General features: G+C 33.6%; 11 protein-coding genes across 20 annotated transcripts; 7 read left to right on the forward strand and 4 right to left on the reverse strand.

The window, feature by feature from the left end:
• Nucleotides 1–2,325: 2,325 nt before the first annotated feature.
• Nucleotides 2,326–11,340, reverse strand: LOC128175304 (potassium channel subfamily K member 16-like). 2 transcript variants are annotated; one of them, XM_052840832.1, is made up of 5 exons: nt 10,318–11,340; nt 9,758–9,919; nt 7,374–7,706; nt 6,431–6,603; nt 2,326–3,916 (listed from the first exon to the last, which is right to left on the reverse strand). In XM_052840832.1, the coding sequence occupies exons 1-5, from the start codon at nt 10,475–10,477 to the stop codon at nt 3,740–3,742; spliced, it is 1,005 nt and encodes a 334-aa protein (XP_052696792.1). In that variant the 5' UTR covers nt 10,478–11,340; the 3' UTR covers nt 2,326–3,739. The 2 variants fall into 2 exon arrangements, with proteins under 2 accessions (XP_052696792.1, XP_052696793.1); XM_052840833.1 differs by lacking the exon at nt 9,758–9,919.
• Nucleotides 11,341–13,170: 1,830 nt separating this feature from the next.
• Nucleotides 13,171–24,003, reverse strand: LOC128176171 (aftiphilin-like). The gene is made up of 8 exons (XM_052842287.1): nt 23,925–24,003; nt 21,614–23,682; nt 21,215–21,339; nt 20,702–20,822; nt 20,439–20,576; nt 19,850–19,907; nt 18,385–18,456; nt 13,171–13,630 (listed from the first exon to the last, which is right to left on the reverse strand). Exons 2-8 carry the CDS (start codon nt 23,633–23,635, stop codon nt 13,422–13,424), a joined length of 2,745 nt encoding a protein of 914 aa, XP_052698247.1. The 5' UTR covers nt 23,636–23,682; nt 23,925–24,003; the 3' UTR covers nt 13,171–13,421.
• An 80-nt stretch (nt 24,004–24,083) lies between these two features.
• On the forward strand, nt 24,084–28,020 carry LOC128176173 (WD repeat-containing protein 91-like). Its single transcript, XM_052842288.1, has 2 exons — nt 24,084–26,282; nt 26,548–28,020. Exons 1-2 carry the CDS (start codon nt 24,246–24,248, stop codon nt 26,893–26,895), a joined length of 2,385 nt encoding a protein of 794 aa, XP_052698248.1. The 5' UTR covers nt 24,084–24,245; the 3' UTR covers nt 26,896–28,020.
• Nucleotides 28,021–28,686: 666 nt separating this feature from the next.
• On the reverse strand, nt 28,687–34,513 carry LOC128177244 (CB1 cannabinoid receptor-interacting protein 1-like). The gene is made up of 3 exons (XM_052843881.1): nt 34,309–34,513; nt 30,206–30,365; nt 28,687–29,543 (listed from the first exon to the last, which is right to left on the reverse strand). The coding sequence occupies exons 1-3, from the start codon at nt 34,467–34,469 to the stop codon at nt 29,379–29,381; spliced, it is 486 nt and encodes a 161-aa protein (XP_052699841.1). The 5' UTR covers nt 34,470–34,513; the 3' UTR covers nt 28,687–29,378.
• Nucleotides 34,514–35,069: 556 nt separating this feature from the next.
• Nucleotides 35,070–53,338, forward strand: LOC128176482 (zinc finger FYVE domain-containing protein 21-like). Of its 2 annotated transcripts, XM_052842867.1 has the most exons (10): nt 35,070–35,121; nt 39,620–39,722; nt 46,819–47,023; nt 47,218–47,271; nt 47,604–47,772; nt 47,896–47,977; nt 49,326–49,423; nt 49,521–49,538; nt 50,442–50,572; nt 52,076–53,338. In XM_052842867.1, the coding sequence occupies exons 3-10, from the start codon at nt 46,904–46,906 to the stop codon at nt 52,109–52,111; spliced, it is 708 nt and encodes a 235-aa protein (XP_052698827.1). In that variant the 5' UTR covers nt 35,070–35,121; nt 39,620–39,722; nt 46,819–46,903; the 3' UTR covers nt 52,112–53,338. The 2 variants fall into 2 exon arrangements, with proteins under 2 accessions (XP_052698827.1, XP_052698828.1); XM_052842868.1 differs by lacking the exon at nt 49,521–49,538 and having other exon boundaries at nt 35,083–35,121.
• LOC128176481 (uncharacterized) lies at nt 36,759–41,577 on the reverse strand. The gene is made up of 2 exons (XM_052842866.1): nt 41,421–41,577; nt 36,759–39,068 (listed from the first exon to the last, which is right to left on the reverse strand). The coding sequence occupies exons 1-2, from the start codon at nt 41,509–41,511 to the stop codon at nt 37,666–37,668; spliced, it is 1,494 nt and encodes a 497-aa protein (XP_052698826.1). The 5' UTR covers nt 41,512–41,577; the 3' UTR covers nt 36,759–37,665.
• Nucleotides 53,339–56,988: 3,650 nt separating the features above from the next.
• LOC128178395 (uncharacterized) lies at nt 56,989–64,792 on the forward strand. 6 transcript variants are annotated; one of them, XM_052845533.1, is made up of 6 exons: nt 56,990–57,131; nt 57,390–57,720; nt 58,984–59,127; nt 61,543–62,081; nt 62,375–62,426; nt 64,200–64,792. In XM_052845533.1, exons 3-6 carry the CDS (start codon nt 59,035–59,037, stop codon nt 64,578–64,580), a joined length of 1,065 nt encoding a protein of 354 aa, XP_052701493.1. In that variant the 5' UTR covers nt 56,990–57,131; nt 57,390–57,720; nt 58,984–59,034; the 3' UTR covers nt 64,581–64,792. The 6 variants fall into 6 exon arrangements, with proteins under 6 accessions (XP_052701496.1, XP_052701493.1, XP_052701497.1 ...); XM_052845537.1 differs by having other exon boundaries at nt 56,995–57,131; nt 58,988–59,127; XM_052845536.1 differs by lacking the exon at nt 57,390–57,720 and having other exon boundaries at nt 56,989–57,131.
• A 5,221-nt stretch (nt 64,793–70,013) lies between these two features.
• LOC128175588 (uncharacterized) lies at nt 70,014–76,086 on the forward strand. The gene is made up of 3 exons (XM_052841339.1): nt 70,014–70,575; nt 72,884–73,443; nt 75,603–76,086. Exons 1-3 carry the CDS (start codon nt 70,519–70,521, stop codon nt 75,832–75,834), a joined length of 849 nt encoding a protein of 282 aa, XP_052697299.1. The 5' UTR covers nt 70,014–70,518; the 3' UTR covers nt 75,835–76,086.
• Nucleotides 76,087–79,943: 3,857 nt separating this feature from the next.
• Nucleotides 79,944–87,907, forward strand: LOC128175586 (peroxisomal succinyl-coenzyme A thioesterase-like). Its single transcript, XM_052841338.1, has 8 exons — nt 79,944–80,415; nt 80,661–80,924; nt 81,308–81,477; nt 82,868–82,981; nt 84,220–84,305; nt 85,018–85,102; nt 86,398–86,599; nt 86,793–87,907. Exons 1-8 carry the CDS (start codon nt 80,199–80,201, stop codon nt 86,924–86,926), a joined length of 1,272 nt encoding a protein of 423 aa, XP_052697298.1. The 5' UTR covers nt 79,944–80,198; the 3' UTR covers nt 86,927–87,907.
• A 9,295-nt stretch (nt 87,908–97,202) lies between these two features.
• Nucleotides 97,203–98,112, forward strand: LOC128175589 (bile acid-CoA:amino acid N-acyltransferase-like). The gene is made up of 2 exons (XM_052841340.1): nt 97,203–97,668; nt 97,865–98,112. The coding sequence occupies exons 1-2, from the start codon at nt 97,452–97,454 to the stop codon at nt 97,903–97,905; spliced, it is 258 nt and encodes an 85-aa protein (XP_052697300.1). The 5' UTR covers nt 97,203–97,451; the 3' UTR covers nt 97,906–98,112.
• Nucleotides 98,113–109,238: 11,126 nt separating this feature from the next.
• Nucleotides 109,239–126,156, forward strand: LOC128175585 (acyl-coenzyme A amino acid N-acyltransferase 2-like). 3 transcript variants are annotated; one of them, XM_052841335.1, is made up of 11 exons: nt 109,239–109,323; nt 110,366–110,476; nt 110,696–110,974; nt 116,895–117,158; nt 119,187–119,252; nt 119,640–119,809; nt 120,057–120,170; nt 120,537–120,622; nt 122,396–122,480; nt 124,264–124,465; nt 124,634–126,156. In XM_052841335.1, the coding sequence occupies exons 2-11, from the start codon at nt 110,452–110,454 to the stop codon at nt 124,780–124,782; spliced, it is 1,440 nt and encodes a 479-aa protein (XP_052697295.1). In that variant the 5' UTR covers nt 109,239–109,323; nt 110,366–110,451; the 3' UTR covers nt 124,783–126,156. The 3 variants fall into 3 exon arrangements, with proteins under 3 accessions (XP_052697295.1, XP_052697296.1, XP_052697297.1); XM_052841337.1 differs by lacking the exon at nt 109,239–109,323 and having other exon boundaries at nt 110,445–110,533; XM_052841336.1 differs by lacking the exon at nt 119,187–119,252 and having other exon boundaries at nt 109,242–110,476.
• The last annotated feature ends 2,135 nt before the right edge of the window (nt 126,157–128,291 follow it).

A 128,291-nucleotide genomic window follows, 5' to 3' on the forward strand; every position in this document is an offset into this window, starting at 1 on the left:
AGATTTCTCAGAGATGGATGGATAGATTTTCTTGAAATTTTCAGGACTGATAGAAAATAATAATATCTCTAGGCGTTTTTTTCATTTTGTCAAAATTTACTTCCTGTCGTCCGTTTCCTGTCCCCCGACAAAAAGCTATGGACAATGAGATCTCAGAAACCATAAAGACTTGAACCTCCAAACTTTGGGGGATGATAGACCTATTGCTGTAGATGTGTTTAAACTATTTTGTTTTGTTCGTCGTAACTTCCGGTCGTCACCGGAAGCACTTCAAAAATCATGTTTTTACGCATTTTATTTGTTTAACATAGAATTGAAATATAAGTATAAACGCTTTCATATGTCATCTATCCGATGATTAATAAACAAAAAAAAATTACTTCCGGTGAGATATCTCAAATATCTCAGGTAGTCTTTTTAAAACAAATATTATGACAGTGAAATCTCATGAAATGTAAGTGACCAAGACACGCAACTTACATGGATGATAGACATTTGATAGAAGATGTGTTTAACTGTTTTTATTTTGTGAACCATCACTTCCGGTCCACACCGGAGGAGTTCAAACAATCCAAGTTGTTTAAGAGATTTACTGTTTTTGTTTGACAAAGTAAGACAAATTCATAGTCAATAAAGTTCTGTTGCGTAATGGTTAACAAACACTAACTTTCATTTTCATCGAACACTTCCGTTTGTCCGTTTCCTGTTCCGAGACAAAAAACCTTGATTCTTAGAGATCTCAAAAACGGTGACGACTTGAACAATCAAACTTTGTGGGATGATAGACCTATGTATGTACATGTGTTTACATTATTTTGTTTTGTTCGGCGTAACTTCCGGTCGTCACCGGAAGCACTTCAAAAATCATGTTTTTACGCATTTTATTTGTTTAACATAGAATTGAAATATAAGTTTAAACGCTTTCATATGTCATCTATCCGATGATTAATAAACAAAAAAAAATTGCTTCCGGTGAGATATCTCAAATATCTCAGGTAGTCTTTTTAAAACAAATATTATGACAGCGAGATCTCATAAACTTTTAGTGACCAAGACACGAAATTTACATGGATGATAGACATTTGATAGAAGATGTGTTTAACCGCTCTCATTTTGTGAACCGTCACTTCCGGTCCACACCGGAAGAGTTCAAACAATTCAAGTTGGTAAAGAGTTTAACTGTTTTTGTTTGACAATGTAAGACAAATTGATAGCCAATTAAGTCCTGTTGTTTAATGGTTAAGAAATACTTACTTTCATTTTCATCGAACACTTCCGTTTGTCCGTTTCCTGTCCCGAGACAAAAAACCTTGATTCCTAGAGATCTCAAAAACGGTGACGACTTGATCAATTAAACTTTGTGGGATGATAGAAGTATGTATGTGCATGTGTTTACACTATATTGTAATGTTCGGCGTAACTTCCGGTCGTCACCGGAAGCACTTCAAAAATTTGGGTTTTTTTCATATTTTATTCATTTTACATAAAATGAAAATATCAGAATATAATCTTACATATGTTATCTATATAATGTAAAATTAGCAAATAAATTTTACTTCCGGTGAGATATCTCAAATATATCTCTGTAGCTTTCCTTTTTACAAATTTGATGTCCGCGAGATTTTTGTCACTGTAAGTGATTGAGACACGAAGCTCTCATGATTGATAGAAATTTGATTGGGGATGTGTTTAACGACTCTAATTTTGCCAACTGTAACTTCCGGTTCTTACTGGAAGGGTTCAAACAAATCATGTTTTTAACAAGTTTAACTGACTTTCTCAGGTGTTTCATCTAGCTTGATAAACAGTGATGTACGCTTAGCAAATGTACGAGAAATACCAGCTTTTGTTTTTATTAATCACTACTGTTTGTCTGTTTCCGGTCCCGAGACAAAAATATTGTTTCTAAGAGATCTTAGATTTGGCAGAGACGTGAACAACCAAACCTTGAGGAAAGATTAATTTATGATTGTACAAATGGTTAACATTTTTGTTTAGATCGGCGTTGCTTCCGGTCGTCACAGAAAGTACTTCAAAAACTGATTTCTTTTTCATTTTCGTTGTTTTACATGTAAGTAACGTCTGGATATATCATTCACAATAATTATCATATCTACTTTTTTTCTATGTGAGAGAAGCAATGTCTCACAGTTAAATTGATACATGTATATCAAAACGGAAGACCTTTTTGTTGCTTTTGCAACAAGTGTCTAGTTATTATTATTATTATTGTTTATTATTTTGAATGAGCAAGATCATTATGTATTTTTTGCCGTTAATTGAAGAGTTTGTTTCCAAAATAATTCTAGATCTATCAGGGGTTGAAATATACGGTAGCCCGACGCCCGGGGCTAGTCAGTTTAAAACTCGGGCATGCTCATTTTTACCAACTGATAGTCCATTTGGCTAGCAAATTAAGGGGATTCAGAACTGTATTATAATATGATTAATGTTTAAACATAAAATGTGTTATCTCTGAGAAGAATTTATTTCAAAATGAATTAAACAGCTGTAATTGTGTTATACATGTATTTTTATTTTGCATCTTAAAATGGTTGGGCTAGCTGATTTGAGCTTTGGGCTAGTAATTTTTTACTGACTAGTAGCCCCTGGGCTAGTGAGTTTTCCTGGAATATTTCAACCCCTGATCTATTACATAAATATTCTATCACAGTAAATGATCAAGATTTAGGCACAATACGTCGTGTGGCTTAATTTGGAAACCTATATTTCTTGTGTTTTTAGAATGAAAACACGTTATTGACATGCATCGTGAAAATACCATAAACAATGTATACAAGACAAGAATACATATTTTATTTACATTCGAACAAGGTCCTTTTTAATTGCTTCAATTAGGGGTTATGTAATGCTTATACGGCCCTGTCCTTTCTTACGGAGATTTATAATGGAGAATATTTACATCTTTTCTCCATTCGGAAATATTCGGGACACCTCACACAATTGTTCATTGTTATCCGGTTATTTTTCATTCATTTGCAATGCAAAATCCCTGTAGACTTTCTATTTTGGGTTGTGTATTGAAACTTGAAGCGGCAAAGGGGGTGCATCAAAACAAAAAATCTGGTTCTAGTGGATAAACGTAGTTTGGGCACGAAGGTATTTATAATTACCGAGATATTTTAAGCAAAAAGTGGTTGAAGCAGAAATTTAGGACAGAGTATAGTATTGAAAATTTTAACTACTACTAAACGACCAAAATTCATGTTATTTTAATATAGGTAAACAACGCAAGATATGTTTCATTTAATTCATTAACGTATAGATTAATCTCATCAAGATTCGTTGAGATTGAAAAAATATTGACGAATCTCGGGAGATGTGTGTTGTGAAGAGGATGACCAGTTTATTTTAAAAATGTGGCAATTTGTAACCAATCCTAGTGTATGTATTATGAAACAAATCAATTCAATTATCAAACAAGGAATGGATCACATGACCATGCTGACACACCAGTAATGGGTGTTTTACATTGTTCTTTCTTATAAAAAATGCTCCATATTGTTAATGATAATCTTTTCAAATAAATTAAACCAAATTACGTTTTGGAAGTTAAAATAAGAGTTGTTTTGCCATGTATGCATTATGTTGTATCACACAAGTTGCAAAGCAGAATCAATCTCTCTCTCTCTCTCTCTCTCTCTCTCTCTCTCTCTCTCTCTCTCTCTCTCTCTCTCTCTCAGCAGCTTTAAGGTTTCACAATCAGTACGTGTTCTTTCTAACTTTCGTCTAGTTGAGCTATACGTAGCAGGGTCACGCTCCCTGTCTCCTGATCAATGCCGTTAGAGGGCGCTTCCCACACTTTGCCCTTTACGCTGGATTTGACGTTCGCCGCTGTTTTGTAGACAGACTTGCCGGTTTTTGATAATTCTTGTTGTAGTCTAGACACCTCTGCCTGAAAGTCAAATAAGAAACTTTTAACCATTTTGATAATATTTGTTTGTATTTTTGGTTATCGTTTTTCTCATCTTATCTTAAAAATACAAACTTAGCTGATAAATAGCGTTGATAACGTTTCCGACGCTTCGCTTTAACTATGTTTTACTGTATGCAAAAATCTGTGTTATGTTGGCTCGTTTTATGTTGTTGCGTACATAAATTTGATGAATAACAAAACAAAATGAAATGAGTCAAACACTTAATACTGTTTAAGCATTGTATACAATAAAAATGAAGTAATAACATTTTAATAAAGAATTGTTTAAAGTGCTTGGTCCGATTTTATACACGCTTTTAAACGATGATTATGTTAATTTATGAATAATATTATATAGTCCTAAATATCTGACATTTCGTGGCCTTTATATGATTTCGATATTTTACATATGTCAGGAAAACGCCAGAACCGGCGTCATTAGGGAAAAAAATGGAATTTGCCCCCCCCCCCCCCCCAACTGGAGGCGGCATTGTCGTCTCGATTTTAAATAATGGCGAGATGAATCACTAAGTTGTAATTAGCACCCCTAGATAACTATTGCAACACGACGCAAAGCGGAGGATGACAGTGGTTTTCGAGGGGTGTCAATTTCAACTGGTACCCTCCCAGTCTCACTATTTACAGCCTTTCTTGGAAGAGGTATAAAGAGTAAGTGTTGAAATAATTTACAGTGTCCGAGTTGTGCTCTTCCTCTCCTTTGTGATTGTTAAAAAAATACATGATGTAAAATTACACTGATTTCATTAAATGAAATACCGTTTGGCGAAAGGGAGATAATTTTCTGGTGACCTTTTTTACGTATGACTCATCAATTTTCGTAATTTCAATTCTTTAAAAGTGAAAAAAATAAACAATAAAAATTTCTATGACTGAATTTCAGGCTTTAAATTTTCAGTACAACTTGTTGTAAGCAATATTGTAAAGTATCCTCATCAATAGCAGAGATAAAATAAAACAACACCGATTGAAATAATATACCCGTGAAAAAACGTCAAAACATAAAATTGGTATTTTTCTGCGCATGCTTAATATGACTGTCATTATTTTGTGATTGATTTTAGTCTTTGGTGATAGTTGAAAAAGAAAACCACTTAACACATTTAAAACACCCCCTGCGAATGTGTTCGGAATGTTTTCTTTATCGTTGCTAAGTATGTAATAAATCCAGAGGTGCTCGAATGAAAGTTCACGAGACTTCACCGAGATTTGTTCAGTTCCTGTGAAATTTCGAGCGGAAGTATAAGTGTTCGGATAATATTCTCAAAATACGTAAGTACTGGTCGATTTTGATATCATATCCTACTTTGATTTATGTTAAAACATCAAAGTCTTTTAAGATGTATGTCTAATTTCAACATCTAGCGGTTATTTAAATTAAACGATGATATTCAGAACAGAGTTATCGTTCGTGTTCAACCACGTGTAGAGAGGTTGAAAATATAAACATTTGGGTTGCTTAATAAAATCATAGCCATGTGTGATGCTTTTGGTGTGCATTACCATGCTTTTTAAAAAATGAATGGATGTCTGTTTTGAATTAAAACTTAGTATATCCAGCCAATTTTAAGGAACATTCTGCATAAAATAGTAGAGTCTGTTTCACTTCTGATGTTTTTACTAGGTCAGGCGCGGATCGAAAATTAATTCTTAGGGGGATCTCTACTACACATTTTGATTGTTGCAACACCTGAAAAAAACCTATTTTTTGTATTGTCACATTTATTTCTAGAACACATTTTATCCACCAATTAATGAAGGTAAAGTTTAAGATCAATAAATCTCTAGAATTTATATTTGACTACAAGTACTTAGATTCTATAAAATAGACTATAAACACGAGGCGCGATTTTTACTGCAAAACTGAAAGGGTCAAATCAAACCAAGTGGTCTAAAAATTAAATGACAATAACCTTCGCAGGGGTGTTAAAGGTCAACATCTCATGTCGCAACCTGAGGTCAAGGTCAATGCATTGTTCTCAATAATTTGAAAGTTCAGTGGAAATCAGTCACCCTGATGGCAAGACAAATAAGTGTGTTTATTTTATATATGAAATACATTATACTGGGTGAACACTTAAAAGTTATGCCGAGTGTATACTAAAGTTCCCTTTTCTAAACATTCCCATGATGCAGTTTGGTTTGTTTGTTTTATGTTTTTTTTAACATATTTTGTATGCCCATAAAGAAATTATTTTATTTAATTTGAGTATTTACAACTTTAAAAGGAGACCAATCTGCTGGTGTTAATTGGCGAAAGTCTATAACTTTCTGAGATAATTGGTTTGTTTACAAAATTATTTGATACTGTAAGAGCGAAAAAATATCGGACAAATATGTATAAGCAGAGACATAAATAAGTTGCCAATCACTGTTATTATGTCTCTGGTATAAGTATTATATAAGAGATATATATATGCGTCATTTTATGCCACCTTTATGTACTTTGTATTCGAGAACTTATCACAGATTTACCTCTAGTTTCTCTTTTGTGAGTCGCTCCATTTCTTCAGCCTTCTTAATGAATACATTGGAGATGTAGTTTATTAGAAGCGATAAGTAGGCCAGACCGAACAGAATCCACACATAGGTGACCACACGGTACACGTCCTCCAGACCACGGGTACCCAGGCTGTTCTCCGACATAGCTTTCAATCAGAGAGAGATGTTCAAAAAATTTCAACCAAGAGAAAATATCGTCGTAAAGCACTAATTAGGATGCAACAAAATATTTAGCAATAATTATCATTTAAAAAGATTGTTTTATCTCTTCTTATTTAAGATGCATGCATAATTGCATATGTGTAGATCTATATTTACGGGTATTTAAATATTTATCTCTACATTTCAACACTAAATCTACCTTTTTTTTTGTTCACGTCAACTTTTGATATTTCATTATATTTTACCCATTTGTACTTATTATGCAAGTAACCCAATAATCACATCCATTATGATTTGTTGGAATTTACTTAATTATGAGACTATGTTGTAACATATCATAGGCGTCGGAACCGGGAGGGGGGGGGGGCTTACCCCCCCCCCCCCCCACCACCACTTTTTTGGAAAATTTAGACCTAACCATTAGGCACATAGCATAATAGAGGGTTCAGTCCCCCCCCCCCCCCCCCCCCCCCCACACTTTTTCTCGCAGCAAACATAATTGATCTGGAATTTACCTTGAAAAGATTGAAGTATTGAAAAATTGTAGTTACAGGTATACCCCCCCCCCCCCAACACGGATGAGGATTTTCATGATTTTGGGAATTAGGATTTGTCAAGATTTCTGGGGATTAATCTAGCCCCTACTTTCAATTTGCTTCTTCTAAATTTAGTCACGTGACCGACCGACATTTATTTCGCCATAAATGTCAAAGAATAATAATCACGTTTACTATAAATTAAAACACGCGAGTACCTGCTATATAATCTCCAAATCCTATAGTACTGAGCGTAACGAAGCAGTAATAGAGCGCCTCCAGGACCGTCCAGTCCTCGAAGTAGCTGAAGGCGGAGGCTGGGAGGATGAACAGGATGGTCAGCCCCAGCATCACAATCAGTACCATGTTCAACACCTTGTTGACTAGCGGCTTGGTCGAGCACAGCCTGCACTTGTTGACCCGGGTAGAGAGCCGCGTCAGCAACTGACCCAGGTAGTTCAGCATGATTAAGGTGATGGGGATCCCGATAAGGGCGTAGACTACCAGCGCCACCTTGCCGGGATACGTCCGGGGAGCGAGGTTCCCGTAACCTGGAATAAACGGAAAGAACGTACATCTGAATTATACGCCTATAGATACATGTACAGTTCAGTCTGAATTATATACCTATAGATACATGTAAAGTTCAGTCTGAATTATACACCTATAGATACATGAACAGTTCAGTCTGAATTATACACCTATAGATACATGTACAGTTCAGTCTGAATTATACACCTATAGATACATGTACAGTTCAGTCTGAATTATATACCTATAGATACATGTAAAGTTCAGTCTGAATTATATACCTATAGATACATGAACAGTTCGATCTGAATTATACATCTATAGATACATGTACAGTTCAGTCTGAATTGTACACCTATAGATACATGCAGTACAGTTCAGTCTGTCGTCGATACAATCTCACCTTCTCGGAAGTTTCCGGCAGAGCTAAAAAAAAAACACTCCGAGGTTTGATTTTTCAGTTGTCGGAAAGGCCCGAGAAGTAGAGTGTGTTGTCGTGAAACTGATGACATAACATGATATAACGACAATGTTCTTTAGCTTTATAATTGACATTGTGAAGATGAGGCGAAGGAGGAATTGGACACTACCTTCTTATAGCGTTCTTTCTTTAAAAAAGAACCTGACTACAGCTTTAAAATATATATTTTTTTCTTCGATTGTTTAAGGTTACAGCACTGTTAAAGGGGCATGGTCACGATTTTGGTCAAAAATTATTTTCCGATTTTAATGTTTCCAATGCTTCAGTAAGGCATGTTTAATAGACAACCGAAATTTGAGTGTCATTCGTTGAGTTATAAGCGAGTTACAGGGCTTGCAATTCTTTGCGATGTAAACAAAGCTTTTTGTTTACATTTTGAATATTGAAGTGAATATTCCAGTTTTAGACCTTAAATGAACGTGTAAAACGTATGAAACTGTATATTTATGCTTAAAATGAATATGAAGATAAAGAAATCAGCTTGAAAAAGATTTTTTACTAGTATATTGAACCTAAGTAAACAAAAACAGGACACGAACCTTGTTTACATGACAAAGAATTATGACCCCTGTATCTTGCTTATAACTCTACGAGTGATTTTCAAATTTCATTTGAACATTATTGTAAATAATAAAAACAGAAAAATAAAGTTTGACCAAAATCGTGACCATGTCCTTTTAAGTTAATGACGAGGCGTCAATGTGTAATCTGTAAATTATGAGTTTTAGTCCGATTGGGATCTTGTTTTTTAAACATTTTCCTTTCATATAAAGATATTTGAAAAACATTTCATGACCGAGATTTGATATTTTAAAACATTTAAATCTAAGCAAAAATCCCATATTCCACCTTTAAAGTTTAAACATTCCATGACTTAATCCTTATCAACTCACTATGTTAATAATTTTATTGAATCTATATGTCTGATATTGTAAGGAAAACCTGATTAACTTTGGGTATATTATAAAGGTGGAATGACATCATCACAAATAGGCTGATCGAAACGAAATTTCGTTTTATTGAAAGGATGTTATCGACGGCAAAATGAAATAACTCCATAGCCGAGTGGATAAAGTGTCGGGCTTCTGATTCGCATATCCCGAGTTCAAATTCTGCAGGGGATCTTGTTGTTACTTACTGAATTGGATATTTAAGATATTCATTTTTTCCAAACAACAATTTTTTCGACATATGTACAATTCATTTATCATTATAACTTTCATAATAAAATAATTTATTGTTAAGTTAAGTGACTTATTCCAGGTGTGTAATTCCACCTTAATCTAAAAATGTCATTGACGTAGAAACCTTTCAATAAAAGAGAACAAAAAACATATACTTGTATTAACATGTGGGTTTGTTTCGAGATTCAGCTTACCTCGGAGTAATGTTTACATATTATAGTTTTCAAGAAAATAAATTTCAAAAAGATAACAATTATTAATTAAAATGCACACAATTTTAGCCGGCAGCTTTTTGCAGTGATAGCAACTCTTTGAAGGAGAAATGGATTGTAATCTATGTCAGAGTTATCTCCCTTATTGGGGTACGAACTACCTTAACCCACCAGCTTTACGCATGCGTCATCACCTATAGTAGTCACGACCGTGACAACGAAAGAAAAGGCGCCAGTGAAATCCCACTGGGTGTACACTGTTCTGTTACGCAGAGTGTTCAGTGCAAACGTGAACTCCTGATTCACCTCACGTAATACCCCAATCAGATCCTCGTGGTCCAGGCAGCTGTGATTACCTGTGTCAAAAGGAGTTTATTTTCATTAGAACAACCGTCTTTGTTTAGACTTGAATCAAAAATCGCCACGAAATATCACAAGTTATAGTTACTACAAGTGACTAAAGCATTTCTTGTAAATCAAGTGAAAACGAAGTCACATGTCCGTGAGCTTTTGTTAGAAGAGCATGCATTCCAGACATATTGTGACAAGAAAACAACCATTAGTCGTATTGTTAACGAAAATGTCAATTCGTAATGGAAAAAGGTTCACTTCCGCTATGACATTAGTACTAGAATTCCAACTAGAAATTCCAATGGGAAAATGTTTCAACAATTGCATTAGTTCAAACGAAATATTATGAAATAGAAAGGGGAAAATAACTACTTGTACAAAGGGCAATGAATTACTTGGATACCTATGAAGTTTTTGAGGAATGCCTCTAGCTGAAGGCGTCGTTCTATTTCTGGATCGCCCTCAATATGGCTGAAGATAGCAGCTCCCACGCACAAGTAAACGACCACCAAAACAAACAGAACTACCATCCGCTTCCACCCCGGACCGTCCGACGTCATCATCGAGGGGGTCACGGTATTGCTGGTCCAAGACTTTTAGGTAACGTCAATCCTTAGGTTCTCCATCTAGGTCACTACGTCATCAGTTTCAAAATTTTAAATTCACATCCTTTTCGAACATTCTGATTGACAATGATAGGTTCTCAGTTTTGAAAATATCACTGTCTGGATTAAAGTTTCTCACAGAAATGTTACGTATCTTTCCACGCTGTTCTTTATTCTGGGGAATCTGGCAGGAACTGGGATGAGATGGTATCACTGCCGAGGGCGAGGTTTTCGATGTGTATTGTTTACTACAGTGATGCCGATTTCCGAAGCACCAGTCGTACAGCGAGTCGCATGCCTATAGTAGACTTCTCCAATAGTGTCACCAATTGCTATTTTCACATCTCCCCGGCTGTGGAAGCCGGGGATTTAACAAATTGTCTCTTTCATCTCTGCGACGTGCAATTGTTGTCTGCGACAATTACTCAAAAGTAATTACTCAGTGAAAGAATTTCAAGCATTCTTGCGATACAGTCAGGACAATATTCTGTAACGCTACTTGAAATATTCATTTGTAAAAGAGATCGACTCAATTATATATCCTATGGATAAAGAATTCTCTTTGATTCCAACGTGTTGGTTACATGACTAAACTCGTATATCTTTAATTAAGTCAGACTTATAGGCATGCTTTTTAGTTAATGGTTTTGAAACTATTTACGAACTGAAATAATAAGTCTTTGTATTACGACTGTTGGAAGGTTTCAGACGTTGCAATTGACCGGAGGAACTTTGTTTATCTTGCGTGGCGAAATACATTGCAGATTTGAAATAGGTTTCCAGTATATTCTATCAAGATGTATGAAGAAATTTTGAGTTAAATAAACAATAAAAACAAGTATAATTTTATAAATAGTTTTTTCCTTTTCATCTAACAATGGATCTGTAAGTCATTAGATTGTCTCTTCATGAGTTCGAATCCTGTTTGGGATTTCAATTTTTTTAAACATTTCCAAAACTTTTTAAAACATTTTTTTTCTTGGTTACATATAGTAAAATTTGAAAATTTGAAACCAATTGTAATTTACTTTAATTCACATTAATATCGACAGATGTCCTATACCACCTTAAATTTTTAGGTGCGATCGATTTTTTAAACTATATACCGGTATATTGTAGCTTAAAACGTTAAAAAGTTTCCTATAGCATTATATAAAGCTCTCCTTCTTAGGAAGTTATATATAGTCTAAAAATGGTCTCAGCCATCCAGCGCTCTTAACGTCTGAATAAATGTATAACCATGATAATATTGCGAAACTTTTAGAAATTATTGCAAATAATTGTTCTCTTGCTAGCGTTCTACTGAGATTTTAAAAACTTGGTCACTGACATTGTTTTGTTAAAATAAACAAATTTTTGTTTATTGAATCTCAAAAACCCGGGGAAAAAATTCCCACTGAACATATTGCAGTGGCAGTATGTACCCCTAGTGACCATCAACGAGATAATTTGGATGAGTAAACAGACTTTCCATTGATTTCCCTTAATATTTCATAACAATTTATTGCATGGGATAGATGAATGTAAAGCGTCTAATGCACGTGACATGCAAATGAGGGAGGCCCTCGCAAACACCCACGTGGTAATCAAGCTGCACATCACCAACATGTTGGAATATCGACTAGCGCCAACAAATGATCGAATTATGTAACATCCCTGCTTAAAACCAATTTATTTCAGGGAGGGTCACTTTTGATTTTCATGTTACCCATCAAAACTAACAGAACCGTTATTAAAAGTACTGGTAATCTGCCATTAACTCGGAATCAAATACTTCAATGTAGATACTTTCTTCATACACTCCTGTCTCGGTCTTGTTTTCAGTTTTTATTATTCTATTAAACTGAAAGTACTAGTTGTTTTTGATGATTTTATTGACTATTAAGTATCATATACCCAGAAATGATCTATTCTAAACAAAATATGTATATCACAATAAAACATAATTTTCCAATAAATAAAAACACTCTCTCTCACATTAATACACCCAATATACGAGATGATTCATAAAAAGTATACACTCCACTCTTTCTCTCTCTCTCTCCATTGAAATCTCAGAGGCTGCGGAATTCACAACAATTGTGTTTATTTTAATCATCTCTCCCAATGATGTGTTTATAACAATCAGTGATCCATCTAATTCCAATCTGTAATGCCATGACCACAACACAGTTACTACTCTACAGAATGTCACAAATAGGGGAATGCTTTAAGATTTTAAAAAAGTATATACCCAACTATAAATATATTGGACATATCATAATCATATTATCAACAGTTAAATTAAACAGATGTTAACTTTAAGTCAATACATTTATGCAAGTTACTTTTAATATACAAAGCCTCCAGATTGTATTTGAATCTCTAATTGCTTCTTCCTAAGAAAAAAAGTTCAAATGAAGGCATTGGTAATACCTTTGACAAAATGTTCATGATGAAATAAATCATTGCCCATTCAGAATTTTGTATTTTTAGATTATTCTATTAATAAAGCCAATTCCTTTTATACAGTTACGATTGAAATTGGGTTAAAAAAAATATACCAGTACATGTATAAGCAGACAATGGAAATTGACAAGGATGATCCTGAAAGATTTAAAATCAATAAAGGAAATGTTGTAACATTGTATTTGTTCAAATGAGATCGTAAATCAAAATGAGTGATATTTTAATTATATGTAAATATCAAACTGAAATGCAAGATTGAGGGTAGGAGGAGGGGTGTGTGGACCACTTTCAATTAAAACAATGCACAATTTGAATCCATCACTTATTTATGAATACATAAAACGGTCGGTAGGAATTCATCAGACATCGGTTTATGCTGTAACTCTTCTGTTAAACAACTGCCAGTTTATCTCCCTTGTTAAAAGTGACCAATAAAATGCAGAGGGAATGATCTTTACTCCGCCTGGTGGCGGATTGGGAACATCAACACCTTGGCCTGCATGAAGGACAGGTCAGGCAGTGACTTGATGATCCTGGCCGCCTCGGTGCCCAGTTTGTCTGTGTGTCTGCTCTTCTTCACTGTGCTAACCTTCATACTGGCTAGGATGTTCTCCAACGGCTGGAGGTTTGGTTTTTGTCCATGCATTAACTCCGAATCAAATACTGCAATGTAGAGACAAGAATCATGTTATCAGAGAAGTATCATCATTACCCATGTGTTAGGCATTGTTGGGTTAACTCTACAAGATTTTGCCACCAGTGCCAAAAACTCTTGACAACAATAAAATGTATAATAATGTGCTATTGTTAATTATTTATCTTTGACATATGCTCATACTAGATGTCATACTATTATCACCATCATAGCTGAGCTCAAAAAAATCTTTATATGTTACAGATGTCAGATATTTACAAATTAGCAGCTGTAGAACAACTTTCTAAAAAATATAAGAAAATGCAGCAATAGTAAAACTGATCAAAAATTAGATTTGTGAAAGGAAATGCTCAGCATGGACAACCATATTAAAAGACTATTCAATTCATGCTATTTAGTTGTTTCCATTCTTATTTCTTCAGGAATTTGTACTTGTAAAAAATAAAAGTTTGTCAAGCAAAGGTTGAGACATAAGTTCTTATCAAGGTGGTATGGGACTCTTCCATGTTGTGACGTATTGTTTATCAAAATAAACAATAAAACCACCTAACTGTGTAGCGCAGTGGGTTAGAGGGTTTACTTCGAATCTGAAAGTCATGTTCGAATTCTGCTGGGAGTTTTACAATTTTTACTTCTCAAAATATTTTTAAAACATTTTTTTTGTTACATATTGTAAAATTTGAAAATTTTAAACCAGTGAAAGTATTTTAATTACCGGGTATAATGTACTTTAATGCACATAAATATCAACAGATGTCCCATACCACCTTAATAAGATAACACGCAATACATCATTAGACAAGCAGGCACATAGCATTGATGTGGGGAAGTGGGGGGGGGGGGGGGGGGGGGGGGGGGGGGGCATGTATAAAACTGAAATGAAGGAAATGAACAGCGAAAATAAAATCATAGGCAATCTAATTTAAATTAGACTTGTAGATCCGCTCCTCTATGATACGCTAAGTGTTGCGATCATACGTGAGCGGATCTAAGTTCTAATTTTAATTAGATTGAAATTATAGGTACACTACACTACTACCTTGCCCCCTTCCCCATTTGCTTATCAAGATTTTAAGATTTTTTGGAAGGGTCTGCCATTCCCTCTTTCAAAAACAATGCTATGTGCCTGTTAAGCACATTTAAAATGGAACCAAAAAAGTCCACCAGAGTTGATATACTGAGGAATCATTAAAGTTTGTTGGCTTATTTTTGGGTATTTCCAGTTTTTTCCAGGTTCGTTGGGACATAATTTTGAAGAACCATTCCCATGAATAATAAATAAATCAAATTTCATCAGTTGTTGAGGATGTAAATTCATGGGTATTTTCGAGTCCCCTAGAAATCCATGAAAATTGAGCTACCACGAATATGTATAATTCCTCAGTATTGATATCCCAGGAAATGTTAATAAGTATAAATGGTAAGGTTACATTATGTAACACATGCAAACATTTATATTCAAACTCTTCTCACTCTCTTTCTGAACTTACAGTATTACTTCCTATATACAGTAATAAACCAGATCTACTTGTCTGCCCCATTTTCTCATATCCAATTACAAACAGATTTAATGAGAGGTCCATAGGCCACATCACTCACCTGAGTATATGTTTCTATTACCGGTAAGTTGTAACACCAGGTCAATTTTTTACCATAAAACTCTGAACTTTAGTTGTGACTACATCCTGGATCTACATATGTGTATATTCATTATTTTAATATCAGAAAGCATTTGTATGCCTATTATTAAGGTGGAATGCAACACAATGAATTTTATCTTTATGGATGGTTAAAGTATCATTTATGAAAAAGAGTTTTGTAGTTCAAAGAAGGATGTTTGCTCTTAAAGGGACTTGGACACGATTTGAGATCAAAAATTTTAATTTTATTTTTTATGTATAAAATGGTTTACTGGTGCATTTTAAATGATTGACCAAAATATTGAATGTTAAAGTCAAGTTACGAGTGAGATACAGAGGTGAGAATTGGTTGTAATGTAAACAAAGCTCGAGTCTTATAGTTGTTTACAAAAAATGTATTGTAGAGAATTACCACTTCTTAGACAAAATGACATGTAAAAACAATTTAAACTAATTCAGTATCTTCATAAATACCATTATAAACAAAAGAAAGATACATTTGAGTGAAACTTACACCAATACAACACATATGTAAAAATGACAATATTCGAGCTTTGTTTACAAAACAAAGAATTATGGACTCTGTAACTTGCTTATAACTTGATATTTGACTCTCAAATTTTGACATAGCATTATAAACTTCTATATTTATCAGTATAAACATTGAAAATGGAAAAATAAAATTTGAAAATTTTAATTCAAATCGTGTCCAAGTCCCTTTAAAATTATTTCATACTGTAACAGATTTTTTAAAATATTTTTTTGGTTTCATTATGAGCCCCAATATTGTTCTGGATGGCATGTTAAGTTTTAACAAACATATTTCTCTCTATCAGAATGTTTGCATTGCTAAAAAAAAACAAAACAAATTAATATTGTCATCTAATCCCATGAAAGCAATAAAAAATCTGTTATTTCCTTGTTGCCATAAACCTTAACAAACTACAGATGCCGACAAATTTTGATTATAAAAGCTCATTTTGGCATTCGGCTCTGGTGAGCTAAAAGTGTATGTCTTTAACTCTTAAATAGGCGACAACTGAAACTAGAACTGTCCTAATGGGACTAATACCCCCGCAAGGCTAATTTCAAATGGGACAAATAATTGAATTGAATAATAAAGGTTTGGAACACATACCAAAAAAAATTTCTAGAATTGTGAAAAAAAATTAGTTAACAAAGTAAAATTAAAATCAAAATTGTCAGAATTTCACTGTAAATACATATCTATAACAGTAATACATTTACAAATGTATGTATCTGATGATATTTTTTTATTTAATTCGTTTAAAGAAAAACCAACAAAATGACAATAACCCCTCCCTTTGCAGTAAACAGAAATACCGGTAGCCAAGTAATGCTCTTCTGTTGATAAAACTTTGAATATCTTTCTAATAAGAGTCTTGACAGATGCTATTAGCTATTTCAAATTTTTCTTCACTTTCTCCTATGGCACAATGGAACTCCATATCAGAAAATTGATCCCATAGGACTATGATTTTCTTTGATAAGCTTGTTAAGTTTAATAAACTCCAAAAACATTACCAGAATTACCATACTATGTAAAAATATGTAAAAAAGAAAATTAAATATTACAAACAATTTTAAAATTGCCAAAACACTACAATCATATCAGTTATTTTGAATTTTATTTAAATTAATGCCCAATAGGGTCACTTCATCAATTTACTTGACTAATAAATTCAAACAACTTCTAAAAATAGTTAACTTCTTTATCAATAATGATATTATTTATTTCCTTATAATGATTGAAACTTTTGGTTTACATGAAACAGTTTTAAAATAGCCCCAAAACCATCACCCATTTTACAGATTATCAATTTTCCCTAAACACATGCTCCATCTGAACCATGGCTCAGATAATGGCTCCCTTGGGACAAATTAATTCAGCCACACTTGTCTTTGATGTTCTTATAAGCTCCTAAGAATTTATCATTGACAAACAAAAACTTTGCATTGTCAGTTGATAGAATACTTACAAAAAATATTTTTTTTTATTAATTAAGACATAAAGACAAAAAACATCCATCTGGATGTATTCATATAAATATATTTTAGAGTGTTTTAATACTATTAATTAATAATAATATCTGTAAGGATTACCTCCCTTACTTTTCAACATCAGTGTACAATATATAGAATAAGGAAAATGAAAACTGTCATAAAATCATTAAATCTTGTCTGATCTTAAAAAAAATTGCAGGTGCACATCTTCAGATTGTGTTCAACATATATACAAATTTTAAAACTGTTCCATGCAGTAATAAAAAATTCTGTAGGGGGGACAAAGTTGTGTCTACAGACAGACGGACAGACAGACGGACGGACAGACGGACATGGTGAAACCAATATACCCCCCTAAACTTCGTTTCCAGGGGTATAATTATTATTTTGAACTTAAATGTATGATGTACATCAATTAATCCTCACACTCACACCATCAACACAAAACACAAACAACAAAGAGTTATTAACACGGAGTGGAGCTTACCCCAATCCCACTCTACAATTAGCAGTGAATAGAAAAGAAACAAAACTGTACAGCGGTCTTAACAAAGGTTCAGGAATGTTCTTTAGAAATATATAATTACCTCATCCAAACTTTATGAAATAATTGAATACTTTTATAACTTCTCCCCTTTACCTATTTTTAAGGAGGCTGGGTGTTCAACTAATTAACCATCAAATTCGCCTTACACGTTTTAATGACATGTTTGGCCATCAAGTATCATTTTGTAAAGCAAAAATCAAAACATTTTCGTTTTAAAATATGAACATCTTTTTATATATTTTACAGAGCTCTTCATCTAAAGGAGGTAAATATAACCTAAAATGGCCACAACCATCCAAAACAATTAGTGTTATCCTTTTTCATGTAGGAATAATAGGTAGCTCTTCTTTTTTACAGAGTTATTATGAAATATATGGTAGTTATAACATTTGTGCTTTACAAGGAAGTGCTTTGTGCATCAAATTAAGTTAGTATTATATATAATTCAAATACATGTATATTACTGGTTAGAAAAGGATATTAATTAAGTTAATATACTAGTACATATACTAAAAGTCTAGAATCAGTGAATGGATCAGATTCTGCTTACCTCCAGATCTGCCTCCAGATTCCGTCTCCTGGACAACCAGAAAATCCAGATCTAGGGATTTACTGTTATTTCCTGAAAAACAAATAAATAAGATATTAAATGCATTTAAAATTTTAAATAAATGCTTAATTAAGGTGGAACAGACATCCGTCTTCAGTGACTAGTTCATTAACATGCTACAAAATCAGAAAGATGAATCATTCTGGAGTGTGTCAATGATTATTGAAGGTATTTTCAATATTGATATTCAAGACCAACATAAACATCCTCTAGATCTAAATCAAATTAATTTACTGGTACATCACCACCTGACACCTGCAGTCAGCTCTCTGCTAGTTCAATTTACTGGTAATCACTCTATCCAAATATTGAATACAAAGACAGGTGCTGACAGTTATTTTTACTTATTAGTTTTATTACTGACTGTCTATGAAAATATGTTGGGTTATTAAAAGTTCATTGCAGGTGAGGGAAAGCAGATTCTTTAATTGATTTTATAAACCTGGCATATTTCCTCAGAAAGTTGGTAACAAATCTAATAAGTGTTTTGTTCTGTTGATGACCAAAGATTTCGTTTGAAATATTTTGAAGATAAAGAAATGAACATAAATGTAATTGTCTACTTGTTGCTGTCTGTAATTTGCTACTTAATACAGAAATATAGAGGACATGCAGTATAAACAAGTAGCAAATGACAGAACATCAGTCTAAGCAAATTAAGGCAAAAAAAAAAAATTATTTGTCAGTGATAAAGTGAAGATTCTGCTGGATTTTCTTTTCATTATGCTTTATGGCATTTACTGACCTTTAATGGCTTAATGTTCTTAATATGTCTATCATAATTTGTTTGCATCTATGTCTGTCACATTTATATACACATTTTTTTTTCTATATATTTAAGTATTTTGCATGACTTTTACATGTATTTAATATTGTTCAAGATATAAAACAAATTAAGACATATCATTTTTTTTCCTTCAAATCTAACTGAATTTGTTAAAGAAATTTTGATATTTAGATGATACAGTTTCTTCAAGATCACCTAGCTATACAGATATTTACAGCACATGTTAATACAGAAAAACACCAGAACAAATTAAGCAATAATTATAAACCCATATTTTGTTTGCAATGGACCCTTCTTAATAGGAAACATAATACATGTACATGTATCACCAATATATGTCTGTACAAGGCATCTTGTGAAATGAAAGATACCAGTATATTGGTAACAATTTATTACTAATCAGAGATTAATTGAAAGCTAATTGCTTCTGGTACTTTTATTGATAAGGGGGGGGGGGGTATCATTTTTTTCATTTGACTGAGCTTTTTAACTTTTTGATTCACTTTTCTTGAAAAGAAATACTATCTCCAATCATTTTAAAAGTAAAGGGGAAATTATGTGTACTGTACATACATTCTTTCACTTTATACTATACAATAAAATGGCCGATGTACTGACCTTGGAGAGGGTTGGTTAAACCACTGGAGGACCAGTCAAACTGAACAGGAGGGATGTCCTACCAAAATAAAACATACTGGTTAATGATCTCATAAAAACTGCCATACCACAAGTGCAAAATTCATTCGACTTTAATAATAATCCATTATTATAAAACTGGTGAAAAATTCGACACATATTGTCTGATCATCCAACAAATGTTGTAAATGTCCTATGCCAATAACAGTTAGCTATTATATTTGGCTGTAAGTTCCTAATATTCTTGTACATTTATGCATAGCATTTAGCGATGTACTTGATTTAGCATAGCCGCATACCAGCTACAAGTGCTAATTAGAATACACAGCCAAATGTAGTACGTTTACAGTACTAGTACTGTTGCCCCCAATGTTAGCCGGGAATGAAAAAACAAATTAGTTTTTTTTCTAAATTATTGGCTTCTTGAAATATTGTTTATGGAAAGCTGAATAAAACTTGACAGTATTGTCAGCCAAGCATTTGATACTCATAAAAATTTCCAGAAACTCTCTCATCATACAAATACGCTTATTCATGGGTTTAAATTCCTTACACTAAAGATTGGTCTTACCTGTTTCTGTGGTTCCTCCTTGCTGGTGTTGACTAGAGTGGGTTCTGGGTTGGTCGATTTAGCTGGTCCCTTAGTAGGCTCCAGGAGGGTAAGGTTTGATGCATAGATTGGAACAGAGGGTTTCTTGTGGCCTATTAGCTACAGATATAAAAAAAAAAATAAAATACCATATCTTAATAGCTGATTCTCTCTCTATCTCTCTCTTTCCCTCTTTCTCAATACAAGGTAAACAAATCTAATGGTCTTATGCCTATATTACTTACAATGTTGCGGGTGTCAATGTGAAGGCTAGATAAAAGCTGTTTGCTGCTCCGAGACTGGGACCACTTGAGTGGTGACTCCGCCATTTGTTTTGTTAAGGAGTTCCAAACTTTAGGTGGCTTGCTGTTAAAATATCAACAACACTTAGTGCTGATTATCTTCAAACTGATTTTATAAATTAAACTTTGAATGTATACTGATACATATGTAACAGAGACACTTATTGCCTCTGCTGGGGTTAACCCGGTTTGAACCCAGATTCTCTGGCACACCAGTCCAGCACTCTACCGATCGAGCTAAAGGGTTAACCCGCTAGCCAGAGCTAGTAGGAATGCCATATACCTGACTCTACCACACATATTGTGATAATTTTCATACATCAGATTTTTTGGCAAATATGAATCTTGAAAGTTCATCGCACAATAAATAGTTTAATACAATAAACAAAACAAAATAAGAAACACACACAGACTGAAGTTTACTTGTAAAGACAAACAAATTGCCAGAAGACTTACCCCTGTGTTGTTGATTCTTTATTCTGAACATAATCTTCCAATACAGCTACTGACTCCACAGAAGGGACATCTCCAACATCCTCAAGGAAACAACTTGTCACAGTTCTGTCAGACAGCTCATCCACCTAGTGACGGACAGACAAAAAATATATAAAACCAAGCATTGTCCAAAACCGTTTTTGCTGGCTTAAAATTTATGAGTTAACTGCTTTTCTCCTCTGGAGAGGAGTGGATCATAAAACCTTGGTTAACAAAGGTGGGTCCAAAACATTATCAACAATTCTTTAACATATGCCAATGTTTTCCTTTCTTAATAATTTCATTCATTTCTAAGATATCTTTAGAAAGATCATTTCTTTGATCTACTGTATAAGAATCATTACGGTATATGTAGTTCACCTTTTCACTTTGTCTAGGTTGAGGTGGCTCAGGTTCATCAAAATCTCCAAAGTCCCCGAAATCGTCCCCACCCCCCTCCTGCCACTCATCCTCCTCCCCGTCTTTCCACTGACCACTGCCCTGGTTGCTCCATTCATCCTTTGGATTTTCAGTAACATCTTTAGCTACTGTGTTCTCAGTGGTTTCCTGAAATGAAGCCCAATTACCACTGTCTTCCCCAGTTGCCTCCCCTGAAAAGGCTGCAAACTGACCATCGGATTTACTCCTATCAGCATCTCTTTGAGCTGCAGAGTCAAAATCAGCAAAGTCATCAAAATCATCATCATCATCATCATGTTTTATCACAGTACTCTCACTTTTGATGATATTGTCCTCTGTTGGGTCTGCAAACTTTAGATCAGGATTTTTTTCATCTGGTTCATTATTCTCACTGATTTCTTCTGCATTATTAGAAGGGGAAGAGTTGAAATCTGCAAAGTCATCAAATTTATCATCATCTTCATCGTCATCATCATCATCTTGTTTTAGCACTGTACATTCACTACTAGTTTTAGTGTCCTCTGTCATGGGAGAGGACTTCTCCTGATCATCTAATTTATTTTCACTGTAAACCTCTGTATCCTCATTGGATGGAGAAGAGTTAAAATCAGCAAAGTCATCAAAACGATCATCATTATCAGGTTTAATTACATCACTCTTATTATTTTCCTGAGCCTCGGTTTTGTTATTTTCTTCATTAGCCTGCACTTCATCTCTAAATGGAGCAGAGTCAAAATCTGCAAAGTCATCAAATTCATCATCCTCTACAGCATTGTTTGGAACACTGGTAACACTGCTGTCAGATGTCTCCTCTTTCTCCCTGCATGCATCAATTACATCTCCTTTTGTATGAGCAAGATTTTGATCTTTTTCAACTGATAATGATACATCCTTTGAATGAACTTCTGTTGTAGTTAAGACATCATCTTGCTCTTCTTCATTCTCACAATATTTGTCATCCCCATTTGAACTTGTGTTTTTAATGGCCCCATTTTTTATTTCAGAGATATCTTTTATACTTTCACTTTCCTGATAAAGGTCCTGAGTCTGGGTTTTCTCCTCAAAATATGAATCAGATAAAGATGAAGGGTTCTCATCTGTTTCACTCATCTCTACCTCAATGTTTTTACTTTGAACTGATATGGATTTCTCATTTTCCTTATCTCTAATATCTAACACATCAGATGTAGATGAATTTATATTTTCATTTAAATTCCTACTGCCCTCCCCTTCAGAAATGGTATTTGTATTTCCTTTTTCATTGCCTTTACCAGTTTGGGGATCATATGTAGAAGTAGAGTCTTCATGAATACCAGCTATACTTTTATCACTCACAGAGTCTTGCACTGGGATTTCAATCTCAGAGTTCACTGTTTGATTGGAATCAAACTTATCCGTTTCTGATGAACCAGAAGTATGGATGTCACTATGATCTTCAAGTAAAGATTCAGGGCTGGTTTCAAAGTTTCTAAAATCCCCATTAGAATCTTCATTTAGAACTTCAGATGGACTAGAAGGATCGATGGGTTCATGAAGGGTTTTTCCTGCACCATTACCCTTATCACAATTTTTAAGAGGATCACTGGGTGAAACCTCTGAGCTAAAAAGTCCAGAGTCAACATGTGGAACTGTGCCTAATCCCTTTTGCAACACACTTTCTATACAATGACTACTGTTCAAATCTAATCCAGAATCACTACTTGTTATCAAACTACTACCATCTGCATCAAGTTCGAGTTCCATTGACTTTGTAGAAATCTTTTCCTCGGTAATGTTAGAATTTTCCTGTGTTGATGTTGCATTTTTTGTGGGAGTGTTATTTGAGCCAGAATCAGAAAAAGCTGCCCAGTCCTGCGACACACTGTTCTCTGATACATCATGACCAGCTCCCATGAAGTTTCCAAAGTCTTCATCCCAATCATCACCCTCCTCCTCATCAAATGGGGGAGGCGATGATGACACCATTGGATATACCCCCGACATTCTCTACTGAATGTGAGGTTCAAGTTTCACTGATTCTTCATACTGACCTACAGACAGTATAACAACAAAGTTAGAAATATATAAAACTTCATCAAGATCATCAAAGTATTAAAACAGTGAAACATGAATTGAACAGCTGCTATTCACAGATGACAGAGAGAAGATGTACATCAAAGATTAAATCATAATTAACATATATTAATTGTTTAATCACATTGTGACGAAACCGTAAATTTAAAGAAATGCTTATTTCACTATAGCTGAAAGCAAAATTGTACGCAAATCATACCGAAAGTGTCAATTCAGGAACTAAGGTACACCTGTCTGTAAATTTGACAACTCCCGTCATGCAATTCATATCCTGAATTTTTAGTAAAGCGTACTGTTTCTTTTCGGACAGGACAATCAATATATCTGTCCACCATATTTCACCGAAATACTATATATGATCGCCATTGTAACTCATAAGAGAGAACTAAAGTCGTTTTCAAGAAAAATGCACAAAAAATTAAGAGTGCTGAGAAATTTGCCAAAATATGAATGTAATATGAAATATTGAACATATAAACGTACAAGTTAACTTAAATTTTACTTTCATTTTAGAAAAAATATGGCGGCTGCAACAGGGCGAGTTGATGAACTCGTAAAAGATTATTTATTATACAGAGGTTGTACAGCCTCTTTAAGAAACTTTGAATATGAACTCAAGATTGACAAAGATAAGGGTTTGCGTGCTGACAAGATTTTAGAGCAGTTTCAGCAGTATGTCGGAAGTCACAGCTTATCTAACCTGAGAGACTTCTGGACCCACTTGAATGGTCGCCTCTTCTGTCGATTGGAGCAACGTTACATCCCAAGTGTTAAAAAGCTTGAAGTTGGACTATTAAAGCTTTATGTTGTTAATGCATGTCAGAGTAACAGGCAAGATAAAGTTACCGAGTTTTTCGACAAAATGGCAGGCGATTTGCAACAGCAGCCGGAATTTAGGGAATGGTTCTGTTTCCCTTTCATTAAAAATCCTGAAGAGAACAGCCACTTTGCGATGTACTTCACAAAGACGTGGCAAGAAATGTTTTACTTATCACTCTTTAATTTTCTGAGTGTCATTATCAACGTTATGCCCGCACCAGTTCTTCTGAACTTTGATATTGAACACAAAAGAATGAAAAATTTACAGGAAGAAAATGAGATGCTGAAAACCCAGTTACTCTCTGCAGACAGTACACTAGCACTGAAATCAAGCTGTACAATGGAAAGAAAGTATGTTGGAAGGGGTGCAAATTCTGCAGAATTGTGTTATGATTTTAGTGACTTGGGAGATGAGAGTTTAGAGATTCAGAAGCAGCAGAAACCTAGTCGAAAGATTCCGTTTTCAAATTCGCCGTTATTCAACCGCAAACCAAACTTTTTAACATCCAACAAAAGTCCAATTAAGTCCCAGAGTAAGGCAAAGACAGGAAAATCTCAAGCAATGAACATAAAAAAAGAAAATGGTAGCACAGGTTTACCTTCCAACCAAGGCCATCCAGAATATACAAGTAGATCACTTAGTTCAGGAGCAGCAGCTCAGAAAGTAGGGCACCCTGAAGCTACCTCAAGGTCTTTAAGTCATCAAAATAAGCCCATCCAACCTAATACTCCAAGTGAAGCCTCAAGAAACAAAGCAGTAACCTCCCAAGGAAAAGCAAGTAGTCTACCAAAAGTTGAAGAGTTCACTGCTTCCTCCACTAGTATTGCACCTGTACCAAAATTAGAAAATCTTGATCAAAATCTTATAGGGGTACAAAAAAGTCCAGATAATACTTCAAAAGAAGTAATTGCTAGTAGAAGGACAACAAAAGAGTTATCTTATGATGCTCAGGAGGATTTGACACCTGTTAATGAGAATAGATGTTTATCGGAGGCCTCCAAACCTAAAAGTATCATTGACAAGTCAGACTATATAGCAGATGACCAGGGCCCATTCCTTCTCCTTAGTCAAGAAGATTATAAAGAACACAGATCTGCCATTTCTTATGCTAGATTTAGTGTGATGGGGCAATATGTAGCAAGCGTTGACGTAGATGGAATTGTCAAAATATGGTCATGGAGTCCCCAACCAGTAACTTGCGCAACAGTCATGTCAAAGTCAGCTTTTCTTTCACTGGAGTGGGCAAGCAAACAAGACCGATGGTTGCTACTGGGTAATCGGTCAGGAAATATACGTCTGTTTGATGTCAAAGAGATGAAATCATTTTATGAGGCAACTTCAGATTCAAGCTACCCTCGAATTGTAAGCCTGAGCTCTAACCAATCAAATGGCACGTTTGTCTGTTCTGCTACAGTTAACAGAGCACGCAGTGCATCTGGAAGTGATCTACAAACATCAACCAATGCACGTGTTGGAAAACTGTCACTATGGGATCTACGATCTATGAATCAGTTGAAGCACCTTGAAGTCCAACCAGGACCTGTAACCATAAACTGTTGTTCCTTCAACCATAACGGACATCTCCTGTTGACGGGAGGGGTTGACGGAACCATCCGGCTTTTTGACATGCAGCAACACAAGGTGATTTCTCAATGGGAAGCCCATTCTGGAGAAGTCCAAACTCTACAGTTCAGTTCTGACGAGACTAACTGTTACAGCATTGGCACAGACGGGAAGGTAAGGAAAAAATACTTCAATGTACACTGAATATGATACTGAAAATATTCTAACGTAGTATTCAAAGATTGAATTTAAAAGTAATGTTTTAGGTCTGATGCAACAAATGATTGCTTGCACACTTTTGCAAAGTTAATAATTATTTTAAAATGATTCATGTAATAATTGACTGTTTCCCCAAATAATTTTGTTGTTGATAGGATTTGAAAATACAGTATTTTAGTGATACCTTTTATATTCTAATTTTATTTAAATTAATCCACAGCTCATTCAATGGAGTCTCCACAAACAAGGGGTCATGACAGATCTTTCCATACACAATGGGGCCTCCCTGCCCTTCCTCCCTGGATTGCAAGGAGGGCTCAAAGAAATACCAAGGGGGCAAGTGTTCACCATGGAAGCTGATGGAGATTACATGTTGACATGCGATAAGACCCGGGGATGTATGTACAAGGTCAAGGACAATTCCTTGTCACATGTCATGAATATTCAGGGCCATGCATCGTTTCTTACCACAGTTGACTGGTCACCAAATATAGACACAAAAGTTTGCATGACTGGGGCCACTGATGGAACCATCAAGATCTCAACTCTTCTGTCCACACAGATATGATGTATCAAAACAATACATCAGTTTATACAATATTTGGAGTTATTATTTTGTCATTGATTGAGATGTAGGTTTAAGATAACTGGTAAAATTTCATTGTGGACATCATCATAGATCTAGACTTGTACATTCAAGACTCATTTTGATGTATACATTTTCAAATATTCAGATAGATATATGAAGTAGTATGTCACTTTAAATTATTTTTTTATGTTTCTGAAAGTATTTTAAAATTTACATAGATAAGTAATATTCCTGGTAACCAGTACAATATGTTCATTAATTTAGTTGTTATAGTGGTATTCAGCAGTAGTTTGGTTACAGATAAGCTCAATTTAGAAAATAATCTCCAAATGCGTTGAATATGGATCAGGTTGAAAATGTGGCAAATTTTATGTTTTTTGAATATTAAGTATTATAAAACTGTGCAATAGCATTTGCTTCATCTGTCTGTTTTTCTGCCTGTCTCTTTTTACACACTTTATTTCCATGATTTCAATTTGATTCGAGATTTGAAGTAATGAGATGAATGAAAAATGACAGCATTTGATGTATTAATATACATGTATGTTAATGTATGTAAGTGATAAACAACTTTGATGTTTTGGACCTTTGGTGGTTGTTGGCTGAAAGACTCGGACATTTTGATGAACCAATTGATTTCAAAAATTGTGCATTTTGTGTTTTTTTATTAATATCAAGAAACTGTGTTGTTATGAGGGACAAGGAAAATCCGGGATTAATTCCATGATAATTTATTTTATTTAAAATATGTTGGTTATTTAGATTTGTTCTGGTATTTTTTTTTTTTAAAGACATCGTTTTCACAATTTTCACCATACACCAAAAATTGTCTAATACAATGTACTGTGGGAACTGCGCAATATTAGTTTTTTTTAAAGTATATTTTAACTTAATTTTCCAAATTATTTATGAAGAGATAATTATCATTTCAGATACCTTTACAATGCATATTTTTTTTGCATCAGACTTACCAGGTTTAATTGTAGACTATCTGCCATGATAAGTTTATCATTCCTAAAATATTTTATGTTTATTCAGATTATTTATTTGTTACAGTAATTATTAATTAAGTTATTTCGAATAAATTAAAAAATTATCAAATCTTTATTGTTGTTAAAAGCAATAAGTTATTTGATGCATAATGTCATTTTGTAAACTAGTATATATATTCGATTTTAATAATGTGCACTTTGTTCTTATTCTGATTGCTCTCTCTCTCTCTCTCTCTCTCTCTCTCTCTCTCTCTCTCTCTGATCCCCAAAGGAACATGGATCTTTTTCAGTATTTATAATGAAGAGGTACATGTATGCAGAGGTAAATTTAAGCAGTGTTTTCATTCTACACGTCTTGCACTTTTACACATAACCTCAGAGATTTTGCGAAGTTAAGTTGCATTAAATCAATGTCAAAGGTTATTAATTATCGGCTCCTTGTTAACAATCCACCATCTTTATTTCTGGTCCAATGTTTTTTTTTTTACATGTATCACATCAATAGCTGGCAAAAATATCATCTTTAAATTTTTTTTAATGTTTTTGTAAATAACTTAAAAGGAAGGAAAATCTTTTTATACTATATAACTCTTATCAGATATATAAACGTATGTGCAAGTATTTGACCTCTTTCACAACAACACCATCCAATGTATAGGCCCATATCAGATATGATTGCGATAATCCTCGCATAGTAAGATCAAATGTATGAAATAAGACATACATCATTTAACGTCTGAACACTGCTAAATAATGATAATATTTATATATAATAATAATATTTATTGTATAATACATGGATCAAGCAATACAATTCAACAACGACAACATTTATGTACTAGTATTTCAAATAGTCTTCGGCAATATACTTCAGACGCTACGCCGACGTAGATTTTGCATTTGAAGTCAGTTTTAAAAAAAGCTCATACGAGGTCAAACTATTCAGATGGTGATTCGACTTTGTCAGTAGCCATACGACCACTTACTGGCAGATCCATACACCGTTATTCTTTTAATATATCTAAAAATTATTGGTTGACGTAAATACACCCTATTATCCCCTGCCTGGACTCTGCTTAATCCACAGTGGTCTTCAAAGGAAGAACACGATGAAGCAATGTGGACAAATTTCGTATTAAAACGTTTTTGATATTTATTATTCAAAGTTAGTAGTGGGTGTGGCATGTACTGGTTTTATCTAGTTCATTTTCATCATAGAACACGACCAGGACTGATCCTTGGTTGATTATCAATATTATGATTATTCAATAATAAATAAACAATGCAACAATCTCTCTCCTTGAAATCAAGTAGAGGCGAATAGCGATGATAGTTTTTTTCTTTCTTTTTATGTACACAATATCACTGAAACAGTTCTTTTTATGAGTACTCCGGACTTGCCCTCAGTTAAATATAATCAATATCTTCCTCCTTGAAAAAAAGATCAAATGGAGACAAATAACGGTGATATCAGTGAAATAGTTCTTTGTTGATGAGTACTCCGGACTGGCCCTCGGTTAAGCGACAGTCGTACTCTATCCAGGATAGAGCGTTGCCCCATCGACTGTGATCGGTCTCTGACTGGGGGTAGAACTTACACTGGAGTAACGTTGTCAGTGTTACCTCCCCGTCAAACTACAGGAAGAGAATCATAAACATAACGGAATCATAAACAACTTCACGTCAGATAAAAGGAAACCTATTTCTATAGATATAATAAAATTTAATTTTACACAAGGAAGGGATTTCTTCAAGGTAATTCTACCGACACGTTAACAAAAAACCATTTTTATTTTTATAATGATCAGGAAACACGCTTTTCAGGGCTTGTTGTTTTGATCAAGGAAATTGTCCAAGAAAAAGAGGTCTAAAAGTGTAAGCATGTGATTGCGGCTGAAGATGTTTTTTTTTCAATAGCAGGACTATACATTTTTTCAAAGGGGAAAACTATTTAGTTGGGTATAGCTAGAAAGATAAAATTAAAACCAATGGAAATAAACAGCAATTAATATTGTCACATCATTCGGATATAATGACCCAGACATTTCGATCTTAACAATTCACAAAAAATTCTCTTATTGACACATTTAGATATTTCTCAGGCCGGTCCTTATTAGAAGGGATTATTTCGGTGTTTACAGTTATGACAAATGACTTGAGTGTTTAGTGTCAGATTTAGCCGTAACTTTAGATGTTGTACACCAAAATGAACATGAATTAATGCACCAATGTACATGATTGTATGAATGTAAATATTAATTCAAATAAGTAAATTTTGATAATCTTAATATATTCACCATAAGAACAACCGTGACATTTTTTCGGTTATTTCTTTTCTCCACGGCAAACCCCGATGTGTTGAAAACGGCAGAGAACCGGAAGTTATCATCTGATTTCTTGCCCGTTTCCGGTCTCACTTCCTTCAGCTCATACTTTTCTCCTTGAATCATTAAATCTCTGCAAGTGTCAAAATTTAAATTCGTTAGATTTTTGGGTTTTAAATGAATGTTTTATTGTTTTTGTTTTATTTAATCTGTTTTAAAGGTATAAATTTCTAAATACGCTATGCAATCAAAACCCCTCGATAACTAGGGGGATTTGTCTACATTGTTACAAGTACACCTGCAGGCATGTTCACGAAACTTTCCTAAGATGTGACCTAAGTGTGTTCCTAAGATATGACTTAGGAAAAAAGTTAGGAACATCCTAAGATCAACTTAGGACACGTCCTAAGATGTAGCTCGACGGTTACTTAGGAACATCTTAAGTTAGGATATCCTAACCTTCTACATCCATTAATATTTTTCACAATTATTCATTCAGATCGAATTTGAGAGACTTGTGTAGGGATGAATCATTAAACATTTTGCCAGAGAAAATTGTACGTCTCGGTAGTTAACACAAAAGGCCTAAAACCAGTAATTTTAATGTATGCATTTTAATAATTTTACATTTACCTAAATATATATCAGTTACCAACAAGCAAATATATTGACGCAAGCGTCAAATGGGCCGCAGAAAATATAATTGTTGTATGAATCATTGGTTGTTTACATAAAAACACACAACAAAGAAGAAAATAAAAGTTGGTTGTACTAATTTTTATGGTAAATTTTAATATACTTTCAGCAACTTGTTTTGAAGTTTAACATTTTACTCTCATAAAGAATCGAGTTCATTACTGTAAGCATTTCTAACGGTAATTGTATGATCATTGCCCTAATATGAAGTAATGGAAAACACACTGATTTATATATTACTCTAATACAAAGTTTAACTCATCATTTTTCTCTTGGAGATTATGTATTTCAAACCATTTTGGTTTTTGTTGTTGCATTGTATTGAATGAAAACTTAATGCATTAGTTTATATGATTTAAAGGGACCACATGATAAAATAAAAATGGATTAATTCAAATTTTCCAGTCAATTCAAAATTTCAGTTCTCTCATATTTTTGCGTGAATAATTGATATGGATGTCATTTTATGATATATATTTTTCTACCGCATACCACATGGAAATATAATAAATAGACACACAATGTCATTTTATTTGACACGGCACAAATGCATCATTTATATAAAATTTAATGACATTCAGGTCTTTAGTATTTCAGGTCTTTAGCATGTCCCGCATACCAAGAACTCCAAAATTGTCCGAATAGAAAGTCTCGATAAAAACGCGCCAAACACGACAGTCTATCAAGTATGACCTATTTTTCATTTACGAGTAAAACAAAAAATATGTGATATTTTTTTAAAATACATAAAACATATTTCTACATGCAAATTTACTTTTAATTCTTAAAAAGAAGCATAATATTAATTCTATTGAAAAAGCACTATCCCGCAGAAACGCAGAAGCAATATTTAAATGTATATCAAATAACGGACCGCCTTCCGGCGGCCCGTAATAACAATTTAGTTTGTTTTTCTTTAAATGACCCCCCCCCCTCCAAAAAAAAAAAAAAATTAAAATAAAAAATATTACAAGCCCCAAAAAATTCAAATAGCTGTTCTTTTTAAAAAAAAGAAGAAATATTTATCAGGACATAATTGGCTTACAAGCAGATAATTATGTAAACAAGACGTGTGTATTGTCATTTCATAATTAACATTTGAGAATCTTGTCATTCAAGTATATGGAATACATAAACACGTGGTTTTCATAGAATTTGAAACATTATATGAAGAAACAAATGTACTCGTACAAACACAACCAATTTCCCTTTAATCTGCATTATATAGAATACACGAACATGTTAAATAAGAAATAAGTTGTAATATATTTCGAAAATATATACCGGTAAATACAGTTCATTCAACATTACAAATGTTTTAAAGATTATTTTTTTCAGATTAAAGTGATAAAAATTAGGAATGATCACGCATTGTATGTGCAACCCGATGTAAATTTACTTTTTATAGCAAAGGACATTTAAATAATTGTTATCAAAAATTATCATAATCAAAACAATGAATGTAACTCATTTAGTGTACAATGTAGATAAAAAAAAATAAGTGAATAACTTTCATTCGTCAAACAGAGAAAGTATTTGCAAAAAAAAATCTTAATTTGTCAGCTCCAAGGCAGGCATGTAGCAACGGGGAAGTGGTGAGAGTTCGATGCCCCCCCCCCTCCCGGATAAGAAATTTGATGTTTGTCGAAAATGCTGGAACTGTGGAAAATATTGCCTTATTCTACCGGTCTTAAGAAAAGGCTTCACAAGATCCCAATATCCCTAAAAACGTGATTTTATAGCTTTAGGATGGTCTTAGGACAAGGTAGGTGATGTCTTAAAGTTAGGACAAAGTTATGGCGGTTCCTAAATTTAGGAGAGCTTCGAGAAACAGACTTAAGACTAGGACATGTCCTAAGATGTACTTAGGACACACCATAGTCCTAAGACAGCTTCGTGAACATGCCTGCTGGTGTAGATGATTTACACTTTATAACAAGCGCAATTTGGTGTAGTGTACATTTTTAATATGAACGCCAAAGAAATGAAGGCTGCTGAGGAGTTCCGTTTTTAAGGCAATTTTTTTCATTTTAAAAGTCTTTAAAAATACATAATTTTTGTAATCCATTGTGGCAATTATGTATTGTCAGTTTTCAGGTACATGCAAAATACAGTATGTTTTTGCTTCTTTGGGCTTAGGAACTTTATTTAGGAGAGATACAAGCAAAAATAAATAAATAAAGTGAATTTACTTACTTTACAACTGAATAGTTTAACCAAAATTGCTAGAGAGCTAGTGCATTCATATGCATTGATAAATAAATGTGTTATAACGCTGTAGAACTTGGACAATTGTTCAATATTTTGTTAACATATTTTTCTCGTGTCTCTGAATGTACACATCATATGTTATCATTTTCTTTATTGGAAAAGACATACGTTTTATAGCTGTTATAATGATAAACAATACAGAAAAAAATACAGGCAAAAGTGGATGGTTATCGAGGTAATGTGACATTGTGTGCATTTCAATTCTCTCTCTCTCTCTCTCTCTCTCTCTCTCTCTCTCTCTCTCTCTCTCTCTCTCTCTCCATAAAGCATCGTTTTTGAAAGTGGAGGGGGCAGACTCATCCAAAAAATATAACTTCAATTTCAGTGTTCATTTTTTTAATTTATCAAACTTCAATTTTTCACTTGGTATAAAACAAAGGGGACCGTAACTCCTTGATAATTCACTTTTAATGTATGAAAAATCTTTTCTGCGACACAGGAAGGGGGGGGGGGGGGGGGGCAGACCCTCCTGGCCTCTCTGATGCTACGTCTCTCTCTCTCTCTCTCTCTCTCTCTCTCTCTCTCTCTCTCTCTCTCTCTCTCAATTCTATATTTTTTTCCTGCAAAAATCGTTCAAAATCAAATTAAATTTGCCCATTTGATCACTTCTTCCATTACTACATTTTATTATCAGAATCTCGAGAGTCAAGTCAGATCGTAAATTCCTGTACCAGTCAGTGCTTGTAAAAGTAAACATTTCAATGTGATCAAACAATGATGAGGCGTGGATCTATTCTTGGGTGCTAATGAAATACTTTTGAGTTAACTGTATTAGATTATCATTTGTATCAACCAGGACAATCAAATTCCAATTATCGGTTTAAAGCACAATTGACAGCCTACTAAGAGAATAATCCACATGAGTCGGCAATTTTATCAATTGCTACCATCGCGAAGCTCACGTACGTTAAGGATTTTTTCATGTTTCTAATTTATTTTTTACTTAATTGCTGAATAATCTCAATGTGATCAGGGTTGGCGGGTCCATGCGTCGTTATCTTTTAAGCATGCTACATTTATCTAGGCAGACTCTTACATATACACCTGTCGGAGCAATATTTTCTATGTATGGCGAGTAAGCGAGGGTACGATGTTCACCTGAGACTTACCTGAGAAGGAGAGGAGACTGTACGGTGATAATGTAGTCCGTATCCTGGTTCAGTTTGAGGGTGTGAGGGTGGTCGAACCTCTCCCCGTCATGTTTATAACACACCCCGCCCCCGCCCTCCTTTTGCCGGAGGAAGAGGAGAACCTTAAACTGAGAGGACATCTACTGACTCTTTCCCCCCTCAGTATGCAGCGACGAGCACTTCAGAGGACGGTTGTAAACAGGCGCTCGTCATATAAACGACCTGTTTCTGTCGTTTTGCACAGCGATCGATGAAACAAAATTCTTTCATGGAGCAAAATTTCTTAACATGGATAGGACAAACCAGTGTGCTAGGATAATGCCATTTATCCCGATGCTATCTCTGCACTGGCTTTATATACCTTTTTATTTTCATTTTAATTATATCCGGTTGGGTTTTTCGTCCTTTTTCTCTTTCTCCTTTCTCATTTCTCTCTTAAACTGTCTTTCTGGTTTAACTCGGATAGAAAAAGAAAAGAGTTGGACGGGACAATCAGAAAATTGTCAGAGAGAGAGAGAGAGAGACAAAGAGAGAGACAGAGACAGAGAGAGAGAGAGACAGAGAGACACACACAGAGAGAGAGACAGAGACAGAGAATGGTCCCTCATTTCTTCAAATTTTGTTTTTGTCTAGTTTTAGCAAACTTGTAAATAAACAAAAGAATATCCATAATGCAACACGAACCCTAGAGTTTAAATATACGTAGGTAACTAAAACGTCTTGAATGACCCATGAATATCGACCCGTGCAGAAATTGCCTTATATTGATTTGCCTGAACTGCGCATAGAATTGTAAGTACTTGTTGTATACTAGTATCCTATATAATGTCATCTGTGTCCAAACTGATACACAGAAGGATTCCCATGCAGAGACAGCTTTGCATTATTTTTTTAATGAAAAATATTCAACTAGTAATAGTATTGTAATAGATTTGACCAAACATTTCCAGAAATATTGGAAGATCGATAGCAAGAGGCATGTAAACCTCAGTGCTCACCTTACCTAACACTTGATCAATAAATGCTTTTTATTTGAGGATGCTATGCAGATTGACACTGTCAACTGAATATTATTAGATGTTCACATTTGAAGAATTTAGGATGATACATTTTCACGTCAAGACCAGGGTCTAGAATTTAAAAAAGCATTCTTACACTCAACTCTTCATTATTATGATTAGCTCGCCTGGGCCGAAAATTCAATTGAGCATTTCTGATCATCGATGGTCCACGTGTTCCCACGGAACCACTGTGCCAGACTCGAAAATAAAACTCATTATGATTTAAGGTATATTTGTAGAGATGTAGCTCTACGGGAAAATCTGGGTTCAGGGACAGTAGAGCTTAAGTTTCGTACATTAAAAAATCTTGCAGTTTACGGCGCATAAAAACTGCGCTAATTTCTTTTCCTTCGCTTTTAAGCATCCTTGTAACTATTCAAAGGTTTTCCAATATGCGTGTAAAAACTAATTTATTACAAAAGTCATGTGTGTACTTATGTTGTGAAAGAAGTAAATTCAATACAAAAATGCGGTAGTTTTTTTTTTGTTTATTATTAATCTCACTTCCTAAAATAAATCAGAAGACTTACAATTAATAATTTCGTTTGTTTACTCGTCTCTCTCTTTTTTTTAAACCCAAAACATCTTGTCTAGCCAACTTGCTTCTTAAAAATTTTCTTTAAGTAACTCTCTATCTGCGCAGAGGTCTGTTTTTTGCTTGTCAATAAGTTTTGGAGTTGTAAATTTTTTCTTTTTTTCTCTCTCTCTCTTTGGGGGAAGTACTCTGGATCATCATTCATCATAATTTCATTCTAAGTTTGTCTGCTTGACAACAAGTGTAGAGAAAATGAAATATTTTAGTAATGTGTCATGACCATGTGTCAGAGCCTGGTGAGGGTCATAAGTTTTAACCCCTCTTAATCTTGAATTGAACCAAATGTTTGAAAGCTTCAGTGATGAACATACTTCTATTATATGATTTTCTTTATCAGTCTTGTAATATCTTTAACTTGTTTAGCTAAGCAATGTATCTTCGATCAGTTCATTTTACTTTTTATAATAATTGTGATAATAAAACTCTAATGGTAAGGACTCTTAACATGTACCAGTAAAATGTGTAATACTCAGGTGACTGTTAAGGTCCTTAGGTCTCTTTAAAAAAAATTATTGGGGCAATTTTCATTAAAAAAAATCATTGCATACATCTTCAAGGAATGTTGAGACATAAACTCAAGATTTAGTAGTCCAAATTAGTTCATATATATAAATACATGTATTAATTGTCTTTACAACACGTAATAAAATGGCGTTCACATAGACTAGGCCAAATGTTTAAGTGAGAGAGAGAGATGGTGCAAGTGCCTAAAGATGCACAAACATTAATTAAAAACCCTGTTTTTGATCTCCCAAATGAGAAAAAAAGCCAAATTAATATGTAAGTTTTTATTCAAAGTAGAAAAAAATGCAGAATGAAAAGTAGAATAGTAAACAAACATGCAGACTTTGAGACTAAATAAAAGCTCCGAACAACATCTGGTACATGTAATTTAATCACAGCATCCTGTACAACTTAACAAAATCATTTTAATGCAGGTTACATTTGTATGACAACCATACATAAATAGCTGTAGTATTTGTATTAAAAAAAATGAAGAAAAAAAACTTCATACATGTCCAAGAATTTCCTTTGGTGTATCTCTCTCACCATGATACCTAAATCATACAATATTTCTAAAGTTCTAAACCCTCAATAATCACAGTAAGGTTTTGCTTGGTTTAAATTTAAAAAAAAGTTATTGCATATTTTATATACAGTCTTGAATCCTCTTACTTGCAAAAACAAACATGATTTTCAGGACCCATAAGTGACACAGCCCATCGTTATAGATTTACAGTACAGATAGTCATGCATTCTTGAGCAAAGTGTAAACAAACAAACTACAACAAACCTTAACAACATTCAATCATGAGAGATAACTCTGGACTCCAGTTTTATTTTAAACATCAATAAATACTGGAAACATTTCACTTAGCAACACACTGTAAGGTTTATATTTTGAGGAGTTTTTAGAGATAATTGCACATCATCATCAATAACATATAACCTTGTTTACGAACACAGACAAAAGATCTGAAAAAAAGTTATTACAGTAAAAAGATCACATACAATATATTTTACTTCTGGAATGATAGTACTAGTATGCATAGATAACAAAATAATCCTTTACTACCTACATGTGCATAAGCTTGCATGAATAACCAAAATTTTTCCTTGAAAAACATGAGATCAAGAAACATGTAAATAAAATAACAAATTGATCCTGAGTTTTCCCAACTATTCAGCTTCACCTTGAAGCACAGAATATTCTACATTGTACTTTTTTTTCTCTCTTTGTCCACGTCGTGCAAAAGAAAAGGTAACCACCATCACAGCTAACAAGCTCAGAAACAGAAAGAGCCACCAAAATACAGAGCTAGGCCAGGCAGAGTTCCGATAATTCACATCAGAGTGGACGTCAATGCCCCATACGTCGTCCAGCAGACTGAAGGCCTTGTTTGAGTCGTGTCCAATCCCCCCTACAACATACAATTCATTCCACGTATGAAAAGATATGGCATCAGTGCGGCAGCTTGGGTATTTCCCGTTCTCAAACTCGTTGTTCGCTGAACCATAACTTCCAGGGTCACTACCCATGTTGGTGCCACCCATCCATGACCACATCTTATAGTCCAGATCAAAATACCACAGGTCATTCAAAATAACATCTGGTAACTCACTGGAGATGGATTTGGATTCTGATGATGCCCCCTCTCCCCCAAACATCCACAGATGCCCCTCGCTATCAGTCCAACTGATGGCTCCTCTCCGGCATCCTGGAATACTCTTCTTATTCGCCTTTCCTTTCTGTCCATAATAACCAGGTAAACATTTGCTCTCTCCCATTAATTTTTCCCATGTGTTTTTCTTACAATTGAAATTCCATAAATCGGTTGAAAACCCAGAGTTATGATGAGAATCAATCTTATTCTCATTTTGGCTATTTCCAGCAAACAAATAAAGCTGTTCATTATGCCCTACCCATGCTGCTGCCCCACTACGGCCGCCCGGATAAGAAATGCTGGGAGGAATTATGCCCTCACGGTGAAGTTCTGCTGATAGTTTTTCCTGTCGCCAAGTAAGATCAACCAAACTATACTCCCACATATCATCCAAAAGAGCAGAATTTTCTGATATTCCTCCATAAATCATCATCTTTGTCTGCATACACCACAACACAGCATCTGCTCTGGGATTAGGAGAGTCAACCACAGATTCATTCCGAAGTTTTTTCAACATTTCTGCGAGAGGAAGCCATTTCTTTTCTTTAAATGTGAAGATCCAGGTGTCTCCAAACACTTGCTTGTCTTTATTCATTCCCCCAAACAGCACAATCAGCACATTGGGCACCCCGCACATTGATGCCAACCTCCTTGCAGCAGGTACCCTTTGATCTTTGGAAGACACATCTGACTTTTCAGATCCAGGATGTTCAAGAGTCCACTCTCTCTTTATTACATTATATTTCCAAAGGTCATTCTTCAGAGCTGATTTTCCATTGTAAATTCCTTGTCCCCCAAACACCCACGTATTAAACACATCCTCCTGCCAGAATGCACCCCCTCCTCGTGAGCCAATGGAGTTCTGGGTTGATTCCTGATTTCCATGACTGTTTCCATATGACCATCTAAAGCGTACACCTGTAATATATTAAAACTGTATAAAAATGCAAGCTCCACAATAAATTTTAAGTACCGGTATAAGTGTTTACTGCATTATCATTGGTTTACCATAACTAGCACTCACAACAAGTGGACAGTTAGGCTATCTTTAAAAATAAATTTTGTTTGAAATTGGCGCATGGGGGTTTCTAGACCCGAGAGAGAGGGAATTTTTTTAAAAATACATAACTGCATATATAAAAGAGTTCTTTATTTTTTGCTAATAAAATCTTATCAGCGGGGAATACATGTATTTCAATGAGGCAAGCAAACAATAATTTTATTTTGGCCTTAGATGCTTGAAATGGCATCAAGAGACTTTGTACCCAATATGAGTTGAGTTGAACATATTTTATTGACTAATGCCTAATATGAGTACAAATTCTTAGTTTTGTTAGTTTTCTTCAATAGTAATTGTTGGTAGCTTTGTAATTTATATTCATTTGAATTTATTATATTACTTTAAAAAATCAATTTTCCAAAATCTGATTTAAAAATGTTCTTTAAATAAAATTTTTCACATATTTTAGACTCAAGATTATTCAGGGCAGTAATCTCAAATGACAAGTTGTTGGAAATTATGAGAGAAGGGTGAAAGAAGATTTAAACTAAATTACCAATCAAAATCAAACAGTAAGTAATTACAGGTAACTTTAAAAAAAAAAATGGGTTGTGGGGTGTGTGAATGGGGGGAGTTATTACAAAATCATAAATTTTTCTCCTTGTGTGAAATTTGTCGTAAAGATATATTGTATAGGCTAACATACCCTTTCACAGTAACTGCAGTCTTCTTTCTTGCAGGCAAAATGAGATCATTTAGTGAAATATGTAATACGCATATCATTATTTGCTTATTCTATGTCATTTAATTCTCTACTTCTTAAACTTCCCAAAATTAATCAATTAGCTCTGCAAAAAAGCAGTATTGCATGCAGTTACTGTGAAAGGGTCTCTTTATACATTGTATCTTAGATATTGACTGAAATGAGTGAAGGTTAATGACTTTAAAGGGACTATATACATCAAAAGACTTTTAGCGCACATGGTGATGTACATATAATCCAAAGTTTTTCTATACTACAGCACTCATTAAGTGTAAAAATGTGGAGTACAGTGATTTTTCTCTGTTTTTAAAAGGGACCTGTGGCTTTTAAATTGGAATTCAAATTAGATTGTCAGTTAGAAAAATTTTACTAATAGACCCCTTCACGATAATTGCGGTACTGCTATCTTGCAGGGCAAAATGATATACTTTGCCGAAATTTCAGTAGTTAGATAATTAAATGACGTAAATGAAACAATTGATGTTACGTCATATTTCACCAAATTATGTCATTTTGCCCTGCAAAAGAGCAGTACCGCAGTTACCGTGAAGGGGTTAATAAATGTAGATAAACTATCCAGTAAATTAAAATGATTTGTTTTAATTTTATCTGTTGTATATTGTTTTATCATCAATCATTTCTTGTGCTGCTCATTTAAATGAACTTTAGGGATACAAAATCCATTTTTTTTTCTTGGCATTAAAAATTAAGGCAGCAAAGTGCAGGTTCAATTGAGAAAACCTGTATTAATTGCAAGGGGAAAGTGACAAATTTTAGACCTAAATATCACTGTCAAGACAGCACTTAGATTAGGGAAATAACAGCTAAAGGTAGTAAGCTAATGGGTTTCCTTTTAAAATGGTATAGGCCATAGACGCTCCCCAGCTAATTTTGTAAATGACAAACGGCATCAGATCTATTTATATATGTCTACCCTCTATACGATTTAATAGTATGTATGAATAGATATCGTTTGTCATTTACAAAATTAGCTGGGGAGCATCTATGGTATAGGATATATAACCATGGGAACAGTAGATGTGTCCAGTGAATGTTGTTGTTATTTTTTTTTGTTTTTTGTTTACTGGAAATGAGTTTTTGAAGTTAATTAAAAAAAATAAATTAATGATACAAACGACATTATTATTACTGTAAGAGTCTTGTGCTTATATTTTTAATAAAATAACACCCCACTTCAACTAAAAAATTCATTTTGAGAGAGTTTAATAACAAGAGAGATTTTATTTATACATGTAACCTGGTAACGACCGTAAAAATATTACTTCTGTTCCCTAACTGTCAAAGAATCTAACGTGAAAGTTTCGTCAACCACAGAAAAAGTAAAACTGCTCTCACTGTCAATAACAGCGTCTGCACGAAGGACGGCAACTCAAAGCACAGAAAAAACCCCAGAAAAATAGATTGCAAAATTTCTCTGATAAGTTGAAATTTAACAAAAAAGAGGTGATAAAATATACTTAAGTAAAGGTAATTTAGATTGACTTACCGCTTATTTGAGGGGCTATCAGAATCACAAGACATGAGCAAATAAATTGCATTTTTGTACATGCATTTACGATACCCACGGGTGTACCCATTGCGAAATAGGACTTTCAATCCTGGTCAGATCGACGCTTAACCAAATCGGCACGAAGAATGGGACACTTTCACAAGTAATAGCTTGCACGTCGCTAAAATTCTGATTTCTTCACACTTAGCTAAAATTGTGATTTTCACACCCGAGTGAGCACTGAGACCCTATAGTCCGTTTTAGGTGTGAACTACATGTATAATAATTTTGTTAGATATTCTTGACAATATGGAAAAATTAAAATTTTTAAAACACACGTGTCTTTTTAAAACCACATTGACAATGAACAATAATGATACCACAATGAACCGCAATGAATAACGAACCACAGTAATACTTCAATAAACTTTATTAAGGTGATAATGTCAAAAAATATAACTACAGTTTCAGCATTTAAGAACAGCCTCAAAAATATTAATAGTAAAAAACTGAATATGCATAATTTATTTAACCATGACAAAAGATTAGAAAATATTTGGCATTGTCATTTGAGAAATAACATTATAGTAACTTAAATGCTGACCTTTACTCACACCACCTTGTCAGAAGTGCTTTCTTGAAGTGGAAGACTCTAAACATTATTTCTTACACTGTCCATCATATGCCTCCCAAAGAAAATCTCTATTTGATTATATGAACGACAATTCAATACCAATCACAATTAAGAATCTACTTTTTGGAAGTGATAAACTAACATTTCAAAATAACTTAATAAGTATGCTGTAAACATTTGTTTTTAAAAGATTTGAAGATTCTATTCTTCAATGAAATGATAGAATATCAGAATGACTATCAGCTTATAATACTAAATTGGAATAAATATTTATACTAAAATTGATATTGCTTAGCCCGCATTTGCTCTAATTTTCTTAAATTTTGAAGAAATTTTGATTATTTTTTTATGCTTCCAACAATAAAATATTAATTTTCTGATTTTTATGTATTATAAAGACACACTTTATATTAAGATAAAAATTGACAGAAAAGCTAATATATTGACCATTTAATAAGAGAGAAAAACTGATTTTAGTGATTTTTTCACAAAAGTCAATGTATAGAATTGGCCCTTTAAAAAGCTTATAAAAATGTAATTTGATAGGCAAATCATATATTAAAAAAATATTCTGAAACCCAAGTATCATATCATTAGTTCACATAAGTAAAAAAAATCCAACATTAATGTTATTGTTTTTAAAATCATAGTGCTAAAATAGACTCATTAATCTGCAGCAATTCTGAGTTGCGAAACATGTGATATTTTCCTAAGCCAATATTACGCCAAAAAATAGTCCTTGTTAGTTTCTTAGCCATTGATTACTTTTGCTATGCCAAGTTGTATGATAATAAAAAAGAAAGAAAATATACTATTTTAAATGCGAACTTAAGGAAGAAATATTACATAAAGGAAAAATATGTGTCCATTATATATCTCAAAAATTTATGACGGCATGGTATATTGCAGAATTAATGCATTTTCAATTATTTAAATGTATGTTCAGGTACACACGTCGTATTTCATTCATTCGGAATTAAATTATTTTAGGGCACTAGATGATAGCCCGCGCAAGCGCGGGAATTAACACTTTACACATTATGATATGATGCTTAATATGTTGAATCATTTTTTTGTTGTTCATTTTTCTTTAAACTTTGTCCGATTTTTTCCTATCTTATTCTTTAAAATTGAAATAAAAAACAAACCTCATTGTTGGATATTTTGAGGAGCAGGCAGGGATGAAGAATCTAAACTGAAATAGATGATATTATTATTACTCGTACTTGCCTACGTGGCCTTAATTCTGTTTGTTGCAACTGCGTGTAAGAGAAAAAACCTTTTTTTAAATTGTGTTTATTTCAAACCAGTAATTTGATTTGATTTAAGGAGGGGATGTAAGTGGTATACCTATAACTCCAAATCTAGGAAGCTAAAAATGAAAAAATAAATAAATCATGAAATCTCTAATCTAAGGGGTGGGTGGGGCTAAATCATGAAATTCCTAATCCGTTGGGGAATGGTATACCCATAACTGCAGTTTTTAATATATAACTCTCTTATATCACTCTTAATTTCGTTATTTTCATTTCAATATCTTACGTGCTACCAAACATGTGGGGCGGTGGTCAGCTGCGTGATACATGTACTTCATTTTCTCATTTGTAGATTTAAGAAAAATATGTTTGCTGCGTGAAAAAAGTGGGGACTGGTCCCTCCCTGATGCTACGTGCCTAAGAGTTATGTCTAACTTTGCCCAAAAAAATTGTGTCCCCCCTCTCCCGGTTCCGATGCCTATGCAATAACTATAGTTTACTGTCTATGAACTACAGTTTACATCGATCGACTCTGAAACAATGTTGAGCTCATCTTTGTGAATATGGCGCGTGCCATACAGATAAAATTTAGATTAGCATTCGCAAACTATAGTCGATAAAACTAGTTTTCATTTTTGTAAACTTGGCGTGCCATACTGTGTAGTTTCAATCGAGAGCAAAGTTAACATTAAAAATTAAAATATATGAATTATGTAAACATTATTTATGATAGGTTTTGAATTATGATTGATATTCAATACTTGCCGACATTAAATGTACAAATGGTATATCAAAATATTTTAAGCAATATAATGATAAAATGTAGTACAGTCATTCTCATTTATATGACTCCATTTTGAAATATCACTGTCGCTCAAGTTAAGATCTTTTTTTCTTGAAGTAACGGGATTATATTATGTATATTGTTTTGGAGTTAGTGATTTTGGAAGCTTATATATGTAATTTATAAACAATGAATTGCCTTTAGAAAATGAATTATTATTATTTTACAGCCGAATTATAGATGTCACTGATTTCCATATGTCGCCATAGGGTAGTGATAATGTTTGTCCATTTTTCAGCTACTGAGGTCGGGAAAGGAAAAAAATAAAAATATAGATTTTTGATGTAATAAATATCCAACATTTTAGAGAGTATTTGCCACTCGTCAATATATTTTTAACCAAGGTTTAATAAAACCTGTCGCAATGTTAGCATTAACAAGCGTTACCAAAACTTACCCTCCAATAGGAACTAAGCCACAAACGATCTTTTATGAATCAAGTTTTATTTGAATATATCAATTTTATAGGCAATTAAGTATATAATCCGTTTTCACTATGTAACATTTGCATTGTTCAAAAACTTGGCATATATCCGATTCTTTTCACTGTCATATGATTAAGGATTAACAAGCGTTACCGCTTTTTCTCTGCGTAAACAATGTACTCTAAATAATTCCATCCTATATACCTTTTAAATAGTTGTATAGCTTCAGTTTTTTGCGATATTCAAACTAAATAAAGCAATGATATAAAGAAAAACAATGAAATATATGACTTTTTGTTAACAAGCGTTACCTTTAACAAGCGTACGGTACTATCTTTTATTTTTTATATGAATATTACAAATCGGGAATATTCAAATATCTAGGCATCCATGACGTAATAGTAAAGTAAAAACCACTAGTAAGAACGAATTTACCACAACAGCAGCATTTTTGAAAGGTCCCAACATTTGTTTAAGTTTTTATCTTCATGTATACTAGTATATTCGATTATAGATCATATAACATTTATATATACACAAATACATATATTATTGTTTTTTGACAGTGTACATATTTGAGTACATGTTCATGTAACGACATCCATTGGAAGCTGTATATATTTTCTTTTCGGTAAAATATGCACTTACTAAGTATTATTTTAAAAAATCAATGGTAACGGATGTTATTGAGCTTGGTTATATATAAAGAAGATATAATACAACGCCCGTTGTCGGCTTTATCACTCAAAGATACAATTTCAAGTTATTTCTTTATCGGCAAAGTGTTTTTCGTTGTTTATACATTGATATGAAAAGACACATTTCAATTTTAATCTTGTAATGATTTATAAGCAATTTCTCAAACATGAATAGTTTATTGAATGAAAAATTTGGTCACGGTGTATGTGAGGATCTATATGTGCGGAAGGGGAGGGGTCCGGATCTCATCTGAAAATTATATTTACATAATCGAAATAAGGACCGGTGTGAATCCCCCCCCCCCCCCCCCCCACCTTCCCAAGCAAACATAGATATTCCTCTGACCCCCGCCCCCTTCGAAAAAAAAAATAATCGCCTTGTTTGTTTTACATGTAATGAAGACTAATCCATACATGATTGAGATTGAAAATGAAAACGTCATATAAATTCGTTTGTGATATTTGCATTCATAATAGTTAATATCTACAAGTGTATGTTAATTAAACGTTACTTGATTTAATTAAACATGAATTTCTTATTTTTCTCGATATCAACCGCCAATATCGGGAAATATAAATCAAGAACAGCTAGGTTGGAAATATATGAAATGAGACTGGAAAAGGAAATTTTATGTTTTGCAATTTGTTTTGTCAATTACCATTATTTGACAGATCAATATACTGGGTAATCAGCAATATTGAATGTAAAGGAATACTATGTACCCCCCCCCCCCTCCTCTCTGCCTTCCACCCCCCCCCCCCCCCGCACCACTGATTATTATTTTCTTTGCTTGTCAAGATATTTTGGATGAGATTAAATTACTTATTGAAGAAATACTTATATAAAGGAATGTAGTTTGTGAAGTTTCATTTAACATGCGTTACTTTATCTTTTCATTTTCATTTTGTACCAATCTTTGAAATGTTTTTTTTTTTAAATAAAACTGAATAATATCCTTTCATAGATATTTCAGGCACACATAATTTCGCCTTTAAGAGGCAAATACATGTATATATTCCTCACATTAAAGTAACTATCATTAAAAGACTTTCAAATGGGTCTCTGTCGATTTCCATGCGTGCTGCGCATTCAATTTTTTGGCAGTTTAATGAAATTGTCCTTGCTTTTCAAGATTAATTTTAGTAATAATTAAACTTCTTTATAATTTGAAATATATAGATAATTAGTGAATTTTAAGACTTTTTATTTATTTATTGCTGGAATAAAGCACTGCTTCGATAAGTTTAACATCCGTTACTGTGACTTTACCCCCATGCAAAGAATCTGAGCTAGATTTGTAAATACATTTATGTGGGAATAATTTTCAGAAGAAATATCATAGATGATGTTCTTTTGGAAAACCAAATTATTAAAACATTCTGGCAGACTTGATTTTTTTTAACAATGTAACCAGTGTAATGGAGTAGCAATTCTGAGAATGACTGAGTAATTGCTTGATTTTATTTTTTATTTCACAGTGTGTGTCTAATGATTTTTTTCTAGAATAGGTATTTTAAAATCTTTTTCCTGTATTTAGCCAGAACATGAACAGTCGGATCTTTTCGGGCTTTGACATATTGCGAGCGAGGATAATGTTCGAGGTTATTCCGTTGATGTAAATAATGGCTGGCCCTGAGAAGAAACTTGAAAGATCCAAAAGTGGACTTAGAATGATTCCTGTGTCTGAGGCTGACACAAGTCCATTTTGTCTTCCAGAACCTCCATGGGTGCCCGACGATGAGGTCAGTCTCTAGTGTCAAGAATGATAAATGTTTACTTTTTACACCTCAACTTAACGTGCATACGCCCATTACTGCAGATTATGACAAGTTTGTTTCATTTTGATTTGTTAGGTATTTATTTGATTAATGATTTAAAACCTGCGTTTATGCACATTGGTTGTAAATAATTATTTTGTTTCAATCATTTTTTCCAGTGCAAACAATGTCAGAATTGTAGAGGCAAATTTGATTTTTTCAAAAGAAGAAAGGTGCGTATTATTATTTTTTAGAAATATTTTTATAACATTTACTTCTATGTCATTAATAGAATAGTTTTTTTCATATGTCAAGAAACATAAAGTAATATTATCCGGATAGATAGGTGCTATAATGAAAACATATTTTCATAAAATTAGTTTAGTGTTCATTTGATCAACCTTATAACAACTGACACCAAGTAGCAGGCAGTGCGTGAGCTAAACCAATTGACTTGAACATATTATTTCAATAAACTTGACTTATTTTGTAGTGAGTTGCAATGTTTATATTAAAGGTCAACAGGATGAGTTGTTTTATTTTTCTATGAACATTGTGTTTGAAGCATCACTGCAGGCGTTGCGGGAGGTGTTTTTGTAATGACTGCTGTCAGGAGAAGGTGAATTTACCAAGGATGCAGTTCTTGGATCCTGTTCGCCACTGTCAAGTTTGTACAGAAGTTTCCCGAAAAGAAGAGGAATTTTTCGACAAGCATTTAAAGTCTCTTCAAAATGGTACTGTAACTTACAGCCGCATTGTTTTATGTCCATGCAGCTTTTGATTTTGTCAGATATCCAAGTGAATGCTGTATAAATGAATTAGTTACTTTCAATCAATATTATTTGTACTTGCTTTAGGTGGTTATTTTTCGGTATGTGATTCAGACATAGGACCAGATGATGCCTCTATGTTCTTTACAAAACTTTCTCCAAATCACAGGTAATTGATGAAATTTAATATTCCAACTTATGGTCTTATTTAACTAATAAGGAAATAGTAATGTTGGACTTTCTATAAATATCATGATTATTAGGTACATGTTAGAAAAAGTTATGGAACTTCTATAAATGAAATATCAAAGGAACTGACACATCATTTAATAAGTATTTATTAAAAAAATGTTCATTTTATTAATAAGGAAGAATGTAGTTCCAATTCGAAAAATAATAGAACACGTAGCTAGTATATTTAGGAAGAAACTTTTTCCTGTCAGCTATGAAGAGAATTAGGATTGTATTTTTTCATGTTTTTTAAAATAAAGATCTTCCTTTTTGATATTAGAGTGGTTAAGCATTTCAACGTGTACTTGTACGAGTACGTGTAACTAGGTGAATCCCCTAATTTTATGTGTATTACGTCACATTTTCCGTATACCGCGTAATTCTACAAGTTGTACAAAACGTGTAGAATCAAAAGTACACGTAGATGAAAACTTGTAGCATTTTTTGATAAGAATATAGACTAAGTGTACATCAGATGTTGTGTAATGTAAAGCAGACGATAAATTAAGGACAACTATGCTTTTGGTTTCATCAAAGTCATAGAATTATTTCATAAACAATTAGAGTAGACTAAACATGTTGAAAACATTGAATCTAATTATTTTACACGTACGCGTACACTTACAGTTATACAACATAATCCAAATTGGTACGTGTACGTGTAAACAGACTTGTAGCTTCACAGGTACCCATAGACGTATACGTTTAAATGCTTAACCTCTCTATTACATTATATGTAATTACTCAGTGATGAAGGGTATAATTGAGAGGAAAGCTTGGATAATTTATCCACGTTTGTGAAGCAATGCATCAGTATTACATGTCGATAAAACAATAGATCTGTTTGCTTATGTACCGTATACCCGTTTTTTTCGGGTGTCACAGAATTTGCAAAAATGGGGAAAATGTGTAGCATTTTTTATTTGCGTCAGTCATTTTTTGCGATTTTAATAGTTTCAAAAAAAGCAATATAATTTTTGCGTTTGCAATATTTTTCGATTTGAAAGAGGTCTCTAAAAAAGCGATAAATAGATCATTGCGAAAATTACCGGATATACGGTATTATACAATTGAAGGAAAAAAAAAAGATGAATGGTGTGTTTCGCAATTGAATTTCAAAAAATTGTCCTTAGATGTAAATAATGATATTAATCCAAAGTGAGTTTTCCTTGGTTCAGTAGGTTGAAAATATTCATTTAATCATTGCAGTGACCAAGCATGTTAAAAGAGTGTTATTGAATTGAAACATTGAAATTTTTTTTAGTAATTATTAATTTTCAAAATAGACACCTGCTGTTTGAGGGGGACAGTGATAAACATGAGCCAATACTTATTGAGAAAATTGAGACTCTGCAGATTCTCCCATCAGGGAAGGATGATGAAGGTCAGTTAAATCAGAAAATGCCCAGAGAGACACTTTACTATGCTTGAATACCTGTGTTATATGCTAATGAAATGTTGTTACTGTTTTATGCTACCAGGAGATGACATATACATAGGTAATAACTAATAAGTGAAAACAAATCAGTGTCTTTGTTGTTTGTCTTGTTATCACTACATATGTACTGTTGTAGTCAATGTTTTATTTTTCTCAAATTTAAGCCTCATTTTTTCTGTCTAGTTTAAGTAGAGATAATGAAATGATTTAATCTTTATTGAAGTCTTTTTCAAAAAAACTGTAGACTTTAAAAAAAATCCATTTGCCTTAAATGTTTTGGTTTTTAATCTGTACTGAACTTATATAACATGAACAAGAACTGTTTGAAAACTATTGAAAAACTCCATTTATTCTCCTATCAAAGTGATGGATTTTGGCAAAGATTGACACAATCTAATTAAAATTAAAACTTCCAACCGCTCCCTGGTTTTCGATATGACGCGACATATCGAAAACCGGGGAGCGGATGGAAGTTCTAATTTTGATTAGATTGAGATTGACACACATATTGATCAAACTCCAAAATGGAATTAGATTACCGGGTAAATGTTGTCATTTTAAAAACAACAATGGAACTTTTGTCTACAACTATTTATCATGGTTTGGTTAAGATATCAAATCAGGGATTGTGATTTTGAGATTGTTGGGTTCTAAAAGAAGTGACAGATTATGAAGAACTCATCTTTTTCCTGTGTTTATCAAATGTTTTTAAATGCTCCAGATCAATGGGCATGTGCAAGTTTGTCATCTCACAGGGACATGGTCTAATCATCTAATTATTACAAATATTTCACTTTTGTAAAGTTCATCCTTAATAACATTTTGATGAATTTGCATGAATTGATCTGTTTCTTTAAAGAGTTGGAGTAAATGTTTCAATAGTATCTAAACAGCCCTCATAAAAATTTTAATTGCAAATAATGAACAGCTGCATGATACTTATGGTTGTTTACTATTTGATAAGGTAATACAATAGCTGGAGGTATTGCAATAAAATACAAGGACACAATGGGAGGGATCAACGTCATCAAAATGATGGTGGACAGTGGGGGAAACAGAAAACCAGGGCAAATCTGGATCGCCTCCATGCAAAAGGTAAGATTCTTGAACATATAAGGCTGGTGTGATCAGGCCCCACCATCGCCAAAATCTTCAAATGACTCAACTCAGGCCTTACCTCTAATATATAAAAGAAGAAAAAAGCTCAATACTCAAAGTGGAGGAAAGTTGTTGATGATGGGTAAAGGGCACTAAGAGGGAATGTTCTTGATGGTACATACATATACATTGACATTTTTATCAAGCAATCAAACCACAATTAGTATGGCTAGTTTACTTGTGCAGGTATCATAATTTGGGATTACAGTATAGCCCTTTAATAAGGCTGAGAAAATTGAAGGTAGTGCTCAAACTGTTGTGTACAAGGTAGGTCAGATACTACAGTGTGGACATCTGATCTTCAACATGCTATAATTCAGAGATACTGTTTATTCTTTAATATGTCTGTCATATTACGTTTAAGTGCAATGTGCGTTTATGTGCAATGGAAATATAGGATATAGTAGAGGCTTGGGAAGGATTAAACCACAATCTTTATAAATAAAAACTTGAAGGATTTATGTTCTGCATTTTACTACTGAGCCAAAGTTTGTGATAATTACTAAATTGTAATAGAGAAAATATTAGCTTACAACTTTGTAACTCATTTTCTGACATGAAACCCAAATTCTGTGTACCGGTATGTAGAAACGATTCCTTAAAAATGGGACATTGTACCTTGCAGCATCACCTGTAATTTTATTTCATTTATCATATGAAGATGAGTCAAAAGTCAGAAAAATTTTGTGATGAATATGTCAATGTAGTAACAAGCTTATTTTACATCTTTAATAATGTTTGATATTTTGAAAAGGTATCAACCCCTTTTTTGCTAGCACGCACAGTAATGTGTTGTAAAGAAATTTAATAAAAAAGGAACTTCCCTTTCCTCTATGGCTAACATTTTGGTTTTGAGTCTGTTGTGTTTAGGTTACAGAGATAAGTTTTAACTGAATCTTATAGACAAATTATTTATAGATTTTATCAATAGGATATTATGTCATGTTTAGAATTGATACTTGTAGTGTCAGGAAGCTAGAGACGGCGTACTCGTGTAGGGATGGTACAGTGTATTTCCCTTCCTGATGGCGATTTCCTGTTGCTTACCTAAATGTAAATGTATATACTAATACAAGTGTGATATATGTACTGTATAAACACGTGCCTGTACCAGTACTAGATACTTGTACCTTAGAACTCAATCATGGTACTGATAACAATGATAAAACATAAACTAGTTTAAAACATAGGCTCTTATCTCTCTCATTTTGTGACATACATGGATCAGAACACACAAGGTCCTTATATTCATGCTGATGTGTTTGTCAGTGCCTGGTCAAATGTTACCGGTAATCATGGTGGTAAATAAAAGTTCAGCATGCTTTATACATCGTGCTGCAGTGTTGGAGCTAGGAGTCACTCCGTGTAAAGATCACCATAAATAAGGGCCTATTAAGCCTATATAAAAGATTTTTCTGATTTTGTTTTTGGTTATTTTAGGCATTTAAGATGCTGTATGATGCAAGAGCAAAGTGAAACTGTTTCCAGACAGAGAGGAGAAGTCGACATAAAGTGCTAAGTGATACACAACATGTTCCCTGTTGTTTGCTTCTGATATTGTTTACTTTGTTGAGAGGCATTGTTGTTTATAATAAGTTAAATGTTATGATTTATGAGTTATAAATCTGCTCTCCTTACAATTCTTTGCCTCTAGGCCAGGGGTGGAGGGATTTTTTCTTGATTAACTTTGATATCTGTTATTTTAGGATGGGATGTATTCAAATACCAATATTTATTGTATATCTTTCATAACATTTATCTGGTAATATGTTAATTTCATTGGTAGTCTGTTTACATCTTTGTCCATCTGAGAAGTTAATTGATTTAGAGGTATATACCCTGGAACATTGCATTCACCTGTCAACAATCCACTTAGAGTACTCTGAGTGGCTGTTATTTGTTACTACATGTAGTACCTCACAGATAAAACAAATGGCATTATTCCTGTTGAATTCTTGTCCTTCTTCAATGAAAAGAACTTTCAGCTTTACAAATGGGCAGCCTTATCTTTTGAAATTAATACATGCATCTCTTTTAAAAAATTAAGACTGATTAACCTTTTGAAGTGTATACATGTAGTAGTTAACTGTGTTTTAAATTAGGACAGGGAGGGGAAAGGTTGAAAAAAAAAACCTAGTGTAGCATAATTTCTGGAAGAGATCACTCATCTGATTATATAAATACCCGAGGTTTATTTTTTATATGAAAATTGTATGGTATGCTGTATATTCGACAAGAAGATCTATAACTACCTTCTACTTAACAAGTTGTGATTTTGTTTTTGTTTTTGTCAAAATGTCACTGTTTTGTTGTGTAATAAGCCATTGAAATATGTGATATATTTTAAATCGCACAATTTTAATAAGTAATTTATAATCTGATGCTGTAAATATATTGCCCATGTTGTATATAGACCGTGTACATTTCTTTAACAAAACTGCAGTTTGTATTCATATTTTAAAATACATATGTACTGTGAACTTTGTATGAAAATAAGTGGTTATTTTTAGATAATTCCTGGACTGGGTTCATAAAAAAATATGTAAGTATCAAGGAAGAAATCGAATGAAGCCAAATTGAATGAAACAGATCTATTTCTGTATTTGGTTTGCAAGATTACGTTACATTATGTAACTTTTTTATATTAACATAAATCTTGTATGTTACCGTTATGAAAGCAATAAAGACATTAATATACCACTATCTTCCATGTCTTGATTAAGTGAAGTTCATGTACATGTATTAGATATTTTTTTGGTTAAATTTACTGTCTTTTCTCTCAAATAGTTTCAGTTGCTAAAAATGCTCTTGCATGTGATTTCACGGTGTATAATGGAAATGTTCACAGTGTTCACAGTATGGTACACATATACTATGTACATGTTATGAAATTCGTTTACAGTATGGTATACATGTATTATGTTATGAAATATGTTCCCAGTATGTGGTATACATATACTATACATGTTATGAAATTCGTTCACAGTATGGTATACATAAACACTGTACTATAAATGCATAGGCGTCGGAACGGGGGGGGGGGGGGGGCTTTTTTTTTTTTTGCAAAGTTAGACCTAACCATTATGCACATAGCATCATGGAGTGTTCAGCTGCCCCCCCCCCCCCCCCCACACACTTTTTCTCGCAGCAAAGATAATTGTTCATAAATTTACCTTGTAAAGATGGGAATATTGAGAAGTTAGAGGCAAAGGTATACTTGATACTTGCCCCCCCCCCCCCCGATGAGGAATTTCATGATTATGAAAATAGGTGTTTTGGGGGGTTTTTTTGCTTGTCAAGAATTTTGAGGATCAGTCTAGCCCCCCCCCCCCCCCAATTTCAAATTGCTTCCGACGCCACTGAAATGTAATGAAATATGTCCACAGTATGGTATTCATATACTATAGGTGTTAAAGAATATGTTCACAGTTCCTCAATTAGTTTAGTAAGTTTAAAACCGTGCGCAACTTTTTGTGCGCAATAAATAGGAATAGAGAAAAATCTAAAACAACAAAAGGGGCTTGGTAATATGTGGATAAAAATCGGCAGATTTGTAAACTCTGTAAAAGATCTACTGTACTTAATTGTAAAGATATTTGGAATTTGATACTATTATGCACATCTAATTGTTGCTCAGATGAGCGACCTGGCTCCTTATACCTCCATAGTTTTTGTCTGATAAGTCTTGCTTGTCGAGATTTCTGATAAGTCTACTCCCCCCCCTCCCCCCTAAATTTGCTTCCGACGCCATTGTGAAATACAAAAAAACGATGGCAACCATATGCGTGAATAAGTTTGAATGGATGCAAAAAACTGGCAATCGTCAGGCGTTTCATATCTTCTCTAAATTAATAAAAGCTAACAGAAAGGGTGAAACTTCAACAATGGACAGGGGTGTATAAGGCGTTAAATATCCCCTACTTGAAGCAATAAAAAAGACCTTGTTCGAATGAAATAAAATAAGTATTCTTGGCTTGTATACATTGTTTATGCTATAAATTTCACGATGCATGCCTATAACCTGTTTTCATTCTATAAACACAAGAGGTATAGGTTTCCAAATTAAGCCATTCGACGTTTTGTGCCTAAACCTGGATCATTTACTGTGATAAATTGAGATATTTTGGTATGAATGGGTCTCCATCCTAAAAGTACTAAAAGGTATTAAAAGTATTAAAAGGATAAGTTTTTTTTATATTTTTTTATTATTGACTTATTAAAGTGGAGTCTATTTGGGTCAAAATTCGTGGTTTTCACTAAAACTTCAAAAAAATCATTATAATCGTCAAACTATAAAAGTTATTCACAATGACTGGTATGCGTCAATGGTGTGTTCCCGTTTTGCACACATTTGATAATTGGGTATAGAACAATAGGTGTGAATTGTGTTGTGATAGCAATTATAGTCTGCTTTCAGTCAAATATTTTACCTGGATTTTTACTTGTGTTTTATCATTCATTCATCAGCGCCATGAAACAAGAAGAATATAGATATTTTGTTGTGTTTTAGACTTATAACTATCACAATTTTTTTCATATGATAAAATAAAGATCAAATTAATATTTTTAGTCTTAAATTTCCGCTCACTGATAAGAAAAATAAGGATTAGATGATTTGACTTACATTTTTGCCCATTTACTTTAAATATTAAACTCGATGAATTGAGGAAAAATTGCTGGTCCCGGGCCAATTGGAAGCTGATTCAATGGATAATTATATGATAAAGGGGAAAACTACACGGACAGTCATATGGGTGTCTCTTTTTACAACTTACATTGTAGATGCAAAATATGTAAATCGCATGTTTATAATTGGTTGTTTGGTATCGACAGAAAGATCATCATGAAAAGAAACAGACCTTTAACACAAAATATTTCAATCTTCGAAGTAGCAGCCTTGACAGTAGATCTTATGATCGACATCACCGCTTTAGTATATTGCGGGTCACTTTTCTGGATTTTCAAATCAGCAGCTCAATAAATTCCGACAAAAATAATAATTTAAATATTGATTCGATATACCTCAAACTGAAGAAGGTTGAAAATGTATGAATTGGGTCTACATTTGATAGGTTTTGTAAAAAAATATTTTCAGTTTTTGAAGCATATCAAATTGCCTATTTATCATCATATCGTCATTCATTAATTTGTTTAATAGTATTCTCTTCGATTATTCAAGCCACAGCATAAATGAAAAATAATTAGCAGCGTTTTCACTAGACACATTTCCTCCATTTATGTAAGCAAAAGCAATAAATAAATACTAATATATGATATTTTTTCTTCAAACTTGTAGCATGTAAATGTACTTCCTAAAGGCAGGAAGTTAAACAAAAGCACTACATACACAACATTTTTGCAATAATCTTTTTTTATTTAAATAAAGAAATTAATGAAATTGTTGATGACCAAATCGATGTTTAAAATTAAATTCCAGAACATGGATGTCAATTATTATGTAAATGTGCTTCTATGCAAGTTATATTGGTACTTAAAATAAATGTAAATATCAATTGCGAGTAGATATGTTTTATTTATTTCATTGTCAATTGCCCTTAATGGAACTGTGATATAGACTATAGCAATTAAGCAATTATCTCACCTGGTAAAATTCCCGTTTCGCACACATTTTTTCGATACCTAATTTTCAAATGTGTGCAAAACGGGAACAAACCGCGTCAATGATTGGGATGTTCGATTCAAATGTTCAAAATAAGTCTGTAGCTGCGCGTTTCGACAGCTGTTTAAAGTGATTAAAAAAGCATTGTGCTGTTCTTGTATGCATAATTTGCATACAAAACATGTATAATTTTATATTTAAAGATTTTATATCTCTTGGCGACAGTTTTTGTCAGTTTCGGACAGAAACAAGCCAGTTCAAGAAATGTTTACATTCTTATCCTCGAATGTACAAGATGGCTGCACAATCCCCCTTAAATCCGTTTTTGCTTCCTTTTAGATAAAACATTATTTTCTAAAAGTTTTGTGTAACAAATGTAGAATTATTTTGGAAACATTTAAAACTCTTCAGATAACGATAAAAAATACATAATGATTTTGTCTATTAAAAATAACGTTTAATAAACAATAGCCTTAGCACAGTCAAAGATTGTTTAATTGAGATCACGTTGTAAAGTTAAGAAAATATTAATAGAAATGAAAATAAGAAGAGAAGTATAAAGTAAATATAATGTATGTTTGATAATGGTCAGATAATGCAGTTTTATATTATACACGTACTGGTGCACACCTTCAAATTTAAAAATCCTTTATACGAGATGTACGTATAAGTACAGTTAAAATTAAAATATCACACAAAATAAACTTAGTGTCTATATGTAAAGCCGTCACATTGAAAGGTGAACGGCCTAGAATACTTATATAGGTACATTATTAACGTTTGAAGGTCAAACGGAGCTTTTAATATAGACTTTATGTACGGAACACAGGACCTGTTTGCGGAAGTGGGTTGGACTCGGCACATCAAAGATTGCAGGTAGGATTTGATCATTTCCCCCTTCTATATATATCCACATTTTTTATGCAGTGTTGCTTATTACAGGGAGCGGACAGGAAGAAGTAGAGTAAATCGTGTAAAATTATATGGCTATATGAAGTGTTTAATGAATAATGGATTTTCTTATTAATTTTTAGACTCTCAGTATATTATAATTACCATGTACAGTGTATGATTTTCTCAAAACACTCTCTGTTTAGAATACTTGCACCTAAATTAAAGTCATTTCACTTTTAGCTCAACCCACATTGCAGAATCTTTAAAAAAAAAAACTTCCGTAAAAAAATCCAAAACGTTGAATTATCTCCAGGGAAATCCGTTGTTCAGTTTCTCCTCTCATTATGGAGCACTCGGAGTGAGAGTGTTTCAAGCACTCTGCAGCAGTACACACACTGTCAGTCACATTGTTAGAACGCGGACTGTATAATAGAGAAATTATACTGATGTGTGCTCACTGACGGTGACATTGTTATACATATGTATTTGGAATACTGTATGAAAAATATATGATTTCGGTGCATTTGAATGCAGTTACAGCGTAAAGGAGGTCAATGGAGCACACGAACAGGTACTCTCTCTCTCTCTCTCTCTCTCTCTCTCTCTCTCTCCTCTCTCTCTGTCTGTCTCTCTCTCTCTCTCTCTCTCTCTCATGTCCATGGTATGAGAATAGTTAAATGTACACGTATATCCAACATATATACTACCTTAGACTATGAATATAAGAAACAAGGTACAATATTATGTTGTGTGCTGTATCTATATATATGTAACAAAATCTGAAAAAAATAATTAAAACAACATGAAGAAAAAGTGTCTTTTCAAGTTACAGAAGTTGTATATATAATGCCTATAAATGCCTCACTGGTTATAGACGTTTGGCCAGATACCAAACAATTGCAGCTTCTAAAAGTGCAAGCTGTGGATACTTAATGTTGTGTGGTATGTCCATGGAATGGGCTTTTAGTTAATCACGTTGTCTCTGTCAATCCTGCAGTAAATGTTTCAAGAATGGATTTACAAGTAAATGTCCCATCCAGGGGACGTCAATGGCTCTTATTTGCTTAGTTAGAACAACGGAAGGAGTGTCAGCTCCATGAGCATCATGTCTTGGAAAGTTTTCACCCAAAGCTTGAAATACAAGATTCTACCATACACAGTCAGTGCAGTTTATAAACAGTGTTATTCAGTTACACAGTTGCATAATTTGCGATGTCAGACTTGTTTATAAACTAATAGCTTTCTGGGGAGCTGCTCAGCCCTTTCATTATTGAACGTGCTGGAATACTTGGGACTTGGCGATCCAGAGAATATGTATACAGCCAACGCCAGGAAGAGAAAAATAGGTCCTGCGAGCAAAGAGGCAAAATTTCAGGCTGTAAATGGATTTAGATCTATCCCAGGGCCACTCAATCAAAGGTGCTAAAAGTGTAAACTGTCAAAATATTTATTCTAAATCCAATAAACAATATTTACCGAAACGGATAAGACAGGAGCTACAAAACAGTGTCATATTTTGTAAATTTTGTCACGTGACTTCGGAAGTAAAATCGGTGAGCTGCACTCATGTTATCGACCAGTCGATTATGTGCACGGATTGATACAAACAATATGTTAAATCCTAGCCTAGTACGTCACTTTGCACTTAATGGCTGAGAATATACACGTGTGTAACGCTTTAAAAAAAGAAGACACAACAGGATTATATAATCTGTCCTAAGTTTTAATTAGTAGGTGACACAGAGTTTAAAAAATAGAACTCTCTTGCATACTTAATTATTTGCTGACTGTGCTGAATCAGTTTTGGTCAACACTTTTGGATATTTTTTTTCAGTTAGAAATGACAATGACGAAATAAGGAAACCCCCGGAGAACTGATGTGGCTATGAATAGTCATCTTACATTGATTCTACAGGCCAGCGTCCTTGTGTATTGGTTCGGTAAAACATTAAACATGTGCCCAAGCGTCATTACCAGGGTAAGAACATTTCTATAATATCAGTAAGATTTATTTTTAGTCTAAGAATGTGGGCGCTTAAGATGTAGATTCGGCAGGAATCTGGGCGCACAAGGAGAGTGAACATTTCATCAATTAATTTTGAATATTTTTCGAATTATAACCGTTATTTGGTTTCTGTTGAATGTGGAATGAGTGGAAAAATATTTGAAATGCAAAAGGTTTTATTATAATATGGGTCTAAATATAGCAACACGATGCAATTCATGCAAAACCCTACTTATTTACAACTGTTTTTAAATGATTTTGTTGTCTCTGGGTCTTCTCTCCACAAATTTGAAACGTGTAAAGGTAACATATTTCAACATTTAAAAGGTCGCTTTTTAAAAAAAGATGGAGAAATGACCCAGAGATGACTAATTATGTACTTTTTCAAATTATTTTTTGAAGGATAAAAAACAAAGTACATTGATATGACAGTGTTGTTTCAAACAGAACTTTATAGAGCATAAATTGACAAGTCTCCGTGGCTCAGTGGTTTCGTCATGGATTTAGTGAATACATACATTCAGCGTTTTGGGTTCAAATCCAACTGGTGTTCTTTTTTAAAAAAAATAAACTTTTTTGTTTTCAATGTTTGTTATTATAACATGATGTTGAATTATGATATACCGGTATATTTTAATTTGTTTTTATTGATTTCTAGATCTGCTTTTCTTATTACTAGTTTTTTAGGATATACACAATATAACTTCATTAAAATATGTTTTCATTAACATTTCCAACTAGTTATCGGTTTACCTCTCATTGCCATTTTTGAAAGCTTTGTGAGTTTTTTAATAACCGGAATAGCCATGTACTTCGACTCTCAACATAATATATTTTTGTTGAAACCTGTACATAGCCTTTCGAGGTTATAGACATTTAAAACCCAATTGATTCGTGTCGAGGATTCCTGCAAACTTACAATCTTGTGCGCTCACTTTCAATTTATAAAAATAAAATCATGAAAGTTGAGAAAGTTTTTAAGGGTAGCCAGAAAGTGAAATGTGTATGACATTGTAAAATGCATGTAAATAAATGCAAATGAATGTCCCTGTCTTCACCAATAACAATGAAGGACAAGCGTGACAGCACGTCTCTCAGCCAGTTGTGGTCCTTGTTTTATGTCTCGAAGACTACGTCTGCTATGATCGTAGAAGTGGTGGATGTCGACTCGGACCCGGGCCTCGGTAAACAGGTCACACTGTACGTGCTAGTTCTGTCTGGAGTCCAGCACATGATGTATCAAAACATTCACGTTTTATGAATTACGTCATTCTCTTAAACATTGTATAGGAAATATCTGTCAACGTAATTTAAGGAGGTTGGGGATCACCAAATTACCCATCAGCTCTGCCGTAAACTTTTAGATGTTTAGTAAAGAGAAATATTTAAAACATTTTCAAGGACATCTATCTATCAATGTAATGAATCTATACCTTGACCTTTGTGTTAAAATGATGAATTAAATATCGATAACACAAACGCATTCATTAAGGAGGCTGAATGGTCGACACATTACCGACAGATCCGCCGTAAACTTTTAAATACATTTTGTATCTAGGAAAGAAACAAAATATTCTAGCTATGAAATTTGAAAACATAACTATATTTTTATAACTTTATAAAGAGCACGTCGTCTAAAGGACGTACAGCCATAAAATGGACACGACGACCAACAGCCCTTTTAAACTACTGCAGATTATCAAAGAAATAAAATGTTAGATGGGACATGCAGTGCTATAATAACCAATGCAGAAGTTAAAATTCACTAAGATATCCGGTATGTCAGAACTTAGATATATGTAGATGAAAATTTCAAGCATGTCAAGTGGGTTTTTTTTTTGTGTTCCTTCCTTCGCTTTAAGGATCTTGGCAGGAAACAAGGGAATCCCGTTTAACCTCCAGGGAAAACATTATTGGTCCGTTTTGTTCAAAGTCTGTCTGAGTGTGATTAAAACGTTATTTCCGTCGGTTGATTTTTAAAAAACACGATTTCTTGGAAATGTGTAGTTTGTGCTTTGAACTTGCAATTCTTGGTACCATACTAAACACCTATTCTCATATCTAAATATATAGAAGATAAACGTACAATCAAATTGGTCCCACAGTTTATGTTTTGTCTAATGTTATGTGCCTAATTGTGACGTCATGGCAATGACCTCGACCGCTTCCTTATTTTAACGCCTGTACTTAATTAATTCCGCAATTTAAATTACGGTAATAGAAATCGCAAGCACTAAACATCTGTTATATTTTTGTATGGTGTATGGCTGTCGAAAAAATAAAAGTCAGATTTTAAAATCTGCGAGGAGTGCTTCTAGTGATTTCACGCAGATAGAAATTCCCCGAGCGACAGTAAAAACTTGTAACCAAACCCTTGTTTTCTTTCAGCCTCGCCCGACTTCCGTTGAGGACTGGTTGGATTTGGTGCCCTGTCCGCCACCCAACAGATTCTCCTTACTGTGTTCAGAAGTCCCAGACTGTGATCTGCTGTTAAAGATTCTAGATGTGTGTTTGTCACAATACTCTCTTTACTTTAATCAAAGTTTTACCGATGAAATAAAGTGCTCGGAAAAGGGGACATGTGAAGCGACAACAGCTTGCAACGTTAGTGAAAAAATTAATGTTTCATGCCAAGTGACTGAAGACAGCACAACAATAACAACAGAAGAAGATTACGTCACAATGACGTCGTCCAAACAATGGACATCATCAGTAAATTCAAGGAAACCATCAATAAGTTCAAGGACAACATCAGAGACGACAACGTATTACGTGACTGAATTGAAATCAACCCTTTTAAGCATTACCATAGAACATACTGATAATACAAGCTTAATGACCAATGTTTCTATTTCCAATATATCTACAGAACTCGAACACAATGTGCATGGTGGAAGTACTGTCATTTCAGTGGTGGTTTTCCTCGTGTAAGTGTTACTCACTGTTTCTTTTTTTTTTTTTAAATTTAAACAATATTTTATTATGCAATACATGTATATCACATAAACGGATGGGATAGCAGCCATTGCCTATTTAAATCCTCTCCGACATACAATGTGTTTCTTTTTTAACCAAACCCATGCCATACAAATTACAACTAAAGAGCAGCAACAATTCTTGTTACCAGACTGCCACTATATTATTGCCAATATTGCTATCTATAACCACGTTGTTTAATTGTGGGGATTTTATTTATGTATTTTCTTTATTTAATTTTCAGATTAGTAATAGTATGTGTATTTACCGGTATATTGGTGGTCAAAATAAAACAGGTAAGTAAAACATCTGAAAACCTTAATATCTTGTTGAGTTGATTAGTTTCGCAATTTAGGAATCGTGAGATAATTAGTTTAAAAATATTCGTGCGCTTAGTTTAAATTTGAGAATAATTTGCACATATTTTGTATGTAATGAAATCGATTCAGGGTTGTCCACGTTCAAGTTGTTATCCTAAAGATGCCGTTCATTCTTCTTACTATTGTACTTAATATTAATAATAATTGTGTATGAAAGAATAAAAAAAAAACTTTTGGTATCCAAGCACTGTACACAAAATAACACCATTTAAGTTCAATTGTAATGGAAAATATATTACTCTGTATGAATAGTGGATTATCTAGTAAATAGATCTTTGGTAAGTCAATGTCCATACTTGCCCGTCTCTATTATTTCAATTTTCATACCTGTCTCTATTAGGTCAAATTGAATATCAATCCTTATAGGTTTTAATTAGGTCAATTTCATACATGTCTGTCTCTAGTTAGTCAATGTCCATACTTGCCCTTCTCTATTCAATGTCCATAGTTTTCCGTCTTTATTAGGCCAGTGTCCATATTTGTAGGTTTCTATAAGATCAATATTCATACCTATCGATCGCTAGTAAGTGAATGTCTATAATTGTCCGTCTATACAGTCAGTTAATGTTCATACTTGTCTGTCTGTAGTAAGTTAATGTTCATACTTGTCCGTCTGTAGTAAGTTAATGTTTATACTTGTCCCTCTGTAGTAATTTAATGTTCATACTTGTCCGTCTATAGTAGGTTACATGTAATGTTCATACTTGTTTGTCTGTAGTCTGTTAATGTTCATACTTGTTTGTCTGTAGTCAGTCAATGTCCATACTTGCCCTTCTCTATTCAATGTCCATAGTTCTCCGTCTCTATTAGGCCAGTGTCCATATTTGTAGGTTTCTATAAGAACCATATTCATACCTATCGATCGCTAGTAAGTGAATGTCTATAATTGTCTGTCTATACAGTCAGTTAATGTTCATACTTGTTCGTCTGTAGTCAGTTAATGTTTATACTTGTCCGTCTGTAGTCAGTTAATGTTCATACTTGTCCGTCTGTAGTCAGTTAATGTTTATACTTGTCCGTCTGTAGTCGGTTAATGCTCATACTTGTCCGTCTGTAGTCGGTTAATGTTTATACTAGTTCGTCTGTAGTAAGTTAATTTTCATACTTGTTTGTCTGTATCAGTTAATGTTTATACTTGTTCGTCTGTAGTAAGTTAATGTTCATACTTGTTCGTCTGTAGTAAGTGAATGTTCATTCTTGTCCGTCTGTAGTCAGTTAATGTTCATACTTGCCCATCTCCAGTAAGACAAAGTCTATACTTGCCCATCTCTAGTAAGACAAAGTCCATACTTGCCCATCTCCAGTAAGACAAAGTCCATACTTGCCCATCTCCAGTAAGACAAAGTCCATACTTGCCCATCTCCAGTAAGACAAAGTCCATACTTGCCCATCTCCAGTAAGACAAAGACAAAGTCCATACTTGCCCATCTCCAGTAAGACAAAGTCCATACTTGCCCATCTCCAGTAAGACAAAGTCCATACTTGCCCATCTCTAGTAAGACAAAGTCCATACTTATCCGTCTCTCGTAAGTCAATGTTCATACTTGTACATGTAGGTCCCTAAAAAGTCAATGACCACCCCCTTTCATGCTACAGATTTTTTTCTTATAACACGGAGATCTACGTGTATTAGATAATAGCTGGGATAAAGTATTCGGTTCTTTTTATGTTTGTGATTCATTTTTACAGAAATATGACGTCAATGTTCGACCTTTGTTCCCCACGCGGCAAATCTCCACGTCATCACAGACTCCCATGCTCCGCTCAGACAAAGGGTGCTACATTTTGTGTCTAACGCTGAAACGACGAATTACGTCACGAGAAAAGACAGGGCACCAGTCAACGATGGAAACCACTAACCACTACAGTGTCGTTCCCAAGAGTGAACCTCCGTGCTTTGAAGATGGAGAAAAGGGAGATGGGAAGAATGATCATGAATGCATGGAAACGGTTTTCTCAGATCATGAGTATAATGTTTGTACTGTCGAGAATTACGAAGAAGATAAAGAAGTTAAAGAGATATGTACTATTCAAGAATTCGACGAAGTTAAGGAAGTTAAAGAGATGTAAAAAATTTTATTTCAATTGTACCTATTTACATTAAACTTACCAGTGGAGACGTAACATTAAATTCACACTAGATTGCGAGGACCCAGTGCAATAACGAAGTACAGTTTACGGGTATTGGCTATATGACCAGTGCGGAGTCCTCAGTATTACTTGAATGCTTGTTTTATTTCATGTTGTAGGGCCATTGATTTATATTACAAATATGAATTCATCATGTTATTACTGGAATGACACAACAAAATAATATATTTTATTCATTAATAATTAAAGGAAATAATATTTAACATACATCTACAATCTGTCTCTGAATCGTATTATCATGCCGGCAGATTTATGAGGAGTGTTTTGGCGCACGTACCTCTGCCCGAAATTTTTCAAATATTAGAATTCGTTTTATGAATTAGAAAATTATTGTAAATAAAATAATGTCTATCACAACACAATGAAATTGATAAATTCGATGGCTATATGATATGAATTAACCTTCAGTAGTTAAAAGGCAGATGTAAAGGGACTTCAGGGAGTTGACAGATTTTCAAGTAATCCTAAAGATGGAGTGGAAGTGGTTGTTACATAGATGTTAGTTTCTACTATGCAGACTCTACTGTCCATGCACTACTGAGACACCCCACAAATAATGCTGACACTAAACTTTCCTCATTTCATCATCTATATATCAGCAAACTCAAAGGGGCCAAGCCCGTTTTAACATTAATTTATGGTTACATTGAAATTAATGTTAAAACGGGCTTGGCCCCTGTGAGCAAACTCTGAAAAAAAAGATACAAAAATATGTGAATTATTATAAAACTTAGTTCTATACCAGTTTTAATTCGTTTTCAGATTCATCATTTGCACAAGAAAATCGGGTTAAAAATCCACATATCAAAAACTTAGTTGTTAAGTTTGAATTCAGTGTGTTTGTGTAAATATTTAACTACCGTTGTAAATTGGTTTATTTACACCCTCACATTAAATTTAAAACAAAATAACAAGACACGCCCTACCGGTGCTCTACAGTTTTGCATAGCGGCAATCTGAGTTCAATCATATCACAATTACTATAGCACAAGAGACGGGAGAGTTTCTCAATGCTGCCTGTACTTTGTGTATTTATTTAATCTGTGTCGTTTGGCGAGTGAGCAAGTTTCGTAAATTTTACTGCTGATAAAAATGTCTTTACCAATTAACTAATTTAGACTTCTACTTAATGGACAATTAGTTCTTTGGGTGGGGAGCTTAAAGTTTCTGATTACATCAACAATACACAATTAGTCATACATGGTACAGTGAGTAGGTTTATACTCCTTAAGTAATAATGTGGGAGTCTAATACAGATAGTGTTTCATTGCGGTATGACGTGCAATACAGAATTTTGTTTTATGAAATATTACTTTAATATTTACATTTTCAACTGTCTTTGTCTGTGATAACATTACGTATCAATTTTGAACCTTAAAACCCAATAACTTCTTAAAACACGAGTGACACAAAATGGGCGTGTCTTATAGCATAACCGAAACACGGTATTGGCTGCGCCGCGTAGTAATACTTCAACTTTCTTTATTGCGTAATACATACATCTTATAGCATATGAATTTTTTTAAACAGAAAATGTGCAGCCCATTGCATGGATTTACTAACAAATGGTAATAGCAATGAATATGTAGTACAGTGATAATAGCATTGGAGAATGTACAATTCAACACATCGATTTAATTACAACAATTGTTTTAAAAATAGTATATCAGTCAACATGTAGTTTGAATTCATGATGCAAGAATTTCCCTAAGTTACAGAGTTCTCTAACATTGTTTACACATAATAGCTGTAAAAATTTATACATTGATGGTTTTTTCCAATAGTATTTTTTGATGTATTTGGCTCTTAATTGCTGGTATCGGGGACATATTAAGACAAAGTGATATTCATCCTCAAATTCGGATCTACATAAGTCACATAATACATAGTATGTGCAACAGCTGTACAGGAAAAAATAGTGGATTTAAAATAATATTGTTTTAAAGTATGCAAATTGGAATTAATATAAACAAAAGTAATAAGGAATCATTTAATATTTATTCGTTTGATGAGATATCGGTGCTTCTGATTGGTTGAAAAATTTCTTTGATACCTGTATCAATAAAATTTTTGCCGGATCTACTTTTCTCAACTGATCTGATCTATCACTATTTATAGAACGGGAATTTCCAAGATAAACACTGTGAACAAAATGTAAAGTTGTGTCTGTTACAGTTTTATTGTCAGCAAACAAAATGCAAACTTGTAAATATAAAAACTTGAAAGTTTAACCTTCAAAAATAAACAAATCACTTTGTTTGATTCACGAAATAGAAAATTAAGCGTCTTCTCACGATTTCGTCTGCTTGAGATCTATCAACATTTGCAGCGAGGCTGGCTGTTCCTTTTAAGGATTTCAATATTATAACGAACATATAGGCATATAATATTTCTGAAATCATTCTTTGAATATTATGAGGTGATAATTTCGGTCGTGGTCAAATCTATCATAAAGCCCTTCGGGCTTTATTGGATTTGACCACGCCCCGATCGAATTTATCACCTCATAATACTCAAACAATGATTCCTTATTCCTTAATTATTTTTGTTATATATTTTATTATAAGAATTATTTCAAAATAACCCTCAAATATATTTTTATATTCAATGTATTTTAAAATTTATTATCAGATTATAGAGAATACATCTAAAGCAACATACAGATTTTTGTAAGGGCGGGCAACTGAATTATCCAGAGAGTGGATGTGGCTATATTGAATAATAAAAAGTTTAATAAGAGAGATAACTCTCATTGCCTAGATTTGGTATGAATTACAGGAAAAACGATAAATAGTTCTAGTCATTTCGTCCAGCAGAATTCTAAAACTAATAGAGTATGCTTAGTTTGAAAAAAGATAATACAAATAACTTTTATGATGATCAGCATATTTTCTTTTTTTTCAGCATACTTATTAACAAAATATTCTGAACCAATTAAAGCTGCTTGGTCCGATTTTATATCAAATTTTATGCACGCTTTTAAACGATGGCTTTGCTTAGTATATGTATAATAATAGACATTGCAGTAGATTTACCCGTCAATTATGCCAAATTTCAATGAAGAAAAATACGTACAAAATTTGCTAACAAAACAAACGACATTAAAAGGTAGCGTGTTATTTCGCCCCATGTTAAATTTCACCCCTGACGACGAGACGGTATGGTTGTATTACGAATTTGACATCGCTCTAAATAAAGGTCAAAATGATCAGACAAATTACAAATAAACATGTGTACGTTTTGTTCGCTAATATTTCCAAAGTCTGCTTTCTTTACAATCGATGCATAGCATGCGGGTTGAATAACCCCAATCATTCGGGGGACGAAACCAAGCGGTTTCCTTTTCTAAACATTCCCGTGATGCATTTTGGTTTGTTTTTTCGTTTGCCCAAAGAGAAATTATTTTTATTTACTTTGAATATTTTTAACTTTGAAAGGAGACTGATTCTGCTGGTGTAATAAGGAGAAAGTCCATAACTTTCTAAGATAAATGATTTGTATGAAAAAAAAATTGATACTGAAATTACAAAAAAATCGGACCAAGCAGCTTTAATAATCATTTGCCGTTATTGTCCCAGCGCTCTTTTGGAAATCAGGAACAGGTCGTGCTCTACTGTAGATGGTTTGCAGAATTTCTTTACTTTCGTCATTTTCAGAAATGACGATTCTTTTAAAATGCATCAGTATCTAGGTCAATGGTCTTTCGTCTCCATTTTCTAAAGGGGCTTTGTCGAAATTTAACAAACACTCCAACAGTTCTTGTACCTTTTATTGTTCTTTATATTGTTTGTCAACAATTCAGTGACCCTGTTACGTGATAAGAAGTGCCCGGATTGGAGAACAGGCTGAACAGTTTAGGATGGTTGAACGTTTCACGAAATTTACGCGTACACGTACCTTAATAGTTTACGTGTAGGGTGGTTAAAACGTTTTACTGAAGTAGGTATCCGATCCGTAATAGCCTCAGATTCAATGAATCTGGAGGCATAACAGATATGTATGGGATTCATAATCAGTAAACATAGACATAATTTCCATGTTGAAGTATCAGTATATAAGAGCGGAATGTGTCCTTATACATGACATTTTCCTGTTCTTGAAGAGTCTTCCCCCCCCCCCCCCCCCTTTGCTTTTAAACTCTAAAAAATCTATCCGATGGAAATTTATTTACAAATTCTATTCCTAATAATTAAATGCACATTTTCACCATCAAAGCATTTATAATTGATATTCTTAATATTCATTTTTTTATTTTCAAAAACCTACTTGTTCCCATATACCTTTATGCATTCTTCGTTAATAAATAACGGCTTTTGAAAATTTCTCTTGCTAACTCGTTTTCTACTCTAAAATGCTTCGAATTAATATTAGGATAATTATTTAATCCATAATGGATATTCAAGGTGAGAAAATGAGGTCCTAATATGCATCGGATACCTTAACGCATACATGTACTTAAATTAAAAGGAAAGCATTTAGATATTCTAATGCAATAGTAAAACGTTATGTACATGTACAGGTGTGTAAAGAATCGCAAATAGGTGCAGTTAAAATATTTGACGCTTGATTGAGTGTGGATTAAAGAAATGTTCTTATCAACCTTATGAGTTTGCTTTCAAATGAAGTGGTATTCAACAAATAAGTGAAATTATGTAGCGTATCAAAAAACTTTTAAAACCTAAAGCACTTAATCCATCATCCCACTTCGTCACTCTCAAAAATAAACCTAGGTATGAACATACATATATTCAATTTAAATTTCTTTATTAATCAATTAAGGGCCCTCAAGGGGCAACATGAAGACTGTACATACAACATCCAATGTACATAAAACATTCAATAAACATACATGTATACAAGAGGGAAAGAGTTGGATGATTGAAAGAGCTAGGACAGACATGAACATTTGATTAGTATATATATGTATGTTTCTATTCATTCAATACAGTGTCTTCTATATATTTATGTTAAACACCATACATAAATATGTCAAAATACAAATGTACATATAAATTTGAAATAGTTTATGAAATGATTGAAAAGTTAAAAAACCAATATTTGACTACAAAATACAAATTAAGGCAATGCCTTTTGTAAAAATTTACCAAGAGAGTTTAATATATCTAGTTCTTCACAGTTTAAAATCCAAAATATACAATACTAGGTATGTGTATATTTTTTCTTACAGTAATTCAATTATTGGAGAGCTTGTTACATGCATATATTACATGAACATCACTTGATACATGTATTGATAATATAATCTATTATGTATATAATGATGTTTTATCTGGGGATAAACATGCAGGACGCTATCATAACTTATCTAAATATTGAACAAAAAAATTCACACGGTCCTCGCGATAAGGGGAAGTTTTGATCGATAGTAAAGAACTTTATATGGCCATTTAAATGGAACAAATACCGCGTCGCTTCATAAATAACAATGGATTATTCCTCGTGTAGTTTTAGCCTTACCTGACCTGAACATTGGGTGTTTCTGACCTTCGATCCGCCTCGTACCGTCTCCCTAAATTACTGACCAACCAAACCACCGAGTGAAACACATTGAGTGAAATTCATATCTCGTGGGGAAAAGACAGAGCGTTTAATTAAGGTAACCAGATTACGTCACGCCTTACCTGTGGGTCAGGGCAATTTTTTTTTCTCAAAACGTGAAACGGTGAATGTACTTCGCGCCGAGCGGAGTGTGTTTTTTCTATTCACTCTAGAGAATACAGAAATGTTTACAGAAACAGGGAGCTTGCGATAACAACCACTGTCTATACAGCTAGCGGATGATGTACGGCGCTATTTACTTTTGATCGAACTGCGAGGAAATGTGGGCTGTTTGGGAATGGTCTCAGATTGGATTGTCATCATGTGCTTGACATGTGCTATTTCAAAATTCCAGGTAAAAACCACGCTGTCTTTGCACGTAGACGATATTCAGACATGCTCGTGTAAAAGTAGTTTACTTGATTGACAGAGATAGTAATCTACTTTCACATTTGAATAAGATGGTAGATTAGGCTGCTATTTCATTATTAAATAATGAGTGTTCATGGTATCAGGGTTTTTAAAAATCTAATTAAGGTCATTATTTCTTATGGTCATGCAATGGTGTTTTACTCAGCAATAAATAATGCAAAAACTACAAGCTGCTACAGCTACGGTTACAAACAAATACGTGCTATAAAAGCAGAACTGATTTAAATCTATGGGTAAAAGAATTTTAAAAATGTAAATGTATCCTGGGACTGGCAGTTGAAACAATTCAATCCTATATATCTCTCTGCTCTGTACAAGAATGATCCCGTAAACACTGAGAGGTATACACATCCCGTTCTATTTATATCGGAGAATCCAAGAAGCTGTAAAATTTGATCCCTCTCGCAGCAATATTATTTTAAGAAAGTAAGGAAACGCAAATATGTATAATAGGAACATTCTAATTGTGACCTACAGTGTAGTGTAATCTAATAGAATTACCAGTACCACAATCAGTTGACCTTGTAATTAGGTTGCTCGTAGATTGGTGAACGACCCCTAGAAACCTGTAGTTAATTAAGGCCTAGGGTCACGCTGTTTTCTAAGTCATTAAGCAAATCAACATGAGCGAGAGAGTTAAAACACGCACACATCACAGGAATTGTACTTCATATGCATTGCACTAAACCAGTACCTAATCTGGTAAAGAGAATGCAAGAGGTAGAATTTTCTGAATTATGAATGCTACACTTGAAGCAAAATACACACAAAGAACATAAGTTTGTGTGCGTTTCTTCCATATGAAATCCATACTGTATCCAACTTACAACCCCCCCCCCCCCCAACACACACACACACATACACATACACACTCAAAATTAATTTTCTTTACTATCCGTATCAGTGAAACCTGGGTATAGCAAATCTTATATTGCATAATGGTAGAGAAGCTGACATTTACTGCTAGTGGCAGCAATGTCATCTGGATCATTTGAGCCTTTATCAGCAAAAGAGTCTGAGAATTACAAACCATCGTGCCGAGATGGAGTCAGCAGGAGGTGGAAAAATCACACCTGTTATGGCCTCGCTTACCTTGATGCCTCAAAGTTATACAGCACAAATAAATAGAGGAAATATTTGTTGTCTGAGTTGTCTGAAATAAATAGACATTTGATTCGTTCATGTAGCGACCCCCGTAGCTCTTTGCCTCATTTCAAATTAATAGATGATCCCATTCCAACACATACTGGATAACGATAGCCCACAAACACACGCCGCTGCCAGGAAAGGCTTCATCTTGATCATTGTTCGGTATTAACCAACTTTTGAAAAATGCATTGGAACAATTCGGGTTTATTTTTCCAGTGAAATCCATTAAATTGGCAAATTGATTTTAAACATTTCTATAGAAGTTTTGACACATGTTTATCGTTTCTCCCTTGGCTTTTGGTCATCATTCATAATTTTTGGTACCGGTACATCTTTGAAAAATGTTTTATAGTTTGTTTTGGGGGATTACATATAAAAGGGATTTAGGTGGGAACATTTTGATATCAGTTGTACTTTCTAAAACGTAATATTTTTTATAATTAAATTATGAGATAAAATCACTGCATTCCAAATTTATTTATGCAAATAATTGACGAAGGAACAAGTTACATAATGCCATTGATCTCAAGACATTATAACTTAATTAATTAGCTGTAGCTCTCTGTCTTAAAAAATTCAGATGGACGACCTGGGAGCTACAGTGCGACCCATTAGGAAAATTGTGTATTTATTGCGCACAAAAACGAACGCCAGTTTTGGACTGATTAACCTTATTTATAAGCAAATTCTGTGAAAACAATTACTACCAATAAATCCTTCATACAATTTACTACTGATATCGTATCTTTACGTGCCCCAAACCTCAGTCTAAAACTGCGCACGGTTTGTGCGCAATAAATACACGATTTTTTTCAGTGGGTGGCACTGTAGCTCCCAGGTCGTCCATCAGAATTTTTTCAGACCGGGAGCTACAGACCTGCAACAATGAAGTCAAATCATATCGGAAGAAGAAAAAGACCTGGTATATGGAGTAACGCTTAACAAAAATGACTCATTCCCGATGAATTTGCATTTTGTGTCGCACGTTTAAATACACTTGCCTATAAAGCAATCGGTTTTTTTTTTTTAAATATTGTCATGGATGACTATTCAAATAAAGTGAATTATACTCTATCTTGCAGGTTTCGTCAGCAATAGGACTCGAACGAAAAGCGGATGATTACATCAACTCATGCAATGCAGGATGTTGTAACGAGGACTACTTTTTGGCGTTGGCACCATGTCCCCCTCCCACAAAGACACACCTTTTATGTGACATACCATTAAAGCTCACGTGTCGGGAAAGGACGTTAATATTACGGAATTGCATTGTAGATTTATCCCCAGATGCAATATCAGAAGTTTTTAAAACGTGCAATCAATCATTAGAAGTGCAATGTGAAGATTTTTTTAGTTTATGCAGAAATGTTTCCCGTTTTAATTGTGGAAGTCCCCAGTTTATCAAACCATCATCTACTGCCGTCCCTCCACAAGTTATATACACATCTACACAATCGTATGATGTAACAAACTCTTATATGAATGATTCTGGTCACGATGTCGGGGTTACTGGTGGCAGACCAGAACTTCCGGTTCTTAACGCAGGCTCAGGAGACAGGAACTGGTGGCCGCTTCTATCGTTACTTGCAGTGCCCCTATTGGTTGCTGCTGTTTGCTTTGTATGTTGTGCAAGGAAGAGGAGGTATACTTTTTAACAGTTTTTAAATTACTTATACTCGTATTATGATGCAGTTTGAAAATGACTATAATAAAGCAAGTAATTTATGTAAAACTGACAAATTTATCTTTTGCGACCATTATTCTTTTGAATAGTCAGTTTATCATGTAGGGGTACATTATATTTAGGGAATAGAGAAGATGATCACAATTTTGCTAAAATGTGGGATTCGAAATAGTAGGATTTTTCTAAGCAGATAAGTTTCCGGTGGTGTGTGCTTGGGAGTGGGCGATGATGGAGTGAACCGTTGCTATCTTCTCATTAGTCTATTGTGTTCAATATAACAACAATTCAAGTAAAGCTGACAAGAAAAAGGGGATGGGATAGTCGTAACCATTTTATGCTCCTTAATGTTTTCTACCTCAAGAGAATCGAGGAATAAATTGATATTAAATTAGAATGTACTAGGACTGTCTAAAACTGATGTCATCGATGCGATAAGGCGATAATGAAAAATAAAATATTTTGATTCAGATCTGAAATTTCCATGTAAAGATAACGATTGTCCTTTTGTTTAAATGACACTAACGTTTTGTTGATTTAAGGAATAAGGAATCAGTATATTACGAGGTGTTTATTATGGTTGAGGCGTGATCAAATCCATAAAAGCCTGGAGTACTTTATGATAGATTTGATGATCCTTATTACGATTATTTATATTTGAATTTTAGCAGTTGTACGATTAGATATGAAGGTGATTAAATATTAAATTGTTGAAACTTTTATGTTACTTTCATTTCGATAATTATGCAGATTCCGAAGAAGTTAAAGGGACTTGAACACGATTTGAGCTCAAACTTTTATATTCTATTTCCCTATGTTTAATGTTTAGGATGGATGAAATGGGTGTTTTTAATGCTTTGTCAAAATTTGAAAGTCGGATATTGAGTTACAAGCAAGATAAAGAGTTTGGAAACAAAGCTCGAGACTTGTTATTGTTTAAATATGTTTTATAGGTATAATTTTCGATCAAATGTTGCTTCTATTGATAAATAAATATATTATATAAACACATTGAATAGGTTTGCCTTGTTTCCCACGAGTTATTATGTCAAAGAAATGCTAATTCCATACTTTACATTATTTGTAAACAAATATAAGACTCGAGCCATCTTTACATAACAATGAGTTCTTACCTCTGTATCTCCCTTATAACTTAAAAATTCTAACATTCAAATTTTGGTCAATCATTCAAAATGTGCAAGTAAACCATTTTATTTATAAAAAATTAAAATTAAAATTTTGTTCTAAAATGTGTCCAAGTCCCTTTTAAAAACACGTTTCATTAGTGTTTAGGGGCTCTGTAATCTTAAATAATAAAGATACCGGTATACAAGTTACCTTCTGGTATATGTAATAAAGAAGATTGGTGGATAAGGCGTGTAAAATGCCCATACATAGTCGGACAAGCTACTGAAAAATTAAAGTATCAATAAATCTGATATTTTTTAAAGAAATCATTTAAAACAATATATATTTAACAAATCATTTATTTTTATCCTATGTATATGTTCAATACTTGGAATATGTTGACTCAAACAGGCGTATACGTATCAAAACCTGCAAATACTGTCATTTTTTAGAACTTCAAGGCATTTTCTTTTATAGAGTGGGTCTGTGCTCCATATTTTTCTCATAGTCTAAATAAGGGCTGTTGGAAAACACACTGATTTCAATCAACAAAAACGTGGAGAGATGACCCACTGTACATTAAAAATATCATTTTGTATCCCAACAATTGAACGTTTTGAAAAAATAATATAAGTCCGTTAATTCGTGGCCAAAGTCACACATGATATTTAAACAACTCCCTTTGTTGTGTCTGAAATGGCTCAGTGGTTAGAGTACCTGAAATAAGCTAACCTTAAATATCTAGGGTTTTTATGTTATGGGTTCGATACCACCAAAATTACAGACAATGTTTTTTTTTTCCTAATATTTTGTTAAATATATTTAAAACTGAATATAGTTAGAAATCGTGCTTTGCAAACTTGTATTATGATATATTTGAATAGATTTAATTGGGAAAAAATTAATTCAAAATTGTATTTCACTACTAAACAGAATGGGCATTTGCGCCATCTTATTCCCCCATCTTCTTTATAAATGAATTTCAATTGCAGAAATGGTGGAAGTTTAAAAATCAGTGACAAAGACGATGAAGCAATGGGGCAAAACTTGATAGAAGCTGAAAAGCAACCTAAGAAGGAAAGTGAAAGGTACAAAAGTCAAATTGATTTACACCCGGAACTTCCCTACATCGACGAAGACGTGGATGAGAATGATAACAATGAGTCGGAGTCTTGTGTGGACGATCCCTCAAACGATATCATCGACATAAAGATGCAGTATTAATATTTTAGAACTTTTTACATTAAGATTATTTATTGGCATAAATAGAGGCAGCTGAAACATAACGTTGTTTATTGAATAGAAGGGGATAAAGGGAGATAAAATCACTGCCATTTGAAGGATATCCCGATCATTTTACGTTGTATTATTTTCTTCGGATAGAGCTTTGTTTTTTTTTCCATTTTAACGCTTTTTGGGGTTTTGTGTTCTTATCTAAAATTTAGTTAGGAGGAGAAATAAACAATTATACATGTGTGCTCAGTGTTGATCAATTAATCAGATTTGAAGCAGTTGGTTGTGTTGATATTCAAAGGGAGGATGCACCTTTGAGAGTCTAAATTACACCAATATTACAACAAGACACGAAACAGAATAATCATGTTTGAAACAAATTAATACGACGAATTCCAAATAAGATATGAATTATAATAAATGTTAAGATAAATGACTGTTAAGTTTAGGGTCCAAACTTTTAGACAGAATAAGGACAACATCGCTGTGGTGGTTTTTTTAAATTCACCTGAACTGAAGGTTCAAGTGAGCTTTTCTGATCCCCTGCTGTCCGTTGTCCGTCCATCCATCCGTCTGTAAACTTTTCACATTTTTACTTCTTCTCTAAGCCACTGGGCCAATTTAAATCAAACTTGGTACAACACATCCTTATGAAAAGGGGATTCTAAATTGTTAAAATAGAGGGCGAAGCCCCCTTTAAAATGGAGATACATGTACTTGCAAAACAGTAAAAATAGGTTGTGTGTCTTAAAATATCTACGTCTCTAGAACCATTGCACCAGAAATACCAATATTTACACCAAAGCTTGTATATAAAGTGAAGATTTTAAATTGTTAAAATGTGACTCCCGGAGAAATTTTTGTGGCCTCTAGAGGGGCTCAAAGTTTAACATAGATAAATATAGGGAAAATGTTTAAAAATCTTTCTCTCAAGAATTACAATACTACAATTTGTGATATTACCATGCAAGCATTCTAAGATATGTTTTATATTAAATTGTTAAAACCGTGACCCCTGACCAATACATGGGCCCCAAGAGTGGTTAAAAGTTCAACATAGAAATATTTTGGGAAAAGGGTTTTCAAAATCTTCTTTTCAAGAAATACAATGCTACGGTTAGTTATATTACTATGTAGGCATCCTCATACCTTAATATCCTCATACATGTATCAAGGTCACCGCAGCTTTCTCTTACTTTTTATAATTATTTATAGTTCATTTTAAAATTGTGTTATCTTAAATACGTTGAGGCCTAGGATAATATGATTGGCCAGTTGTTACATTTTAAATTGCAGGATGTGATGTCCAAAAAGTAGGCTTCTTTTAATATATAAATAAACCTAAATTGTCTTTTATGTATTGTCTAATGTAATGTCAAATCGAGATTGAATATTTTTTAAAGACTTATATGTTTAAACATTTCTAAACAGAATGATACAAGAACTATTGTTTAGGTGAGCGATGTTGCCCATGAGCTTCTTGTTTTAATTACAGATAAAATTCAGCCGCTTCTTTTTATCCTAACCAAAAATGAAGGTTTTTTTAAAAATATAAACTGAACATGACTTGTCATGTACAAGTTATTAAATTCGATGTCGAGATAGCACTCATCTTTATATTATGACTGCGTAAAGATTTCACCAAACTGATAAATTTGTATTTAAAAAAACCCGGATGTGTATATTTTAAATGTTCTTAATGAAATAAAAAATAAATTCTTACTTATCATAAGAGGTATAAGACAATTTAAATGTTTACCGTGATTATTAACGTTTTAATGATGTTGTGATTGGTTTTTTTTTCTTTCAGTGAAACAAGTATGTATTATTTTAAGTAAATCTGTTTTATAACATCACTATTTGGTATCACTAACCAAGCAGCTACTTTAGAATACAAAGGGTTTAAAATGCCAAAACATTTTGCACATTTATATATGCTTCTTTGAAGTGAATTGTTAAATGGAGGGCTAAAATAGAAAAGAAAAATAGTTAATATCCTAAACCCACGAATTTGGGTCCCAGCGAACATTTTTAATTAATTAAAGCGAATTACTTGCGCTTAGTCGCATGAATTCATTACTTCCAAGTAAGTTATCATTAAAACTTTTATGCAGTAATATATTTCAATAATATGCCTATTAAAAAGGAGGAGTTGTAGAAAGAAAAATTCATTCACACAAAGCAAAGCTTTTGAAAAAGCAAAAAAAAAAAAAATAATAAAAAAATAGATAAATAAAATTTAAAAAAACAACTCAAAATGTATTTCATAAAATTTAAAATTTTATTAAAACTCCAAAGGTTAAATGTCTAACTCTCAAACTCTCCTAAAACTTATTTAATTTGTTAATGAAGATATCTTGGATATTTTCCATTTCAACGATTTCAACTGTATTTCTTCCACAGGTATGTGTATTTTTATATAAAATCATCAAAAAGGGATGGAAGCAATAACTTGGGACATACAATATTATACGTCCCTGTTTCTACGTAACTCAAAACATGTGCACAAACTGTTTCAATCCAGACAAATCACTTTCACTGATTAATAATCACCCATCTGCATGGAAAACATATATTATACATATTCCTACAATGTCAAGTACATGCACATGCTCATCTCAAATTTCATACAAGTCAACAATAATCAGGTTCAATAACTCTGGACAAAACCAAGCCGTCAAATCACTGGACTGTTACAATATGAAGGTTGCGACATTGCAGAAAAAATACATTATGTATTTTTTCTGCAATTAATTGTATATATGATCAGTTCGTTAGATAAAAGAATTTCATGGGAATTTGAGTCTGACATTACGATATAATGCACGGATCCAGAAAATTTGTCCGGGGGGGGGGGGTGTTGTTTGAAAGATAAGAAAATTCTCACGATGTTTTTTAAATTGAGTCAAATAGTAAGTATGTACATGTACCAAATGAGGGTAACAATAGTTTGTATTAATGATGTATGATGTTCGGGGAAAAAAATAAATTACGTTATATTATACATGTTTCACAGACTTACATTTTGAAAATTCTTAACCTTTTTGCAATAATTTGATGGAATTTTGCTAATATTTTTTTCTTGCAAATATTCGAGCTGAGTAAGCATTTCACATTCTTTAAGATATTATCTTATAATATCCATAGAAATGAGAGAGTTTGTAAACTATGTTCACTATCACAGATTGAAGATGAGTTTCCTTTTATTTTAATATGTCCATTTAAAAGGAAATAAGAAAGTTGTATGTAAAAAATATTATTATGAAAAGCCTTCTGTCTTTAAACTTATTCAATAATTTTCAACAAAGAATATCAAAGAGTTGTGCAATTTGGGAAAATACCTATATAAATACTAAAAATTACGATAAAATATAATTAGTGTTTTTGTTTTGAGAATATACTCCTCATTATCCTGTTTACTTTTGTCAGGTACATTTTGCACACTGCTATGTGCACACGCAGTCTAATACAAGATTATGATGTTGTTTTTTTTTTTGTTTTGTTTTGGTTTTTTTTAAATTTCTACATATGTTTGTTCACTTTACTTATGTATATATATTAAACCTATGAATCGTATGGTTCTTGGTAATAAACAATACAATACAATACAATCAATACACGAAAGCCTACCAATCTAAAATTAGATGTTCTGAATCGGATTCAGAACCTCTAGTTTTAATTAGATTGAAGTTCTACTAATTTATTTCCGAATATCATTAAACAAAGGCGTTTGATATAAATCGTTAATTCTCTTGTACATTTGAAGCATATCGCGGTATTTTTACGGGATTAGTGTTGCATTAGTAAAACCCGAGCTTGAGTGTATCGGTATGCATGTCAATGATGTTGATAATTTTAAATATTTCTAGTGGGGGGGGGACTCCGACAGATATTTATGTTTGTGGGGGTGTCAGGGGCATTTTTATTCGAAATTTTACTATGTAAATTTAAAAATTTGATTCCCGAACCCAACCCCCCCCCCCCCCCCCGTCCGCCGCCCCATTAGATCCTCATAAATTACATTCTTCTGGTAAAAAATCTAAAAGCAATCAAAATTCACATAATAACGTCACGGGGTCACGGTAAGTTGGTTTTTTCTTGATATACGCTGTTTACGCGGTGTGTCCTCGATAAAAAAGGTTATCGTACAGTGTGTATCCTCGATCGAAAAGGTACCGTACAATGTGTCTGTCCTCGACCAAAAGGTTACCGTAAAGTGTGTCATTTTCTTCGTGTGCAAATTGATTTCAAACTCTAGTGTACTAAAGCTGAGTACAGACATGGGTGAGAGGCGAGGCAAAATGTGTGTACTTGTTCAACGATAGGAGGTAAGTTACTGCGGTACAGTGAATGCAATGACTGCAGTCAGAATAGGGGCGGATCCCATCGAGGCGTTAGTGGATGAAAAAGTGTGGATTACGGTGGACGGTCTGTCCCCCAATGAACAAGTCACGATCAAAGCCTCCCTGGAAGAGGATAACAAGAAGTTCAGTTCCTATGGGTGCTTCACCTCCACGGAGAGAGGACGGGTGGACCCGGGCACCCAGCCCTCGCTACAAGGCTCCTACACAGGTAAGATCTGAATAGTTTATTGTTATTTTTCGAAAGGTGGGAAAGCAAAATACATGTATACATATCACTATAAAGAAAACACGATGCCACTGGACTGTAAAGATCACCAACTAGGTACATTATGTATATTGATAATCAGCCATTTGACTGACAAGCTATCGATCGCTAAGCTACATGTATAAGAAAATACCTATATAATTTGATAAATAGTTCAATTATTGACTGCATGTGTATAACTATTTAAGGCGTGGATTCCATGGGTCTCCTTTGGAGTATGGACCAGGAACCTTGTCATGAAATGCACATCAGATTTCAGAAAAGAGACGTGACTACCCCCGTTGTAGTCAACATTAAAGTGTTTAAAGGACACATCACCTGGGATAATCTGTTTGATCCGCACCTGAAACCTTTGGCGGAATCCCAGATCTACAGACGGTATATGGCCAAGAGTGTTCGAAGAGAGAAAGTGAAGCATGGAAATATAAGGGGTGTTCTATTTACTCCACCTGGTAAGTCAATCAGCTTCAGTTTTATTAAAGCAAAAAACCAGACAAGAATTTGCAAGGCTTTATTTTGATAAATGATAATCAATATATTGATACATGATAAATAGTATGTTTTATTTTCATGCCAAGTGTTTGTAAAATTATTGTGTTTGGTTTGTTTTTTTGTTATGTTAATGAATAAAAGAAATATCTGAAGAGAATAATGAATGGCTAAGTCTGTATCACACCCCATATCGACCACAGGCTCCATTATGGGATATGGGATACAGATTTTTTTCATTTAAACCGGTATTTTCTATGTGCATGTATACTTCCCTTTTTCTTATCACTTTCCTATCGATAATTTTGCTTCAATAATGATTCTAATGGTGCTTTATTTGTTACAGGTCCAGGACCATTCCCTGGGGTCATTGACATGTATGGGAGTGGTGGGGGACTATTTGAACACCGTGCAGCTCTCCTTGCCTCCAGGGGCTTCTGTGTGCTGGCTCTGGCTTTCTTACTTTACGAAGATCTAACCACAGTATTTACTGACATCACAGCAGATTATTTCATAGTAAGAGGAATTCCATGATATATTTACTTTAAGTAGCAAACCGCGACTTACACGTAATTGATCCTCTCCCATACAAGAAAACGAGACTGACTGCGGACCGGAGTTTGAGATGATTGTGACAAGGGTCTGTAGGAAAATTGACAACAGATCTGTAATTCTACGGGATAGTGCCTTTTAACTGAATTTACGGCGCATATAGACTTACGCATGTTTTAAACAGAGATACCTTTCCTAACACATACTGTGCAAGTAAAATTCTGTGACATTTGACAACAGATATCACCAGCCCGTGCTGGTGATATCTGTGCTTGTTGCCTGCACCCCCCCCCAAGACCAAATATTATAGAATACTATAAGGTTTACTCCCAAATTAATACAATAATCTTTGAAATCTGATACAAAATATATTTAAATGAATAAACTAAAAAAACCTACAAAAAACATTCTTTTAAAATATATAAAAATATGGTGTATATTATGATGAAAAATATGGTTTACAAAGAAGTGCGATTCCCAATGACTGAAAAAAAAGAAATTACCAAAAACATTTTCTTCATATATAACCCCTTCCCCTCTTCACATAAGTAGTGCATAGAAGGAAAAAGTATCTCAAGCATATGACCTATGGAAGCTATCGTAGAAATGATGCGCTGATAGTAATTATAAGACCGTACAGATTACAACATGCGGCTAAATGTATTCATCCTTTCTTTCAAAGATTTTTTCTATGAAAAAACATGGTTTCCAAGATTATGGTCGTGAAAATGGATGAGTTTGTTTTCATAAGCAAATCAGCTTGATTATCGTTTTTTTTAAAAATTTATTGTACTGCTTAAATCAGTGCTCAGGTTCGCTATAAAAAATATGCTTTATTGATGTATACTATGTTGAAAAATGTGGTTTACAAAGAAGTGCAATTCCCAATGACTTGTGTTATCGATAAAGTAACTTTTAATGTTTGATTCAAGGAATAAGGAATCATTCTTTGAGTATCATGAGGTGATACTTTTTGGCCGGGGCATTGCAAAATCTAATAAATACAATTTGATAACGCCCGACTGACATTACAACTTCATAATATTCAAAGATTGATTCCTCATAACTCATTTTATTATAAATTTTAGCAATTATATAATATACCATTAAATATTAAAATATTGACATTTATGTAATTTTCGTGGATTGTTGATTTTTTACTTATTCGTGGGGATTTAATTTCGTGGGTGCGTAAGTTGTCACAAAGAATACACTTTCTAAATTTTTTTCCGTTGAGGATGTAAATTCGTGGCTACCTATGAATACCACGAAAACCGAGCCACCACGAATTCTAATGATTCCACAGTACATTGAAATGTAAATATTTGAAATTAAAGTTAAGGTTTATTTTTAGGAGGCTTCGAAATGGTTCAGTGATCTTCCTCGGGTACTATCTACAGGTATTGGTGTGATAGGACTGTCCAAGGGCGGAGAGTATGCTCTAGAAATGACCCGGCATTCTTCAACGGTATGTAGACAGTAAACTGAAGGACCACGTACACACATATATATGACACACCAAATTCAGAGAAATAAGCTAATCATAGTTTTACAATCGATAAATTATGTTTATCGGTTGTTAACTGTAGTTTACGGGCAGAAAACTATTAATAGATAACAATGCTTCTGTAAACGCAATCATTAATATTGCTACACATGTATATTCTACATCGCTCAAAACAACCTTCTGCTATTACAAAACATAGCGTATCTGATAAATATAGTTTCACGATTGTGAGATTATGATTAACAACTCTTAAACTATAGTTAACGAATGAAAATTATAGATTACAGATGTAAATTTCTTTTTATTAGCAAAATCTATTGTTAACTTTATTTACAGACAGATAAACATTGATGTGCATTCGTAAATTACAGTTTATAACCTTTAGATGTGGTTTTACAGCGAAAACTATATTTAACAAACCTACTTTATCATCCGTTAACCTATAGTTAAAGCCTTATCTATAATTCATATCTGTTAAACATAGGTAACGCGATCATCTATGTGCGACCCGGGAAAATGCGCAAGTCGGAATCCGTTTTATAAGATTAATTAAAAACTCTGCAAACTTATGACAATATTCCACGAAGTCGAGAGTCGGTGGTACAAGCGCCTTGACCGTCACTCTATAACTACCGAATAATTGAACATGGCCTACAATTACATTGAGATAACAAAACAACGTTTTACCAATAACAAATAATAGGTTATAGTAAATATAAAAAGTTTACGTCAACTAACGGATTACTTAGATAAACTGAGAGTCAATAATTAAGTGTGTCCGGATCAAAGTAACTCAACGTCAGTGACAGGGGAAAAGATGTCATGTCCAAGCTCGCTCGCTGTCTCTCTCTCTCTCTCTCTCTCTCTCTCTCTCTCTCTCTCTCTCTCTAACGTAACATAAAGTCTATCATTTGTAAATGCATGTGTATAGACTTGTTGTCAAGGACGTAAGTCTGGCCTTAACTTAGTCCGAGATTAGTATTTACGGCCAAGCGTATGTCTGTTAGCGAAACGCACTTAACGCCGGACTAAAGTTTGACGCCCTACTGCTTAACTTAAGTTTCGTCGTACCTTACGCCTTTAAGTGAAACGTGCTCCAGATCTTCATTTTATACTAGTACAATTGAATTAAGGTGAAATTCAGGAGTGTTATGTGACAATTGATGTGGTAAATATATATTGTTTTCTGATTTATTTAGGTAAAAGCGGTAGTTCTTGTAAACGCTGTTTCATTTTACAGTGATGTACCTCTCAAATTCAGCAAAGGGGACATTCCATGCACAGAGTATGTCTGTTTTGATATTTTGTCAAATGTTTTCAAACTATATCGGTATATAAAATCAAAGTACTGAAGTACTGAAAGCCGGGCTCTTTTGGTGTGTCTTTGTGCATATTGTGTAGTAAAGACTGAAAATCTCTCTCTCTCTCTCTCTCTCTCTCTCTCTCTCTCTCTCTCTCTCTCTCATGCCTTTAATGTCGGCAAAGCATCAGAGAGCGACCAAATTTTGTAAGCGGCTATAAACAAAAAATATGTCTGTCTAGTAGAAGTTAAAAAGTTCAACAGTTGCTGCCTTGAATTTTTCAACAAGCATTATATATTCAATCCCCGTTTCTTCATCGCGCAGCAAAGTAGTTCATGTCAATTCATGCGCATTGTATGTGTCCAAAATGCATAGTAGTAATGTTTTAAAAACCCGTTATTAATAAGAAAACTAAGAAAGATAGACAATTCATTCCGAATTTAAAGAAAAGAAACAAAATGCCAACACTTTTGACAAAACTTGGCTCTTTGTGTAACTATTTGGTATAGCGGAAGCTTTACCTTGACGCTGTTTGGTTTTTTGTTTACTTGTGCTATTTATAGTAACATTGGCGATTTGCCTGCCTATAGCCAGGACTCTGCTTTCAGCAGAGCCCGGCTAAAAATATTAATGTTTGAACGCAAATAGTAAACACTATGCAATCTAGCAGTTCTAATATAAAGTTTTTACTTTCAGATTTCATTTTGATGGAATCGTTCCAACCAAAAACGGACTAGATTTCCGAAAAGCTCAACAGCCAAGTGACGATTTCTTTATAAAGGTAATAATGACCAGGGGCAATCAGGGCATTTGATTACGTCATTCAGCACCTTTCTCATTTTCAGAATTCATATGCGACAAGCCATGCCTTTGAATAATGAATCCAGTAGAATACAAATAAAACTGACGAAGAATTATGTAAGCTATAAGGTTTATGACCATGTATAAAATGTATTGATCTCCTTTAGAAGAAGTGCTATATATATACTAGCAAATTTAAAGATAAAATATATGGATTTATTCTTTACTAGATAATTATTCATATTTAAAGGGGGATGTGTGGCCATCTTTTAATTTGAGGATAAGAATTTAAAGATTTCTTGAAATGGCTTCTTTCTGGCCCAAACTGACCAAAACTGTTGCCAAAAGATATAAGATTAATGAATATGAGATTTTACATGTTGTTTATTATGCAAATTATCCATACATGAACAGGACAATACCTTTTTATCACTTAAAAAAGCTGTCGAAATGCGCAGCTACAGACTTATTTTGAAGATTTACAAATCTGAAAATATATAAAGGGGGTTCATTGGTGTCCTCTCTACAACCATTTGTTGAGAAAAAGATTGAATTTTGCACATTAATGTAGAAACAGAATGGGGTACCCTTTTTTATCAGTCGGCATGACTGGCTATACTTAGAACTGACGTTATATTTTCATCGATTTAAATGAATGTTAATTCAAAACCATCTGAACTAAATGTGACAGATATCACTATACCAGTTTCTGTTGTTTTGTTTAAGTTCTATGAGTATAAATTAAGTTAAATTCTTTTTAGGGTCCAAACAATGAATTGCCTTATACATATATTTTTTTCAATGAAAATATAACTCTAATGTACCTCGATGGACACAAACAAGATGGGTTACCTCTTTTGAGACAAAGTAACAACTTAAATTAGCAACATTTGACCTCTTTCTCAACAAATGGTTGTTGAGAGGACACTTATGACCCCCTTTAATATTTTTTAAATCTTAAATTTAAGTCCGAAGCTGCGCAATTCATAGTGATTTAAAAATGTATTGTTATGTCATTGTATGCGTAATTTGCATACAAAAGAACATGTCGAACGTCATATTGATTGCTTTTGTATCTTTCGACAACAGTTTTAACAAGTTTTGGACAGAAACAAGCAAGTTCAAGAAATGTTTACATTTTTATTCTCAAATGTAAAAGATGGCCGCACATCCCCCTTAACAAATCATACCTAAAATTTTAGGTAGATATGATGGTTAATTTGTCGACCATCCAATCTCTTAAATATGAAACTGAATTAGATATACTTGTTTCAGGCTTGGGAAAGTAATGCGTCCGTTTTGTGTATTGTGGGAGAAGATGATAATTGCCTTAATCCTCAGTTAACAGATCAGTTCCTCAAACTTGTACCCAAAGAACACAAGCACCGGTTCCACGTTATAAAATATCCTGGGGCAGGGCACCTGATCGAACCACCGTTTGCTCCTCATTGTGTAGCGTCATTTCATAAACATTTGGGTAAGGAAAAAACATGTTTAAGTTAGTAATTATTTGACTTTATCAAAAAAAAATATTTTGAAACTTCATTAAGACGTATTTGGAAATATTACATTCCAATTCATTTATGAGTGAAACGTTTTTATTTTACTTTAACGTGACAAAAGAGGCAACCGGTATAAATACCATCTGAGTCTAGCCTAATGTATTTCAGGGTGTATTATGGATTGGGGTGGAGAAACTAAACACCATAGTTACGCACAAGAAGATTCTTGGAGGCGGATCTTGCAGTTTTTCACAACTCATCTTGTGTTTAATAACTTTGTACAGGAGAAATGTAAACTCTAGCAATCTAATACACCCTCTTTGATGCCTTTCATGTGACCTATGAAAACGTTGGGTGCAGGAAGACATTCAGTGATTGTGTTTAGAGGAATCTTTAAACTTTTTTTTTACCTCAGAGTCTTGGAGGCGGCTAAAAGATACTCATGTTCAGTTTTGTTATTCCCTATACCGAACATGTGCTCTCTTGTACTCACAAATCAAAAAGATAAAAACTTTGTTTATAAAAGTGTATTTGTAAAAAGTGGTGGGAATTTGTTTCAGATTTGGAACAATTTTGATAAATTTAGTTCAGTTCTTGTAAAACACGTGTAACGCTTTGTTCTGTACAAGAAGAGTGCGTTTTGAATGATCCCGTATACACCGAGGGGAAATTAGAACAGTGTCTACACATCCCGTTTTATTTACATTGGAGAATCCAAGAAGCTGTAAAAAGTGATCCCTCTTGCAGTGATATTATAAGAAACACAAATATATTTAAGGTCTTTCGATTATCGCATGACGTCATTGGGAGCATTCCGGAATATTTTACCGTTATCGGTTATAATATTAGTGTTATGTGATGCATGGTTTTGCCAATATTTCTTAATCTAACTTGTGTTTTACACATTTTAAGCTATGAAAAGTAAAATGACACTAATTTTTAACAATTTATGGAGGGTAGTTTGAGTCGAAGTCGTTGAATTCAATGAAAAACTGATAAAACCGTACAAAGGAAAAGTTGACAGAGACTACAATTCATTATTTTTCACCTGGCAAGGTAAACATTTCTTTGCAGATTTCGATAGGATATAGAATGAGTTACAAATGTACTAATATTCAGTGAGTTTGCACAATTTATTCAAAAGTTATGGACGTTTTATTTTGCTAAACTGTACTTATTCATGGTTGAAAAATTGTATCAAAATTCACTCTAAATATGATGGCTTTCAAACTGGCAAGTTTAAATGGCTTTTAAATGTTAAAATAAATTAAGTAAAGGATTGCGATTAATTTCTTTAAAAAATTGCTTTATTATATAGAAATCAGTAAAAAAAAATGTGAAATTTGATTGGAGAGCAGTCGTCGCTATAATTGCATTGGTAATGTACCTGTGTTAGCTCCAACAGCATGAACAAAATATTTGCAACATACCAATATTTAAGTTCAATCTGAATGTTTACATATTAATCTTCAGAATTAAACAAATATTTCACGGATTAAACCATAAAACATCAAGGATTGAAAAACCTTAATAAGAACATTCTAATTTTGACTTAAAGCAAAGAGTAGTGTAATCAGATAGAATTACCAGTACCACAGTCAGTTAACCTTGTAATTATTATGCTCGTAGATTGGTGAACGACCCCCTAGAAACGTGTAGCTAATTAAGGCCAAGGGTCACACTGTTTTCTAAGTCATTAAGCAAATCAACAAAAAGAGAGTGTTAAAGAACGCACACATCACAGGAATTGTACTTCATATGCATTGCACTAAACTAGTACATTAATCTAAGGAAGAGAATACAAGAGGTATAATTTTCTGATTTATAAATGCTACACTTGAAGCAAAATACAGATAAAATACATGAGTTTGTGTGTGTTCTTCCATATGAAATCCATACTGTACTCCAACGAACACCCCCCCCCCCCCCCCCCCACATACACACAAATTTTTCTTTACCAACCGTATCACTGAAACCTGGGTATTGTTCTATAACAAATCTAATATTGTGTAATGGTAGAGAAACTGACATTCATTGCCAGTGGCAGCAATGTCATCTGAATCATTTGAGCCTTTATCAGCAAATGAGTCTGAGATCTACAAACCATCGCGCCGAGATGGGGTCAGCAGGAGGTGGAAAAATCACACCTGTTATGGCCTCGCCTACCTTGATGCCTCAAAGTTATACAGCACAAATAAATCGAGGAAATATTTGTTGTCTGAGTTGTCTGAAATAAATAGACAATTGATTTGTTCACTGTAGCGATCCCCGTGCTTTTTTGCCCCATTTTAAAATAATAGATGATCCCATTCCAACACATACTGGAAAACGCTACCACACCAACACCAACTGGTTTATCGCAGGCTGAGGAGACAGGAACTGGTGACCGCTTCTGTCGTTACTTGCAGTGCCTCTATTGGTTGCTGCTACTTGCTCTGTATATTGTGCAACGAAGGAGAGGTATAATTTTTAAGTTTCTAAATCACATATACTAGTATTATGATGCAGTTTGAAAATGACAAAAATACACCAACTAATGTATGCAAAAATGCTAATTTATCTTTTGCAACCATTATTCTTTTGAATAATCAGTTCATCATCTAGGGGTACATAATATTTAGGAAATAGAGAAGATGATCATGATTTTGCTAAAATGTGTACTTCGAAATGGTAGGATTTTTTCTCAGCAGATAAGTTTCCGGTGGTGTGCGTTTGGAAGTGGGCGATGATGGATTCAACGTTTCTTTAGATCGCTTAGTTCTCTTTTCAATAATCTATTGTGTTCAATTAGACAACAATTCAAGTAAAGCTGACAAAAAGAGTCGGGATAGTCTTTATGCTACTAACATTTTTCTACCTCAAGACAATCGATTGATAAATTGATATTTAGTTAGTATATACGAGGACTGTCGAACAGAGATGTCACAGGCGCAATAATGGCAATTATGAAAAATGGAATATTTTGATTTAGATATGAAAATTTCCATGATAAAGATAAAGATTGTCCTTGTGTTAAAATGACACGAACGTTTTGTTAATTTATTAAGGAATAAATAATCATTAAGTATATTATGAGATGTTATCATGATTGAGGCTTGATCAAATCTATAAAAGCCTGGAGTACTTTATGATAGATTTGATTACTCTTCGGCCGTAATGGTCACCTCAGAATATTCAAAAACTGATTCCTTATTACTATTATTAATATGATTTTAGCAGTTGTACTATTAGATATGAAGGTGGTATTTGACAACTTCATGTTGTGGCATATTATTTAATGAAATAAAAAATAAAATCAAGTATAATTCTATAAACTACGAAAGACGAATAGGGTCACATAAAAATATTTTTATCTCGTAATTACGAGAAAAGATCTCGTTATTACGAGTTAATTATCTTATCTCGTAATTACGAGAAAAGATCTCGTTATTACGGGAAAAGAAATCGTAATTTCGAGTTCATTATTTCGTAATTACTAGTAAATTATCTCGTAATTACGAGAAAAGATGTCGTTATAACAAGTTTAATTTCTCGTTATTGCGAGAAAAGATCTCGTTATTAAAAGTTAATTATCTCGTAATTACGAGGAGATTTTTATTTAAGTTCAATCTGAATGTTTACATATTAATCTTCAAAATTAAACAAATATTTCACGGATTAAACCATAAAACATCAAGGATTGAAAAACCTTAATAAGAACATTCTAATTTTGACTTAAAGCAAAGAGTAGTGTAATCAGATAGAATTACCAGTACCACAGTCAGTTAACCTTGTAATTATTATGCTCGTAGATTGGTGAACGACCCCCTAGAAACGTGTAGCTAATTAAGGCCAAGGGTCACACTGTTTTCTAAGTCATTAAGCAAATCAACATAAAAGAGAGTGTTAAAGAACGCACACATCACAGGAATTGTACTTCATATGCATTGCACTAAACTAGTATCTAATCTAAGGAAGAGAATACAAGAGGTATAATTTTCTGATTTATAAATGCTACACTTGATGCAAAATACAGATAAAATACATGAGTTTGTGTGTGTTCTTCCATATGAAATCCATACTGTACTCCAACGAACACCCCCCCCCCCCACATACACACAAATAAATTTTCTTTACCAACCGTATCACTGAAACCTGGGTATTGTTCTATAACAAATCTTATGTGTAATGGTAGAGAAACTGACATTCATTGCCAGTGGCAGCAATGTCATCTGAATCATTTGAGCCTTTATCAGCATAAGAGTCTGAGATCTACAAACCATCGCGCCGAGATGGAGTCAGCAGGAGGTGGAAAAATCCCATCTGTTATGGCCTCGCTTACCTTGATGCCTCAAAGTTATACAGCACAAATAAATCGAGGAAATATTTGTTGTCTGAGTTGTCTAAAATAAATATACAATTGATTTGTTCACTGTAGCGATCCCCGTGCTTTTTTGCTTCATTTTAAAATAATAGATGATCCCATTCCAACACATACTGGAAAACGCTACCACACCAACACCAACTGCTTAATCACAGGCTGAGGAGACAGGAACTGGTGACCGCTTCTGTCGTTACTTGCAGTGACTCTATTGGTTGCTGCTACTTGCTTTGTATATTGTGCAACGAAGGAGAGGTATAATTTTTAAGTTTCTAAATCTCATATACTTGTATTATGATGCAGTTTGAAAATGACAAAAATACACCAACTAATGTATGCAAAAATGCTAAATTTATCTTTTGCAACCATTATTCTTTTGAATAATCAGTTCATCATCTAGGGGTACGTTATATTTAGGAAATAGAGAAGATGATCATGATTTTGCTAAAATGTGTACTTCGAAATGGTAGGATTTTTCTCAGCAGATAAGTTTCCGGTGGTGTGCGTTTGGAAATGGGTGATGATGGATTCAACGTTTCTTTAGATTGCATAGTTCTCTTTTCAATAATCTATTGTGTTCAATTAAACAACAATTCAAGTAAAGCTGGAAAAAAAAGAAGGGATGGGATAGTCTTTATGCTACTAACATTTTTCTACCTCAAGACAATCGGTTGATAAATTGATATTTAGTTAGTATATACGAGGACTGTCGAAAAGACATGTCATAGGCGCAATAATGGCAATTATGAAAAATGGAATATTTTGATTTAAATCTGAAAATTTCCGGGATAAAGATTGTCCTTGTGTTAAAATGACACGAACGCTTTGTTAATTTATTAAGGAATAAATAATCATTTAGTATATTATGAGATGTTATCATGATTGAGGCGTGATCAAATCTATAAAAGCCTGAAGTACTTTATGATAGATTTGATTACGTTTCGGCCGTAATGGTCAACTCAGAATATTAAAAAACTGATTCCTTATTACCATTATTAATATGAATTTTAACAGTTGTACGATTAGATATAAAGGTGATATTTGACACCTCCATGTTGTGGCGTATTATTTATCGAAATAAAAAGTAAAATCAAGGATAATTTTATAAACTACAGAAGACGAATAGGGCCACATAAAAATCGTAATTACGAGAAAAGATTTCGTTATTACGAGTTAATTATCTTATCTCGTAATTACGAGAAAAGATCTCGTAATTACGAGTTAATTATCTCGTAATTACTACTTAATTATTTCGTAATTACGAGAAAAGATGTCGTTACAACGAGTTAATTATCTCGTTATTACGAGTTTCATTTCTCTTAATTACGAGGAAAGATCTCGTAATTACGAGGAAAGATCTCGTTATTACGAGTTAATTATCTCGTTATTACGAGAAGATATCTCATTATTAAGAAGGAAAGTGAAAGGTGCAAAAGTCAAATTGATTTACATCCGGAACTTCCCTACATCGACGAAGACGTGGATGAAAATGATAACAATGAGTTGGAGTCTTGTGTTGACGATCCCTTACACGATATCATCGACACGAAGAAGCGGTATTAATGTATTAGCAGTTTTACAGTAAGATTATTTATTGGTATAAATAGAGGCAGCTGAAACCTCTAGGACAAAAGGAATAAAATCACTGGAATTTAATGGACATCCCGATTATTTAATGTTTCATTATTTTTACGGATAGAGCTTTGTTTTTTCCCATTTTGACGCTTTTTGGGTTTTGTGTTTTATCTTAAATTTAGTTATGACGAGAAATAAACATTTATACACATGTTCCAAGTCTTGATCAAATAATCAGATTTTAAGCAGTTGGTTGTGTTGATATTCAGTGGGAGAACGCACCGTTAGAAGTCTAAATGAAACTAACATTACAACAAGATAGAATAATTATGTTTGAAACACATTAATACGACGAATTCCACATAAATTACCCTATTGAATTATAATATTAACTTTTAAGTTCCCAAACTTTTAGACAGAGCAAGAACAACGCTGTTTGTTCTGTTTTTTCAACTCACCTGAACCGAAGGTTCAAGTTGGTTTTTCTGTTCTAATGTTATCCGTTACACCAGAAGTACCAATATTTACACCAAAGTTATATATATATATATATATATATATATATATATATATATATATATATATATATATATATATATATATATATATATTAAAGTACTACCAAAAATATTTCAGTGAAAAATTTAGTCCAAATTTCCTCTGTTTTGCTTAAAGTCAAATTTTGTCAGAGCCTAATTCCATAAGTTGTAACAAATATCGATTTTTATGTCAATAATAATTCATTTCATAAATAGTTTATGTATTAAAAAACAAATTTTACTCATGAAATTGACTTTTTACCAATCCGGATTTGAGAACTCAAACCCTGAGTAAAGAACGTCCTGAAGGAATGAATTCAATATTAATTTGTTTTATACGATGTAAAACAATGTTATGAAGCATCATCAAAAGAATTTATATCTTGAATTTCATAAACCTGTAGGCACTTTTCATTTACTAGATCTTGGCCTTAACGGCTCTAAGGTAGTCAATGTCACAACATGAGTTGGGGGAAATTTAACACAATTTCAGAAATGAAAATTTATAAAATCATTAGCAGTTTATAATCAGATATATATTCTGATAACGATCTGATCATGTTAATTGATTAATCTAAAGAATGCGTTACTTTTTTGATGGTTCAAAACAGAATTTATCACAAAAGGTCATAATTCATTGTAGTATCTCTCTTGATGCCAAAAAAGTTTCCATGTAAATTTTACAAGCTATAAAGCACATGGTAAGGTTGATATATGAAATTTAAAAAAAATTAATTGACAATTTTTTATTTGCCATCACATTTTGTTCAAATTTAGAATCAAAAACTTCAAAATTTGAAGTGCAGATTTCAGTAATATTTTGATTAAATTATGATATTGCTATGTAAAAAAGCCAATTTTGTAAATGATTTTGAAATGTTTGTCCATTCTTAAAATTGACGATTATAATTTGCAAATAAATCCTATAAATAAATAAATTCGGAACTAATTTTATTCACTGGATTAAAATTTTATATAAAAACCCAATATTTCGATTAAAAAATAATGGATGGATTTCAAGAACATGTCAAATGCATAGAGGAATTAGACAAGGCTGTCCTATTTCAGCATTATTATATCTTTTCGTCGCTGAAATCTTATCCGATAAAATAAAAAATAATGGGTTAATAAACGGATTTACAGTTAAAAACTCAGAAAAAGAAATTAAAAACATCCAACATGCAGATGATATGACATTATCACTGAAGAATATAGATTCTCTCAAACAAGCCATTAAAACCATTGACATCTTTTGCAAACTCGCGGGATCAAAAATAAATTTATCTAAAACAGAATGCATCCTTCTTGGCACTCTTAAAAACCAATATAACAATGTTGAAGGAATACATGTAACGAACCAATCAGTGAAATGCTTAGGTATACACATTGGTCATGATAAGATTGAGTGTTGCAATAAAAACTGGATGAAAATATATCATGAAATGGAAACGTTATTTGAATCTTGGAAAAAAAGAAAACTAACAATATTTGGAAAATGCACAATAATAAACACATTAGCAATCTCTAAACTTATATATGTAGCTAGCATTTTGGAAATACCCGACAATGATTTCATAATAAATGTTAAAAGGCTTATATTTAATTTCATGTGGAATAAAACTGATAGGATCAAAAGAAATACCATCATAGGTGAAGTATATGAGGGAGGAATAGGTCTTCGTGATATAGAATCTAAATTTACGGCCCTAAAAGCTATGTGGATTCCACGTTTACTTAGTACAGAACACAATATTAAATATCTTTTTAACAGTTTCTGTAAGGATACAAAAATTGATATTGAATATCTGATGAAAACAAATGAGACGGTTGCCAAAGACTATGGTATAATAAACAACTTCCCAGAGTTCTACAAGCAAGCTTTCGTATGCTATAATTTATGTAAAGATGATACCCAAACCAAAATACCTGCCTTTTCTACCGAAGCTTTTTTATTACAACCTATTTGGTCAAATAAAATATTCAATTTTAAAGGTAAGACAATCTGCTTTGAAAATTGGATTTAAAGCGGAATTCTATATGTAAAAGATATTTTTGAAGAGAATGGAACTTTAAAAAGTTCGTCGGATATATTCGATACATTACGCAAAAGAACAAACTGGTTATGTGAATACAAAATAATAAAACAAATTTTTACCAAATTTGAACTCAAATACGATTTTTCAAAAATTCCATACTTACAAACAAAACAAATACAAATAATTTCCGATCAACACAACACCAAAACTTTTTATTCAAGATTAATAAAACGTAAATTTCAAGCACCTTGTACACAATCTAAATTAGAAAAAGAATTTAAGTTGGAAAGCAAAAATGTATGGAAATCAATATATACACAGAAAATTAAAAATACCAAAGACAAAGCCTTAGCTGAGATTAATTACAAACTACTGAACAATCTGTTATGTAACAATCTTTTAGTGAGCAAATGGAATAAAAATATCACTGCTAAATGCAAACAATGTAACGAAATTGAAAATTCAAAACATCTTATTTTTGATTGTGTTAATGTAGTAAAAATTTGGAAAGTGGCCAGCGAGTGCTTAAATTTTGATATTAATTGGAAGCATATTGTTTTGGGGTTCTACCTGGAAGAAACACAAGTCACCAAATTATATAATTATTTTTTGTCATTTATTGCATATAGAATATACAAATGTAAAATGTATTGTAGACTTGAAAATTTACCCGAATCAATTCTATTGATAAAAAACTCATTCAAAGAGTATATTACGACACACTGTGCAGTTCTGAAAATGCTAAAAAATACAAAAGAAAATGAGCTTTTTCAACTGTTGATATCTAAACTTTGATATTTGTTATTCTTTTCAAAACAATAATATACCCGATACACATAGGGACTGTCTATGTGTATTAGCGCTTTACCCGGGGACGTATTGATGGACTGTATGCATATGTATGTGTTATGTCCACCGGGTAAGCCAGGGGTTCAACTTATTTTTACTACATATACCAATGAATGTAACATTTCAATATATGCATGTATGATTATGTTTTCGGACGATACATTGTATGTTAGTATGTATGTTTTATTATATTTATCACTGTGTGCATAATAATGAATAATGATTTCAATTGAAATTCATATCTATGTATAAGCTATCTTTGACCACAATCTTGTAAATTGTTTTATATAAAATCAATAAAAGAATTTGAAAAAAAAAAATATTTTGATTAAATTATGATATTGCTATGTAAAAAAGCCAATTTTGTAAATGATTTTGAAATGTTTGTCCATTCTTAAAATTGATGATTATAATTTGCAAATAAATCCTATTAAATAAAATAATTAATGTTAGAAAAGGGGGATAATTCCTATAAAAATATCCTCCTTGCAGGGTTAGAAAGTGCATTGTATTCATGAAAATGATATATATGGTAGAAGAAATCTTAATGTTATTGTGTTAAAAAAAGCCAAAAATAAAATTTATTGACAATGCAACGCCCTGTTCTTTGGCGAATCATGCGGTAAATAAAGGTTGCGACATTACAGAAAAAAGTACGATATGTAATTTTTCTCTGCAATTAATCGTACATCAGTACGTTAGATAAAAGAAATTTATGGGAGTCTGTCTCACATTATGACATCATGCGTGGATCCAGAAAATTTATCGGGGGGGGGGGGGGGGGGTCCGAGGGATATTCCGAGAGACGTCTTTTTTAACATACGGTCAGCTGTTATGCGCTTATTTTTATTTTGGAGGATATGAAAATTCCCAGGAAATTTTCAAAAAAAAAAAATTTTCTTGGAAATTTTCGAGCTGAGTAAGCATTTCACATTCATTAAGATATCATTCCTACCAATATAAAATTAGATGATCTGAATTCTCGCTTCCCAAAGCGGTAGCGGATTCAGAACATCTAGGTCTAGCTAGATTGTCGGCCTTCTAATCAATTTCTGAACATCATTAAACAAAAGCTTTTGATATAAACCATAAATTTTCTTGTAAAGATGGGATTAAGGTGTTTCATTAGTATAATCCGAGCTTGAGATTATTAGTCTTTAAACATTTCTGGATGAGGGTGGCTTCGAGGGATATTTATGTTTGCCGGGGGAAATGGGATCAGAGGCATATTTTGGTAAATTTTACTCTGTAAAAAGGTTACCGTACAGTGGGCCAATCTTCGATATAGGTTACCGTAAAGTGGGTCGGTCTTCGATATAGGTTACCGTACAGTGGGTCACTAGGAAATTCCTGTGGGAATTGATTTCCCACAGGATAATAAGGGAGAACGTCACATGGGTGAGAGGCGATAAAAATGTGTGTACTTGTTCAACGATAGAAGGTCAGTTACTGCGGTACAGTGAATACAATGACCGCAGTTAGAATAGGGGCGGATCCCATCGAGGCGTTAGTGGATGAAAAAGTTTGGATTACGGTGGATGGTCTGTCCCCCAATGAACCGGTCACGATCAAAGCCTCCTTGGAAGAGGATAACAAGAAGTTCAGTTCCTATGGGTGCTTCACCTCCATGGAGAGAGGACGGGTGGACCTGGGCACCCAGCCCTCGCTACAAGGCACCTACACAGGTAAGATCTGAATTATTGTGATTTTTTCGAAAGGTGTTAGAGCAAAGTACATGTATTTATATCACTATAAAGAAAACATAATGCCAATGGCCTGTAAGTATCACCGGCCTAGGTACATTATGTATATTAGTAATCAGCCATTTGACTGACAAGCTATGGCTATGGCTATGGCTATGGCTGACTACAATTGTTTAAGGCGTGGATTCCATGGGTATCCTTTGGAGTATGGGCCAGTAACCTTGTCATGAACGGCGCATCAGATTTCAGAAGAGAGACGTGACTACCCCCGTTGTAGTCAACATTAAAGTGTTTAAAGGACACACCACCTGGGATAATCTTTTTGATCCGCACCTGAAACCTTTGGCGGAATCCCAGATCTACAGACGGTATATGGCCAAGAGTGTTCGAAGAGAGAAAGTGAGGCATGGAAATATAAGAGGCGTTCTATTTACCCCACCTGGTAAGTCAGTCATCGTTAAAACAAAAACTAGACAAATACTTTTGAAAAATGTTACTAGTAATCAATATATTGACATATGAATAATAGTATGTTTTATTTTCATGCCAGTTGCTTGTAAAGTAATTGGATGTGTTTTCTGTTTTATTAATGAATAAAAGAAATATCTGAAGAGAATAACGAATGGCTAAATCTGTATCAAATCCCGTATCAACCACAGACTCCAATTTCAGCCGGCGGCTGTATTGTTGTTTTTATTAAAATACATTTAAATAGATAACTCGTTTTTATATACCGGTATACCAAGTATATGAATAACTTGTATATACTGAAATGACTACGATATTCAAATGTACAATATATAGCAAAATCTGTATCACACCCCAAATCAACCCTTGTCAAATATCAGCCTGAGGGCCGATATGGGATGCAGACTTTTTCAACAGTTAGTTACCGGTAGAGTGGTTGGCCATAAATGGCCGACGATTTAATATTCAGGTCTCGTCATCAGATGAATTTTTTGGACCAACTATTTTTTTTAATTCTAAATACAAAGTTAACACGACTAAGCAAACATCTATGGTAGCATATATATATATATATATATATATATATATATATATATATATATATATATATATATATATATGGTACTTTGTATTTTGTATTGTAATAATCTTAGAATTTTCCTACTTTAACGATGTACAGGCTTTGTATTGAATATAAAGGGAGACTACTGTCTCAACAGTATTAAACAGTCCTGAAAAAATTCAAGTTTCTTTTTTTTGAACTTTGTACTTGTGTAATCAATAATTACGTTATGTTTTAATTATATTAATGTCTGAACATTATGTATGTCCAAAACTATGTTAATACTGTGTTCTTTACCGTCTTATTGGACATTGGAATTCGTGTTATCTTTTTTTTTTAAAAACTATCGGCGGTTTGTAAAGTGACGAACAATGACTGTTGAGAAGCAGTCTAATTACGGTTTTATTGAACGAAGTAGACCCTGATCTTGCAGTAAATCAAGCTTTCGGTCTTAAAAGCATGTTTTCTGTTATTTTTGGGGACTCTTTAATGGGATTTAGTCATCTTGTGGTGCCCTTTTTCAACTACTTTCACTTCGAGTTCCGATTTTAGCATTACTTTCGTCATAAGGAATCTCACTCCTCACGTTTTGATTTCATTGCGCATATGTTCATTATATTTTTAAGGAAGATGGTTTTATTAATTTAAATTAACTTTACAGAAAGATCATAACTTCATAATTACACAACATCCATAGAGAAAATCCATTTGAATTCAAGAAACAAGTTTTAGGGGGAACTATTTTCTCGCGCGGAAGGTTTGAAGTCGAAAATGACAGAAACAAGCAATTTAAGAATTTTCAATATACATATTTTTTAGCTCACCTGAGCCAAAGGCTTAAGTGAGCTTTTCTGATCACAATTTGTCCTTTGTCTGTCGTTGTCGTAGTCGTAGTCGTTGTCGTTGTCGTTAACTTTTCACATTTTCATCTTCTTCTCAAGAACCACTGAGCAGATTTCAACCAAATTTGGCACAAAGCACCACTAGGTGAAGGGGATTCAAATTTGTTCAAATGAAGGGCCACGCCCTCTTAAAAGGGGAGGTAATTGAGAATTATTGAAAATTTGTTGGTATTTTACAAAAAACTTCTTCTCAAAAACTATTTGACCTGAAAAGCTAAAACTTGTGTGGAGGCATCCTCAGGTAGTGTAGATTCAAGTTTGTTCAAATCATGGTCCCTGGGGGAAGAGTGGGGCCACAATTGGGGGATGAATTTTTACATAGGAATATATAGAGAAAATCTTTAAAAATCTTCTTCTCAAAAACTATTGGGCCAGGAAAGCTCAAATTAAAATGGAAGCATCCACAGGTAGTGTAGATTCAAGTTTGTTCAAATCATGGTCCCCGGGGGTAGGGTGGGGCCACCCTAGGGGGATGAATTTTTACATAGGAATATATAGAGAAAATATTTAAAAATCTTCTTCTCAAAAACTATTAGGCCGGGAAAGCTCAAATTTGAGTGGAAGCATCCTCAGATAGTGTAGATTCAAGTTCGTTAAAATTATGGTCCCCGGGGGTAGGGTGGGGCCACAATAGGGGGATGAATTTTTACATAGGAATATATAGAGAAAATCTTTAAAAATCTTCTTCTTAAAAACAATTAGGCCAGAAAAGATCAAATTAAAATGGAAGCATCCTCAGGTAGTGTAGATTCAAGTTTGTTCAAATCATAGTCCCTGGGGGTAGGGCGGGGCCACAATGGGGGGGATCAATTTTTACATAGGAATATATATTAAAAATCTCCTTATCAAAAACTATTAGGCCAGAAAGCTCAAATTTGAATTGAAGCATCCTCAGGTAGTGTAGATTCAAGTTTGTTCAATCATGATCCCTGGGGGTAGGGTGGGGCCACAATTGGGGGATCAAGTTTTACATAGGAATATATAGAGAAAATCTTTAAAAATCTTCTTTTTAACGACCATTTAGCCAGAAAAGCTTTAACTTGTGTAGAGGCATCCTCGGGTAGTGTAAATTCAAAATCACAGTCCCTAGTGGAAGGGCGGGGCCGTGATGGCGGTTTGAATTTTTACATATATAGAGAAAATCTTTAAAAATATTCTGGGAAAGTTTTTCGGTCCAGAACTCAGTACTTAGTGTGAAAGCACAGGTTATGCAGATATAAGTTTGATGAAACCATGATACCCTAGAGAAAAGTGGGGCAACAAAATGGGGGGGGGGGGTATATAGGAAAAGAGAAAAATCATCTTACAGGTACAACAACAAAAGGGGCTTGGTATTTACCAAAAGAAAGAGGTGGATAAAAATTGGCAGATTTTCAATTTTTTTTAGCAAGATCTACTGTACTTAGTTGTCAAGATATTTTGATACTGTAATGCTAATTTGATCAGAATTAAGGCAATTGTTGCTCAGGTGAGCGATGTGGCCCCTGGGCCTCTTGTTTGTATTTTACTTTAATCATTATTTACATTTTAGCATTTGATAGGTTTGCGACAGGTTTGTAGGTCCTGTGTGACTTTTATAAAACTAAAATTTGAGAGAATGATAGACGTTTAGCATAAAGTCGTGCAAATATATAGAAATTGTCTGAATTTTCTGATGCCAAACTTTGCGAGAATTTTACCTATGAAGCCATATATCTAAAATTTCACATCACTGACCCCCTGGTTTATTATGTCAAAATTATACTGCATACATATCTAGGCAAACTGGATTAATCATAAAATTATTGATATTCAAAATGTTTTTATTACGAAAAGGTCACACAAAAAGTTTTACAGCTTCATACAATTTTTTTTCGTAATCTCTCTATTCAGTGCAACCATTGTGCATAATTAAAAGCAATATTTGAAGAAAAAATTTGATTAATCAAAAATACTGAAAACAAATCCTAATAGGCTGAAATCGCATTTTAAGTGCAAAAAGGTCAAATTAAATTGGCCATGCAATGTAACTCAAGAGTGATGAACACTGACCTCCTATTATCTTTGTATTTCTTTTTTTAAAGTGTGTTATGTCTAAAGACTTTAATGATATATATTTCTCAAGAAATTGTTGACGCAAGAACATTGAGGAGAGGGAATACCTTCAATATTTTAAAACTTTACCTCACAGGTTTTGCTATTTTTACCGATCCTCCTTCCAGTTTTATACCTGTAAAATCCAACATCTGATATCTGTACGACGATTTGTTTCACCCTTCCCATATTTTTTCTCTGGTTCGGTGCCATATTTGTTTGCAGACGATAATTGTTAACCAAAAGGGAATAACTAAAAAAAATCGGCGAAAGCAGAATAAACTCGGAGAATCATCAGACGATTTTTAATTCTGGTTATCGTCGAAATTGGCTTGATTTTCTTTTTAAAATCTACCCTACAGAAAGAAAAAAACGATGTTTTGCGAACTCATTTATGGCACGCGACTGTATATTATATTACCGGTATTCTCTATGTACATGTATACTCCCCTCTTTTTATCACTCTTCCATTTTGCTTCAATAATGATTCTAATGGCGCTTTATTTGTGACAGGTCCAGGTCCATTCCCAGGGGTCATTGACATGTATGGGGGTGGTGGGGGACTATTTGAACACCGTGCCGCTCTCCTTGCCTCCAGGGGCTTCTGTGTGCTGGCTCTGGCCTTCTTTCTTTACGAAGATCTAACCACAGTATATACAGACATCACAGCAGATTATTTCATTGTAAGAAGAATTCCAAAATATAATTACTTTAGGAAGCAAACCGCGGCCAATACATAATTTATCCTCTCATATATGAGAAAACTAGGCGGACAATGGACCGAGGTTTGTGGTGATGGTGACAAGGATCTGTAGGAAATTTGACAACTGTAATCTGTAATTCTAGGGGATAGTACCTTTTTACTAAAAGAAACTTGCAATTTACGGCGCATATAAACTTGCGCATATTTTAAACAGAGCTTCCTTTCCTAACACATGCTGTACAAATAAAATTCTATGACATTATACAACAGATATTGCCAGCCCGATGAACACAGGTGCTTGTTGACTACCCCCTTTTGGTTTACTTCTATATTAATACAATAATCTTTGAAAACTGTTACAAAATATATCCAAGTGAATAAATTTTAAAAATTTACCAAAAACATTGTCTTAAGATATACCCCTTCCCCTTTGCACCTAAATAGTGCAAAGAGGGAAAGAGATGTTTTTGTAAAAAAAGATTTTTGTAGTAAAGCTATGGCATGAGTAATAAAATGTTTAAAAATTCTTTGGTGTGAGATATTTCCTACGAAAACCTATTGAGCTAATTTTCGTAGGTGAAAACGCGTTACTTTTGCGAATAACGTTTAACTTTGGCGCATTAACGCGTTACTTTTGCAAATAAACGCTTAACTTCCAAATAGCGCATTAACGCGTTACTTCTGCGATACAACGCGTTACTTTCGTGAATAAACGCGTTTGTTTTGCATATAAACGGGAAATTTAAAAATGAATATTGTCATTTCATACAGGAACCCTTATGCAGAACAATGACTGAAAACAAACACATTTCAGATTTAAATGAAACAAAATAATTTCTTTTATATATAGATATAAATAAATTAAATAAAACTTCATACAAATTAATATAAATTCAAACGTGAGAAATCTTTGAAATAGTGTATCGCGCTTCTGATATTCTAATGAGCGTTGTATCATAGAAAATGAGACATCATTATAGCAATTTTAATTCGAATTAAAAGTTTGATTAATTAGTTAATTAAATTAATTCCTGGTTTGACGGCTTTATTTCAGAAAAATATGTCAAGTTGTGAATTGAAATGAGTTAAATCTATACATTTTAAAGCTATTGTTCAAATTAAGATAACATAAATTCGTCCTCTAAATTTATCAATTCCTCGTTTGCTTGTTCAAACACAGGGTCGGCGAACAAATAATAAATGATGCTCTACACACACACACACACACACACACACACACACACACACACTTTATATATATATATATATATATATATATATATATATATATATATATATATATATATATATATATATATATATATATATATATATATATATATATATATATATATATATATATTTTTTAATATATCAAAGTAAAACGGATGATATTTTGTTTTAATACTAGTATATCAAAGAAAAACGGATGATATAATAATAATGAATAATAAGTATTTATTTAAAATATTAATGTGTTTGTTTTCGATCATTGTTCTTAATTAGGGTTCTTGTATGAAATCAAAATATTTATATTTATTTAATATTTCGCGAATAAACGCGTTTATTCGCGAAAGTTAAGCGTTATATCACGAATGTTTCCCGTTTATTTGCGAAAAAATAATTTTACTTACGAAAATGAGCTCCATGGCTTTCATAATTTCCACATAGTTAAATGTATTAGAAAAATAAGATGAGTCAATTAAAATAAAAAAAAATAGTGCAACTTTTTATGCTGCAAAAATTGTCAGTTAAGGCTCTGTAGGTTTACGGCATGTCGACCAGAATTGACAAACCTGCAACTGTTGATTGGAATATTAAAGAAAATTTGTCGACGACAAACTTTAGGATGTAGACCTCCTTTTTCAAAGAATTCTTCTCGAATATATGGCTCACTTTGACTTTCATCTAAAAATCGTACACACAAAGCCAGGACCTCTTGGTTTGAAAACGTATCGGTCACTTCATCAGCTATGATAGAGTAAAACCCCCTCCCTTTCAGGCCCTCCAATATTTGATTTCTGATGTGTGACCCAATGGTGTCTATGATTTTATTCTGTATGGTCTTGCTGGTATAAGTTGCATTTTTTGGTGCATTTTTAAATGATCAGCCAGCTCTTTGTCATGACTAGCTAGTAAATTTAGAATGGTCCAGAAATTGCCCTTGTTGGATGATGTACTTGTGGAGTCATCTCTGTGTTCCTTCAGGGGAATGTTCTGTTTTCCACAGAGAATTACTGATTCAACTATCATTCTCAAGAGCCTCAAGTTTTTGTCATACATGTCCTTGTTTTGTGAGCTAATCTTGTACTGGACTGTGGTTTCTGGGGAAGTGAGGCTTGCTTTCAGAGTCTGATATTCAATGCATTTTTTGTGGTAGGCAGACTGTTCGTGTCTTAGAATTGAACAATCTTTTCCTCCAACTTTCTTGAAATTTTTGAATGGTTTACTTACAAAGGTGTCGTAACATCTTACATCTGATTGAGAAAATAGCATACAAATTTTGCAAAGACCCCCCTGAAGTGCGCTACTGTGTGTCAACCATTTATATTTATCAAACCATCTTGCCTGAAAGTACAACTTTTTCTCCTTACCAGCGACAAATTTTGTTACAAAGGGTATATTTTTCAGGGTTTGTACGTCACAACTGCTTTCCACATAGGCAATTTTTTTCAGTTTGAGATGATGACGAAAGTGGCACTGTCCCATTCAAAATTTTACCAAAATATATCGGGCTGATAGATCTGTTTGTGGGTGGGTGCTTGTTTGGGAATCTGCAGAGTTTTCATCAGTTTTATCACTTTTATGTGAAGTTTCTGGATTTGTACATTCATGTTTTCGTGACGTGTCCTTCCTGAAGTAATCTGATATTTTCTTCTTCTTCAGAGGAGGTTCCCCAGATGACAGGTTTTCAGCAGTTGTATCATCACTTTCACGACATGAAACAAAATGATTTGGCTGCCACATTTCTTTATTCCAATTGATGTGTGCGTCCACATTATGTACATAGGGGGGCCATGTTGTTCCTCGGAACAGTCAAGTGGACTGATAGTCTGGTTGTGGACTGGTCTGTTGATAGCAATATGCTCTATTTGGGGAAAGATAGATACTATTGGGCGTTTGAATGCGTTAGCAGTGGCATAAAGATGAAGCAAGGAGGAGTACTGTCCGTCATTTGCAGATTTCATGATCTCATTGTTCAAAGACTGGGGGATATTATTCGGGACATTGGCCTGGTCAGAGTTAAAGCTTTCAAAAACGTATTTAAAATCTGTCGGCTTACTTGACATTGCGATGTATGTTTCATTGCTGGTGTATTTTGAAAAGTTTGTGACCAGCTCATGCATACATCGTACGCGATACTCAACGTGATTGCTCTCAGTACCAAAGATAGAGTTGGAAACAGACCTATAAAAACAGTTGCCGTCTCCGACAACTTTCACATGAAAAATGCTTTGTTTGATTCCTGTGTCTCTTGGCAACAGATGCTTCAATTGATACGCCATCATCTGCGGAGGGGATCTTATCTCGTGTTACAACTGTTGTCGGCACAATGTGTTCACGTATAAAGGTGCCTCTCATAAGAGCCTGTTAGACATTCACGACATTAAAACAGGTCATGCACCACCTTTCTAATTTTCAGAATTTATATGTGGCAAGCAATGCCTTTAATGCCTTTGAATAATGAACCCAGTATAGAATACAAATAAAGCTTAATAAGAATTATGTAAAGGTATATAATTAAGAGGACTCAATTATCGTGGCCATTTATAGACTGTATTGATCTCCTTTAGATGAAGATCTCTCTCTATTTGTTTCAGGCGTGGGAGAGTAATGCGTCCGATTTAAAAAAAACTGTATTGTTACAAAAAAGTTCATTGCCTTAATCCTCGATTAACTGATCTGTTCTTTAAGCTTCTTCCCAAAGAACACAATCACCGGTTCTACGTAATAAAAGATCCTGGGGCAGGGCACCTGATCGAACCACCGTTTGCTCCTCTTCGTACATATATCGTAGGTATATCGTCATGTTTATAACATGTTTATGATGCTGTACATGTCTCATGTACACCTGCTGTTTACAGACATCCCCATTTCGTGGTATCAAAGGGTGGAGTGGTCCTGGCCGTTTATTTACTACAATCTATATAAATTTAAAGCTATGGTGTATGACATTTTTTCTTCACTTTATGATAGTTTATATAGTTTAAATCATTACATCTGTATGATACCAGAAACGATGAAGAAAATGTTTATATTCGATCAGTAATATTCATCAGATTGCTCTATAATTTTTAGGCGGTTACTGTCCTTGGGGTGGAGAAAAAAAAGATTATAGTTACATGTTCATTTCTGATGAATGTTTGACTCTCCAATGTGCAATTATCAGGCAAATATATGCTAACACATTAGATTGCCCAGCTTTGATATTTACCTTACATGTGTTATAACGGTTTTCTCTGTATGTACTCGCTTTGCTGAGGTACCGGGGAATAAAGGATCTTCGGGGACTTCGAAATAAAACCAAATATTGAAATAAGGCCAAAATATAAAGTTTATTAATTTAGATCGCAAATGTCAAAGGTTAAACTCACAATATAAACAGTTCTTAAAATTGACAATTAAAAATAACATAAAATGAAAATATATTTACCTTCGAATTAAAACCAAATATTGAAATAAGGCCAAAATATAAAGTTTATTAATTTAGATCGCAAATGTCAAAGGTGACAATTTGCGTTTGGCTTTTGGTTTTATTTCGACGATAATTACAAAGTCACGCCCATAAAGTTAATCCCGAAATATAAAATATAATTGGATATTTAATTACTTATGGGCGTGGATAAAAATGAAACGAACAGGTAACAATCATTATAATTAGTGTTAATAACCACTGTTCAAATTATGTAATTAAGACGCTCACAGGTGCCAGGTAAGATGTCAAAACAGGTTGAATTATGTAATTAAAATACTAAGCGGTCCTGTGAGGCTTATTTAACAATTGACGTTAATTTGAAAATTAAAGAAATAAGTAATTAAAGATTTCGACATAAAAAATAATATTAACTAATTATTAAGTAAAATCATTATTGTGACATTTGCATATTCCTTTTTTTTTTCTTTTTTTTCTATTTTAAAAACGTATATACAAAATAATTTATCTACAAATTAAGAACATAACATTATTAAAATAGCATTTGATATAAATAAAATATACACAAAATATACAGGGTAAGTGATATATAAAAATATAAACAAAATATATACACGGAGCATAAAATTCTGTAACACATGCATGTATTTCATAGGGCATACTCTAAAACCTGGCCTGGTCCCACTGGTCTGGCCTCAAAGTTGGCCTAGCCTCACTTTTGGCCTCAAAATTGGTCTGGCTACAAATTTTGGCCTGGCCTCAAAAATTGGCATGGCCTCAAATTTGGCCTCTTCAAAAATTGTTGGCCTCAAATTAATTTTTATAGTTTCTTTACATATTTGATTTATTTTCAATGCACATTAAACATCCCACTTTGTGGCTTTAGTGTCTTATAGTGATAGTCTATTAAAAATAATAGTTACAATTGACACTATAGTACTAACAATGCATAATTATGACTACAGGTATGTCGAGTAATCCATTCTAATAGATTTTTATTCTTAAGAACTTAAGAAGGTGATTTTGTCTGCCATTGTATAACCATGATGACATTATTTTGTACGTATTTAGAGTAAATTGCTCTCAGGATCGGACAATAGCAATGTAACTCTTCTTTTACCAACGACTTGTTTGAGAAAAAATAATTGAAGCCAATACTTGTTCTAACCAACATCAAAGGTCACAAAATGTTTTGCTTTGTTCAAATTCTGACAATGATAATTCCCAGAGGAGAAAAATTATTTCCTAAAAATACAAGCAACACATGCATGAAACTCTACTCTTATCAGGAGGTGATGATTAATGACCATCACTGAGTCAAGTTATCGGAGGATTCAATGTGCAGTCATTTACATATGCCATTAATTATATTAGACTGCGTGAAATGTTAAATGACAGGATAGGCAATGAATCTGACCCCTATGTAGCAGATTAGATTAATATCGAATTTCTGCTGGGGAGGGGAATTTAGGCTTGATCGGTGTTGACAGGTAATGTAAACAAACTGCAAATTTTAAAGTGCATTACACAGTGATAACAATTTAATGCTTGTACCAGTTTACAAATATGTTGGATATCAATCAGGTCAGTCTCTTAAGATGATGTTTAACTTTTAAATGGGAGATGGGGGGGGGGGGGGGGGGGGCTCTTTGTTTTAAAGTTAATCGCTTTGGTATTGGCATAATCTATTCCTTAACAATAGAAAGAGCAGTACTTTACATGCATGTCATAGGTAATTTTTGTGTGTTTAGACATGGATTAAATTAATTAAACTTGAACAATCGGTCAATTGTCATAAATTATTATATATTTTTTCATGTGATTATTCCTTAAACATTAATAAAGCATTGGATTTTTAATTTCTAAAAGAAATCAGTAAAAATTCAAACTAAATGTAAGAAATTGAAAAAAGAAAAATTTTAAAATTTGAGGCCAACAATTTTTGAAGAGGCCAAATTAGGGGCCAGGCCATATTTTGAGGCCAGGCCAAAATTTGGGGCCAGGCCAAAAGGGAGGCCAGGCCAACTTTGAGGCCAGGCCAGGCCAATGGGGCCAGGCCATGCCAGGTTTTAGAGTATGCCATTTCATAGCACCTGAATTGGACACAAACTTTTAAAATGTTACGTAACTTCAGTTTATCTTTGTGCAATCACGTGTTCGTGCATTTATGTGGTAATTGAAGGCTGGACAGGATGGGGTCACCCAGAAGTAGGGCACAGGGCGGCACACAATGTGATAGCATTAGTGACGCTGACTTTGTTTTTATCCGCAAAGGGTAGGGAAATAGTTGTTTAGAGCATTTTAAAAGTTATTATCTATTTGTGAAATAAATAATTTGGTAGATGTTTTATTTGTAACGCGCGTAATTGAGCTCAAATATGTAATTAGCGGGAAAGTTATATCTCTGCATAATGAATGAAATGATGAAAATTATTTGAAGAATGTGATTAAAATACGCTGTATATACATGTATATATACCCTTAAAAGACAAGCTCATTCTTCAAAATTAATTTTATTTACAGTTCCAGTGGTAGAATCAAATAATCTTTAAGTTTCAATTCTCATTTACTCAAAGGTGTAGAAGGGTTTGACTCTTACGCTATGAATAACGAAAGTAGGCGCACAAGCAAGTTTGATGGAATCATTGAAACTGAATTTAAGAAATGAATGTCGATCTACAATATTTTATAAATTGTTCCTTACACCAGAGTTAGTATTCAACATGACAACCGCCACAACGCCCAAAGAACTTGAAAAATATGTCATTATTGTAGAGAAGTCCCATGTTAAGCCTAGAGACAAAACATCGTTTTAAAAATGTTGTGAATGAGTATCTTTTTAGATTAAATGCAACGTATTAACCGATTTTCAAGTCCGCTTTTTCTCTGGATGTATTAAAATTGATAATGAAATTATACAGCTAATCATGAGGAAACGGTCCTCACCGTCTGATCTCTGATGAATTTTGAATCAATTATTTCGACCATTTGAATTTCCAAAATCTACCGAACAAAAAAATATTGATGTTTTAGTAAAAATATTTATGAAAAAGCAATTGCCATATAAAAAAATAATTGAAAATTTGTATTTCATGTACCAAATAATTTCACAATAGAAAAGAAGTCTTTTTACTTCCAGTGCTCTGCTTTGCCAATGATGAAAAGCCATGATTGATTGATTCTGGAAAATCCAAGCAGTCATTTAAAGAACCTGAATTAAACTATAAAAAATTGTATTTTTTTGAAGTGCTTTTCAATTATTAACTTCAATTTTGTAGGTGAAAAAATAATATTCATAACTTAGTCCTTTTTGTCAGGTGTAATTAACATCGGGATCGGTAGTCTTCCTCGAAAATGAAAGAAGGCTTTTCAGTTTGAGATGGACTGTTGTTGATATTTGATTATGTCACGTGTGCGGAATATACGAAGTAAGTATGAATTAGCTGATCAAAGGTTGTGTTTGGAAGCTCTTGTTTGACGATGAGGTAGAATATTCCACCTGTGTCGATTTTCATGAAAACATAACATAACAATAGCCGATAAAGATTATTTGATTTACAACGTTGAAAACACATGGTTTTATTTAACATCTATGAAATGATTTAAGAAAGATTTTACATATGGTGCATTTTAATATTACCTTTCAGAGTTATTTTCGGTTGTGACGTCATTACCGAAAATCAATAGGTTTTCCACTTCAACTCTCCACATGTCTAATGTACAGTTATCAGTAACTCCAAATGAAGCTTTAGTTGATGAGAAAGTCAACATCAGAGTGGATGGACTGCCCAAGAATGGACCAATCACAATCAAAGCCTCATTACAAGAAGGGTCCCTGCGATTTTCATCATATGGATGTTACACTGCAACAGACGAAGGTTCTGTCGTTGTTGGGGAACAAAAATCTCAGCTAGGAACTTACAATGGTATGTATAAATTTGTATTTTGTCCTTATCAAAAGAATTTTAAAAAGGGATGATTTTTTTTATAAAGAACTTTGTATTTTAAGCTCACCTGAGCCAAAAGCTCAAGTAAGCTTTTTTGATCAGGTAAAGGGATTCAAGTTTATTAAAGGGTACCTGCAGTGCCGGTCAATTTTTGATATAATGGAGATCTATGTGTAAAAACATCATCCTGAAAATTTTACATCGATCGCATAAGTAGTTTTCGAGATAATTGGGGAAAACCCGATTTCACACCTGAACAAGTTTTGAATCAAGCCGTTTTGGCGCGAGATGAACTGTGACGTCACGGGGTCAACGCCGCTGTATGAGAAACAGGAATATCGTATGAAAACTGTTCGTTTTCTTGCATTGTTTAATCGATATATGAATATTTTTTTCTTTTATTTTGTTTCCGTATCAACCCTGGATGACTAATTACAGTACAGGCAACGCGGATCCCGTATTGGCCCGCGTTACCGTCACGGTATTTTTATCGTTCCCGCGATACACCATCGCGGTTTTTGATCGCGGTATGGATAGCAACCGTGATGACACCGCGACGATGTGATTTACCGTTATTCCTGCTGCTGCTTGTTGTTGTTACTTTACCTGTACTGTACATTACAGGCAATGCGGGTCGCGTAAATCCACGTCAAATATGCGACTTCAGATTTGAGCATAACAGCTGCATTGTAAATAAATTGTGGTCCATATTATTATAAAATTAATAAACTATATTTATGAAATAGAATTTCATGAAATCGGAAACTACATTCGAATTACAACATAACATGATTATTACGCAGTTAAATTTTGTGATGTGTAAATAAGAACACACATCTTTTTATTTGACGTGCTTTTTTCAGTTATTATTTCTATTAGTTAATAATCCTGTTTTTATAACAATCTTAAAATTAAATATTTTCATTAGATGAACTCGTATCAAGGCAGAGCAATTTCATCTTCTCGTTTTATAATTTGACACGCATAGCGCCGTAAACTGTCAATACTTGTGTATGTTTTAAATTTAGAAATGAACAAATGTCGGGAATCAACTAACAAATTTATTTTTCCATTTTATGATAATATTATCATTCATATATAAAGTTGGTGCTGCGTTAAAGCACATGGAATCATAACGTGTTATCAGTATGCGTTTCCTGTGTATACATATAAAGTTTAAGTCACGATCATTTTCTGTGTATACTTGTACATGTAGTGATTAACAAACTCAGGGTAGAAAACAACATGCCCTTGAGGGTTTTCACACCTATTCACGACAAAAGAAAAAGTCTACATCGCGTACGGCTTCGACTAATCGCACAACACCTTACAGGAGAGAGAGAGAGAGAGAGAGAGAGAGAGAGAGAGAGAGAGAGAGAGAGAGAGACGTTTGGGCGTAATTTAACGTACAATTATGTGAAATATACTAATATCCAATACTAAATATTCATAAAATTAGTAATGATAAAAGAATATATATGGTACACTGTGATTGAATCCATCATGCAATTTCAGATTTGAGTCCACGTGCTGCACCTGTCAATCAAATCAGCCCGCTAGCTCTACCACGTGTTTTCTCCATGATAAAGTTTCGTTCTATTAGTTTTATTTTTTATAAAGAAAATAAGAAGTATGTTTAGCAGTTAAGTTTTTTTTTACAATGTTCGTGATGCATGATATACTGTGTTTGGAAAGTTTATTTCGTTGTGTTTTTTCTCTATCGCTCGTTTAGTTTATAATGGAGGTTTTTTGCGGGAAGGAACATCTTCAACACGTTTAGCGGTTAAAGAACGCTGTAAATTGAATTATTTATTTGATATAACTATTAGTAAAATTGTTTGATATGCATGTAGAAATCTTCTTGGTCAATCGTTACACAGATTATCTACCTGCCTCATTCCTGTGTATTCTGTGCGTTCAAGCGTAGAGTGATTTCCTGTCAGTGCGACGGTTTCACACCTTTGTGTAAAACAATTGGGACTAAAGTCAAATAAGTTAACTTCGACAGTCATAAAGCGGTGGGGGGGGGGGGGGGGGGGTAAGGTTACAATAACAGGAAACGGGTTTACATATTTGTAGTAGCTTTCAATAAAATTACATGTACATGCACACATAATTTTTTTTTTATCGGCATGAAATATCAACAGCAAAACTTTCAAAGTATGTTCTTAATTTCTTTGAAATGTGTAAGAACATAAGAACGGTTTAACAACATTTCCTTCTCAAAAAAATTATTCAGTTATTCTGTTAAGAGAGAGAGAGAGGGGGGGGGGGGGTGGGCTCAGTCGCGAGCGAACGCTAACCTCCGTCACGGCGGGTAGCTGGTACACCATCACGACACCATGACATGGGATACCCAGAATATCTTTCAATTACATAATTTAATGCAACTCTGGGTATCTCTAAGGCTCCTTACTCTATTTGTTATAATTCAGTTCAGAGAGATACACGTTAATGAGATTTTTCGCATTACAATGGGGCGTATTCGAAGGTGGCAAAGAAGTTGATGAGAAAGGAGAGGCTGGTAGACACTCGGTATCTTCCATCTCTCGCAGCTTGGCCCTCATGTCCTGCTCACATCCAGCATGCAAGACCACAGCTCGATCGACTTCCTCAGGCCGGCCCCACTGAACGTCATACTTATTTCCACACTGAATATTGAAGTTAGACTAAGTCTTGAAGAACACACGGCTTCGCACATAAAGATTGTCGTCGCAAACGTAACGCACTAGAAAGTGGGAATCCTCGCGCAATGACAAACGACGAGCCATACATGTACCTAAAGTAACGCAACACAAATTCACTAAAACGTGAATTCACAAAAAATGTTCTTTACACGTAGAAGACCTTGTAAGAAATGAACGGAACGTACTAAAAATACCGGGTTGGTAATTTTATAGGAAGCCCTAATTTTTAATCACTTGCTCATCATTAGTTGACACGCATGGACTTCAACAACAAACAATACAAATGTAGGCGGACCAATTAATTGTTAAGAAAACACAATCACACTGCTTACACATTTATAATTATATTGGCAATTAAAATCATTCCATGATGATTTTTGATTTAACGACCTTTTTAAAATATGATAATGGATTCGAAAATATTTTATTTGCAATTGCTGCACAAGTATTGAATTAAATACTTTTATAATTTATTTAATAGCTATGAAATAAAAAAAATAGTAAAAAAGACTCCAAGTATTTCGATTATAGACCCTGTCAAAATCTGGTTAAATATCGTTATTAAATATAAAGAAACATGCAATTCATTTGTCATTCGGGGAGATAACTCCCGCTATATACGATACTTTTCCATCGATAATTTTACCGTGGCGGGGACAGGTAGATGATGAGTTTACCGTGATGGGAACGCGGTATACCTGTCTCACCTGGCCGATCACCTGGATGTGTTTATACCGTGACGGGGCGCGGGAAACACGGGATCCGCGTTGCCTGTACTGTATACTGTCGTTTGAGTTTAACCCGTATTTTATCGAACAAAAATGCTGAATTTGGACAATTGTTTGCTTCATGAATTTCGTCAAATGTGTAACACATTTTACATATAAATGCACACCATATGTAGCAAAATGACAATTAATCAAAGCATTATTGTTATACGAAACATATTTTGTTAATATTGTCATTCTTTCGAATGATTTCTCAGTGACATTATTAACTGATTATAATAATAATATTGATAATACATAATGATATTTCGTAAAAGGTAACTCGGGGTCTATTCCTCGTATAAGGCATAACATTACAAATGATGTCGCCCGATTATTCAATAATATTGATATCGGACCAATAACAATCAAAATAGTATGCATTCTTTAACAAACAAACACGGGATTATAAACGGAACAAGGCGAAAGTCCAAGATGGCTGCATGCATGATTATGTCTGTCTCGTATTCTTTTAAAAATACGATAATGGAATTTAATTTTACATTTTTTACATCCTTTGTCAAAATGTTCCAGTTTATTTAGATTTCATAATGATTCGTTGTCAGTATTACAATTTAAGCTATACGGAGTTATAAAGCGTTTAATTGCTGACCATAGCGCTCGAAAAAAAGTTGCACTTTATTAAATAACAAATTATAAATCCGAAATAATTACTTGATCACATAAAAAAGGTTTCAATTGCAGAATTGTAAATTTTTGTCATTATTTAAGTGATAAGATAAGTAACAATAAAGGCATTTACTTTGAACATTAGTTTTACTATTCAATAGTATCATGCATGCTTCTTTAATCACTGATTGTCGGACTATACACATGTTTTAGCTGACGAATGCTTGATTTTACACAGTCTAATTTATTTTTCTGTTTTATCTTTTAACAATTGAGTAGCTAATTATACACAAATGAATTTACCAGTCTAGAGGTGTGAAACCCTCTCTTTGTTCACCAGACTCGTGTACCTTGTGTATACATACCCCAGATACACGTGTGTCTGGAGCAGTGGCTTCGTTAGTTTACCTGTTTACCTGTGTCATTATCTCGGATCACTCGTGTGTGAAAGGATATTATGTAATCAATAAAATGAATAATGAACATAAATTTGCCCATGTAAGCGTTTTAAGATATCGTATTCATCGGTAAAAAGGCGACGAGAATAACAAATTTTAAAATCGTTTAAAAAGAAATCAGATTGTAATAAAATAATAACGGATACAAATTTCTAGATCTACAATACTTAAATTAACAAAATACGTCAAAACATCAGACCCATATCAATCATTTTGGCTGAAAAATCAAATTTAATTTGTATAGCTTTGTAAGGAAATTTCCGTCGTGTTGACCTCGTGACGTCACTTCCGCTGAAGCCTCGTTATCGCCTAATTCTGTTTTTTTCTTGATTAGATTTCCCAAAGCAGGTAAAAATAGCCACTTTGAAGGGGCGTAACTTCATTATTTTTGCACCGATTTCGATGCGGTTTTTTGCATTAAATTTTGGTAAATAAACTCTTTAACATATGTTTCACATCGGATGGGCTGCAGGTACCCATTAAAATGAAAGGCCAGGCCCTCTTCAAAAGGAGATAATGAAGAATTATTAAAAATGTTGGTATCTTTTAAAAATATTTTTCTCAAAAACTTATTGGCTAGAAAAAGCTGAAACTTTTGGTGGAAACATCTTTATGAAGTGTAGATTAAAGGTTGTTCAAGTCATGATTCCCAGGGAAAGGTGGGGTCACAATAGATTGTCTAATTATTTCATAATTTTATATATAGTAAAATCTTCTTCTTCTCAGAAAAAGCTAAAAGCTGTAACTTGTGTGGAAGCATCCTTAGGTAGTGTAGATTCAAGTTTGTTCAAATCATGATCCAAGGACGTAGGGTATGGTGACCATTTGCACTGTGTTTCATTTATATGCAAGAATTTTGACATTTCTTCATTCTCAATAGTTTAGACTGGCGCCCTGGACAATTATTGGGCCCCACAAGAGATTCAAAGTCTGTTATAGATTTTATATAGAAACAGTTGTTTAAGATCTTCTTGAGAATTACTATGTCCTATATGTAATATATGACTATGAAATCATCCAATTACAATAGAAATTCAATATTTTACTAATTTGTACATAGTTCGTGTATGAGTCCATAAAGCTGGTTTTATTATGGCTATTGTTGCTCAGGTGAGCAATGTGGCCAATGGGGCTCTTGGTCTTTTTTTTAACTGAAGTTCAAATTGTAGAATTCAGAGACTTAAAATGAATTTTAAAAATCCAGATGTTAAAAGCTGTTGTTCTTGCATGATGGATAAAATTCTGTCCATATATGAATCCTTTTCTTTTATTTAAGTATTGACCCCACATGTTGCTGCTCTTACAATATAGATAAGACTATTAATATTTGTTTATTAAATCCTTTTCTCTTATTTAGGTATTGAGCCTATGGGATTATTTTGGAGCATGAAACCTGAACCCTCCTGCAGACAAAATGTAAGACTGCTTAAAAAGGACATAACTAAGCCAATAGCAGTGGATCTGTCTGTGCTGGAGGGACACCTTTCATGGGAGGATCTTTTTGATCCTCCCCCACAACCACTGGCGACAGTGAATGTTCTCCGTTGGTACAAACACAAGAGTGTGCGACGAGAGAGAGTGGTTGAGGGAAACATCAGGGGAGCAATCTTCACTCCTCCAGGTACATTTCTGTATTTAATGGCATCATGCTGTTAATATCTTTAGTGCATCAATATAAATAAATCTAGCTCAAAAACATAAACTGAGAAAAATTTGAAATTATCACAGCTTTTGAGTAACTTTTTTTTTTTTTATGAAACTTGATCTGCAACTTTCAATTGCAAGTGCTTTTTGGTCTTGGATTTTGCTTAATTTATTTACAATGAATCTTAATTTAAAAAAAAAAAACAATTCTTTGGGCAAGTTAACAACTGAAGATTTTTATAAGTATACTGATAGACGGAGGCATCATTTCGGAGGATATTAATCTAATACGGTGTACATGTAATCAAACTATCGAAGTACCGACGGGATTTGAAATTATTGATTAATATTTATCTTAAGATCAATGATATTTAATTTCGAATGATAGAAGTTTGTTACCCGTATTTGAATTACTATACTATGAATTTTCGGGCTTTTCCGACAATTTTAAGAATCCCGGGAAAACACCATGTGAATCACGTTGTGTAATATTTATAGATAAACTAATTAATTCCATCGAACTTATGTATCAGAAATAGAATTATTTCCGGAAAATTGAATGGATCCAAGCAATATTTAATTCTAGTCTCATTTAAAAAGACCTTCGGTTGTCTCCATAAATCTCTGACAAGCAAGAAAGACTCTCTGCTTGTCGGAAATTTACAGAGACAGCCGAGCGTCTGGTTGAACAAGACTATATTGAACTCTGGTGTAGGATTACATATGACTACAAAAAATATCTAAATTGTTTGTACCATTTAAATCTGATGATTTTCAAAGTATTTATAAACGAGTTCTATGCATACATGCATAGGAATAGTAACATTCAGAAATATGCTAATTCAAATCCACGCCAACCTGTTCAAAAACTAAATTCTGCCAAATATCGTACACGCCAAATATAATATGTTTACAGTATATTTCTAGTAAGTGTTTCCAAAAATTATGGAATGAAAAATATATATTTAAGAGATGCTACAGCTTAATTTGCGCAAATAACGTGAAATGAAAATTGACCCATAACTTACCTGAAATTTCAAATACTGTAATAAATGCCTTGTAAAGTTTGAAAGTTCTCAATTTACCGTTAAATTAATCATTTCGGATGGTCCAAACTGTAATTATTGCTAGCTTAGCCTTTTGATCAACAGCTTGGTGCATCAATAGTGAACAATTCAGCGTGCCTTTCTGCAAGGGGGTGAAAAGACTACAAATTTCAGATTTTAATTGTGGTGTAAACCAAATTTTAAAGGTATAAATTTTGAATTCTGGAAAAGTCTTTAACACGCAATTGCATGCTTAATATTGCTGTAAAAAGATTCAATCTTTCGGTACATGTATAACTTCTTTTCTTTTATCTAAATATATTTAAAAAGGGAAATAACCAAGATGAGGAGAATTTGCTGTAAAGTCTCTTTAAAGCTAATTTTAAAAATACTATACTGTTAGATCTTGTAATATCTCCTAATTCACTTTTAAAAGAAAACATGTACATTCTGTCAAATATTTTCACACTTTTCACCCAAAATACTCTTATCAGCTTGCAAAAACACACTTACTTCCCGACTTACATATACTTTGAAATCAACAGCGCTGGCCAGACATACAGTATTAATCAAGCCTCACCGCCCGTGGCCTGGGTACTCTACCTATGCACCTATTGACTATGGGGTTTTTTTGCATTAAAGGGTGTAATCTGGATGTTTGTTTGCTAAATTATTCTAATAGTAGGTTTAATATGCATGAATAGCAAAACTAGATGAAAATATGTCATGCTACGATCACGGATGTCAGTACTTAATTGGGGGAATATTCAAGCTTCATTTAGCAGTGGTTCAACTTGTTGAATAATCATTTTATTGGATCGATGGGGTGGTGGGGCTACATGTATATACCGTTAGCTACATGTATACATAGAAAGATACGTAGGAGATTAAATGATAATGTGCAATTAATATATGATCCAGACAAATCTATTGAATATCATAATTATTCAATATTTCAGTCAACACTAGATTGTTCTTGAGGAATCCTCATTATTTGATGTCACGGACAGGAGGCTGTATAAAAAGTATAAATAGCCACTATATGATTGCACATCATTGCTATTCTTAAACTCATGCATATTCATACTTACTAGGAATTTGACGTATGGACCAAAATTTGCAAGAGAAATTATATTTATTAATTGCAATATGTGTAGTTCTATTTATTGTATATTTTGTAATTGCAAATACGATATTTTTTTTGAAAATAATATTGAAAATATGAATCCTAAACGAATGTACAAATATTGCTGCTAGGTGGTTCCGTCAAATCCACCAAGTTCATTATTGACGTCACATGCAAGCTGACCGGTCTTTCTAGCTGACCGGTAGCAATAGAGGAGGCTTATAGGCTAAAAATACAGAAGTTGGAATGTTATCCAACCTCATTATCGAATGCCATTTGCTTTCAGGACCTGGTCCCTTCCCTGGAGTGATTGACTTGTTTGGCAGTGGGGGCGGACTGTTTGATCACAGAGCAGCTTTATTGGCTTCCAGAGGATTCTGTGTGTTCGCTCTGCCATTTTTTGCATATGAGGACTTACCAAAGTCTCTACCAGATGTCTCATTAGATTATCTAATTGTAGGTCAAATTACTAGTACATCATATATGTCAGATGTACTAAGTGTAGAAATTATATTCAGCTTGTAGAATATTTGGCAGAAAATGATTTTTCAACTAATTAGTGAATATTTTATTTAGGGCATCTCTGAATGTACCTTCTATAAATATGTTTGATGTTTAGCATTATACTTGATTTAGCAGAAGCTTTTAAAACTTGCATAAAATTTAATACTATTGTATATTTATCTGCGGTTGTTTTTTAAAGGAAAGTACAGAATGGTTTGCAGGATTACCTAAAGTCAAGAAGGATGGTATTGGTATTATTGGACTCTCTAAAGGAGGGATGTATGCTCTAGAGCTGTGTAGACAGGTGTCCCAGGTTAGAGAACATTGTTACAGGTACCTTTATACAGGGTTGTCTCTAAAAATTGAAGTAGAAGGAAAAAATAAAAAAAGTAATAAAAGGAGGTCTGGTGGTCAAGCTTATAGCTAGATTGTTTTTGGAATGCAAAAATAGCCGGGTAAATACATCACTTTAGGGGGGGGGGGGGGGGGAATTCCCCGCCCCCGGGTCTTAGAGACAACCCTGCCTGTAGCAGCCATTATTATGTCCTGATGTGAACATAACACAATTGATTCTGTCCTCAGTTCCATTTATATGCTGTTGATTGATTCATCATTGAAATTAGTTTTTGAAATAAATGAATTTTGAACAAAATTATGTGCTACAACTATACTTTTTCAGATAAAAGCTGTGGTTTTGGTGAATGGTGTCTCATTTTACTCTGATGTTCCTCTGAAATATAGCAAAGGAGACATTATGAATAGCGAGTTAGTTTACCTCAGTTATAGTCTGTCCCAGGTTTTTATTTCCATCACATTTTGATAATTTTTAATGAGAATACCTGTCAAAGAGGTATAATTGAAATCAATACCAGAGGAAAAATCAAAGATTTGTTCATCATTTTTTACCTGCAGATATTTAAATGAATGAAAAAAAAATTCTAATGGAGATTTATGATTGGAAATGTTTACATCTTTTCTTCTTTCAGAAATACTCATGATGCCTTGTACAATTTGTCAACTTTATAATCCGGATACTTTTCATGTCAATTGCAATGACTTTCTATTTTTCGTTGTTTATTGAAACCTGAAGCAGCAGAGGGGGCGTTTGAAAACAATAAATTGTACTTTTTAGCCCACCTGAACCGAAGGTTTAAGTGAGCTTTTCTGATCACCCGTTGTCCGTCGTCTGTCTTTCCGTCTGTAAACTTTTCACATTTTTGACTTCTAAAACTACTGGGCCAAATTTAATCAAACGTAATATTAAGCACCCCTATAGAGAGGGAATTTTAAATTGTAAAAATAACGGACTAAACCCTTTTTAAAAGGGAGATAATTGCAAAACATTGAGAATAAGGTGTACCGGTACTGTATGTCTTTAAAAATCTTCTTCTCAAGAGCCATTGCACCAGATGTGCCACTATTTACACAGAAGCTTGTATATACATGTATATTGAAGACTTTAAATTGTAAAAATTGAGACCCCCCCGGACAAAAACTGGGACCCTAGACGGGGTTCAAAGCTTAACATAGAAATAAATAGCAAACATGTTTAAAAATCTTAACTCTTTTCAAGAACCATTAGACCAGACATGCCACTATTTACACAAAAGCTTGTATATATAGTGAAGATTCTAAATTTAAAAAATCGTGAGCGCTGGACCAAAACTAGGGCCCCTGGCGGGGTTCAAAGTTTAACAGAAGTAAGTTGGAAAATGCTTAAAAATCTTCTTCTCAAGAACTACATTGCAACAGTTTGAGGGACTACTATGCAAGCATCCTTGGCTATTGTAGATTCTAAATTTCTGTTGTAAAATTGTGTCTCCCAGACTACCTGGGTAATATGGGGGCCCAAAGAGGGATTCAAAGTTTAACATAGAAGTATATATTGGGAAAATGTTTAAAAATCTGCTTCTCAAGTAGATGTACTACAGTGTTACAATTTATCAGATACCTATGCAAAGATCCTCAAATATTGTAGATTCTAAGATTGTAAGTTTTGACCCCTATACTAGTATTGGGACCCCAAGAGGGGTTCAAAGTTTGACATAGAAGTTTGCAAATAAAAATGTTTTGAAATCTTCTTCTCGAGAGGGGTTCAAATTTTAACATAGAAATATATGGAGAAAATGTTTTACAATCTTCTTCTTGAGAACTACAATGATACAATTTGTGAGATAACTATGAAAGGATCCTCAATTGGTGTAGATTGGTAGTTGTTAAAGCCAACCATGAACCCAGGACCAATACTGGGGCCCCAGAAAGGGGTTTAAAGTTTAAAATAGAAATAGCATATGCTACGAAATAAAATATTACAAGGAACTGTTGTTCAGGTAAGCGATGTGGCCCATGGACCTCTTCTTTCATTCTAGTGGATGAGCATAGTTAGGGCACAAAGTTATTTTTGATTTTTCAAAATATTACGCAAAAAGTGATAGAAGCAGAAACCTGGGATAGAGTATAGCAGTGTATTTATTGATGTGATTCCACTTAATGAAAACATTACAATGATTACCACAGTAATCTTCCAAACTGTTTCAGATTTAAATTTGATAAAATTATTACAACACCAGAGGGGATAGATTTAAAAGAATGTTATAAACCCACAGATGATGAATTCATAAAGGTATGTATAAATGTCTATATGAAAATCAGTTATGTTAAAATAGTTCTCATTAGTCAAGTTACATGTACTCGAGTTTTTAAAATCCACTTTGAAATGCATCATTTACCAATGTCTGGTTTTTAAAGTGACAAAATTTATTCAAATGCCTACAATAAGTAATGTTTAATAAATGTTGTTAAATAGATTTTTATTACAGTCATATTGTGTTGCTGTTGTCCGTCTGTCGGTCGTTTGGTCCACCAATAGTTTTCATTCATTTCCTTTGCAGAGATTGCATGTATTAAGATGAAATTTGGTATAGAGATTTCTTATAATAATATCTTGATCAAGTTCGATTTTAGGTATGATCGAGCAATTTTCAACAGAGTTATGCCCCTTGGACTTCGTAAAATTCCATTTATTTGAAGTTTCCATCATTTACTTAAAGTAGCACATGTAGACTTATTTGGTATACATATTTATCATGATAATATCAATAATATCAAGTTTGATTTTGGGTACGGTGATGCAATTGTTGTCAGAGTTATGCCCCTCGGACATAAAAAAAATTCCAATTATTTGGATATTCCGCTCATTTTCTTTGCAGAGATTGCACGTGTTGAAGTGAAATTTGGTATACAGATTTATCATGATGATATCTAGGTCAAGTTTGATTTGGGATGCACGTGCAATTGTTGACAGAGTTATGCCCCTTGGACTTAGAAAAATTCCACTTATTTGCAGTTTCTGTTCATTTTCTTCGTGAATGTTTCCGAGGAAGGGGGGCATAAGTGTTTCACAAACATCTCTTGTTCTTTTGAGAGTCATGACATGTAAGGATCCTTTTGTTATCATATGCAACCATAGGTAGAATGATAGCACGGACCACAAGAACATCAGACTTCTTTATATTCAAGCTGCCTCCCTTCTTTGTAATGTACTGATGAGCCATGAAGGAAGCAATGCCAAAAAATTTAACATAATCCGCTGACGCAGGATAAGTTTATTTTTTTTAACGCATTGCTATACTCACTTGTAGCACTAAAGAAAGAATTTTGCTTTGAAATGTTTAAAAAACAACCATTACTGGACTTTCTCCTTTTGCACATGGGGGAGAGTGAAGCCAATGTGTTGTGTATCCCTTTCTTTTACAGGTGTGGGATAGTGAAGCCAATGTGTTGTGTATCCCTTTCTTTTACAGGTGTGGGATAGAGAAGCCAATGTGTTGTGTATGCCTTTCTTTTACAGGTGTGGGATAGTGAAGCCAATGTGTTGTGTATGCCTTTCTTTTACAGGTGTGGGATAGTGAAGCCAATGTGTTGTGTATCCCTTTCTTTTACAGGTATGGGAGAGTGAAGCCAATGTGTTGTGTATGCCTTTCTTTTACAGGTGTGGGATAGTGAAGCCAATGTGTTGTGTATCCCTTTCTTTTACAGGTGTGGGATAGTGAAGCCAATGTGTTGTGTATCCCTTTCTTTTACAGGTGTGGGATAGAGAAGCCAATGTGTTGTGTATGCCTTTCTTTTACAGGTGTGGGATAGTGAAGCCAATGTGTTGTGTATCTCTTTCTTTTACAGGTGTGGGATAGTGAAGCCAATGTGTTGTGTATCTCTTTCTTTTACAGGCAGGGGATAGTGAAGCCAGTGTTGTGTATCTCTTTATTTTACAAGCAGGGAACAGTGAAGCCAATGTGTTTCGTATTTCCCCCTTTTACAGGCGTGGGAGAGTGAAGCCAGTGTGTTGTGTATCTCTTACAGGCATAGAAGAGTGAAGCCTATGTATTGTGTATCTCTTCCTTTTACAGGCATGGGAGAGTGAAGCCAGTGTGTTGTGTATCAATGGAGAGGATGATGGATCACTTGACTACAAGACCAATGAACGCTTCCTGGAGCTGGTCCCTGAAGACCAGAAGCACCGGTTCCAGATGATCAAGTACCCCAGGGCTGGCCATCTAATTGAGCCTCCATACACACCACACTGCCGCTATTCCTTCCACAAAGTCTTCCGTAAGTCCTGGAGTAAAAAACATTTATACTGCATGAAGTTGATTTGCTCATGATTTTGATATGAGACTCTTAAAACACTCCTCTATGCCTTTTAATACAATTTACCTGCCATTGCATATTGGGTTAATAAGAAAATTATTATGAAAAATTAAGTTTTTTCAATTTCAGAGTTTGATTTTTTGTGGGGAGGAGAGACAAAGGGTCACAGTGTTGCCCAGGAGGATTCTTGGAGGCGGATCCTGGACTTTTTCTCCCACCATCTAAACAGCAAACAGACATTGAATAACAGTGTTTATAAGCCCGCCAGTAAACTTTAGAACTGGAGGGTGTGGATCAAAGTATTTTGTGCCCCAGGCAATCAGTAAACTTTAGAACTGGAGGGTGTGGATCAAAGATCCAAAGATGAAGATCTACATAGTCGTGCATCATATTTAAAACAATCGTCTGCCGATTTAAATTGCAGAGAAAAATTAAAATTGTGACTAAAATGTGATAGCAAAGCAAGTTTACCTCAATTTTAGAATCTACAATAGATACATGTAGATTGATTCTATTATTAGCTCTAGTTGTGTGTGAGACATTTCATCTTAGTGTACATGCCATATAATGAACAACTGTCTAATTGTTTTGGCAGTTAGTTTGGGTTTGTTAGTATCTGTCTGTCTGTGTATCTGTCACGAATCATAATCAATGGATTGTACATCTATATAAAGGTACAAGTATCTATAGTACACCCATGGGATGTGAATGTTTATTTACATTCCCTGATGTATTTGTGAGAAAACACACTAAAATGCCATTTTTATATGAATTATATATCATATGATATTAAGAAAATACTAATTATGTAACCATGCACATGTATACAGTTTAAGTCAACAAAGACTAGTAACAAGTTTTTATGCATCCCTACATCAGCGCGTCTTTTAACCACAATGAACCACATTGATACCACAATGAACTTTGTTAAGATGATAAATGTTATTCAAAAGGTATAAAATTTAATTAAAGTTTAAATTAAGGTCAGACACGACCTATCATCGTTATTTTAACTTTTTTATCTCCGCAATGTGAAGATTTCCATTTCTGTAATTCTAAATGTACATATTCATGTTATTTGATAATTTTCTATATAAATACAGTATATAGTTTATGTTGAAAATGTCAACGACATTATCAGTAAGCATTCAATTGCCTTTTGCATGCTATTAATCCAAAAAATCAAAATATCTAACTCCAAAAATAGCCTGGTAATGCACTCTGAATTGCAAGTAAAGAAGAAATGTTATATCAAGAAAAAAAATCTTAACCTGAGGAACGTTGTGTTTGTCCATAAATATATCTTAAAAATGTCTGACGGCATGCTGTGTTACATTTCCAATTGTGTATGTGTATGTTCAGGTACACACGTCATATTTCATTCATTCAGAATTCAATTGTTTAGTACATGTAACGTTAAGATGGTGGTATATATAATAGATGTGTAAAGCATGAGTAAAAAAAACCCATCTATATACATGTACATGCATAAGGTAAATTTTGATATATACATGTAAATATAAATTGTAAATATTATTATTTAATTAAAGCTTGATATAATGAGTTAAGTTGTCGTATTGTTTGACTTTTAAAGAAATCAAACATTATATGACATTGATTAAATGGTTGAATAAAATAATTTTACGAATTTTTGTAATCTTTGGGTTAAATTTGTGCTTAATTAAGATGTGCAGCACAACGGTAATAATAAACGCACATTCTAATATATCGAAGAAAAAACAAACAAAAGAAGGGTTCAACTCTCAATATTACCAATGTCCATAGAATCTAGACCAGAAAAGGGAATAAAAGTATGTACGGAATTTTAAAAAAAAAAGTGTCATCTAGATTTGTTTGATAACTGAAGATTGCATCATCCTTTTTTTAATGGTTGTGAACCATAAGGATTTTAAAATAACGCTATATTATAGTATAAGATGAACTTCAGGTACGAAGCAGGGGGGGGGGGGGGGGGGGGGTGCTGGTATTGGGGGTCTGGCCTCCAATTTTTTCTCGCACTAACATTTTTCTTAAATTTACATAAAAAGTGAATTATCATGACGTTGGCCAAAACCCCCCTCCCCCACTTTTTCGGGAACTTGTAAAAAATTGAATCGGAAGGAAGAAATTAAGTTATGGGTGCACTACGCTATCCCCTCCCCCCCCCCCCCTTACGGATTGTGATTTTTATGATAAAGGGGGAAACACGTATAATAATAACACTGGTCCAATTTATAGGTGGAAAGGAATGAAAAATTCCACACTAATGTACAGACTAGCTAATATTGTTATAATACAGCCAGAGAAAATTTGAAAATTGAACTTGCAAAAAATGTAATGGAGGAAGAATAGATTAGATGCCTTAAAAATTTTACAAATGCTTTTATTCATAATTACACCTTGTGATTGCATCCCAAATATTGATTAAAGGTAAGGTAAGAATTCCTTCATATTAATTATGACATCCCCTGTGTATTGTTGCTAGTATACACACGCCAACAGTAGCTCTCGTGTATACATGGCAGGTGTAATAAAGCCTTCCAGTATGTATTAGGGGTATCCCAAACTGGGGAGGGGAAGGGATATCAATACACCTTGTTGTTAATTGGCTCTCTCTCTCTCTCTCTCTCTCTCTCTCTCTCTCTCTCTCTCTCTCTCTCTCTCTCTCTCTCTCTCTCTCCAATATCATATCACATGAAACAATATAATGTTGTATCATTATATTATACTATTTTTAACCGAGTTTTTCAAAAGAAAAATCCAGTTATTGAAATGGTGAAAATGGCAGGCAAGCGGGCGGTTGCCAGGAGGGTACCCTTGTTGAAAAAAATACCAGATTTTGAACTTAGTCATTTTCTGGCAGAACATTGCATATATGGTACCTCTATTCTACGGATAGCTCCTCCTACAGTTTTGAAGATAGGAAGTTGATGTTTAGCAGATCATTTGGATATATTACTGAGATGTGCATATTATTTGGAGTATGCTTTCTGGTAATTTTTTTAAATTAATACCAGCTGTTGAACTTCGTCATTTTCTCGCAGAATATTGCATGTAGGGTACACAATTTCTCTGGATAGGTATTTTTTTTTTAATCAAATCAGGGTTGACATTTGGATTATGGATACAGTTCACCATGACAGCTTTTCACTTGTTTATTGAATGATATTATCCTTTCATGTGATAAAATGTTTTGTTATACTTTCATGTTAAATACTGAAATCTGATTGGTTAAGACGCAGTTAATAATATTTACTATTACCCTCAGCGTTAGCAACGCACTTGGCAACCGGTAACATTAAAAAATGTTACATGCGCGAAAATTATGCGCGTACGGTTCGTTGTAGAATTCACGTTATTCCTATATAAAAGCAGTAAAATTTTCTTAAAAATTTAAAAAAAGACATTCAGTATAACAAAATAAATAGTGCCTGTTTGGGAGGATAACAGTTGAAATTGACACCCCTCGAAAACCATTGTCAACCTCCGCTTCGCGTCGGTTGACAATGGTTTTCTCGGGGTGTCAATTTCAACTGTTACCCTCCCAAACAGGCACTATTTATATAATATTTAAAGTATTGTATTATATGCTAGTGTATTGATAGATATTGTATCATACAATACAGTATGTAATACAGATAATATGATACAATATTGTAAATTATATGATATTGTGTCAAACCACACATTAAAGAAATGTAAAATTTATCAGGAACTATGATGATCATATAGTATTACAAAGGAAATATCATAAAGGCGATACCTCATCTCAGTAATCTTTGATTAC

This window comes from Crassostrea angulata, chromosome 3 (genome assembly GCF_025612915.1).
Source record: "Crassostrea angulata isolate pt1a10 chromosome 3, ASM2561291v2, whole genome shotgun sequence".
Classification (NCBI taxonomy): domain Eukaryota; kingdom Metazoa; phylum Mollusca; class Bivalvia; order Ostreida; family Ostreidae; genus Magallana; species Magallana angulata.

Excerpts from the sequence above, each read along its gene's own strand:
- LOC128175304 (XM_052840832.1), bottom strand. The coding sequence starts at position 10,477 with ATGATGACGTCGGACGGTCCGGGGTGGAAGCGGATGGTAGTTCTGTTT. Across the intron at positions 9,920-10,317 it reads ATTCCTCAAAAACTTCATAG|GTAATCACAGCTGCCTGGAC; the intron begins GTATCCAAGTAA and ends CTTTTGACACAG. Across the intron at positions 6,604-7,373 it reads ATTTGGAGATTATATAGCAG|CTATGTCGGAGAACAGCCTG; the intron begins GTACTCGCGTGT and ends TCTGATTGAAAG.
- LOC128176171 (XM_052842287.1), bottom strand. The coding sequence starts at position 23,635 with ATGTCGGGGGTATATCCAATGGTGTCATCATCGCCTCCCCCATTTGAT. Across the intron at positions 19,908-20,438 it reads AGGAGGAACCACAGAAACAG|GACATCCCTCCTGTTCAGTT; the intron begins GTAAGACCAATC and ends TTATTTTGGTAG. Across the intron at positions 13,631-18,384 it reads ATCTGGAGGCAGATCTGGAG|TATTTGATTCGGAGTTAATG; the intron begins GTAAGCAGAATC and ends TCTACATTGCAG.
- LOC128176173 (XM_052842288.1), top strand. The coding sequence starts at position 24,246 with ATGGCGGCTGCAACAGGGCGAGTTGATGAACTCGTAAAAGATTATTTA. Across the intron at positions 26,283-26,547 it reads GCATTGGCACAGACGGGAAG|CTCATTCAATGGAGTCTCCA; the intron begins GTAAGGAAAAAA and ends ATTAATCCACAG.
- LOC128177244 (XM_052843881.1), bottom strand. The coding sequence starts at position 34,469 with ATGTCCTCTCAGTTTAAGGTTCTCCTCTTCCTCCGGCAAAAGGAGGGC. Across the intron at positions 30,366-34,308 it reads CAGTCTCCTCTCCTTCTCAG|AGATTTAATGATTCAAGGAG; the intron begins GTAAGTCTCAGG and ends TGACACTTGCAG. Across the intron at positions 29,544-30,205 it reads ATGTCACGGTTGTTCTTATG|TTTGACGGGGAGGTAACACT; the intron begins GTGAATATATTA and ends CTCTTCCTGTAG.
- LOC128176481 (XM_052842866.1), bottom strand. The coding sequence starts at position 41,511 with ATGGGTACACCCGTGGGTATCGTAAATGCATGTACAAAAATGCAATTT. Across the intron at positions 39,069-41,420 it reads GATAGCCCCTCAAATAAGCG|GTGTACGCTTTAGATGGTCA; the intron begins GTAAGTCAATCT and ends AATATATTACAG.
- LOC128176482 (XM_052842867.1), top strand. The coding sequence starts at position 46,904 with ATGGCTGGCCCTGAGAAGAAACTTGAAAGATCCAAAAGTGGACTTAGA. Across the intron at positions 47,978-49,325 it reads AAACTTTCTCCAAATCACAG|ACACCTGCTGTTTGAGGGGG; the intron begins GTAATTGATGAA and ends TTTTCAAAATAG. Across the intron at positions 50,573-52,075 it reads GGATCGCCTCCATGCAAAAG|GCATTTAAGATGCTGTATGA; the intron begins GTAAGATTCTTG and ends TGGTTATTTTAG.
- LOC128178395 (XM_052845536.1), top strand. The coding sequence starts at position 59,035 with ATGAATAGTCATCTTACATTGATTCTACAGGCCAGCGTCCTTGTGTAT. Across the intron at positions 62,082-62,374 it reads TCAGTGGTGGTTTTCCTCGT|ATTAGTAATAGTATGTGTAT; the intron begins GTAAGTGTTACT and ends TTTAATTTTCAG. Across the intron at positions 62,427-64,199 it reads TGGTGGTCAAAATAAAACAG|AAATATGACGTCAATGTTCG; the intron begins GTAAGTAAAACA and ends TCATTTTTACAG.
- LOC128175588 (XM_052841339.1), top strand. The coding sequence starts at position 70,519 with ATGGTCTCAGATTGGATTGTCATCATGTGCTTGACATGTGCTATTTCA. Across the intron at positions 70,576-72,883 it reads GTGCTATTTCAAAATTCCAG|GTTTCGTCAGCAATAGGACT; the intron begins GTAAAAACCACG and ends TCTATCTTGCAG. Across the intron at positions 73,444-75,602 it reads TGTTGTGCAAGGAAGAGGAG|AAATGGTGGAAGTTTAAAAA; the intron begins GTATACTTTTTA and ends TTTCAATTGCAG.
- LOC128175586 (XM_052841338.1), top strand. The coding sequence starts at position 80,199 with ATGACTGCAGTCAGAATAGGGGCGGATCCCATCGAGGCGTTAGTGGAT. Across the intron at positions 80,416-80,660 it reads GCTACAAGGCTCCTACACAG|GCGTGGATTCCATGGGTCTC; the intron begins GTAAGATCTGAA and ends TAACTATTTAAG. Across the intron at positions 82,982-84,219 it reads TGACCCGGCATTCTTCAACG|GTAAAAGCGGTAGTTCTTGT; the intron begins GTATGTAGACAG and ends TGATTTATTTAG.
- LOC128175589 (XM_052841340.1), top strand. The coding sequence starts at position 97,452 with ATGACCGCAGTTAGAATAGGGGCGGATCCCATCGAGGCGTTAGTGGAT. Across the intron at positions 97,669-97,864 it reads GCTACAAGGCACCTACACAG|GCGTGGATTCCATGGGTATC; the intron begins GTAAGATCTGAA and ends CAATTGTTTAAG.
- LOC128175585 (XM_052841335.1), top strand. The coding sequence starts at position 110,452 with ATGTCACGTGTGCGGAATATACGAA. Across the intron at positions 110,477-110,695 it reads ACGTGTGCGGAATATACGAA|AGTTATTTTCGGTTGTGACG; the intron begins GTAAGTATGAAT and ends ATTACCTTTCAG. Across the intron at positions 124,466-124,633 it reads TTCCTTCCACAAAGTCTTCC|AGTTTGATTTTTTGTGGGGA; the intron begins GTAAGTCCTGGA and ends TTTCAATTTCAG.